Raw genomic sequence first — 104,264 nt, forward strand, 5'->3', positions numbered from 1 at the left:
TTTATTAATATATTTTTTTCCACTTTCACTGATGTCGATTTTTTAACTAGCATCTGTTCTATCCATATATACCAAACATTCATTAATTTTCTGAATTGTAACCCTTTAAATGCTGGTTTGTTTACATAACGCCAGGTGTTTTTTTTTTTTTTTTTGAAAAAAAATGAAAAATAGTAATTAAATTCCATATGCTAAATGCTAAGCTGAATTTTTTCTTTGCTTATTAGATTCTTGGGTGTGTCAGTGAACAACAACATTAATTTTAAGGGAATTAATATTTGTTATGTAGTGTTAGATTTTTTTTTTTTTTTGAAAAAAAAAATGGCACAATCTAGTAAAAAAAAGGTAAAAAATTTTAATTTGAAGCCTTGCCGATAGAATGAATGCCTACCAAATATTGCATCATTTTATAGTCAAATGGCCTTGGGTTAAAAAAAAATGCAGTTTTAATGGGTTTCAATGTGGACATTTTTGTCCTTACGGTCCTAAGTGTGAGTATTTTTTGTACGGAGGGTAAAATAGATTTTTTGAAGAAAATGAGGGTGAAATATTAAAATTTCAATAAAAATAAACACATGAGCCCAAATTTATGCAGTTGGCATTAACACTGGCACACGTATAACAAAAAACAAAACTGAAATGGACAAAAATGTCCATAAGGTCGCACAAGGGTTAAGGCTTTGCAGAGATACAGCCTCAGATGCAGTTTGGCATGATTCCAGCAAATTCCGTGATGCGTTAAATGTTAACCATTTCGTATATCAACACAGCATCCATAACGTTTTATCAGCATGGTCTGAAGATGATCTGGCCCAAATTTGGTGAAAATTTGACCAACAGTCTAGAAGGAGTTGGCAAAAAGTTTTCAACATGAATCGAAATGGCGGACAGGAAGTTTGGCTGACTATGACAAAATTGGTATTTATGTTCTCGGCATGACCCAAGGAATATAGGAATATGTGCCGAAATTGTGCAGGTAGCCTCAGATCATGGTTTTTATAACAAACACCAAGTTTGGTCTCAATATGCCATTATTCGAGAATGGTTTGAATAATCAACTTGAAATCCATAACTTCTTGCCAGCATAATCTAAATCTGAGCCAATTTTGGTGATAATCAGACAAACCTTCTAGGATGAGTTTGACTTTTTTAAATTTGAATTCAATTTCCTTCTAGATCTTAAGGTTCAAAATTTATTAGTATAAACATGAGTGAAACTTTGGACAAGTGGTGGCACTAGAGACTTTAAGTTAGACACTTCAAACTTGGTTAATGTTGAGACTGTCCTTTATCTCTGTGCCAAATTACACAACTTTAAAGAGTGGAAGAAACAGAAGAAATGAAGGAAGAAGAAGAATAAAAATGCCAGTGAATACAATAGGTGCCTTAGCACCTTTTGTGCTTGGCCCCTGATAAATCGACATATTAGAATGGTTTCTGAATCATGTGACACTAAAACCTGGAGTAATGGCTGATGAAAATTCAGCTTTGCGTCACAGGAATAAATTAAATTTTTTAAAGTATATTAAAATAGAAACCATTATTTTATAGTGTAATAACGTTTTGCAATATTACAGTTTTCCTATGTATTTTTGATCATACAAATGCAGCCTTGATGAGCATAAGAGACTTCTTTTAAAGAAGTCTTACTGGTCCCAAACTTTTGAACGGCAGTGTATAAAAAATATTCAATATTATATTAATAATATTAATAACAATGATAATAATATCATTAATATTGTAGCATTTTATTAAACATAATCACTTTTAATATACATATAATCAATCAGTATAGTCTCAAAACACAAAAGTTGTAACTAAGTAAATAAGTTGTGTCTGGGTCAACAGTGAGGTTATAGAAAGTTTGTTCCGCATCTGTGTTTTGGAAAATAAAGGCATTATGAGCTATATTACATGGTCTTTTAACAGACAGCTACCTGTCATCATCTACTCAACAGTCATTATTTCATTTGTTGCATTCAAATAGGTGTGTTGACTAATATGAAAGACAGCGTGTGACAACAGTAACAACACAAGCATTTACTGTATAGAGCAGATGCTGGAAGGTGTTCAGTCTTCTCTAAAGACTGAAGAAAATCTTCATGATTTGAAAAGTAAAAGCAACAAGCAAACCGATGTTTTTCATTATTTATTTGATCATTATCAAAATCTGTGAGTACCTTACATACTGCAATACATTGTGTGTCAATAAAAATATATTATCTTTTTTGCATTATTTCGATAACTGTGTGATAAGGATTCAACAATCTGTACAACAAAATGCAGTCAGCTACTTCAGTTCCCAGATAGGCTAATTAAAAACAGAAGACAAAGTGAGTTAATAATGGAATTCAGTGAATGCCGGTGTTGTGCCCATTTTCGACCCCTGCCAAATTATTACCCCCTCTCGTTGAAATCGCTACCTGATTGCCTAATCCTAACCCCGCCCCTAATCTTAACCCCTCCCCCACACCTAACCCTAAACCTACCAATACTAGGGGTAGGGGGTAGTAATCTGGCGGGGGGTCAGAATTCGGCACAACACCGGCATCTTCCGCAACTATTTTTATAGCCAACATAAAGCATCAGTGAAAAGTCCACCAGCTCGTGTCCTGAAATCTCTGCGTATGTTCTTTGACATAATAAACACAAGCTGATTTCATTTTAAAGTGAACCCCGGTTATAACGTAAATGAAGTCTAAAACATGTAGTGAAAACCCATGAAAGATATATGGGGGGTGCCATTATTTCAAATGGCAGCACTCCTTGAGCTACTGGCTACCCGTTGCTATTTTTACCTCAACACAATTTGGTAAATAAAATGCTGATACAAAGACCACATTGTGTGGCTTTTGGTTGTAATTTTCAGTCGAAGGGAAGGGAAGTGATGTAAGTCTTCACTGCTATTTAAAGTGATAAGAAGAGGAGAAAGGAATGGGAAGTGGATGTATAAAACATTCTAAAGACTCAAGTCTTTGTTTTCTCCACTTTAGCCCTGGTGCCTTTAAGTCTTTTAGCAGACCACAGCTACTGAAAGAGTTCACAAACGGCAGAGACAAGAAACGGCCGGATGTAAACATGCGACGCTTGTCATGATGCTGCAGCCACTGAAGGAGTTTCTCAGCACGGATTTCACTCGATATCCAAAAGCGTTTAGACTCCTTGTGGGGAAACTTCGATGCTACACCGTTTGGTTTAAGCCTATGCTTATATCCATCACCACCTGGACGCTTTTTCAGAAGCTGTGGTCATCCTATTTTATTTTTCTGAGATGTGTTGTGGTAAAAATAGCAACAGCATCTGAATAGCATTTCACATTATCAAAATAATAGCGACCAACATAGACCAAAATATGTATAAAACCAAGATTTTTCAAAAATAATGTAAATCTTTCATGGGTTTTCTACCACATATTTCAGTATTCAGACATCATTTATGTTATATTAAGCCATATAAGTCTTAATTTCAGAGTTCACTTTAAGGCGTCAATTTCAACCTGGACAATCATTTATGATTAAGTTTATGATTAATATGTGGTGTTTTGTGTTTTTAGTTCTTGCTGTAAGCATAAATCTTAATATATAAGCTTAAAACAAGGAAAACATTACATATGTAAAACATATATAAACTTACAGATATATTCTTTGAAATTTTACCTTTTACAATTTGGAATGAATATACACGAAAATCATGATGTTCTTCTGATCCTGATCCTGAAGACTGATCCTGCATTAATTAACATTTTCAGTTGAATATGGTTTTGGATGTGGATTTAAATCATTTATATCGAGTCAAAAACCATGCTTAATCTTGTCTGGCTGGAACCCACCACAAAATATCAAACCCTAATTGATTTTTCACTGAGCAGGAGACTTTTACAAATACAAAAGTAACACTTTCCCTGTCCTAATGCTGAAGATATGTTGCATCCTGGGTTTGTTACACACTAAACCTGAACCTATTACAGACTTTAATAATTGGAAACAATTGCATTAAGCGCTTAAAGACACTTGATAATGATTGCAAAGACTGCAGTTGTGTTTATAATACGATGTGGCGATCAGCTAAGCCAGCGCGACAAGTAAATGACATCTGTGATGAGTGTTTGAAAAAAAAAAAAAAGACATTTTAACCAAGTCTTACATCCAGATCCTCAGGGTTTGTAGTGTTCAAGGGCAATGTTGCTACAAATCTGAAACCAAAGTGGATGTTAAAATTGAATGAGTCATCTTAGATCATTGTGGGAAAACTATAAATAAATGTAAGAATCTTCAAAGCATAATGCAGTGCGGCTTCATCACACGTGAGTGGTCAAACCCAACCGTGTCCAACATCAAGGTGAGGAGTGCACATGCTTGGTGGAGGATGTGAAGGAGTTTTTACAGTTTTATATTTGTGTGTGAGGAGGGCAGTGGTTTTGTATATAGTGTACAGTGGCAGTACAGACAGACTGTATTTTAAATTAGTGGTTGAGCCTGTAGTGTCAGTGAACAAGAACTGGTGGAAGCTCTCAAACTGGTGCCACATAGTTGCCAGGGAATGTTCCAAAAGCTTGGGTCCTTTCAGACGTACCTGACAGGAAGCGAAGAATACAATGTTGTTTAAGCAAGAAAACTTGACACACCACTTTGCTAGCACTATGGTAAATGACAGTACTGTGTTGTGAGAAATGGCCAATAGAGGGCAGCACAGGTAAGGTCTTTGCACTGGGAGCATTTTTAAAATCTTGAAAAAATACATCTTTCAGTTTTGAAAGATAAATATCTTTCACCTGTGCTTTTGTTATTAAAATGACCCTGTTCAAAAGTTTACATACACTCAATTCTTAATACTGTGTTGTTGCCTGAATGATCCACAGCTGGGGTTTTTTGTTTGTTTTTTTTAGTTTTGTGATAGTTGTTCATGAGTCCCTTGTTTGTCCTGAACAGTTAAAACTGCCCGCTGTCCTTCAGGTCCCACAAATTATTTGGTTTTAGCATTTTTGTGTATTTGAACCCTTTCAAAAAATGACTGTATGATTTTCAGATCCATATTTTCACACTGAGGACAACTGAGGGACTCATATGCAACTATTACAGAAGGTTCAAACACTCACTGATGCTCCAGAAGGAAACACAGTGCATTAAGAGCCAGGGGGTGAACATTTCTGAACAGAATGAAGATGTGTAGATCTTTCTCATTTTGCCTAAATATCCTATATTTTCATTTAGTACAAAATAAGTTAAATTTACCCTGATCTTTAAATTCAAAAAGTTTTCACCCCCTGGCTCCTTCTGAAGCATCAGATTCTTCAAGGTGTACGTAAACTTTACTTCAACTGTAGTACAAATAGCCTATATCATGCATCCCTGTGGTTAATCTCTTGACCTGTCTTTAAAACAGACCTATCCTGTTTAAGTTGGCATTTCTGGGTCAGAAAAAGCTGTAAAGTGAAGCAAACTTAAAGGGCCATTACCTACAAACCAGCCGTCATCACACTTCTCTATGACCTGAACGATGTCTCCCTCTCTCAACTCCAGCTCGTCTCTGTTCTGGGGTTTATAGTTGTAAACCGCTTTATACCTGAGTGCAAAGAGGGAAAAAAAATGAATGAAAAAGAATAACAAATGGTAAAGGGTGAAGCTGGATTAACTCTGGATATGTATTTTCTACATTCTTAAAGGGACAGTTCACATTTAAAAATCATATTTACTCTCCTACATGTTACATGTTAAACCTCATGATTTTCTTTCAGAACATGATAGAAAGTAAATGAAGAGATTTGTTTTTCCTTTTTTCTATAATTAATTAATTGTAAAACAAATAAATGTAAATGATATTTCTATGTTTGCTTGAATTAAGTCAATAGTAATGAACAATGTACTGTATAAATACTCACGGCTTTCGTGAAAAACCCATGTTCACAGGAGACGTGGATGTGGAAGGAATTTTAACATCTGCATTGAGCTGTGGAGATTGTGTTCTGGTCCGATTCTAAACATGATTGTGAAAGATGTATTTAGTTATTTTTCATCCACAAAAAATAATGCAACATGTCTTAAGCATTCACACTCATTCATAGCCACATTCATAGCCACATTATGTTGTCACTTGTGATCAGCTGATATTGATTTTTTACTTTTGATCCTCACTGTGTGTTTAATATACTGTAATTAAATGAAAATGCAGGAAATATACAAATAAAATAGCTTAAAATAATAATTATTATATAATTAATAACAATTTAAAATAACAGTTTTTCACATAATTTATTCTGGTGATTGAAGCTGAATTTTCAGCATCATTACTCCAGTCTTCAGTGTCACATGATCCTTCAGAAATCATTCTAATATGATGATTTGATGCAGAATTTATTATCATTACCATTCCTGAAAACAGTTTTGCCGCTTAATATTATATACCCTTTTTCAAGATTCACTTTTTATCAATTTAATGCATACAAAAACATTTCACCATTCAAAAGTTTTGGAGTCAGATAAATGTGTTAATACATTTGAAAGACTGCATTTATTTGATCAAAAATACAAGAAAACTGTAAAAGTAATATTTTGTAATATTTTATTATTACAGTTTAAAATAACTGTAATCAGCAAAAGCTGATTTGCTGCTCCAGAGACATTTATTATTATCAATGTTGACAATGTTTGATCACTTTAACGCATACTTGCTAAATAAAAATATGAATGTCTTTCAAACCAAATAAATAAATAAAAATCGTACTAACCCCAAACTTTTGATCTGTAGTGTACAAATAAAAATACTCAAATTTAATCAAATTCCCTAAAACTTAATCTGATTAATAGGCCTCACATAAATGTGACCCTGGACCACAAAAGTCATAAGGGGTTAATCTGAAAGCTGAAAAAATAAGCTTTCCGTTGATGTATTGTTTGTTAGGACAGAATATTTGGCTGAGATACAACTATTTGAAAATCTGGAATCTGAGGGTGCAAATAATCTAAATATTGAGAAAATCACCTTTAAAGTTGTCCAAATGAAGTTCTTAGCAAAACATATTACTAATCAAAATAATGTTTTCATATATGTGACCCTGGACCACAAAACCAGTCTTAAGTCGCTGGGGTATATTTGTAGCAATAGCCAAAAATACATTGTATGGGTCAAAATTATTGATTTTTCTTTTATGTCAAAAATCATTAGGAAATTAAGTAAAGATCATGTTCCATGAAGATTTTTTGTAAAATTCCTACTGTAAATCTATCCAAATGTAATTTTTGATTAGTAATATGCATTGTTAAGAACTTAATTTGGACAACTTTAAAGGTGATTTCTCTCAGTATTTTGATTTTTTTGCACCCTTAGATTTCAGATTTTCAAATACATGTATCTCTGCCAAATATTGTCCTATCCCAACAAACCATACATCAATAGAAAGCTTATTTATTGAGCTTTCATATGATGTATATATCTCAGTTTTGTAAAATTTAACCTTATGACTGGTTTTGTGGTCCAGGGTCACATATAAGAAAATTTACAAAATATCTTAATGGAACATGATCTTTACTTAATATCCTAATGATTTTGGGCATAAAAGAAAAATGTATGTATTTTCGGCTATTTGCTACAAATATACCAAATGCTACTTGTGGTCCAGGGTCACAAATATGTAGTGTTGTTTGTCTACACAAACCTGTATGATATACGGAGGGTGCGGACTGTTGTTTGCTGGCAGTCCCGGGCCCTGTGAAGATTTCAGCACATGATTGGAGGGTGACACGGGTGATCTGGTGTCCCTTTCCAGTGGGCTGTGAGGGTGCAGCGATCCGGTCCTTGTGGATGAAGTGGGGCCAGGCGAGAACAGGAAGTGGTTTGAAGGCTGTTTTGGTGAGTTGGGCCGTGCATGTGACAGAGGGGAGCGTGATGGGCTGGAGTGCTTGTAAGGTGAAAGCTGGGGTTCAGGGGAGCGTGACAAGGGAGACAGAGGGGAGTGCTGTGGTCGACCAGGGCTGAGGGGCTCTGGAGAAAGAGTGGGAGAAGATGGAAAGTCATCGCTGCTTTTAGTGCGGGGCATTTTGTTGACCTGGACGTAGTTGACGGGGAAGATTCCACTGCGGTTGGTTCCGGCGATACGACCCTCCAGCCATTGATCATCAACACGTCTGGTGATAGAGATCACCTCGCCCTGAGACAGAGACAAGAGACAAGAGAGAGAAAAGAGCTACTAAAGCTGCCTGGTATCAGATATCACAGTTCTCTGGAATTCTTGATTCTGATTGGTCAGTCGCAACATTCCATGGTCGAATATTTGTGTATAATGATTTTAAACTGTATAATTTACAGTAATTGTCTATAATTGTTCCAGACAACCATTATCCTACATATCTGTGCTAGTTTTAGAGTTGATTTACATGTCTGAGCATGAAATGATTAAAATTCATTAACCTAATTACCAAACTCAAGCCTTAAAGCAGCGGTTCTGAACTTTTTAGTCTCTAAAGCTCCCTACTGTCTACAATGATATTCAAAGGCCTCATGACTTTTTACATTGTAATTCACTGCAAAAGAATTCAGTGTAAGGATTTACAAATTATTTTATACACCACCAGTCAAAAGTTGTTAAACAGTAAGATTTTTAATGTTTTTAAAAGACGTATCTTCTGCTCACCAAGCCTGCATTTATTTGATCCAAAGTACAGCAAAAATAGTACATATTTGAATTATTTTTACTATTTATTTTTACTATTTTCTATCTGAATACATATTAAAATGTAATTTATTCCTGTGATTTCAAAGCTGAATTTTTAGCATCATTACTCCAGTCACACGATCCTTCAGAAATCACAGTAATATTCTGGTTTTCTTCTCAGCTGAGTAGAATTTTTTCAGGTTTCTTTGATGAATAGAAAGTTCCAAAGAAAAGCATTTATCTGAAATAGAAATCTTTTGATCAATTTAAAGCATCCTTGCTAAATAAAAGCATTAATTTCTATAATTTCTGTACCAAAATAACAAATAAATTAATTATACTGACTCCAAGCTTTTGAATGGTATAGCGTATAATGTTACAAAAGCTTTTTATTTTAGACAAATTTTGATCTTTATATCTTTCAATTCATCAAATAATCCTGAAGAAAATGTATTCAAGTGTTGACATTGATAATAATAATAATAACAATAATAAAAGGTTTCTTGAGCATCAAATCAGCATATCAGAATGATTTCTGAAGGATCATGTGACACTGAAGACTGGAGTAATGATGCTGAAAATTTAGCTTTGATCACAGGAATAAATTACATTTTAAAATATTTTCAAATGGAAAACATTTATTTAAATAGTGAAAATATTTTACATTTTTACTGTTTTTGCTGTACTTTTGATAAAATAAATGCAGGCAAGAGACTTCTTCAGAAAAACATCTTTAAAAAAAATTTAAATCTTATATTATCCAGATTTTATTAGATTTACTTTTTTAGGTTTAGAATTCACATTCTTTCCAAAAAAAAAAAAAACTCTGTTGTTGATCTGTTGTTTTTTCTTAGTTTAATTTAATTTTGGCTCCCTGGTTGAGAACCACTGCCTTAAAGGGTTACTTCACCTACAAATGAAAATGGTGTCATAATTTACTCACTCTGATTTACAGATTCATTCACTGCTTAATTAATTTAGTGACGCTTTCGGAAGGTTACACCATAACACAATTATCATTAAAGGGATTGTTCACCCAAAAATGAAAATTACAACATGATTTACTCACCCTTAAGTCATCCTAGGTTTATATGACTTTCTTCTTCCTGACGAATACAATTATATATATAAAAAAACCTGGCTTTTCCAGGCTTTATCATGGCAGTAAATGGGTGTTGAGATTTTGAAGACCAATAAAGTGAATCCATCCATCGTAAAAAGTACTCCGAAATATCCATATTTAATATCCGGTGAGAATAGTCGTGATGCTAGAAGTTTTGTTTACAGGAGTAATGGATGCAAAGATGCAACACTAGTCTCCTTTTGGCTTATACTGAAATCCCCCAACATTTTTCTTTACAAATCATCATTTTGCACTTCTAATTCATGACCAGTGTTTTGTTTTGCTCTTTCCTCTGTGCATGCACGTTTGTCACTTCTCACCAGAGGGGAAACTAGAGATTACGGTTTATAAAGTTTTAGATAAGGAATAATTTTTCTTACACAAACACATCGATTTGCCTCAAAAGGCATTTATTAACCCCTCAGAGCCATATGGAGCACTTTTATGATGGATGGATGCACTTTATTAGACTTCCAAATCTCAACACCCATTCACTGATATTATAAAGCTTGGAAGAGCTGAGACATTTTTCAATATAACTCTGTTTTTATTCGCGAAAGAAGAAAGTCATATACACCTAGGAAGGCTTGAGGGTTAGTAAATCATGGGGTAATTTTCATTTTTGGGTGAACTATCCCTTTAAGGCCACGATATGCAAGCAAAATCATAGAACGAACAGGTGTGACGTAATTTCGAACAGTGTTAATTTTTTCACTGACGAGATGATATTAAGGAGACGATAACGAAACGAAAACTCGTTTTGAATGACGACAACTATGACGAAAATCTATTGACATTTTCGTCAACGAAAAAAATGAGATGAAAAAGGACGAAAGGGACAATTTGGGAAAAGATTCATTCAGAACCAATCTGCTGCATAGTTAGGAGGTTAGATGCGTAGATTTGAACTGAGAAGAGCAGATATATAGATAAATTTGATGACGCAAAAGATAACTCAATTCAGTCCAGTTTACGAGCTCACACATCGAAGGAGCGTCTCTCACACAGCACACGAGTACTCTTACGCGTCTCATGAACAGAGAAATACACACAAAATGATGTCGAATTGTCCATTTTGATGAGTATTCAAACTCGGTTACATCTTACGTGAACGTAAACAGTAGAGAGAATTTTGGACGCGTATCAGTACATTGCATCTGTGCGTTCGGTTTTAAAGGGACAGCAGCCTAATTTAATTGTTTTTGTCTGTGGAATTCATCAAACAACAAAACAAAGACACAAAATCACTCAATGCTCTTGACTGAATCGCTTTAGTAGCCCTAATACAGATTAATTTAAATTTATTTATATAAATATATATAAATATGTCTGTATAAAAGAATGAAGAATGCGGTAAACAAGTTCTTATAAAGAATGCGTAATTAGCCTATTTCCATTGGTATTTCATCGAAAACAGTGCTGTTTTTGACAACCATCTTAGATTTAGTCTTAGTCTCTTGGACTAAAATGCTTATTAGTTTTAGTCAAATTTTAGTCACTTCTATATGTGATAGTTTTAGTCCAATTTTAGGCGACGAAAAGTCATAAAGGTTTTAGTCTAGTTTTAGTCAAAAAAAGAGGGAAAAGTAGTCTTTTAACAAATTAATGTAGGTCAGTAAGTATTTTGCTGTTGGGTAGTGTCACTTATAAGTTGTGAAAATAGCAGATCTATAGTTCAACACAATGTGAGCTTCCGGATCGACTATTTTCACCAATAATTACAATAATGAAGGAATGGTTTTAGACATAAAAGACATATATTTGAAATAATGTGCAAACTGCCGCCATCATGGTTAATCGTCTGTCTGTGTGAGTGACAACAATGTGACATGTTGAGCACGTTGTGCGCTGCACGCCAGGTGGTGGGCGTAACCAAACAAGGATAGAATGCTAAAATGGCTTGCCATAGCCTACTAGTATGGCAAAGAGTATTTAATGCTAAAACGGCTTGCCATAGCGGCAGATACTTTTTTCGGTTTTAATTGGCATGCACAATAAGCAGAAATGTCGTGCATTTTAAACGTCTGACGGACCACCCACTAACATTTTCGTCTATTCTCGTCTCGTCAACGAAAACTCACACACGTCTCGTCATGTTTTAGTCATCAACGAGCCATTTTTATCTCGTCATCGTCTCGTTATCGTCATGAAAAAAAGTTGCGTCAACGAAATGATTTCGTCATCGTCATCGTTGACGAAAACAACACTGATTGAAAAGACCATTTTCTTGTTTGTTTTTTTACAAGAAGTTGTTTCATTTCATTTTAATATAAATTCATGTTGCGTGTCACAGCAGTTAAATCTGTGTCTATAATGATAAAGTCTTGATATGAAATCTATACAATAAGTTTGGTCATTTTAGAGAAATGCTTAATAAACGCATTACACTGCATAAACCCATTCGATTTTATGATATTTGGTTGACTAAAACTAGACTAAAACCAAAAAAACTATTTAGATGACTAAAATATGATTAAAACTAAATTACATTTTAGTCAGAAGACTATGACTAAGACTAAATCAAAATTTGCTCAATTTTTCGAACAAAATCAGGCCAAGATGATGTTTGTTGGTAGGGATGCACCGATCCGTATCGGCCGATCATGCTTGCGCGTTTTGTCAGTAAAGCCGGTTCTGTAATCAGCGGTAAATGCCATCAGGTGCGTGATTTCACGTTGAGCCGTATATACTACACAATGAACATTGATTTGCGCAGCTCGTCGGTAAACAACGGCTGTGTGTAGTATATACGGCTCAATGTGAAATCACGCACCTGATGGCATTTACCGCTGATAACAGAACCGGCTTTACTGACAAAACGCGCAAGTGATCGGCCGATTCGTATCGGTGCATCCCTATTTGTTGGAGTTCATTTTGGCAGCTTGTCAAAGTAACCTTTCTGGAAAAGTTTCATCTAGTCAACATCTTCAATCTACTAGTAGTACATGTGACCCCGGATCACAAAACCAGTCATAAGGGTAAAAAAAAAGCAAAAATCTGTAATCTGAGGGTGCAAAAAATCAAAACATTGAGAAAATTGCCTAAAGTTGTCCAAATAAAGTTCTTAGCAATGCATATTACTAATCAAAAAATAAGTTTTGATATATCTACGGTAGAACATTTACAAAATATCTTTATGGAACATTTTTAAATCTTTGCTTAATATCCTAATGATTTTTGGCATAAAAGAAAATTCAATGTATTTTTAGCTATTGGTATATATACCCATGCTACTTAAGACTGGTTTTGTGTTTCAGAGTCACATACTGTATGCTGGAGTGTTTCTGGCACCTTTCTAAAGGACAGCTCCACAGGCAGGTCGGCATTGAAGTTGAACAGGGCTACAGCCTCTCCGTACTCCAGCACCTGGATGGTGGGTGACTTTATTGGTGTGGGCTTCTCCGTTGGAGGAATAATCTGCAGAGAAAACATAGGAACGTGAATAAATGATAATGATAAAGAAGATGATGTGAAGTGTCTTATTTGCATGCATATATATGGACAAACCTCCACATAGCTGGTGGGAAAGATTCCCACTCTCCCATGATGCTCTCCTTCATACCAGTTGGCGTCCACCTGCCGGTGTATGTACACTACATCACCTTTCTGTATGGTCAGCTCCCTAAGGATGAGAGGTTTAAGAATAAAAATAATGACTGTGCGTGATTATAAATATGTTAAAGTATTATTAAATAAACAATACTAAATTTAAACAAATTTTGTTTTATTAAAATGGCATTTCCCAAATCCTTCATTTACTCATCGCAATTCTGCAAATAATTATATATAATGAAATGTGTGCTGTGTCTTTTGTTTCGACTTACTTTGGTGACTGTGCTTGGAAATTATATTTGGCTCGGGCTGCTTTCATCTGTGTAGACAAACATGCTTTTTTTCTCAAAGTCTGTGTCAAACATGTACTTTCCATTCGAACACTTGTGAGAAAAATGATCAAATTCTGTACCTTTCTCTCTTCTTTCTTGGGTGGAAAATCCATGTCTGATGTTATGTGATCTGTGGAGGAAAGAGAAGCCCAGTTATGAGATCTTAGCCTGTAATGTGCCATATAATATACAACACCAGGATGTGGTGATCATGCGAAGGATGTCTGGTTTTCTTGTCTGCTCCAAAAGACCAGATTAAACTAGGGTTTCTGTGCAAAGCTCTGTTAAAGCTCTTTTTGTAGATGGATACCTTACTGTCTTATGTTGTTGCGTAATCCACATATTTGAGGAGATTTAATGAGGGGTTTCACAGAGGGGTTTTACAGACTGTCTTTGATCAGATAATGTTATTTGTCAGTTGATGTAATTTATAATATAAAGATCTGAAATTGCTATTTCTGGTCATTTGTTATTTGCTATTTTAGGCAATTCTTTTCATGAATATTTCAAAACATGTTAAGTCACAGCAGATCAAATAACTGAGGTAAGTTTTTTTTAAATAAATTAATATTTTTATTCAGCAAGGATGCATTTAATTGATCGAAAGTGACAGTGAATACATTCATAATGTTACAAAATATTTAGTACTAAAAAAATGCCTTACAAATATATTCATGTATAAAATATTAGCAAATCAGCATATTAAAATGATTTTTGAAGGGTCATGTGAGGATGAAGACTGGAGTAATGACGCTGAAAATTCAGCTTTGCATCACAGAAATAAATTATGTTTTAAAATATATTAACATACTTACTTGAAACTTAATATTATACTATTTTTACTATATTTTGATCAAATAAATGCAGCCTTTTTGAAAGAAAATCCTACCAAGCACAAACGTTTGAACGATGGTGTGTATTAGTGAGGAAAAGTGAAGATTTAATCAAATTAACTTGTGTCAAATCATTAAAAACTTTTTTTTTCTCTTAAGAAGGTTCACTGGGCCTCCAGCTCTGCACACATTACTGTGTTTACAATGGCAGAGCCTTTCTCAATTAATCTCCAGGAAAAACAACTGGATGAAAATAATCTGCAATCAAGACCTCCATCCTGCTGCTTGTTACACACTTCCTGTTCTGCCGAACAGTGATAGACTTCATTTGTTTTTCTCATTTCACAGAAATGAGAGGAGAGGAGAAGAGTGGCAAAAAGTACAAGGAAATAGGAAACATGGGAGAGGAGGGGATAGGAAGATGACTTTATCTTACCATCAGCATGCATAAGGCTTGCTGTTGTGCCCTGCTTCACAGCAGAGCAGGCGATTACAGGATAGCTGGAAAAGAAAAACAAAATTATCATGTGACTAACTATCATGTGACTCTAGCCAAAATAATGTAGATGCAAAACACTAAAGTAAAAAACAGCAAGATATTTTTACACAGAGAAGTTTTTTCGTTTGCATTTTAAAGGTGACATATCACGAAAATCTGATTTTTTAATATGTTCTAGTGCTATAATTAGGTTTCCGGTGCATCTACCAACTCAGAAAACGTGAAAAAGGACAATCCAGTAACTCTGCCAACGTGAAAAACAAGCCATTCAGATTTTGCTCCCCCCGTGATCTTATTATAATATTACCGCCCCTTAATCTGCATGTTTCCACTTTTTTGCGATTTCTTTCCCAGTTGTTGACCTTCCCAGACATAATCCACTGTTTTTGTAACTTTTGTGTGTTTTTAACATAAACTTGTGTGTATTTGACAGTTTAGGCACAATAAGACCTGAAAGAGACTTATTAGTACTTTCATCGCGTGCATCGGATGTGTGCACTTAGAAAACCGTATATCAGAAGTTTAAACTAATATGGTTTAAAACACATGATTTCAATGCGATAGACAAAATATTTAAAACCAAACAGATCTTTTTTGGCAGGATATATGAGGTACAAGCTGTAAAGGCACAGCTCTATCCGGGAAAAGGGAGTGGGGAGCAGCAACTCATTCACATTTAAAGAAACATGCGCAAAACAGCATGTTTCTGCTTCCACTCAAAATAGCCATTTTCGAAATGACATAAATGAGGGGGGGTTTTGAGCTGAAACTTCACTTCAGTATCATTCCAAAAACGTGCTCTTTAAAAAACCTGTTTTCAGGCCCTCAAAATACTGTTGTCATGCAAATGAACAGCCAAAAAACATGAAACATTTCCCGGTTTTGGTTGAAAGTGGTGTCGTGTAAACATCCCCCTACATACAGTTGAGGTCAAAAGTTTACATGCATCTTGCAGAATCAGCAAAAATTTAATTATTTTACCAAAATAAGAGGAATCATACAAAATGCATGTTATTATTTAGTACTGACCTGAATAAGATATTTCACATAAAAATATGTTTACATATAGTCCACAAGAGTACACTTGGCTCTTAATACTGTGTTGTTACCTGATGATCCACAGCTGTGTTTTTTTGTTTAGTGGTAGTTGTTCATGAGTCCCTTGTTTGTCCTGAACAGTTAAACTTCCTGCTGTTTTTCAGAAAAATCTATTAGGTCCCACAAATTCTTTGGTTTTTCAGCATTTTTGTGTATTTGAACTCATTCCAACAACTGTATGATTTTGAGAGGACACTGAGGACAACTGAGGGACTCATATGCAACTATTACAGAAGGTTCAAACGCTCACTGATGCTTCAGAAGGAAACATTAAGGGGGTGAAAACTTTTTGAATTTGAAAATCAGGGTAAATGCAACTTATTTTGTCTTCTGAGAAACAGTATCTTCTGTAGCTTTTGAAGGGCAGTACTAAATGAAAAAAAAAGTTTACACCCCCTGGCTCTTAATGCATCGTTTTTCCTTCTGGAGCATCAGTGAGCGTTTAAACCTTCTGTAATAGTTGCATATGAGTCCCTCAGTTGTCCTCAGTGTGAAAAGATGGATCTCAAAATCGTACAGGCATAATTGGAAAGCGTTCAAAAACACAAAAAATGTTGAAAAAACACAGAATTTATGGGACCTGAAGGATTTTTCTGAAAAACAGCAGGCAGTTTAACTGTTTAGGACAAACAAGGGACTCATGAACAACTATCACAAAACAAAAACAAAAAAACAGCTGTGGATCATTCAGGTGGAAACAGTATTAAGAATTGTATGTAAACTTTTGAACATGGTTATTTTTATCAATTCTATTATTATTTTCTCTTGTGGACTATATGTAAACATCTTTAATATGAAATATCTTGTATGATCCATCTTATTTTGGTAAAATAATTAACATTTTGCAGATTCTGCAAAGTGTATGTAAACTTTTGACCTTAACTGTTTACAGACATAATTCCTCAAAATGACCGTTATCAGTTTCCAATAAGGAAGAAGAATGAACAACCGAGAGTCTCCTAAGCTTTGAAAAAAATAACAGACTCAAGGAAGACAGGAAGAGTTCCATAAAACTCAACAGATGGTCTGTCTCAGCCATGAGGATCCAGCTTGAAATACAGGAATATTTATGAATATGTGACAAACCTAAGAGATTTAATTAATAGTGGAGGATTCTGTTGCTCTAAACATAAATACTGTATAAATAAAAATATTCTTTTCCATGTTTTAAGCACAAACATCATCATTTTGCTCAAGTGCTTTATTTTAACAATTGTTATACAAATTATTGGCAAACTGCAATCAAATATCACATTGATACAATGCCAGCATACCAATTCCTGAACGCAACAACCAGTTACTGTGTTTTCAGGTTTTCAGCCTTAGGGTTATTAATCGTTCCAGAAAGAGGGAAGCTATAAAACTGTCCTCACTCTGTATCCTTTTTGTAGCAGCAGGGGCATTTATGGCATTTCGAGGGTGGGGAGGTAGTCAGCAGGGGGCTGAAGGGGGCAGAAAGCATCAACACGCAACAAAAAAACAGAGCGGGAACTCAAGAATGTGTCAGATCCAGTGAGATACGGGGCCCTGGCGAGTAAATACTAAAGCTGAAGGTGTCAGAATGGGCCTGAACATCTGAAGCAAAGGCCTGGAAGGACCAAACTTTGCCTTTTATAGCTCTGCCGTGTCAAAAGACATAAAGAGAGGGATAACTGCTTGAGGAGCAGCGATGCAGAGTGAACAACTGCAGACACACACACACACTCATCTAAACAGTGTCTAGTGAGAACTGAACCAATACTGTACCTCTTTATTAACAAATTGAACAAGGTCAAGCATGTGAGTAATAACCGAGACATCCTCAATTTGACCACACACTTAGACATAAACACACACACACACACAAACACATGTACAAGCACACAAAGAGCTCAGCATGGGGTCGGGTATGTGGGCCGCCGGCCAAAGAGTCAACAATTAACCAATCAGACGAGGAGACAAGCCGGGTACAGTATGTCATATGACCTTAATAAGACAGTGAAAACAACAAAGAATCTACTACGTGTGTCACACTTCATCATCATTACTGACTCATTATCAGATATTATTTCTGCAAAACACTCCAAAGAAACTATTTCACCCCTGCTTCATATAGAGGAACTTAATATTGTAATATATAAACTGAGAACAGAAGACAGAGATAATTATATTATACTATAACATTAAATTCTATCCAAATGATATAAAAGCCATATATAACTACTTAATTGCAGTGTTTTAGACTAAGACTGGCCTTTGTAGTGAATTTTTAGTAAAAACTATATATTTTTTTAAATGTATAAGGTTTTTTCATATTCTGTCTAACTTCTAGGAACCAATTTGTTCTCTAAGTATAATATGTAAACTCAAAAGCTTACCTGTTTTCTTGTCTGTTGTCTTCTGTTCTTGTGGTTCCTGTGTTGGTTTTAGCTCCCTGTAAGTACAAATCCCAATTTCATTCACCTCTTACACACATGAACTCTCTCAAAGACAGTTAGGCAGGAGCATTTGGGAGCAGCTCGAAGGCAATCTCAAGAGGCGGTGACCATTCCTGTGCTGAGAGCTGCCTGGCTCCCCTGGGTCCTACACTCACTCCATTCATTCCCCTCGCATTGTAAATGTGAATCAGATGGAACTGGTGATGTAATCAGCTAAGATTTCCACAGTTTGTAATTCACAAGCATGGGGTAAGTCATAAAGCCTTAAACAATTAAAGGTGCGGCTTTCATTGAGTCAAAAAGCTAATTTTAGATTACATGAATAGTCAGATTTTAGGTGAATAGCAAAACAGTCTGCTTTTCTGTTTGTTTTTTCCCCAAGAAAACAAAAATAATTTTTTTACATTTTTTATTTTTAAAAATGATATCTAGTTTTTAATGTACATATATATATATATATATATATATATATATATATATATATATATATATATATATACACATTAAAGCGATTAAAGCTGACTTAAAACTGTGCATGTATTTATTATTTATTATTTATGAGTCACATTTAAAGCAGTGTCAGATCCAGAATTTAGTGTTTGATAACTTTATCAAATTATATTTTCTTGCTGAAGAACACAGGTAGCTAAATGACATTTATGATCATTAGTTTATGTTGAAGATTGTTTTAAGTTTACTTCAATTATAAGTTACTTTTAAGTCTAATAAATGTTAAATTGATAGCTCTCAATTACACTGTAATGTTAAATGCTATAGTCAAACAAATTCATAAAGAAAAAGCATAACAAAAGCATATTAAAAGTCATAAAAAAGCATTAAACAAATATTAAAAATATACTTTCTTTATGTTGTTTGTACATTCATTTGAAGATTTAATGTGAAATTATTGCAATTATTGCAAAAAACTTGTTATATGGGATTATTTGTGATTTTTTTAATCAATTGACAGCACTAATATATATATACGGTCATGTGAAAAGGTTAGGACACCCTATTGAATTTAATGTTTTTTTTTGTATCAGGACATAATAAAAAATTATTTGGTCCTTTGCAGGTCTTAAAATTTGGAAAATAAATCCTCAGATAAACATCATCACATGACATATCTCACAGTATCATTATTTATGAAAAATACAGCCAGGAGGGAAAGGCCATGTGCGACAAAGTTAGGACACCCTATGAGTCAATTGCCTGTAGATCACGGTTTTTTTTTTTTTTTTTCTGTGACTTTATCAGTCTCTCACATTGTTCTGGAGAAATTTTGGACCACTCTTCATTTCAACATTGCTCCAGTTTATTAAGGTTAGTGGGTATTTGCTTGTGCACAGATCTCACCACAGCATTTGGAGTTTGACTGGGCTATTGCAACATCTTGATTCTTTTCTTTTCAGACGTTCTGTTGTAGATTTGCTGGTGGGATTAAGACCATTGTCCTGTTCCATGACCCAATTTAGGCCCAACTTTAGCTGTCAGACAGATGCCCTCACATTTGACTCGAGAATTCTTTGATATACAGTACAGAGGAGTACATGGCCGACTCAATGACATTATTCTAGAAGACTTATGTTTTGTTCAGATGCAACTTTACAGACCTAAACTGTGCTGCCAACTTTTTTTTTTTTAGATAGAAGATGCTTTCTTTTGCCAAGCCTTTTGAAACATGCCATTTTTGTCCCATATTTTTCTAATGGTATTGTCATTAACTTCATTATTTAACATGTTAACTGAGGCCTGTAGAGTCTGAGGTGTAGTTCTTGGGTTGTCTGACATTTCTCTGAGACAGTCTGATCTTGGGGTGAATTTTCTGGGACGTCCACTCCTGGAAGGAGAGGTGTCTGTTTTAAATGTCTTCCACTTGTGAATAAACTTCAAATTGTTTGGAAATAGCCATATTACTCTTCTCAGACTGATGGCAGCAACAAATGCTTCTCTGAGATGATAGCAGATGTCTTACCTCCTTGGCATTGTATTAACACACACCTGAAGTCTCCAGACTTCTCTTTTATAGAGGTGCCCAGACTTGCTGATGATCAGTTAATCAAAGGTATTTGATTAGCAGTGCTTGACTGTTATTTACCCTTTTAATTCCAATGTTAACAGTAAGGGTGTCCTAACTTTTCCATTTTGGCTTTATTTTTGTTCAATAAATAATGACACCTGCCAAGGACCAGATATTTTTTGTTATGTCCTGATACAGAAAACCATGAAATTCAATAAGGTGTCCTAACTTTTTCACATGACTGTATATATAATAAACGCTGGCGGTCAAAAATGTGGGATCAGTACAATTTTTAAATGTTCACCAAGTCTGCATTTACTTGATCAAAACTAGAGTAAAACAGTAATATTGTGAAATAATATTAAAATTTAAAATAACTGTTTTCTATTTAAATATATTTTAAAATGTAATATATTCCTGTAATGCAAATCTGAATTTTCAGCATCATTACTCCAGTCTTCAGTCCCACATGATTCTTCAGAAATCATTCTAATATGCTGAATTGCTGCTAATTATTTGCTTAATTGTTTATTCATTTATTCATTCATTCATTTATTTTTAAAAGAAAGCAATACATTTTATTTAGAAAGCATTAAATTGTTCAAAAGTGACAGTAAGATATAGTGTTACTTCTAATATACAAAAAATATATATTTATTTATTTAGCAGAAAATCAGCATATTAGAATTGTGAACTGTCGCTTTAAGAACCAAAGAGAGACATGGCAAGAAAAGGATCAAATAAACAAAGCTGGGATATAAAGAGCAGACATTGTGCAGGTTAGCGTGACTCAACCGAAAGATCAGCGGTGGGCGGCTGCAGACTTTGGCTGTTCGGCATGACAGGAAGTGACAGAGAGGATCAGCATGCACAGCTGTCAGATCAGAGCCAACATCCAGCAACCTGAAGCACGCTGAACAGGAAGAACACAGCGGTGGCCAGAAACGCAGAAAAACTGTCTTTTTTTGGAACTTTTTCTGGCACTACAAGTAGGAGCTTAAGAGTAATACCATGTCTGAAGGGTGTGGGAAGTTTAAAGAAATCAGTGAGGTCATAATAGATGACTGAAGTCTAGTTAGTAGTCCAAAAGATTTAAAAGCCATTTAGAGGGACTGATACCGCATGCCAAACACAACTTCACAAATTTTCTCCCTGTCTTATCTAACTGCCATGTCTCTGTTTTTCTTTGACCCTCACTCTCTAAAACTTTGAAGAAGGAATTTGTTTTGTATTTGCTAGGCAAAATTCAGAATTGAAGGCCAAAAATCACAATAAGCTAAACTGGAATTCAAATCGGAATGACAGGAAGACTTGCGTAACAGTTTGGCGAAATACAAAACTGTAAGTGTGAAGTGTAGATGGGAGGGTCAGTACCTCACCCCTGCCTCGCCGCTGCTGTTTCTGTGACAGTTTCCTCTCCAGACCACGAATGTCTGAGTCCAGCTCTGCCTCAAAACGGTTCAACTCTGACACCAGTGTCGCCTGAACAACAGCATGACAGCTAGGTGACACACTCGAAAACACAGCACAATAAATAATGATAAAGAGAGAATCTGCCTTCATTTATTGAGATTAAGCTGATTACATAGATATATTACAACAGCAGACTGAAGGCTTAACCAGAACATAGACTTTTAATCAGACAATGATGTGAGTGTACACTGTAACACAGAATAAAGTGTTACAGAATAACATTCTGAATAAAGAATCATACAGATACAGTCAGAAAGTGAGACAGAGGGAGGTCAGACACTCACCTCTATGGATGGAGATTGGGACTGAGGTTTCACTGGGGTGTAATATGAAGCCAGCTGTGACTCAGACCTCAGAGGCTGAAAAACAACAATAGTACAATATCATTAGGCCACAATCAAAACCATATTGTATTTGAGCTTGTTGCCAAAGGAATCGTTCTCTTTTTCATTTAGTTTAACTTAAAGAACTAAAATAACAAAGTGAAACTACCATGACTACCATGCAATAACCTGGCAATGCATGTAAACTGCATTTACAATACTGTATTAAAACCAGCCTATTTCCTATTGGTAATGTGACAATGTAAGCATCCGTGTATTCTCCTTAGAGAATTACATTTGTTATGAGAGTTGTGATGTTAAAGGCAAAAATGAAAATCTGTCATTAATTACTCAGCCACATGTTGTTCCAAACAAACAAGCTTTCTGACCCTCCATAGACAGCAAGGGTCCTACCACAGTCAAGGACCAGAAATACAAAAAGTATTCTCATAGCTTCGTAAAATTACGGTTGAACCACTGATGTCACATGTTCTTGGTACCTTTCTGGATCAGTGCCTTGCTGGCTATGGAGGGTCAGAGAGCTCTCGGATTTCATCAAAAATATCTTCATTTGTGTTCCAAAGATGAACAAAGGTCTTACGGGTTTGGAAATACATACTTAATACTATATTGCCAAAAGTATTGGGACACCCCCTTCTAATGAACAGGTTTGACTACTTTAGTAATTTCCGAGTACAAATCTTAATGTTTAAGCATGTAATGATATTCAAGGGAATTGTGTGCTTCTAATTTTATAGCAACAGTTTGGACGGGACCCTTTCAAACATGACAATGCCTCTGTGTGTAAGACAAGGTTCAAAAAGAAATGACTGATTCAGTCAGCGTGAAAGAACTTGACTGTTCTGCAGAACGCCAAGTCCTATTCCCAGCTGAACACCTCTGGTGTGACTTTAAATGCAGACCTTGAGCCAAAAACTCCTCACCAAACACCAATGACTTGTACATACACTATATGGACAAAACTATTGGGACACTCCCTTCTTTAGAACAGAAAAAGGCACTTCCAAAACTGTGGCAACAACGATGAAAGCATAATTCACATATTTAAAAATTGTATTTCCATCTCTGTTGCACCAGATTCGGAAGTGCCTAAAATTACTGTACCCTTATGTACAAGTCATTGGTGTTTGGCGATGAGTTTTTGGCTCAAGGTCTGCATTTAAAGTCACACTAGAGGTGTTCAGCTGGGAGTGCGACTTGCATTTATGTTTGTATTGAATCGATCATTTCTATTTGAACATTGCTTTATACACAGAGGCATTGTCTGTTGTTTTCATTGAATAGAAAAGGGTTGTTTCCAAACTGTTGCTATAAAATGAGAAGCACAAAGTTCCCTAGAATATCATTATATGCTTAAACATTAAGATTTGTACTCATGGAAATTACTAAAGTAGCCAAACCTGTTCATTACAAGGTGGTGTCCCAATGCTTTTGGCAATTTCATGTAAGGGTGAGTAATTAATGACAGAATTTTCATTTTGGGGTGAACCCTTTAAATAAAGCATTTAATAGCCTAGAGTATTTCAAAATGTCTCGAACCAACTCATTATCCTCTCATATTTTAAGTTTTTACTACTGTACCACTTAAAGGGATAGTTCACCCAAAAATGAAAATTACACCATGATTTACTCACCCTCAAGCCATGCTTTGTGACAACAAAGTTTTGTTTAAAGCAAAGGAAAAGCAGTCTCCTCTTGACTTGTATCAAACCCCCCCAACATTTTTCTTTACAAATCCTCGTTTTGTACTTCTAATTCATGACCGGTGTTTTGTTTTGCTCTCTCCACTGCACTTCCACGTTTATCACTTCCAACTGGAGCATACGACATTTAGTGGAAGCTAGAGATTACAGTTTATAAAGTTTTAATATGGATATTTTTCTTACACAAACATATCGATTCACTTCAGAAGGCCTTTATTAACCCCTGTAGCTGTGTTGGATGGATGCACTTTATTGGAAATTCAAAATTTCAACAGCCATTCACTGCCATTATAAAGCTTGGAAGAGCCAGGACATTTTTCTTTATATCTCTGATTGTATTAGTCTGAAAGAAGAAAATCATATACACCCAGGATGGCTTGAGGGTGAGTAAATCATGGGGTAACTGTCTTTTCTGGGTCAACTATCCCTTTAAGCTGCATGAGATGAGGACACATTTTTATCTTTTCTTAGGTCAAGAAAGTCACAGTTTGCTATTATTTCTTCTGGATGCACTTAAAGCTTTCCTTACATCTTACACATGTGCACTTCAATGAGCTGACATATTGCAGATTAAGGAGTTCACACACCAGGAGAAATTAGGATAATAGGCAAACATCTACCTGTGCCGATTAGTATGCATAAGCAATTTATGACTTTCGCTAATAAAGTAAAACGGTTTACCGTGTTTACATGACCAAACTCATTGTCAGCTTATTAAGCATAATCAGTTTATGAATGTGCATGTAAACTCACTCAGTGATATTAAAATAACACTTTATTTTTAGGACCTACAAGTAGAAGATACAAGTATAAACAGGTTTGAATTTAGGTGCCTATTTAACTATAAACCTGATGTGTTTCGCCTCATTTAATTGTTATGCAAAGAGCAGACTTCAACAATTTGCTATTTTACAAGCGCTCCAGACAGGTAGGATCATGTGAAAAACTCCTCACTCTCACATATCTTGGCAGATAACAACTCTATTGAATTCAAGTCAGACATCCAGAACAGTTAACTAACTAAAACAAGTTAGTCATCTTTCAAATATGTTAGCAAAATAAGGCTGTCTTTAGTGAATGAGATGGAGATGACAGCTGTCACATTAACAGAAATGAAGGAAAACAGAATGAAAGTAGAAACCGTGATTAACAGTACAAACTATGGTGTTGTAAAATCACACAAGCGGTTAACAGGTTTAATACGTATCACAAGACAGCCCTCCTTCGCACAGCTTTACAACTGGAGATGAAACAATAGTTTCTTTTCTTCTCGTATTCACACTGGGCAAGACATAAAGTCAGTCTTAAACAATCACGGGTCCTGACCAACATCTTAATCTGAGAGTTTTCTGGGAATTTATGTTAAAGCTAATAATTCAGATTCTCTCATGTCTCCCGAATAACACCATATTATAGGTTTCTGTGATGTCAAAACCAAGTCAAAATTGACTGATAAATGTACTTACTGATGGTATACAGTAGGTGTTTAAAATAATAATTCACCTTTGCAGAAAACATGAGCATGCAGTACAACTATAGGAGATTTTACAACAGATTTCCCTTACTATCACTATCACTATGTCTCTGTTTCTGTCTCACATTAATATAGGGAACTATTTGAACATTTCTAATTAAACGGAACACCTTCTCAGCAGAATCTGTTATTACAGTTATTACACAACTTCCAGATGGTCATGTCCAAACTAAAGTGTACAAGTATAAACCAAACCAGCAGGCAAAGCGTTCACTCCTCCTCATAAGTCAAATGCACTGAGGTGTGAGATCTCATATAAATATGATAGCTATGAGGTCTTGCAACAAGCGATTTGGATTTTAGGAATAAAGTTTTCTGAGAAACAAGCCCATAAAACTGAGATTTAAAATTTCCAAGTAATGGCTTTTGGTTTGTTTCTCACACAAAGTTATGGCTTAAGTCATATGGAGTTTATTTTATTTTAAAGGCACTGGTGGGGTCTGTGTATTATATGTGACTCTGGACCACAAAACTAGTCATAAGTTGCACAGGTTGTAGCAACAGCCAAAAAATACATTGTATGGGTCAAAATGACAATGGGTCATGTATGCCAAAAATCATTAGGACATTAAGTAAATTTCCAACTGTAAATATATCAACACTTATTTTTTGATTAGTAATATGCATTGCTAAGAACTTCATTTGGATAACTTTAAAGGTGATTTCCTCAGTATTTAGATTTTTTTTGCACCCTCAGATTTTCAAATAGTTGTATCTTGGCCAAATATATTCCAACCCTAACAAAACATAAGTCAATGGAAAGCTTATTTATCCTATTTCAAAAACCCTTATGACTGGTTTTGTGGTCCAGGGTCACATAAGGTATGTAGAAAAAAAGTTGCAGAAAAGCATTAAGATGGCATGTTTTTAAAGTTCTAGTTCTAGTTTTCAGCATTATTGTGCCTGTTGAAATCTTTTTTGTTGCTGTCTGTTGGCATTCCACCAGACCGCTATCCCTTTAAAGCTTAAGGGACTAAATCACCTTGTTCTTAAAAGGAAACCTGATCTTAATCGGCTGTAGATCACACCTAACCACCTACACAGCATCATTATACAAGAACACACTGAAAAACTCCCACACCTTTTCATGGCCAGATATTCAGTGAAATCTGAATATTCATTTATTTTAAATGCATATGCATTTTTAAATGTCTTGAAGTTTTAAAGTTTTGATTTTCAGTAAGACGGATGGAAAAACATTTCAGAATTTGAGAAAAGTGTGAAGTCAAAGAAAGTCACAGAAGCTCGACAATATCAAAATAATGACTCTAATTGCTACAAGCTTTTCTCAGTAAATTTCTCATTAATTATCATACAGAAAATAACATTAGATAAAACGGCATTAGAATATGTCATTTGTACCTTTAAGGTGTTACTATGACCCTTTTAGGGGTAAATAAGGTACATAGATATCCCTTTAAAGGGATAGTTCACCCAAAAATTCTATCATTATTTACTCACCCTCATGTCGTTCCAAACCTTTGTTCATCTTCTGAACACAAATTAAGATATTTTTGATGAAATCTGAGAGGTTTCTACCTCTAACTACCAGGACAACTACCACATTCAAGGCCCAAAAAGGTAGTAAGCACATCGTTAAAATAGTCCATTTAAAATAGCAAATGTGCAAAGAAAACAAAACTAACAACTTTATTCAACAATTTCTTGTCTTCTGTGTCAGTCTTCGACGTGCATTCACAAGAGCGGTGCTGCTGACACAGGAGCCGGCGTTTAGTTAATTAATATACTAAATAATATTTAATATAATTTACTCAATATATTTAACACATGTTAGTTAATATTTACTTAATAATTAATGACAGAATTTTCATTTTTGGGTGAACTATCCCTTTAAGGGTACTGCTCCAAGTTGTACCCCAGAAATTACAACTTCTGCACATTTATTCTGAGTGAAGTAATATAATTGTGACTGGATTCCAAATATATTTAAAATGTACTGTACGTTTGTATTTTTACTTAGTCACAATTATGATATATTATCCTATATCCTATATACAGTACAGTGTGATATATTTGTCATGATCTGGGCTGTGGGGCTTCCCTCAGCCACTTGGGGTCGCTGTTTTCCCTTCCCTACACTGCACTTCCTGATTGCATTCACCTGTCTTTGTCATTAGCACTGATTCACTCACAGCTGTTCACTATTATCTGGTCTTTAAAAACTCTCACCTTTCACTCCTGCTTCATGGCTGCATTGTCTTCTGTCTCGTGTGTTCTGTGTTCCTGTTTTCCTGGCCTTGGTTTTGTTTATCTAGTATTTGAGTTTATGTTATGTTCTGCCGTATTGGCTTTTTGTTTGTTTGTTTATTGTTTTATTAATTAAAAATACTTACCTGCTTTTGGACCCAGATCTCCTCCTTCTCATTCGTGACAGAATGCAGCCATGAAGCATGAGTGAAAGGTGAGAGTTTTTAAAGACCAGATAATAGTGAACAGCTTTGAGTGAATCAGTGCTAATGACAAAAACAGGTGAATGCAATCAGGAAGTGCAGTGTAGGGAAGGGAAAACAGCGACCCCAAGTGGCTGAGGGAAGCCCCACAGCCCAGATCATGACAATATTATCCTCACAAAAAAGTGTTATATGTTGCACATTTGAATTGGATTTAATGTTCGCATGAATAAAATATGAGTATATATCAAGAGGTCACAATAACACTGTTATAGAACTGTATGTGTTTTACACAGTACAGGTGAATAGAGTAAAAAATTAACTAATATTTATCGCATTACTTATCCAGTTGATTGATTACATTGATAATTGCAAACAGTTTTTGTATTACAAGTTTTCTAAAATGTTAGGTTTAAATATGCAAATAAGGCATTATTTAATGAAATATGTGCTAATCTGCATACATTTCTAGTACAAAAATCTAAACTGGATGAAGTCAGTTTCAAAATTCTTGTTTTTATTTTTATTTTTATTTATTTTTTGACAATCAAAAGTTAAAACTGTAAAAACTTTGAGTCAAAAGTTTTTACAGATTTTTGTCACTCCATAATTCAGAAAATACTTAGAACAGCCAGAAAACAATATTTTTTTAAGGGGAATAAAATGTATATAATCAAGCAAATTATATATAAACAAACCCTCTTTAAAAACCTTTAAGATATAGACAAGAATAAAAATGTAAAGTTTGGTGTGTGTAAGTGCTACTTAAGTGGAGATTTGTGACTCAGTGTAGGAGAAAAAACTCAATTTCAGAAAACAGCCTTTACAAATATGTATTGTAATTGAAATCTATTGACACAAATAGATACAGTGCTATAAAAGAAACATAGTGTCATTTGGATATTGTCCTTCCGCTAGTCTGAAAAAACACTTTATGAAAAACCAAAAATCCCAAAATTTCAAACTTGACAGGTGCATGAAAAAACAGTGTTTTTGTCTGCAGTGTCTCCTCTTAAAGGGTTACTCCACCTCAAAATAAAAATGTTGTCATTAATTACTTACCCCCATGTCGTTCTAAACCCGTAAAAGCTTTGTTCGTCTTCGAAAAACAATTTAAGATATTTTGGATGAAAACCGGGAGGTTGTAACTGCCCCATTGACTGCCAGGTAAATAGTCAAAATAGTCCATCTGTCATCAGTGGTTCAACCATGATATTACGAAGCTGCGAGAATATTTTTGTACGGAAAGAAAACAAAAATAAAGACTTTATTCAACTATTCATCTCCTCTGCATTTTCTATGTTTATTTCCGCTTTGGATCGAACTAAAACAGCGTATCCGTGTGACACAGCTGACAGAGAACAGCGTACTATTTTGACGACATCTTTCATACTTCTCTGAGCCTTGACAGTGGTATTTACCTGGGAGTCAATGGGACAGCCACAAAGCTCAAGGTTTTCATCCAAAATATCATAATTGTGTTCCGAAGACGAACGAAGCTTTTACGAGTTTGGAACAACACGGGATAAGTGATTAATGACAAAATTTTCATTTTAGAGTGGAGTAACCCTTTAAAGCATTCTAATTTGATGTATTTAGATAAAGACATTATTATTTCATTGAATAAAAGTATGAAACATCTATAAGCTGCTTTAATGCAACTACTTTTCCCAGCACTTTCTTAACCACTTAATCTTTTGTGGCCTAAGTATGAGCATTAGTAAAACCCATGGTTGCTTTAACTCAGTCTAACCCACTTACAAAATGCCAAAAGACAACAAAAAGGCTTTCAACAGGCACAATAATGCTTTAGACAACTGTAACAACATGCCATCCGGATGCCTTTTAGCTCAAACTTTATATTACAGCACACAAACCACACCAGTCTTTTTGCATATTTAAATGAGAATATTTCTAGGTAAACTGCATGGATAGGTAGGTTGTCAGAGGCTCAGATGATGTTAATGACAGCTGTCTCTTACCTGACCGCGATCCTCTACCACTGCTCCCTTTCCAGGCTCAAAGTCAAAAATACTCTTGGGTTCTGGGTGCTTCCCTATGTTGCCCAGATCAGCCCTGTAACACACACACACAGAGGACACTTTACTACGCAATCATTGTTGATTCTTGCAGAAACATATCCTAACCTGCCCAATGTCTGTGTAACTCTCTCTCTCTCTCTCTCACCAGTCGGGCAGGGCTCCATGCGAGGTAAGGGTGAAGGGGTCTGAGCGCCCGTCCTGCTGGCCAGAATCTGGAGGAGGAGATGAGGATAGTTTCTCTGTTGTTATTGAAAAAAGGCATAATAATGAGAGCTTATAGATGTTTCACACTGTTATTTAAAATGAGAATATATATGTCTTTCTCTAAATACATCAAAAAAGCTTTAACAATTTCATCAGGCACAAATAACTGTAAAAAATATACAATAACTGTAGCACAATTCAGGTTTCTGTTCGGCTGAGTAGTTACAGAAGACAAAACCAATAAAATAAGGATAATATTTTCAAATAAAATGCAACTATTTAGCTACTTACTTTCTCTCCAATCAAGCTCAGGCTCTGCAGGAGTAAAACATACAAAATTAAATTAGAAGAAATGACATTAAATTGCTATATTAGAATTGGAAAATGATATCAGAATATTTAAATATTATACATTTAATTAATCTTTAAAAACATTAATCATTTCATAAAAACCTTTTATTTTTAATTTATTTAGACAAAGTTGTGTAGAACTGTATATACTACTGTTAAAAATGTTGCTGTCAATGAGAGTTTACAGTTACACTTATTTTTAAGGTGTCCTTGTTACAGCATAATTATACAATTAAATACTGAAGAATATTAATTAACATTTACACCATACAGTTAGAGTTGGGTTTGTTAGCTGCTTGCAATTATGCATCATTTACTGTTATTATGATAAGTACATGCACTGAATAACAAGGAAACTATAAAATGCTACAAATTACTTTGATTTTAAATAATTTCAGTTTTTTTAGCTCTTTGTTCATTAAAGAATACTGAATAAAAAATGTATCACAATTTCCACAAACATATTTAACCACACTTATTAAGCAGCTGTTTTCAACATTGATAATAATAAGAAATGTTTCTGAAGGATCATGTGACATTGAAGACTGGAGTAATTATGCTGGAAATTCAGCTTTGCATCACAGGAATAAATTACATTTTAAACTATATTAAAATAAAAGTGCTTTTTTTGTTTAGTGATAGTTGTCCATGAGTCCCTTATTTGTCCTGAACAGTTTAACTGCCCGCTTTTCTTCAGAAAAATCTTTTAGGTCCCACAAATTCTTTGGTTTTTCGGCAGTTTTGTGTATTTGAACCCTTTCCAGCGATGACTGTATGATTTTGAGATCCATCTTTTCACATTGAAGACAACTCATATACAACTATTACAGAAGGTTCAAACACTCACTGATGCTCCAGATTGCATTAAGAACCGGGGGTGAAAACTTTTTGAATTTGAAGATCAGGGTAAATTTAACTTATTTTGTCTTCTGGGAAACATGTAAGTATCTTGTGTAGCTTCTAAAGGGCAGTACTAAATGAAAAAATATGATATTTAAGCAATATAAAGAAAATGTACACATCTTCCTTCTCTGTTCAAAAGTTTTCACCCCCAGCTCTTAATGCATCATTTTTTACTTTTGAAGCATCAGTGAGCGTTTGAACCTTCTGTAATAGTTGTATATGAGTCCCTCAGATGTCCTCAGTGTGAAAAGATGGATCTCAAAATTATACAGTCATTGCTGGAAAGGATTCAAATACACAAAAATTTGTGTATATGTAAACATCTTTTATGTGCAATATCATATTCAGGTCAGTACTAAATAAAAAATAACATGCATTTTGTATGATCCCCCTTATTTTGGTAAAATAATTAATATTTTGCAGATTCTGCAAGGTGTATGTAAACTTTTGACTTCAACTGTATAAGCTTTAAGTAATGTATCGCTGAGCAATCCATGAACTATATCACCATTATACTCTTAACAAATCACAGGTTGCTCATGGGAGAATGACTATGTCATAATTGTACTGTAAGTCTCTTTGGATAAAAGTGTAATTTAAACGAACCACTTACCGCACTATTTAAAGACCACATACCATGTAAGATTATTACATGACAGCCAGCTATTAACTTCTTTCTTTCTATAAGCTCAGTAAGTCTGAGTCAAACAAGGTGTCTATGGAAACACATTGAGCAAGTCATGTAACACTGCATTATGTTCTTCATAATTACTCAACTACATCAGCTGCCGTTCCAGTCATTAAACTGCAAACTTCTGTACATTAATCAAGCGCAGGACTCTGGCTAAAGGGCTTTTGTGAAGTTTTGTAACAGTAATTAGCGGTAAAGCACTGTGTACATTTCAGCAGGGGTTTGGTGTTATAGCAAACCTTCACAATTTTGCTTTGCTGTTGTTTTAAAACTTGTTCCATTGTTGTTTACAATAATAGTTTATGCTCTCATTTTTATGAGTTTGAAATTTCTGTCTTCTAAGGTTCAGAGAGAAAGGAAAGGCACAGTGTGTTATCCCAAATCCCATCATGCTCAGCAAAGCCTATCTGGTTCCACTTTCAAAGGGTCAATTGTGCACTTTCTCATTGAGCTTCACATGTGCTGAAAGGTTAAACAATGTTCAAGAAATGAGGTCTAAAATTTCTAAGCCCGGGTTTGTCTTTATTCTTTCTAGATCGGCGCAGAATGTGACAGACAATAATGGAGAGGAATTTCCTCATTGTTTCAGAGAGAGAGATAGGAGGAGAGCACATACCCTCTGGTTTCTTGTGGATTTGTCTAAACATGCTCCTATACCAGTCCTTGGGCTTGTTTACGCTCTGGAGAAAGGGTTGGGAAAGAGAAAAAATGTATTGTTCAAAATAAAAACAAAACATGGTGGCATAAACTGTGTACAACATGTTTGAAAGTTTTAAAAATCAAACATTGTCAATGCTACTCAAGCAAAGATATTAAAATCTAGTGGGACATGAAAAAGTTTAACGCTGAGTTGAAATGAACTGAACACATAAATTAAATTGTATATACATTACAGAAAGTATTAGTATTTAGTATGTTTCCTATTGTTTACATTTTTTATTATTACTTTTAATTATTTATATTTTAATTATTATTTACAATGACATTTAGCAGAATAATATATATATATATATATATATATATATATATATATATATATATATATATATAATTTTGTTTATGATTAAATAATTTGCATGCTGTATATATATATAAAAGAGCAAAGGGTAAAGGGTAAAATATGCACAAAATATTACTGTCCGTCTTCAAAAAATATATCTTGATTTTTTTTGGGACGTATTATTAAATCTTGAACATATCTTGAAGTTTTTCTGACCTCATTAGCAAACACTTTTTCTTGTTTTAAGCAAAAATACAATTTTGTGAGATATATTTTAAAAAAACTAGACAAACAATTTGTTAATGGGGTAAGAAAAATAAACTTAATACAAGAGATGTTAATATCTACATATTAAATATTAATAATTCTTAATTAATTAATTCTTAATATTTTTAACAATATTTTAAGAAATTCTGTTTTATTTTTATATAAGTATTATATTTTATATCGGTTTTATTTTCCGCTATTTAAGTTTCATTTCCAGTAATTTTGTTGTTTTTCTCATTTTTTTAAAATATGCTTATGTGCTATGTAGTATTTTTTATGTTTTCAGATAGTAATTATTATTTCATTTAATGTTTATTTAATTTCAAGTAATGAAAACAGTTTATACAGTTTAGGTTCTGATAAAAGCACACTTTGTATTTATGACTAATTTATGGATAACAGAAACAATAGCCATGGATTTTACTGTAATATCCAACTGACTAAAGATATGACACATGAATGCATTGTGGGACTGCAGTGGCTCAGTGAGACTCACAGATCGGGATGCGATCGGCATTCCTGTCTCATCTACAGGACCTATTCCAGAAAACTTGATTAAGCGCTCCTCTCGAGTGCCAGACGTCCTGGGCAATGTGGCAGAACCTCCAGTCCGTATCCCACCATTGGATAATCCAACTGAAAGGCAGAGAGATGACAATTTAACACATATGAAATCACATGAAATACAGTGTATTTTCATTCTGATTTAAAGTATCAAAACCTACACTTTATATATACTTAAATATACTATATCACCACAAACAAGATACAAGATAAGATACTGTTAAAATAAAAAAAAAATCAGATTTTGCTGCAGAGAACAAAACTGTATAAAAACAATTCAACAAAGGCATCAGTAAACTATTGAAGAAAGTGTATTAATACACATTTGAGTAATTCTGAGAGCGTAAGATGATGAATAATAAAAAAAAAAAATCAAATTGGCTCTAAATGTTCATGTTCAACACCCTCAAAGGTTTTGTGGTACAAAACATTTTAAACTAAGGAATAATGCTGCCAGCCTTGTCTCTAGGAACTTTTAATGTCTTGGAAATCTTCATGTACACTGTAAACAAAATCTGTAGAAATTACAGTATTACTGGCAGCTGGTTGCCAGTAAATTACTGTAGATTTAAATTTATGCTATTTACTGGCAACAGTTTGTTCAAAGTTAATTGAACATTAAACATTAACAAGTCTTTATCTTTACAGAATAAAACTAAAATAACAGCCTCATGCAAAGCATTCTGGGAACCAAAATCTGAAGGAAAAAAACAGAAAAAGGTTGATGAAGGTTTCTGGTTCCCAGAATGCTTTGCAGTAGGTTGTTATTTTATAGTTTTATTCTGTAAAGACAAAGACTTGTTAATGTTTAATGTTCATTTAACTTTGAACAACCTGTTGCCAGTAAATAACATAAATTAAAAATCTACAGTAAGTTACTGGCAACCAGCTGCAGAACTACAGCAATTTTTATACAGTGTAGCCTTAGACCTCCTAATATAATAAAACTATTTCTTCTCTATAGTTTCGGTGAGAGCTCTGTTGACTTTGCCATATTTGCTACTCAACTTCAGCACATGCATGGGCTAAATGTATGTCTGTGTAACAGCTCAAGCTACTTCTGTTTTTTAAATAGAGTTTCTAAAGGCTTAATTATTATATAGGACAATTTTGTTTCATACTATAAAAAAGTGACTTAAAAACAGCAATGATGAATTGGAGTTGAATAATTATGACAAAGCTGTTATCAAAAAATCCCAAAACTCAAAAACATTACATTATATATTCACATTATCACTTTGTATATGCCAGTAAACTGTTGTAGATGCAATTTTTAAAAGATCCTGGATCTTCAGAAATCCTGGTCTCCATAGATCTCCAGTCTCTGGAGGGTTCAATAATTTTGAGTGCAACTGTGCTTCTGTGTTTTGATATGCACTGATTTTCTGATGTCATGTAGATGATTTACCATTTGTCTGATTCGGCCCATAGTAGGATCCAAAACTTTGTGTTGGGAATCCACCTCCATTGACCTCTGTGACCTGATGGAAACAGAGATACAGCATATGACAACCACATTTGTTGAAACAGTATTGTAAAGACAATACAGGTACATTAGATGATTTATCAGTAATAAAACACACTTAAGTTGCACTTAAACACATCCAATGTCATTGTATTACACACAAAACATCAAAACAAGTGCAAAACAACTGCTTGTGCTGTCTTGTGATATATATATATATATATATATATATATTTTTTTTTTATCTAATACAAACACATTTAATGTATCCCACTACTTTGGGGACACTATATAATAAATAATTAAAATATGTATTACAGGATTACAACATCAAACCCTTAAGAGGCCTTTTTTAAGTTACTACCACAAGGGGGCAGAACAACATAAGTTATGCACTTGCACATATTCAGTCCAAGTGTGTACAATGTCAAAGCAGTGTTATTTAAGTATTATTTATATACTATTGTAGTATTTATTATATTTATTATATTATATTATATTAATAAATATATTATATTATATTTATTATATATTTGCACATTGTCTGTCTTGTATACTTGTATATTGTTCTTTTTATAATATGTATCGTCTTGTCACTGTCATTCTGTAGCACTGTGGAGCTCTGTCACAAAAACAAATTCCTAGTATGTGCAAACATACCTGGCAATAAAGCTCATTCTGATTCTGATTCTGATTTATTATTTTGAATTAGTTTTTAGCTGAATGCTTTGTTTTCATTTTCATATGTTTATATTTTTAGCTTTTCATATTTTCAGTTTTAGAAACTGTTATGTGCTTTTGTCATTTAAAAAGAAATATTTTAAACATTAGTAAAAATTATTTTATTGTAGTTTTATTCAATTTAACACTTCAAATTATTTCAGTATATATTTTAAATATATTTTATGTTTAAGTTTTTTTTCTCTAATATTTTTTTATTTTATTTTTTATAATAAGCTTTATTTCAAGTAATGAGAACAATTTTAAGTATTAGTTTTAACAGTTTATTTTTTTAAATAACACCCTCAATGCTACTCAAGTGAAGCTATTAAGTTAGTAACAAAATGTGAAAAAGTTTACTGTTGGTTTGAATTGAACTGAATAGATTTAAAATGAAAATTTTACATTTGTTTAAGAAAGTTTTATCATTTGGTATGTCCCAAATGTTTAATGATTAATACATTTTATTATTATTTTAATCATTTATATTTTAATTATTACTTAACATAAAATTTAGCAACCTAGAAATCTGCAAAATATTAAAATATTTCGGTAACACTTTACAATAAGGTTCATTAGTTAACAATAGTTAACTATATTAGGTAACATGAACTAAGAATCAATCATATCTAAAAATTCTTAAATCAAGAAGGATTTTCTAGACAAGTAAAAATGTTCTTGTTTTCAGAAAAAAAAACGTTATGAATTTGTTTTAAATTGAATAATTTTAGTTAACTGTCATATATTTATATTTTTAGCTTTTCATATTTTAAGTTTTAGCAACTGTTATGTGCTTTTGTCATTTTAAAAATATTTAAAAAATTTGTACAAATTATTTTTATTTCATTTTATTTTTATACACACTGCAAAAAACGTTTTTTCACTTAGATTTTTGTCTTGTTTCCAGCCAAAATATCTACAAATTCTTAAATCAAGAAGGATTTTTCTAGACAAGTAAAAATTATTTTCTTGTTTTCAGAAAAAAACATTATGAATTTGTTTTAAATTGAATAATTTTAGTTAATTTTCATATATTTATATTTTTAGCTTTTCATATTTTAAGTTTTAGCAACTGTTGTGTGCTTTTGTCAAGTAAAAATTATTTTCTTGTTTTCAGAAAAAACAAGTCAAAATTAAGCGTGTTTTTGCTTGAAACAAGCTAAATAATGTGCCAATGGAGTAAGAAAAAAAATCTTGTTTTCTGTTTAAAATAAGATTTTTTTTTGCTTACCCCATTGGCAGATTATTGAAAATAATTTTTACTCGTCTAGAAAATCCTTCTTGATTTAAGAATTTTTAGATATTTTGCATCTAAATTTTTTAAAGTGCATTAACTAATGTAACCTTACTGTAAGTGTTACCAATATTTCTTAAACAGTCTCTCAGTTTATTTCCAGGTTTAAATTAGATTTTGAATCAATTTTCAATATAGTTTTAGTTCTTTGGACCCTAGTGCATTCGAATAATAAAGTTCTCAACACATGTGGAATAACGTCTGCGGCAGTAATATGTTACAGTTGTGCTCTTGCCTTGTACTGTGAAGGTGCAAGGGCTGAACTGTTGTGGAACGGACTTAAGGGAGGCGTAGGAAGTCCAGGGGAGATTACGACTACTTCCTGGGTCATATCCGGAGACATGAAGTGCTGTCTTGATCCGGGAAGAGCCTCGTCCGAGAAAACGATCCGCGAGCCATTGAGATGGTCATGCACCTCCACTCTTCTCTGCGAGAAAAACAGATTTTATGTCACTATCTAGAATCAGTTTCCATCCAAATATTTTCCACACTGCTTTATCTTCTGCAGCATCACTGGGCTGGAATTTATCCCAGTGTTTTGGGTCACAGTTGGGGGACACCCTGAACAGATGACCAGTCCATCACGACTCACACACACATTCTCACCTACTGTATGGGCAATTTATAGGGTCCAATTCACCTATACTGCATGTCTTCAGATTATGGAGGAAATGGAAGCATGTAGAGAAAATCAGGATATGTCAGGATTCGAAACAGACCTTCTTGCTGTGAGGCAACAGTGCTACTCACTGAGTTTAATCACAGTCTCTATGAAAGTAAAATATGCATAAGACATTCAGTCTTGTTGTCAAGAACAGGAAGTGAAGATTTAGTTAGTTAGTTAGCCCCAGTTGTTTTATACTGTAATTACACCACTGTCTGGGCAATAGGTTTATTCCTCTATTGACCTCCCTCGTGAAGTGTGTTTAATTGTACTGAATGTGTGCTTATAGTGTACTTATAGTGTTTTTTTTAAGTGTATTTGCAGATAAAATAATACTAAGGAAATAAAATTACATATAAGGATATTTAAGTCCTAAGTCGAAAAATCACTCTAAAGTTCAACTAATTGCATGTATATAGTGCAATCATTTAATTGTAAATAATGCACTTAAGTGTCAGAAAATAGTATGCTTATTTTTTCTAAATAATAAAAGCGTAACTTTTTTTCACAAGAGTAGTGATGCACTAAAACTAATCCAACAGAATCCAACAATATTTGGCCAAAACAGCAATAAATAAATAAATAGATAAAAATGATAATAACATAATAAAAAATAAATAAATAAATAAATAATAATAGTGAAAGGCTGCTTTTGTCATTTTAATTTATTCTAAATAAATAAATGTAACTATTTTTTAAATATATTTCAGTTCTATTCACAATAGTATATTAGTAGTGGTATAAGTACATATTGGTATTTATTTAGTAGTTCAACTTATTTTATTTATACTCATGTTGCCAAAACAACATTTCTATTTTCATTTAAGTTAACATTTTTAATCTAATATTTATATTTTATTTTATTTCAGCTCTATTTTGAATTAAAAAATAAATTAATTAATAAGCAAAATGCTGCTTTTGTCATTTTATTTATTATAAATAAATTAAATAGCTAAATAAATTTAACTAAATTAAGTTTTTCAGTTCTATTTACAGCATAATAGTAGTGGCATTAGTACATATTTATATTAATTTAGTACTTCAGCTTATTGTTTTATACTTATGTTGCCAAAGCAACATTTCTGTTTTCATTTAAGTTAAAATGTTTCATTTCATATTTATATTTTATTTTATTAAAATAAAATAAATTAATCCAGTGTAGTGAAAGGATGCTTTTGTCATTTTTATTTATTATGAATAAATATATTTAACTAAAATGTATTTATATATTTTTTTTCAGTTTAATTAACAATAGTACATTAGTAGTGGTATTAGCATATATTTATATTAATTTAGTACTTCAACTTATTTTATTTATACTTTTATATATTATATTTATACAATTTAATTTAATACAATTAATCTAATATTTATATTTTATTTAAATTTTTATTCTAATTCAGCTTTATTCCAATAATTAAAAAAAAACACGTTTTAGTTTTTTTTTTTTTTTTTTTTTACAGTTTTTTGTCAGCAGTGTGGGCACACTTCACAGTAAACCAAACTTAAGCTAAAATAGCAATATGTAAATTTAGTGATGACATGAAAACACAGCTTGGATAACTTTATTATGACTGGTTTAATTTATCACCTGAGAACACCCCAAACAGAATAAGAGTTCAGCTACCCAATTAACCAAATCTAACTTCTAGAGTTTGATTTTGATTTCAGTTTTTGGCTAAATGAAAACTTTAATTTTGCTCTTGTTAAAAAATTACCTTACTATTGATAAACATTTAAAAGTATTATTATATTACATTTTATATTTTTGCCAGTGACTGTTTTTGGAAGGGTTTTTGGAAGCAACTTCAGCAATGATAAATCTCCTTTCCTGTCAGCTCAATTTGCAAGTATCAAAACAAACTGTCAATCCTCGTCCAATTTTACATTGAAGATGTTCCACCTTCTTACACAAAAAGACTCTTTGGGGCTTAGTTTGAGGGGCCACAAGAGAAAAAACTACTACCTAGAAGAAACTCACTAAGGTGTGATTCTCGGCCAACAGGTTCACGAAGAGTTCACTAGAACCAGTCATGGATAACAGGTTAAGTTAACACTACTTGGTAAGTTTTGCATTGCAAAACATCTTCCTGACCTCCTTTCCTCTTCCTCTTGACTCGAACCCCACCATCCCTCACTTTCTGCTCCCTCTGTGACCTGAATAATGCTCCCTCTCTCCATGCGAACTCTAGGGGTCATGGGAAGATCCCTGTGTTCTCACAGATGGTGAAACTGTATCTTGTTAAATCATGGAGATGCCTTTGTGAGCTAGGGGACCAGGGACTAGGGCTTTTTCATGGAAATCCAAGTCTAGTCCATAAATAGCTCTCTCTTTCTCCCCTCCTGTCATTGTGTAAAGGGGCTGTTTGTAACGTTTCTTTCTTTCTGTGGTTCCAGGGCGGCTTTCGAGGTGATGCTGAACGGCCCAAGCGCTGCCAAGGATCATAAGTAAGTGCAAGTGCGAAGTTCCTCACAATAACATGAGTTTAGCGGTTTGAGAAATGCAGAGAGCAAGCTTTGAACTTCAACAGATGCTTTGAAAGTTTGTCTTACCTGAGACTGCATGTCATCTGCAGGGAGGGATGCTGGTCAGTAATCACTTAGATCTCAGACTCACTGCCTGAAAGAAACAGCATTAAAAATAATGTTATTTCTTGATGCAGAATTCAGGCAGATATTTTAAATGTAAAACATTTAAAGCTAAAGGATTTTTAATAGTTACTTTGTTTCTATTTCATTTAAATCAGTAACTGAGAACAGTATGTAATTGCTGATTGCTAATGCATGAAGGAATAATCAATTCCAAGCCCATTTTCTGCAACCTGTTTTGGTGCATGTCTCTTTAAATGATAATGAGCGACTGCTTACTCCGCCCCTCACTTCCATTTTTTTGTGTATTCGGTGGTGCGTTACCATCAAAAACAAAACTAATCCACTGCATTCTCAGTGTCTCTGATGTCGGGAGAAAATGAAGACTAGTATGTTTACTTTTACATCCAAATACAAAACACCTGCATTGCTTACAAGACATTGTTGTCGCTACAGCTGCTCGAATGCTGAGAAAATGGCGAACAGCGTACAAATAAGCTAACACGGGACAGTCCGTCAGCGGTCGTGGACGTCATACTGCTCAGAAAATCAAAATGGCTTGATAATTGAGACTGTTTAGGTTTTTGGGGAATTAAAAAAAAAAAGGAATGGATTTTTTTATTATTGTATGGTGGTTGTGTCCACACACTGCTAAGACACATTTATTTGCAAACACCATGTTAGAGTGAATTTTGCATCCGATGTCCCCTTTAAGAAGGACTATTTTGGCACCCAATTTATTTTTTACATTCATTTCTACTTTTTGTCCTGAGAAAGATATGCATTTTGTAAATAGGTGATTGCTAATTGTGATTATTATTTTATTAAGATAATTTCGTTGATCATAAAATAATAACGAATTGTTCTCCATTTTTCCAACCTGATCTCATGACGAAAAACTTTCCTGTGGGAACGTTTTCGCTAGACAAAATATGAACTGCCATGTACATTTCGTGACATATTCAATGTGAAATGTCCACTAAAAGGCGCTAAAAGAGGTTTTGTTTTTTTTCCCCGAACAGACAACAGTAGTCACAGTAGTTCGGACTTGAAATGTCTGTTGAGCAGTGATGGGAATAACACCATTATAAATAAACAGCGTTACTAATGGCATTACTTTTTTCAGTAATGTGTAATCAAACAAATTACTGTTTCGCCTGTTAAAACGCCATTACTGACAATAAAATGCAGCGTTACTATAATTTTCGCATTGTGTTCTTCTTCTGAGGTAAATTCTGGCTTATTCTTCACAGCGCTTCTTTTTTCCAGAAATGAAAAGCAGCCAAGATGAACTTGATGAATGTTCACATTTCTTAACGGAGGTGATGTGGGCATTTATCTACAAGTCCATGCGTCTCACATGGATGTTTAAAATGTAAAAAGCGAAGCAGCTCATGGGCGTGATTACATTAGAGTTTAGTTTAGACAGGAATAACTGGAGCTTGCGTTGGTATCATACGGATTACTTTATCAGAGAAAATTTGTTCTCTGACATTTAAAAGTAGACATTTCAAGTGTTCTATTCATATATGTCTATACTCATGTCTGTGAGGCACATAGTAACGGATATTCAGGCTGTTTTATTTACACGTCTGTGAAGAGAAGTGACGGAGTATGAGATGGCAAAGAGTGCACCCTGTTTATTTTATTTATTTTACAAAAGCACATTGTTTTCTTGTTATTATGACTATACACAAATAAAAGCAGACCCGCTGCAGTTTCAAAATTATAGATTATTTTTAGTTCTTTTCGTGGTCATCAAGAAAAAATTAGGCCACACTGTGTGCAAACAGTGTTGCCGTGGGATGTTTTTCATGTCCGCGGGTCATAGCGAATCCAATAATGTGATATTTAGCCCCTGGAAGGTGTCACTAGCTGCATTTCCATTACAGATTTGCGCAAAACTTCGGCGCTATCTTATAAATGTCGATTAAAAAGTATTGCGAAAGGACGGTGTTTCTGTTTAATTGATGTTATGCGACTGAAACTTAATTTTTTCCTCTCACGATAAGTCATGGCAACGTATTTTTGTGGGATTTTGGCTATATTTAATCGAATGTGACCTGTAAATGCGAAAAAAAGTTTCCATTGCTGTTTTGCAAATATTCCTTTTTCGAATTGCCTGAAAGACCACCTCATGTAAGCGGTAAAAACATTTTTGCGATACATGGGAGTTTTTGCGCAATCGACGCATTTCTATTAGGTGTATTTTCAATTCGCAAATTCAATTTGTGCAATTTAAAGGGTAATGGAAACGCAGCTACTAGCTGCGTTGCCATGACTTATCGAAAGAGGAAAAAATTACGTTTCAGTCCTATAACATCGGTTAATGGAAACGCTGTCATTTTGCAATACTTTTTAATCAACATTTATAAAATAGCGCCAAAGTTTTTGGCGCAAATCTGTAATGGAAACGCAGCTTCTCAAATTGGCCCACAGCAGCATTAAAATAGTATAGATTAATGTACAATGTTTTATTCATTTGCCATATTTAATATTGGGGGCATCCAAGTTATTTGACATACTCAAACATTTAAAAAAGAAAAAGTAACACAGTTACTTTCCTTGGTATTTAGTTGCTTTTATAATGATGTAACTCGGTTAATAACTCAGTTACTATTTGTGAGAAGTAAATAGTTGTAACAGCCGGTGCTGGATTGACGAGGCGAAAGTCAAAGTCAAATAACGAATACTTTTAATCTTGATTTCCAAGGAAGAGACAGGGGATTTCCACACACACTGAACACATTTGACATCAAAAATAACATCCAGGAACATTAAGGAGCATTGACATTAAATGACCGACCAAGGACTGAACTCAAAGACTGACTTATAAAGCAAACTAATCAAGACACACAGGTGAAAACGATAATCACTTAACAAGGGCTAAACCAAATCATACAAACTGACAGGGGGAGACAGAGGGAGAAACCAAATTTCAACAGTGCAAACATAAGGCAAAAGACTGGAAACATAAGGAGACATGTGACAATAGTAACTATCATTACCTTTTTTTTTAAACGTGCCCAACACTGCAGTTGAGTGGCGCTATAACTCTAATGCTCCGTGACGTTTTAAAATAACGTAGCATCTGCACTACACCTAAACCTACCTGATAGTTTGAACAAAAGCAAATATGGCGTTAAAAAAAACGCAATCGCAAGCATGTTATTTTAGCTTGTTTATCCATCTCTCATCTTTCAACTCTTTCATCGTGAGTCATGTTTTTTCACAGGATTTGTACCCAAGGATTTCGCATCCTAAGTCCATTTCTGTCCTGGCTGAGCTACCGAGCAAGCTTGTTATGTCCAGAAAGTGAAACATATTGAGTTGTAACCATAACTGTGTAAAGTGCTTTCTGTTTTACCACCTCTATTGTTGCAGTGACATATACTTATTGGTACGTATTTTGCATCTTGCGAAAAAGTTCCCACAGGTTTTCGTCATGAGATCAGGTAGCCAATTTTGCTTGTCTGTTCTTATCTCAGTGGTGTTAGACTTCATATTGACACCTGCTGGTGTGAATGTATTACTAACTGCTGCTTATTCTCACAAAAAACAGTTTATAGTTTGTGTTGTTCCTTTTCTCTTACTGTCTTTCTACACATGGATAATATGAACATTCCCGGATTCAGTCCCTACAATTCTTTGCATGTTTTCTCTCATTGTCTTAGACAGAAGGATTTTGTGGTATGGTCACAGTGGCTGTTGTGTATTCCCACTTAACGTGCTCAACGTACCATCATTTAACCTCTGTCTGTGGTGTGAGCATGCTTCAACAAATTTTAGTGTTTTGTTTGTTTGTTTGGTCATTAGTAAATGTGCAAACCTAAAAATAAGACATTGCAATATGGACATTCCTGCTCTATTGCCATGGCATTGAATAACTAAAAAATGACTACTGGTCAAACTTTCCAACAAGTCATCACCGTGTATGTAAACGCCACAACAGATGAGCAATCAGACCAATCTGGTATACTGTAAACAACTTCACAAATACCTGAAGCAAAAACTGTTTAAGTAAGAAAAAACTGATTGAAACATAAGAACATTTTTCTACTGCTCTACAAAAGAAATGGTTTGAAAGCTACAAAAGCTCGGTCATCATGGCAACCGGTGAGCTTTCCAACATGAAATGTTTCATATGACTTTAGCTTTCCATTTGACATCAGTGTTTCCCGCTCTGAGCGCTCCTGGAGATGTGTTTTCCATGCAAGATGATTAACTATAAACTGGAGACCATAATGATTGCCGTCAGTTTCCTGAATGCTGTATCCACTGCCATGAGCACTGGGCTGTTCACACAGGGAATTATATGTTGGGTTATTCTCTTCTCTCATTCTCTTGGCCCAGATGACTCACCAGTCTTGAATGAGCTCTATTACATAACTGAAAACAACAATTGAGCGTGTGTATGTATGTGTGCTTCACAATGACCTCTCAGTATGTGAGGGTCCTACAGTGGGGGTCTGTTTATTTGCATGAACGGTGCTGCTTGTTAACATATATGGATTTGTACTGTATCAATTAATGAGGGTGAACTCTGGAACAGAAGTGAAATATGACTAAACATTAAAGGAATAGTTTACTGAAAAATTAAATTTTTGTCATTTATTTACCCATGTCTTTTCAAACCCACAAACCCACTAAATGAACATGGTGATTGAAAAAATATGGGATTGGAGAAAAAATGACATTGCACTGCTTTTGCATTTGTTTGCAAAATTTTTGTGTTCCTCCAAGAAACTTTGTGTTTGCTCACAAAAATTTTTGTGCTCCCACAAAAATCTTGCACTGACGTGCAGTTTGCATTTTCTTGCAAAATTATTGCTTTCCGCAATGAAAGAAATTTGCAAGTGAACACCGATTTCTGGGAGAATGTAAAAGTTTGGTAAGAGAATGCAAAGATATTGCAACACTCCAGTCTCATATTTTTTCCAACACTATCAAAGGGAAAAAACGATATTTTTGAGAGTTTTGCAATTGAAGGCAAAGTTTCTAAGGAAACACATATGTTTTCCAAGTGAACAGAAAATCTCATGGGGAAACAAACATTTTTACAGCAAAGTTTTCAGGAGAACACAAAAGTTTTGAAAGTGAATTCAAAGTTTTATGGGGGAACAAAAGTTTTGAAAGTCAAAGTTTTTTGGGAAACACAAAATTTGAATGCAAACGCAAAGTTTCTGAGTGGACCATAAAAGTTTTGTGAGCAAATACAAAGTTTCTTTTTGGAACACAAAAGTTTTGCAAACAAACACAAAAAAAAAACTTCTTGTTGGAAAACAAAAGTTTTGCAAGCGAACGCAAAGTTTCTTACCCTAAAGTTTTTCAAACAAACACAAAATTTCTTGGGGGAACATGAAAGTTTTGCAAGCTAATGCATAGTTTCTTAAGAGAAAGCAGTAGTTTTGAAAGCAAACACAAAATTTCTTCGAGGGACGTAAAAGTTTTGCAAGCAAACTAAATGTCTTTGGGAGAATGCAAAAGTTTTGAAAGCAAACAAAGTTTTTCAAGAGAAAATGCAAAAGTTTTGCAAGTGAACACAATTTCTTGGGGAATGCAAAAGTTTTGAAAGCAAACAACGTTTCACAGGGGAATGTGAAAGATTTGCAAGTGAACAATTTTTTGGGGGAACGCACAAGTTTTGGAAGAGAACAAAATTTCTTGGGGAAATGCAAAAGTTTTGAAAGCAAATGCAAAGTTTCTAGGGGAATGCAAACATTTTAACGATAACACAAATTTTCTCTGAGAAATGCTAACGTTTTGAAATGCAAAGGTTTTGAACACAAAATTTCTTGTTGGAGCACAAAATGTTTACAAGCGAACAAAATTTCTTAAAGGAATGCAAAAGTTTTACTAGGGTTGGGCATTATCTATACCAAATTGGCATTGGACGATGTCTACAGTGAAACATCGCAATGGACAATGACATCACGGGGGAGGGGAGTTCTAATAAAACTTTAATGTTTCAGATCATCAAACAAATTTAAATATTAATCAAAGATAACACGAGTAAATACAACATGCAGTTTTTGAATGACGATTTTTATTATGAAGGGAAAACAAAATCCAAACCCACATGGCCCTGTGTGAAAAACTGTTTGCCTCCTAAACTTAATAACTGGTTGGGCCACCCTTAGCAGCAACAACTGCAATCAAGCGTTTGCAATAACTTGCAATGAGTCTGTTACAGCACTGTGCAGGAATTTTGGCCCACTCATCTTGGCAGAATTGTTGTAATTCAGCCACAGTGGAGGGTTTTCGAGCATGAACCGCCTTTTTAAGGTCATGCCACAGCATCTCAATAGGATTCAGGTCAGGACTTTGACTAGGCCACTCCAAAGTCTTCATTTTATTTTTCTTCAGCCATTCAGAGGTGGATTTGCTGATGTGTTTTGGAATCATTGTCCTGCTGCAGAACCCAAGTTCGCTTCAGCTTGAGGTCACGAACAGATGGCCGAACATTGTCCTTCAGGATTTTTTGGTAGACAGCAGAATTCATGGTTCCATTTATCACAGCAAGTCTTCCAGATCCAGAAGCAGCAAAACCACCACCATATTTTCCTTTTGGTATGTTGTTCTTTTTCTGAAATGCTGTGTTACTTTTACGCCAGATGTAAGGGGACACACACCTTCCAAAAAGTTCAACTTTTGTCAGTCCACAGAGTATTTTCCCAGAAGTTTTGGGGACCATCAAGATGTGTTCTGGCAAAACTGAGATGAGCCTTTATGTTCTTTTTGCTCAGCAGCGGTTTTCATCTTGGAACTCTGGCATGCAAGACATTTTCACCCAGTCTCTTTCTTATGGTGGAGTCATGAACACTGTAACTGAGACAAGAGAGGTCTGCAGTTCTTTAGATGTTGTTGTGGGGTCTTTTGTGACCTCTTGGATGAGTCGTCACTGCGCTCTTGGGGTAATTTTGCTCGGCTGGCCACTCCTTGGAAGGTTCACCACTCTTCCATGTTTTCGCCATTTGTAGATAATGACTCTCCCTGTGGTTCACTGGAGTCCCAAAGCTTTAGAAATGGCTTTATAACCTTTTGCATGTGTTATCTTTGAATAATATTTAAATTTGTTTGATGATCTGAAATATTAAAGTGTTATAAACATGCCAAAAAAATTAAAAAAAATCATTAAGGGGGCCAACACTTTTTCACACCACTGTATACAATTTCACTTACATAAACAGAATAAGGAGAGATGACTGAGGACAATGGTTTGCATATCCTGAGCACCACTGACAAGCATCTGATCTTTTAACGTGTGGTAAGTACTGCCAACTCTAGAATACGCAGACCACGTGAGATCGCAAATCTCGAAAGTGAATATTAAAAGTGATCATGCATTTAAAAGCGATTTCAATGCCCCGCATATTAATAGCGGCTCCCTGTTGCCCGCAATTTATATACAGTATAATTACCCAATGATATAACTGCAAGAGAACGTATTGAAAAATACATTTTCCTGCCACCTTATATTTATTCCCTTTAGGGGGTCCATAGAACACGTCTTCTTTCCGAACACAGTATTGGGATATATGGCATTGTCTATCGGCCCAACCCTAAGTTTTACAAGCGAATGCAAAAGCATTGCAAGACAATTCCTTCCAAGTCACGCGTTTTCCATCATCAGGTCCCTTTAGGGGGATCCATACAAACCATATTTTCAGTAAAAAATTGTGTCTGTTCTTAGAAAAATCTAAGTCTTCAGAAGACATAGAATATAGTGCATGAGTCAAAGGAATTATTTTCCTAAAGCTTGTCCTTTTTTTTGTTATTGGGGTTTGGTTGAATCCATCCATCCATTCACTTTAACTGTTATGAAATAACTGCCAGGACATTCTTCTAAACAACTTCTTTTGTGTTACACAGTAAAAGTAGAGTGGGTTTGGCATGTGAGGGTGTGCATATAAAAACATTACAAAACCATTTTGAAATCCACATAAGCTAGCAAAAAAACTAAATATTTTCCATGGCAAACCCCACATACCCTGTCCGTTTCCCTTTTAGGACGTTATGTGACACACGCAAGGATCACAGCTGTATTTGACATGTCATGAAGTTACAAACAAATCATTCATGTTCATTCTCTTCAACAGTCAATTTAATTCAGTTCATAAAAGAGTAAAGTTTTCAGTTCTTTGAATCAAACACTAAAGCTATTCATTCATACATTTTACAATGAAGAAAAGGACGCCCAACCTTCCGCCTGTTTTTGCATGTATAAATATGAAAAGCTTTTGTTGCAGACTGCCATGCTTTGTAAAGTCATGAGGAAATAAAAGAAAGAGCCCTAATACTCAATAGCCAGTTCAAAATTGTACAATTGAGAGTGAAGGAGTGTTGATTTATCATACTGTCTGTCTCCACATGTATGGAGGAAACAAAGAGAGCTGTGTGTGAGGGTGTGTGTGTAATTATACATCTGTATTAACCTGTCAGTGGACTATATCCTGCGCCACTCAAAACTAGGGATGGGTCACGGTGGGCATTAGTGAGTTTGACTAGTTGACTACTTTCTTTTTTTTTTCAGACACTCTAAAACTATTTACGTATATACACTACCATTCAAAAGATTGGAGTATAATTTTATTTATTTATCTATTTTTTGGGATAAAAATGATAGAAATTAATACTTTTATTTAGCAAGGATGTTTTAAATTGATCAAAAGTGATGATAAAGACATTTATAATGTTTCAGAACATTTCTATTTCAGATAAATGCTGTTCTTCTGAACTTTCTATTCATCAAAGACACCTGAAAAAAATTCTATTCAGCTGTTTTCAGCATAACAATAAATAATAAATGTTTTTGAGCAGCAAATCAGAATATCTGAATGATTTCCGAAGGATCATGTGACTGGAGTAATGATTCTAAATATTCAACTTTGAAATCATAGAATTAAATTCGATTTTAAAATATATTCCAATAGGAAGCAGTTGTTTTAAATAGTAAAAACACTAATTTTTTTTACTGTTTTTGCTGTAGTGTGGATCAAATAAATGCAGGCTTGGTGAGCAGAGGAGACTTCTTTATAAAACATTAAAAATCATACTGTTCAAAAACTTTTGACTGCTAGTGTAAATAATTACATTTATAAATAAACAAACTAACCCAGACTTTTGAAAGCCAGTGTATATTGAATCATTTTAAGACTATAGGGGCTCTCCTACATGGAAAGTTTTCACGGGTTAAGAAACACCGGTCTAGTTGTTTTTCAAGCAACAATGTGTATAATGTAAGTGCCGATTAGGAGAACAAAAAACTATTTTAATCATACAGGGCTTCATAAATACTAATTAATTCACTAGTTGTGCACAGCAATTCTCTAAACAAAACAGTTCATGCCTTGATGTGTGAGTAAAAAGATTGTAAACTGGACAGCACTGCTGTTGGCTGCTTAGACCATTATTACCTAAATGAGCACTCTGTGTGTGTGAGAGAGAGAGAGAGCACAGCACCCAACAACATTCTCTCAGGAATTGGGAGAGGACTCCTAAAACACAACCTAATACGGTCACGTCTCCCTCAAACATCCTTTGGTGAAATATGCTCAGATTCCTCTTCAGAACACATTGAGCATTACTGCTGTTTGTTTAGTGCGCTCCAAGCGATTTTTGCGGATTACAAAATTCAAACAAGCATCTGCAATGCATAAATGTTGCATTCTTCCAACAGAAGGCTAGCAGACTTGATTTGTCCATTGTTTTCATCTGGGACATACAGTACTGTGCATTAGAGACTAGTTTATAGCTACTAAATCTCAGTCTTCAATGTCACATGATTCTTCAGAAATCAGTCTAATATGCTGATTTGCTGCTCAAGAAACACATTCTGAAATGTATTTGCATGGAAAGCCAGTATGAGCTGATAAAGAAGGAGGCACTGGGATGATGTGGACGAGTGGGATGAGGAATGTCCCTGCAGAGGACTTAAACTTGGCAATGACATCTGACACGCTTCCCACAGCTCTGAGGTCACTGGCACAAGACGGGACGGCTGGCCTGTCCTGCAATATCTGAGAATGTCTTTGCGCCATGCGGTTGTCACCTGCAGAGTTTTACTAGGGGATGATCTAAACAAAGTTTTAGCATTCAGAGTCTAAAAAAACCTTTATCGATTTAAGATAAAAGAGCCATAATCATCCACTTAGTCCGGATAAGACTATCATATCGTAGTACACAGTAAAGTGGATCTGTCACGTATTGGTCGTCTTGTCATCATTAACTCTTGCACTACACATCATGGACTTCATTCCCCACAAGCCACTGCACTAATCACTGCATTCACCTGCTCCTTGTTTCTCACTGCACTGATTACCGCTCACAGCTGCACCTCATCACACTGACTGCTTTTAAGCTTCTCACACACACAGCCACCTTGCAAGTCTTATTGTTCCTAATGGTCGTAATTCTGAGCGTTTCTTCCCGTGTTTGTTTTCCCGTGTGTTTGATTCCTGGACTCCTTCCCGTGTTTGATTCTCGCTGCCAGCCCCGACCTTTCTGCCTGTTTTTTGACGACGATTTCTGCCTGCCCCTTTGTGTTTGTTTGTTTTGTGTCATCTAATAAATGCTGCGAATGGATCCGCACGTCTCAGTCTGACCTTCCTTGTTACAGGATCCTAGCACCACATTAACACCATAACATTCCTGATTTCCAGGAAAACTATACATCAGCCAATCAGAGTTGAGCTTCTGTTTTTAGAAAGCTTGTGCTGTCCAATACTCATTGAACAGTCTGTAAATGCGTATTTAAAGGCATAGTTCACCTAAAAATGAAAATTCTGTTATGGTTTACTCACCCTCAAGTCGTTCCAAACTTGTATGGATTTCTTTGTTTTGTGGAACACAAAAGCTGATGACTTTTTTTGTCCACCAACTGAATTGAAAGTCATTGGGGATTCAGTTATGTTTTGGACCCCATTGACTTTCATTGTGCAAACAAAAATAGCTGAAACATTCTTCAAAATATCTTCTTTTGTGTTCTGCATAAGAAAGAAGAGATTCGGAACAACATGAGGTAGGCTGCGAATGCATATATGTGACCCTGGACATCAAAACCAGTCATAAGGGTCAATTTGAAGATCTGGAATCTGAATAAAGCTTTCCATTGATGTATGGTTTGTTAGGATAGGATAATATTTGGCCGAGATACAACTATTTGAAAATCTGTAATCTGAGGGTGCAAAAAAATCTAAATATTGAGAAAATTGTTTTTAAAGTTGTCCAAATGAAGTTCTTAGCAATGCATATTACTAATCAAAAATTAAGTTTTGATATATTTACGGTATGAAATGGACATAATACTTTTTATGGAACATGATCTTTACTTAATATCCTAATAGTTTTTGGCATAAAAGAAAATATGAAAAATTTGACCCATACAATGCATTGTTAGCTATTGCTACAAATATAGCCATGCTACGTATGATGGTTTGTGGTTGATTATGATGGTTTTGTGGTCCTGGGTCACATATGTTGACCAAAGCTTTGCTCTCAGGTTAAACTTTGGCCTGCTTCGTGGGAAAAGTGTAACCTAAAATGTCAAAACATTGTTACTCTGCTCTTAATTTAGTTCTTATCTGCTTTTCATCTTGTTTTATAAGAACAGGCATGCAGGAAATCTGTAAGACGTAAATGAAAAATCATTAACATTTAATCAGTGTTCTGCTTTTTATGAGCTTAGAGTTCCGGCACCAACATTATTAAGCATTACGGCCTTTAGCTCCATGCAGCGAACATGCATACCATCTGTGAGGAGTAACCGGCTTGATTAGGACACAAACTCATCTTAATGAATGTCTGGTAGACTGCAGGGGTCAGTAAGTTAATTACTTCAGTCAAATCACTTGCACGTGTTGATGTTATATCAGGTTGCAGTGATGCTCTATGCAGGCTTGATTTGCTTTAGTCTAGTTGTTTTTAATAAAACTCCATTGTATAATTGCATTCAAATTGGGTTCATCAATAACAGGGTCTATGTGAACCCACAGCATACAATAGCCCTAAATTACAATGTCATATTGATCAATCTACACTGTGTAATACTAACAAACAACAAATTTGGGTTCATATTGATCCATGACAAACTCTGACACAAAACTATCCAATCACATCCTATTCCACATTTGTTACCTTAAAGGAGAAGTTCACTTCCAGAATGAAACTTTCCTGCTAATTTATTCACCCACATGTCAACCAAGTGGTTCATTTCTTTCTTTATTCAGTCAAAAATAAATTAGGCTTCTGAGGAAAACATTCCAGGATTTTTCTCCATATAGTGGACTTCAATGGTGGCCAATGGGTTGAAGGTCTAAACTGCAGTTTCAAAGGGCTCTACACGATCCCAGCCGAGGAATAAGGGTCTTACCCAGTGAAATGATCAGCCATTTTCTAAAAAAGAAATACAAATATATTGGGTAATCATGTTGGAAAGGTCATCGGTTAGTTCTTTATCTGTGTTTTAGGTTAATAAAGGTAGGCTACAGGGCAATAAACTCTTATTAAACATCTTATTTTTTTCCTAATTTAATATGTTTTTTTAGAAAATGAGCGATCGTTTTGCTAGATAAGACATTTATTCCTCAGCTGGGATCGTGCAGAGCTCTTTGAAGCTGTACTGAACTGCAATTCGGACTTTTAACCAGTTGATCCCTATTGAAGTCGACTATATGGAAAAAAATCCTGGAATGTTTTCCTCAAAAACCTTACCTTTTTTTCCACTGAAGAAATAAAGACATGAACATCTTGGATGACATGGGGGTGAGAAAATGATCAGGAAATGTAAGTGAACTTCTCATTTAAAGAGTTATTTCTACCCATAAAATGTAGTTTTGTTGGGATAAATTAACGCATTTAGGTTGGTTTAGCCATATTAATATTTGTTAACATTTTTATTTTTTCCAGTGCACACTCCCAAGGACATCATCGCTGAAATATTTTCTGTGTCACGTCCACTGATCCATCCATCCGCCTTTAGGTGGTTTTATTTTAGAGATAACAATTTAACAACCACAATCACAGTATTACGTCTTTCTTTTATGGCCTTTCTTTTATAATCTTTTTAAATAGCATTGAAAACTATCCACATGCTCAAACTCTGTAGGAATCCAAGACTTTTATTAAAGTGACATCATGTTTTCCACAGGAAACTTTATAGGGATAGTTCACACAGAAAACGAAAGTTATGTCATCATTCAATCACCCACATGCCGTTCCAAACCATATGATTTTCTTTCTTCTGTGAAACACAAAAAGTGACTTTTTGATGAATCCTGGTCACTTTTTTCAATATAATAAAAGTGAATGTGAACAGGGCCGTCAAGCTCCAAAATGGTAAAAAATCTATAAAAGTAGTTGATATGGCTTTTGCACTATATATAAGGTTTACTGATGGAATGCTCTTTGATCTTTGAAAGTTAAGAATTCTGATGGCAAGATTAGTTATAATGACCACGTTTATGATGCTTTTGGGTTGTTTTGGAAACTTAAATACTTTAGTCTCCATTAATTGTTACTCAGCGACAGAAATAAACGAGAGGCAAAAAACTGAACAAAAAACACCCCATAAATCAAAGACAAAGGGGCAAAAAATGCCCCTGCACAATTAAACAATGTACTACGGCTGTCACGATTAAAATGAAATGTGAAAATGAATGAAAAGTGTCAATTCGTGAAATTGCATTTCCTGTTTTGTGCAGCGTTGAGTCTTACAACCAATCAAACGCATTTCTGTTGAATTTAGGAATGCACTGGCCAACCAGAGGTGATTAGATTAGCCATCACTGACAATGCGCCAATCGGAAAAACCATTAAGCTGTTTCTGAGTGTGCACACCAGCAAATCATAAACAACACAGTGCATACATAATGTACATACATAAGATTAATTTCGTAGCTTCCATAATTATAACGTGAGTTTCTGCATAACTTGTGGTAGACTTGGCTAACATCATGGACCGACATGTTTGTCTATGAAGCCAGAATCACAATATCATCTGTGTAATCATAATAATATTATTATCATAATATTGCAGCCCTATAAGCTCCAGTTTTTTTTATACAATCTATTGTTATTGACAACAGTTTAAATATTGATTAAAGTAATTGGGTAAATTTAAGTATTTGACTTTGACATTGACATATGGTTTTTAGAATATTAAGGTGATCATAAAAATGTAGAAATGCCCCTGGAAATCTATTCTAGAGGGCAAATATTGCCCCTTTGTGGAAAAGTTAATTTCTGACCCTGCTGTAACTGCATGCTGAAGTACATTTCCCTTTTATGTTTCACAGAAAAACCAATACACTGTAGGTTTGGAACAACATGAGAATGAGTAAATGATGACATCTCTGCTTGAACTAATTCCTTCAGGGCAACATCACCAATTACATAGTCTGAGTCTCTGTAATAAATGATTGACTTGTGGAACATTAGTGATGAGATCCACCCATCCACTCAGCAGATCCAGTGACTTCAGGCGGGAAGGAGTGCACTACAATTCAAACAAATTGAACTGCTCTTACATAATACTGAGTCACATGTTTTATGCCGGGTATGATAAGTTTTTATAGATGCTCTTTGGTCACAAGTTGGCAAGTTTTAACTCTAAGTGTTTAAACACCCCAATTTATCTGTTATAAAGACATTATGAGATTTTGATGAGTGTGAACTGGATATACTGTAGAAGACACATTATTCCTCAAAGATAATGACTGCCAGCGCAAGGGTGCTCGTGACAGCTGTAAAGTGAGTTTGTATTAGCATGACAGCTTTGAAGTGACAGCTTGTTTTAGCACACATATGAACACGTACACATGATTGCATTTGATAAGATAAAGACAATCGCTAATTTGTTTATAGTGACCAAGGCCTGCATGCTTAAAGCTACTTGTTTCAGAACCAGAGAATACGTCAATGATTTTAACTGTAGTGTGTTATTTGATATGATGAGTTTATTAACATGCTATTTGAAAATTATAAATGTGACCCTGGTCCATAAAACTAGTCATAGGTAGCATGGGTATATTTGTAGCAATAGCCAACAATACATTGTATGGGTAAAAATGATCGATTTTTCTTTTATGCCAAAAATCATTAGGATATTAAGTAAAGATGATGTTCTATAAAGATATTTTGTAAATTTCATACCATAAATATATAAAAACTTAATTTTTGATTAGTATTATGCATTTCTAAGAACAACTTTAAAGGCGATTTTCTCAATATTTAAATTTTTTTGCACCCTCTGATTCCAGATTTTCAAATAGCTTCAAATAGCCAAATATTGTCCTATCCTATCAAACCATATACATCAATGGAAAGCTTATTTATTCTCAATTTTTTTTTTTAATGACCCTTTGGACTGGTTTTGTGGTTCAGGGTCACAAATGAACAAGCACTAAAGTAAACATTACATATAGTTTGCACTATAAGTATATTCTTTTTTAAATACATGAAAATTCTAATTTTTTACTGGGAAAATACTGCTGAAAATGATTTTTTTTTTTTTTTTGCATTGAAGCATGCTGAACATGCAAGCTGTTTGGCATTATTATCAGTGAAGGAGTGGAATGATTCATTTGTCATGTTGACAGCAGATGGATCATGACATCATTGTCCAAAGATCAAAGGTCAAAAGAGGCACAGGTCAGTTTGAGGCTAAACGATTCTGCTTTTCAGGTTGAGTTTAACTACGCACAGAGCTTTTATCAATGGCCACAACAGCTATGCCAAAGATAGAACTGTATACTGACAAGATTTCATTGTTCCTGTGTCAAAATCCAGAGACAAACACTTGTTAAATTTGGCCATTTGACCTTTATAACAATAGCAAACTCATTTTTTGTTGTGAGAAAACCCTTCAGTGAATCAAATGACGTACCAATGCACACTAAAAATGCTTAAACATAGATTTAATTTATGAATTAACTGTTGTGACTATAAGATTCCTGAAATCATATTCTCTCTTTGGTCATATTTTCACCTCAAAACTCAAAAGTGTTGGTGACTATAGCCAAACATTGTCCATTCTTTTTTGTTCTAATGGGAAAGACACCAAAGTGAATATACAGACATTTATAACTACTTTGGAGTCTTTAAAAGTGTCTGTTCAATCATTAACAGACTCGCTGAATAACCGTGAGTCATTAAAACCATGTGTAGACCTTTGCTAAAAACTGTCTCAGACTAAGGACATTTTTGACCATATTGGTGATTCTCAAGTGTCCAATGAGAGCGCATACACACTGTTCCCCAGTGAGTGATCAAATGAACTCTATCCTGCATTTCCATTCATTTTCACAAAGGCATTTGGAAAATGTCTTGAGAGTGGGCTGGTTTGTTTATTGCTCTGGAGCGGAGCAGTTGACCATTCCATCATGTAGTTTATATAAATATATCAGCAGATACACTATATGGTATACTTTTAAGACGAGTAATTAACAGTGCCTCTATATTCAGGGTATGTTTACACTAGATTCACATCTGTTATATAATTAGTATTTTGTCCACATATTCAGTGGCCCCAAAAACTAGGACACTTAAGACTAACTTAAACATCTATCAAACACCAGTACAGAAGGTTAAAAAATCATTTGCAGATGATATTTTGTTTGGAATTTTATATGCAATTACAGTTTTTTACAGACGCTAGGACACATTTCTCAATACCTAGGTCACTTTTGCAAAACTCTTCTCACAATTCTCCTAACCGACTTTCAGCTTGGCAAAGCAGTTCATTTCACATTCAAAATTCACTACAACTACTAAAACACTTTATTCAGGTCTCAAATAAACTCATTCTTCCAGAACACCAGCAAAGGTTGACAGCCGACAAACACACTTTGTCACCCACAAAACAATGAGCTAAAAAACACTAACAACATGTAGCATTACACAGTGTTTTCTTGTGTAAAACAAGGACACATCTCTGTTTATAATGGCAATATATATTGTTTATAACTGCAATATATGTTACTGGAATGAATCAGACATGATGCAGAATTCATCAATATTTTATGTTGTTTATTTATTTTTATTTTTTTGCACAGTAATTCCAAAATACACACCATCCACTGATACAGATACAATAGTAATGCTAATCTACTAGCATTTTTAGATTTGAAATATGTTTCAATAAAATATTGCTGTTGAATTTTGCTGTCTTATTCAGTTTTGCATTATGTTATTGTTTCGAACATAAGTTTAACAGTTTTGAAAACAGTATGTAAGCACGTGCAAAATGTCCCGTACGTACAAAGATTTTTGGCAGTTGTTGTGTCTGAGTGAGAAAAGAATTCAAGAAATTTGAGAGATGTAGTCATTGAATGCATTTTGTGCCAAAACAATGATAATTGATCCTCAGTTTAGCCCACATAGACTTCTGTTGTGCTCACTGTGTGAAGAGTTTTGCAAAAGTGACCTAAGTATTGAGAAATGTGTCCTAGCGTCTGTAAAAAACTGTAAATAAAATGCATACACTTTAGTAGTTTTGGTGACTAATTGAACAATGTATTTCATTGAATTACATATGAATTATGTATTTCATACTATGTCATGAATGCAAATTGGAATATTGTGTATTGATGAGAAGTCCTCTCCATTGTCTGATAACATCTGAATGAGTCACAATCTTTTGCCACTTTGTTTATCAAATGAAGGTGAACGGCTATGAGAGCTTTTCTTTCTGTGTGCTGTTAAAACATACAGATGTTATGTGCGTGCGTGTGTGTGTGTGTGTGTGTGTGTGTGTGTGTGTACCTGATATTCATCACGTTATGGGGACCAAATGTCCCCAGAAGGATAGGAATACCAGTAGATTTTGACCTTGTGGGGACATTTCTTAGGTCCCCATGAGGAAACAGGCTTATAAATCATGCACAATGAGTTTTTTTGATGAAGTAAAAGTGTGCACAATCTCCTGTGAGGGCTAGGTTTAGGTGTAGGGTAGGTGTAGGGCCATAGAAAGTATGGTTTGTACAGTATAAAAACCATTACGCCAATGGAATGTCCCCATAAAACATGTAAACCCAACTGTGTGTGTGTGTGTGTGTGTGTGTGTGTGTGTTTAAGAGATAAAAGCGAGCAGATAGACAAAGCATAGTATGAGGTAAGATTGAGCCAAAAGATTTGACATCATGTCGAGATCATATCACTTACTCGAGGGCCACACTGTATGGATTTTACAGTCCTTTTTTCCATTTTTTGCTTGTCTGACTGGGCGATATGATCCCAGTGAGATCTTGGGTAAAAACAATGGCACGCTGTGTGACATCAACCACCATTTAGGTCAAAGCGTACACATCCCAGCCAAAACTTTGTTCCCAATTGTCTAATTTTTCTAACCATGCATACTCTGAACACTCAGCTCGCAAGTATGCCTTGAGCTTTTTTTTGCACTGATTAGTTTGTCTACAAGGGGCAACACTGGCCCAGCTTCTTGTTTTACACTCCAAAAAGAAACAGATGAGACAGAACAACAGCAACCTACTGAGGTTCTGTGCGAAATATATTTGAAAAATAATGATTGTTTTCAAATAGGTTTTACTGAACATTCCCTCCTTCTGCCATTGGTTGAACAAACATGTTGCCCCATCCATAATGCATCCCATTGGTCGAACTGTTGCTATGCCAGGCTGGTTGGATGCTCAAACAAACAACAATGTTTAGATGACACAAACACGTACAAACAAACACTCTCTGCTGAGAAAACCCACATATGGAGGACAAACACCTGGACATCAAACACTGAGGCAATATTGTGAGAAAGATTTCATAAGTTACACTTTTCAGGGGAATTATGCAACAAATAGTGTTCTTATTGTTGTCACTGGTTAAATAAAAGAAAGTATTTTAAAATGAAAAACTACTGAACAAAGCAAACGCAATAAGTCCTTCAAAATCCCCTACATTGACCAATTGTCTTCACATATGCTATCAAATTAAAAGTATAGTTTGAAAGGCTAAACATTCATGTACGCATCTTCTGGCATTAACGTCTTTATGCTTTAGAAATACAGACAGAAAATTATGAAGACAAATAATTACATCACAGAAGTGTCATTTCTATGTGAAACTTAGGCCCCGTTTACACTGTCAGTTAAATGCGACCCAATTCCGATTTTTTGCTCATATGTGACACAGATCGGATCTGTTCTATGACAGTGTAAACAGGTAAAAAACGCATGCATTCGGATATTTCGAGATCGGTTTCAGGCCTCATTCATATGTGGAAATAAATCGGATCTAAATCAGATATGTGCCAATGCGACTGTAATGTAAACAGGCAGATCGGATCTTCTGAGGCATTGCGTTCTGTGCGTCATTAAAATTGCTACAATTTGGTCATTCTCCGTGGTTTTGACGTCTTATGTTACCCTTGCTGGCAAAATGAGTGTAAAAACACACAGGATATTTTTAGGTACAGGCAAAATCGTGAAAAAGTGAAAAATGTCGGTTGAGGTTTTTACAAAAATGAGTTTAATAAGCCCCCGTCTAGCGATCCCAAATGCTCCAAATAGTGATTAAATATTTAAAAGTTTCTTTGTTTGTACAATTACTCAGAGGATTACCTTTTCTCTGCTCGCTTCTCGCGCTGACTGTCATCCAAAGTGTGCGCATAACGCGCTTCTGACGGCGCGCAAACCCAATAAATACACATAATACACAGAATTACATTCCATTATTCATGCAAACATAATCTGTTTCTTAAGTGAACGCTTTGGGGAACTGTTTGGGAAAAACATATGTGTAACATGTAACATTATGTGTAACATTATACTCAGTTGTGCAGTGGTGCCTGTAGAAGTGGGTATGCCCCCATTTAAAAGTTTACATGGGTTCACTGGTTTAAGAAAATTCGCTTCTTTTTATTTGTAAGGTATTGTTTTCGTTATTATGATGGGGTGTGGGAGACGGAGCGGGCGCATGCGCATCAAGCGCAATCATCAAATATATTTCAAAGCAAGCCAGCGCCACGGTCCTGACTGCATCATCACTGTTTTTATTGTATGTTTTTAGCGAATATTTACATGTATTCACATATGACCGGATCTGGTGGACTGTCATGATTTTGGCTAATGCAGGACATGATGCGCATCAGAGAGGATTTAGGTGGGTATACGCAAAGCCCCTCCACTATACACCAGATTCGTGCATTACAGTATATCTGTACAGTAGTCGGTCTCATTAATGTTAATCTAACCATAAAAGAAAAGAGAGAATCGTACGCTGCACTTCTTTAAACTGCTTTTGCAATTTATTTCTAATAAACACATGAGTATTTGTTTTTCGCACATGAATGCTTTTGTAAAATGATAAAGGTAATGCTTTCTTACTTTCTTTCTAGGCTATTTGTTATACTGTTTTTGTATCTGTTCTCATTTAAAATAGCAAATATAAAATAAAAAATAGCTGTATTGTGAGTATTAATATAGTAATTATTAATAGGAAAAGAGCTGGAGGAAAACTTTAATCTTTCTCATAATCAACTTTGCTGACTCTATCGACTTCAAACGGGTGTAGCGTAGTCCAACAAATCACGCATCATATTTTTAAAAATGTGTTAATTATGACTCGTTTGATCAGCACTGATCACGTATTATTCTCAGGAGGAGTGAAGGAGGTAAACGTTAACAATGCATGCGCGATGTTTAAGATGGTATGGCAAGTGTAAACGCATGAATCGGATATAGGTCACAACTGAAAGAACGTGTAAACGGACAGCCCAAAAAATCGGACATTGGCATCAAATCAGAATTGGGGATCAAGACCTGCAGTGTAAACGGGGCCTTAATTACAAAAATAATGATTCTTTTCAAACAGGTTTCCTGAACACTCCCCCCATCTGCTATTGGTTGAACAAGCAGGTAGCTCCACCCCAAACTCACTCCATTGGTCGAGCTGTTGCTAGGCTGGTTGGATGCTCAAACAAACAATGTTTAGATGACACAGAAATGTCCAAACAAACAGTCTCTGCTGAAACAAACTGAGACAACCCAAGCCACAGATGGAGGATGAACACCTGGACGTCATCTCTCCTGGACATCAAACTCTAAGACGATATTATAAGAAATATAGTTCTTATAGTTTTCTCTGCATGTTATAAGACAATAATTTTTTTTAAATAACACAAACTACATTCAGCTGTACATATTTGCTGGCATCTGCATTAAAACTGAAGCAGGACCTATACATCGGGCTTTAAAAACAGAGACAAAATTACATAGACAAATAATCAAAAGTGGAGACGACTCGATTCTGTGTAAAACATAGTTTTAAAAATTGATTGTTGTCAATCAGGTTTCCTAAACACTCTCCCCTTCTGCCATTGGTTGAAAAAGAAGTAGCCCCACCCCCAAACTCACTCCATTGGTCGAGCTGTTGCTGTGCAAAGCTGGTTGGAAGCTCAACCAAACAGCAATGTTTAGATGACGCAGTAATGTCCAAAACATACAGTCCCTGCTGAAACAAACTGAGACAACCCACACCACAGATGGAGGAAAACACCTGGACATCAAACGCTGAGGCGATATTGTGAGAAAAATTTCATAGTTACTCTATTCAGGGGAATTATCCATGTTAGTAGAATAAAAGAAGGTATTTTAAAATTAAAAATAACAAAAGCTACAGAACAAAGCAAACATCCAATAAGTCCTTCAAAATCCCTTACATCGACCAAATCTGTTCAAATACGCTTTAAAATTAAAGGTATAGTTTGAAAGACTATGCATTCAGCTGTACACATTTGCTGGCGTTTACGTCAAACTGAAATAGGACCTCAGGGTTTTTTTGCAATGCTTTGAAAATACAGAAAAGTCCAAACAAACATTTTCTCGAAAAACAAACTGAAACAGCCCAAGCCACAGATGGAGGACAAACACCTGGACATCAAACGCTGAGCCGATATTGTGGGAAAGATTGCATGAGTTACACTTTTCAGGGGAATTATCCAACAAATTGAGTTTTTATAGTTATCTCTGTATGTTACAGTGGAATAAAAGAAAGTATTTTAAAGATAATAATAATAAAAGCTACAAAACAACACAAACATCAAATAAATCCTTCAAAATTAAGAGAAAAAACTATTGAAACTATTACAAAAATAATGATTGTTTTCGAGCATGTTTTCTGAACTCTCCCCCATCTGCTATTGGTTGAACACACAAGTAGCTCCGCCCCCAAACTCACTCCATTGGTCGAGCTGTTGCTGTGCGAGGCAGGTCAGATGCTCAAACAAACACCAATGTTTAGAAAATACAGATATGTGACCCTGGACCACAAAACCAGTCATAAAGTTAAATTTTACAAAACTGAGATGTATACATCATATGAAAGCTCAATAAATAAGCTTTCTATTGATATATGGTTTGCTAGGTTATGACAATATTTGGCCGAGATACAACTATTTGAAAATCTGGAATCTGAGGGTGCAAAAAATCTAAATACTGAGAAAATCACCTTTAAAGTTGTCCAAATTAGGTTCTTAACTATGCATATTACTAATCAAAAATTACATTTTGATATATTTACAGTAGGAATTTTGCAAAAAAATCTTCATGGAACATGATCTTTACTTAATTTCCTAATCAAAATCAATCATTTTGACCCATACAATGTATTTTTGGCTATTGCTACAAATATACCCCAGCGACTTAAGACTGGTTTTGTGGTCCAGGGTCACATATGTCCAAACAAACAGTCTCTGCTGAAACAAACTAAGACAACCCACGCCACAGATGGAGGAAAACACCTGGACATCAAAGGCGTTACCCATTTCAAGGGAATCATCTGACTAAAGGCACACTTATAGTTGTCTCTGCATGTACGTAATAGTGTAATAAGAGAAAGTGTTTTAAATTAAAAAACAACAAAAACAGCAGAACAAAGCAAAGTCCATTAAGTCCTTCAAAATCCATCTCATCTGTTTCACTGCTTGCTTCTCTCATCTCTCTCTTTCACAGGTCTGTTGCACTCGACCTTTTGATAAATGTGAGCGGATGCCATACAAGGCTCTGCCGTGCGTCTGTTTACAATCTCCCGTTATTACATGATACACACATTAATCAGCAGCAGGTCCATCTGATCACCATGTATGGTCGTCCATCGCTCGACACAGCAGGAGATGAATCCCACAAACAATTTGATAGCCATGAGCCAAAATGGACTCCTCTACACAGACCATCCAAAATCAACAACATTATACAAAGTGTGGAGGCCACGAAACACCTGTGTGAACCTGTTGAAGACGATTTCAATCAGCAAGACGTCTCGGTATAAAGACAATTACCTTTTTTGTACCCTTATGTATATGTACTGTAGATCAGAGCCTGGGAAATGCCCCATACCATGAGGGCCCCCATAATATGTCATGCTTATGTAATGGTCCTAAAGCACTCGTCCACACACTCACGCACACACGTAGCATGTGAGAATATTCTCAGAGAGATCAGTGTGTGCTGCTGAGGGCTTTCTGATGGACCTGACAGGAGAGCCTTTGGTCTGTCACACACTGACTCACCCCATGCTTTTGTCACTGGAACACACACTATTGGAGCTGACACTGAAGTCCGCTCTCATTTGCCTTACAACGGTGGAAAACACCCAGACAGACATGTAGAAATGCAGGTCATAGTCAATGAGATTAAGCTGTCAGTCATTGACTAGAGGAGCACTCTGGGAAAAGCCAAACCTCTAACCCTAACTATAGCATAAACTATAGTCCTATAATGACAACTCTCTGTGGTAATGGATATGACAATGTTAATGCAAAGCAAGTACAGGTACTCGCTACTGCCAATATATACTCCAATAAGCTGCTGTGAGTATTTAAGACATGCTGCTACTGCACAAGTATATAATAACCCGTAGCAAATCTATACAGGTGGAGCTGGAGAGGTGGAGGGTTTCAAAGGAACTCTGAAAGCGCACTGTGAAATGCTCTAGTGAATGCTAACCAACCATTTAAATGCACCATGAACCAATCAGCTTGTGCCAAGTAATTTAACGATGTGAATATCATCAGTTTGCATTAAAGGATTAGTTCACTTCCAGAATAAAAAATTCCTGATAATTTAGTCACCCCATGTCATCCAGGATGTTCACGTGTTTCTTTCATCAGTTGAAAAGAAATTAAAGTTTTCGAGGAAATCCTTGGAGGATTTTTCTCCATATAGTGGACTTCAGTGGGAATCAACGATTTGAAGGTCTAAATTGCAGTTTTAATGCAGCTTCAAAGGGCTCTACATGATCTCAGCCGAGTGATCACCAAGTGAAACGATAAGCCATTTTCTAAAAAAATAAAACCGTATATACTTTTAAACATAAATGCTCTGCGATGCGCATCTTTACGCACTGCATAATCACGTTGGAAGTAATGCACGGTTAGTTCTTCGTCTGGGTATTTCGGTTAAAAAAAGGTAGGGTAGGGCGAAAAACTCCATCTAATTTTCTCCTCCAACTTTAACATTGTCTAGCATCGTTGTTTACTTTTTTTGTAAAGAGCGTTTGACTGTCTTTGCAGGTTTGCTTTGTAAACACTGGGTTGGTACTTCCGCTTACGCCATGTGTGCATGATCACGTAATGCGTGAGGTCGAGCTAGTGCAACATGAGCATTTGAGGTTAAAAAGTATATAAATGACAGCCGGGATCGTGTAGAGCCCTTTAAAGCTGCACTGAAACTGCAATTTGAACCTTCAACCTGTTGGTTCCCATTGAAGTCCACTATATGGAGAAAAATCCTGGAATGTTTTCCTCAAAAACCTTAATTTATTTTTGACTGAAGAAAGTAAAACATGAACATCTTGGATGGCATGGGGGTGAGTAAATTATCAGGAAATATTTATATTGGAAGTGAACTAATCCTTCAACAACCCATCATCCTGCACTATGTAGAGTTTCATGACAGAACTTGGCATGAATATGCGAGCAGTCTGACCTCTTACCATTTCATACATATTTCAGTTTTAATATTAGCTTGATATCTTGATATCATATCCTATTGCATATATCTAAGGGATACAAAGAATACTGGCACCACAATATCTCAGTTATGTGCGATTTTTTAAATTAATCGATATTGGCTGATATTGGATATTTAATTGTTCATGTTAATTTCTTATTTTTACTGTAAGATTACCTTTGACATCACCTAATGCTCACTTAAATTTGCAATTTAACAAAAGTAGACAAACCTTTTGTTCCATATTGTTAAGTGTAGCAGATAATCAGAAAATACAAAAAATGTAGGGCGTGGATTCTATGCGTCGGATGCTGATTAAATGGAGATATGAATGCAGTCAATTGTAAGAAAAAGTGTGGTTTATTCTGACTAAATGAATAAAGAAGAAAAGTCTGTGGTTACACCAGAAGATCCAGTTATGACATTCTGATTTAAAATTAAAAATCTAAACATGCAAGGATGAATCTTTCACAATATGATGTATTTAGAAAATACAGAATTTCCATTTCATGCCACTTTAAGTTTAATTTTTAAAACACTAATAATTTAAAACCACTGTTAAATGTAATTGTCAGCATATCTAAGAATGACAATCCAGATTTAATAATTATAAGAATGTAATGTCTAAATTTAGTTTATTTATTACTTTATTTTTCAGTAATTAAATGATTTCTTATGCTCATCAAGGCTGCATTTATTTGAAAAAAGAAAAAAGTAATATTGTGAAATATTATTACGATGTAAAATAACATTTTTCTATTTTAATGTACATTAAAATCTAATTTATTCCTGTGATCAAAGCTGATTTTCAGCATCATTACTCGTCTTCAGTGTCACATGCTCCTTCAGAAATAATTCTAATATGCTGATTTATTATCAATGTTGGAAACATTTGTATTGCTTAATATTTTTTTTGCACCTGTGATACTTTTTGCCAGGATTCTTTGATTAATGAAAAAGTTCAAAAGAACAGCATTTATTCAAAACAGAAATCTTTTCTAACAATATACACTACCACTCAAAAGTTTGGGGTCAGTAAATTATAAATGAAGGAAATTAATAATTTTATTAAGCAAGGATGTGATAAATTGATAAAAAGCGATAGCAAAGACTTATATTGTTAGAAAATATTTATTTTTTGAATAATTGCTGTTGTTTTAAACATTTTAATTCATCAAAGAATCCTAAAAATATCACAGATTCCAAAAAAATATATATATTAAGCAGCACAACTGTTTCCAACATTGATAATAAATCAACATATTAGTATGATTTCTGAAGGATCATATGACACTGAAGACTGGAGTAATGATGCTGAAAATTCAGCTTTGCATCACAGAAATAAATTCTATTTTAAAGTATATTAAAATAGAAAGCATTTTTTTATATTGTAATAACATTTCACAATATTACTGTTTTTTTGTAGTTTTGATCATATAAATGCAGCCATGATGAGCACAAGAGACTTCTTTAAAGTCTAACTGATCCAAAACTTTTGAATAGCGGTGTATATTACATAACCCCTTTTTTTTATATTACAACGCCCCTTTTAGCAATTTCTTATTGATGCATCCTTATCCACCATCACTTAAAAAAACGCCTCAAAAATGAATAATGACTTCTTTAAATCATAATTTTAATTGCATGAAACACTTTTTTTTAATTTTGTACATCTAAAAAGTACAATTAAACCATAAATCATGATTCATATTTAAAATATTTGTTTTTGTCCTGTGGATCTTAAATCATAAAGTAACACCCTCTGTACAGAACAAAATGAATTTGAGGTCAGACTATAAAAATCAAATATCAAACAAATCACACCACTCTTAAACAAGAAAACAACTGCTGTCTCAATGAAATCCAGCCACTCAAAACCAAATTAAACATGCATAGAGATATGAAAGCAGAACAGCACTCCAGACTTTGGCTTTTCTGCAGCATTTATGCTCTTTCCCTCTGCTTTGAAAACTTCCCAAATCCTAGCAAAGACCCTTAATCCTTCAAAGAGACTTAAGAATCAACTTCAGACGTAAAGTGGACTACCGCTTTAGCACAACCCTGCCAAACAGAATAACTGGATGAATAAATGAGTCACTTTACGTGATCATTTGACTGTTTTACAGTCTTACAGCAGGCTGTCAGATGGAAGAGAAATGAACTCACCGGTTCGTGTGGGTGTGTAAGTGTGTGACAGCGCAGCCACGCACAGATTTCCCAGGACGGCACACACAATTCCCAAAGTGCTGCTTGGTCTGCTTTGTGTAAAATAACCTTTCAGGTCCAACCTGCTCTTTATGTACTTTTCTTCTCTTTCCCTCTGTCTGCTTTCAGTCAGTTCTTTCTCTCTCTCACTGGTTTATGCTCCCGTCTGCTTCACCTCTGTTAAGTCCGTCTCACATACTGACACACACATGCACTCTCACTCACTTACTCTCTCTCTCTCTCTCCTCTGCTCCACCACTACAGGACTTCCTGGTTGACAAGGGTTGCTATGGTGACGTACAGACTGTGTGCAGAGGCCCGGCTCACTTTTGGCTGCCTTCACTAAAGAGCGTTTGAATAGGCAGTCAGCCTTTTGTGGCCATAAGGTGATATTTCACAGCACGGGGTTAAAGACTGGCGAATTCAAAGACTAAACCACATCCACCTCTTGACGTTCCTCCTCTCATTTCAGTCTGTCCTCCCTGCACTCCCGCCCCGCTGTTTTTTGACGAGCCACTGCTTATGCGTGTCTGGCCATACATGGCCAACTACAGGAGGACAGCAGTGACTCAGTGAAAACATGACTTTAGACTTGAGAAATTCTTTAAAAACAGATCATTGACAAATAAACTGAGGAAGGCAGAGGACTTGGATTGAGAAACATGGCCTATTCTGAGATCTGTCAAGAAAGTGTAAGATTTAGAGCAGGGGTTTCAAACTACTGGCCCTTGAGATTTCACAAAGTCCTTAAAGTGTTTATTCTTAAAGGGACAGAACACTCAAACATTAAAATTCTGACATCATTTACTATTTCAAATCACCTATGTTCCAAACCCAAACTTTCTTTCTACTATGGACAGGTGAATTTTGAAGACTGCTTAGTCACTCTTTTCCATAGGCTAAGTAAAAAATAAATAAATAATACAAAAATCACCATAAAGCTTTGATTTTGTGATTTATTTGTTTATTTTATATAATATACACCACTGTTCAAAAGTTTGGAATCTGTAAGATTTTTATGTTTTTGAAAGAAGTCACTAAGATTCTCACCAAGGCTGCATTTATTTGCTAAAACATACAGTAAAAACAGTAATGTTGTGAGGTGATATTACAATTTAACTGTTTTCTATTTGAATATTAAAATGTAATTTACTCCTGTGATCAAAGCTGAATTTTCAGCATCATTACTCAGTCTTTAGTGTCACATGATCCTTTAGAAATCATTCTAATATAATGATTCCCTGATGTTTTTTTCAGGATTCTTTAGTGAATAGACAGTTTTAAGAATCTATCTAATTCTATTTGAAATAGAAATATTTTGTAACAATGTAAAATATTTATTGTAATTTTTAAAAACAATTCAATAAAATAATTATTAAAAATAAAATAATTAATTATTTAATAACAATATTATTAATGATTCAAAATACAATTATTAAAAATGCATTTTATTTAATATAATGATTACATATTACACTACCAGTTAAAAGTTTTTGAACAGTATGTTTTTTAATGTTTTTTAAAGAAGCTTCTTCTGCTCACCAAGCCTGTATTTATTTGATCCAACGTATAGCAATAACAGTATATTTAAAATAATTTCAAATAACAGTTTTCTATTTGAATACATTTTTAAATGTAATTTATGCCTGTGATTTCAAAGCTGAATTTTTAGCATCATTACTCGTCACATAATCCTTCAGGAATCATTCTAATATTCTGATTTGCTGCTCAAAAAACATTTATTATTATTATTATTATTATGTTGAAAACAGCTGAGTAGAATTTTTTCAGGTTTCTTTGATAAATAGAAAATTTAGAAGAACAGCGTTTATCGGAAATAGAAATCTTTTGTAACATTATAAATGTCTTTATCATCATAATTAATTTAAAGCATCCTTGCTAAATAAAAAAAATATACTAAATTATAATAATTATTATTAAATTATACTGACTACTGCTTTTGAATGTTACAGTGTATAATGTTTCAAAAGCTTTTTATTTCAGATAAATGCTGATCTTTGGATCTTTCTATTCATCAAAGAATCCTGAAAAAAATGTACTCAACAGTTTTAAATATTGATAATAATAATAATAATAATAATAATAATAATAATAATAATAATAATAATAAATGCTTCTTGAACAGCAATCCAGCATATTAGAATGATTTCTGAAGGATCACGTGACACAGAAGGCTGGTGTAATGATGCTCAAAATATAGCTTTAATCAAAGGAACAAATTATTATTATTAAATTATATTCAAATAGAAAGCAGCTATTTTAAATAGCAAAAATATTTCAAAGCTGAACTGCTTTTTCTGTATTTTGGATCAAATAAATGCAGGCTTGGTGAGCAGAGGAGACTTCTTTAAAAAACATTAAAAATCTTTTGACTGGTTGTGTATATATGAATATACTTTGTGAAAAAGTTAAACTACTTGACTATATACAACATTCTGGAATATAAAAAGCAATAAAATAGCAATAAAATCATTAAAAAGATATAAAATCATGTTGTTGACCATGACCAAAATTTTACAGCTATCAACCTTATTGATTTATAATTGCCGACTTAGATGTTACGTCCTGTGTTTTCTCAGGAACTGTGCTAAAGGATACTAACGCTGATTATGGATTATCACTGTACAGTACAAAGTACTGATGATCTGATTTAAAAGACTTGAGATTTGCAAGCCAGAATCTGGGATGATCAACCAGACAATAAAACTATTTGGCATTAATTTTGAGCTGACATTGATACAGATGATTTATGAATCCATTTTGTCGCAGTTAATGAGTATCAGGATTATAGATTTTTTTCTATTTGTGATGCTGGACCACAAAACCAGACCAAAATCTTTTTTTTTTAAACTGAGATTTATACATCATCTGAAAGCTGAATAAATAAGCTTTCCATTGATGGATGATGTTTTGTTAGGACAGGACAAGATAGGATAGGCCGAGATACAACTATTTGAAAATCTGGAATCTGAGGGTGCACAAAAATGCTGAGAAAATCACCTTTAAAGTTGTCCAAATTAAGTTCTTAGCAATGCATATTACTAATCAAAATTCATTTTTTAAATATATATATGGTGGGAAATTTACAAAATATCTTCATAGAACATGATCTTTACTTAATATCCTAATGATTTTGGGCATAAAATCGATAATTTAATGTAGTTTTGGCTATTGCCACATACATCCCCATGCTACTTAAGACTTTTTGTGGTCCAGGGTCACATTTATTTTTATATTTTAATCATATTTAGAAACGTATCCATTCATAACTAGTTAATGCTTTGATCTATAGTCATAATAGAGCTATTTGAAGTTTCCAGAGCACAATAATGATTATTTTTCAATCCACCATTGTGTGGTTCGAACCTACATCCAGATCTTTAACCACCAGGACATACCGCCACCATAAAAGCAACAAAATACTAATAAAACTTTATTGGGTACAACTGTCCTCAGTGCGTATTAATTTTAAAGAGTGAATTCTGATTACCTGAACTCTTTTATGCATGTGTGCTGTTTTCCAGAAGTGTCTATTTTCCACTGGATCTTGGGGAGCCAGTTTCGTTCTTAATAATTCAGTGGTTTGGCTCAGTAGGGCAAACCAGTCTTAAACGGTATAGTCTTACAGTGTGTGTGTGTGTGTGTACAATGAGGCACTTTTGCCAAACACCAACCAGACTATTGCAAAATAGAGGAGGAGAGAAAAAAGCACATTCACAACTGACAGTTTAAACAGCAGAAAGCATGAGGTGAGCCCAGACGAGCAGAACGCAGAGGTCTTGCGCTGCTATGAAAATGAAGTGTGTGAGACTGAGAAAAGAGAAATAAATCATGGAGAGTGAGTGATGAACTAGGAGAGCAGGCATGTACGCCTCTGTTATTAATGGAACGGTCTCCCGCAGTGAGCAGATATTTGTGTCTGCCAGTATGATGATTAGTGGACTGAAAGAAATCTCATCAAACATTATGCCATTCTCTTTATTATTTCTGTCTTTCATTTTTTATTCTGTTAGGATAAAATTCAGTTCTGTTTCTAAAGATACAGATAAACCAAATATAGAGTGAGAAAGTGCATAAAATGTACAGGTTTCCCGTCTTTGCTGCAGGAGGGTTGCCAGTTTTTGATATTTAACACATCTTTGTGAAAAACTTCCATAGTCGCTCACACATTCAAATGTATTAAAGGAGTAGTTCACTTTCAGAACAAAAATATACAGATAATGCATTCACCCCCTTCGTCATCCAAAATGTCCATGTCTTTCTTTCTTCGGTCATAAGGAAATTATGTTTTTTGAGGAAAACATTTCAGGATTTCTCTCCATATAATGGACTTCTATGGTGCCCCCGAGTTTGAACTTCCAAAATGCAGCTTCAAATGGCTCTAAACCATCACAGCCGAGGAAAGAAGGGTCTTATCTAGAAAAACGATCAGTTATTTACAATTTTTTTTACAGTTTATATACTTTTTAACCTCAAATGCTTGTCTTGTCTAGCTTTGTGTGTACTTAAAAAGTATATAAATTGTAAATGTTTTTAGTTATAACCAATCGTTTCGCTAGATAAGACCCTTCTTCCTCGGCTGGGATCGTTTAGAGTCATTTGAAGCTGCATTTAAACTGCATTTTGGAAGTTCAAACTCGGGCGCACCATAGAAGTCCATTATATGGAGAGAAATCCTGAAATGTTTTCCTCAAAAAACAATTTCTTTATGACTGAAGAAAGAAAGACATGAACATCTTGGATGACGAAGGGGGTGAATGCATTATCTGTATATTTTTGTTCTGAAAGTGAACTACTCCTTTAAATAAAATTTAAATGTGCGTTACAATAAAGGTCATGCCTTAGTACATCAATAATGATTATATGAATGGCTTAGTAATGTTAAATAATATACACTGCCATTTGAATTAATGCAGTTCATCACAGTTTCCACAAGAATATAGACCAATTATAGGTTTGTAAACACTTTAATCGTAATTGTAATTGTAAACACAGGGATGCGTGTGCATCATGGTTGCAGAAAACCCGGTAGAGACAGCCTTTAACCCCTTAAGCTCTGCAGCATATTTTGGATTTTTTTCAGAGTTAGGCACACCAAAATTTAAGAGAGCGCCCTAACCACATACTTTGGAATAAATTGATAAAAATGGTCTCATTTGACAGGAAACTTTCTGAATTTTAAAACATGAGTAAATTTTTGCATATTTTGTATTGTATATGTTTGTAATATTGTCATAAACACAGTCAAAAAGTCAGATTTTTATATATATTTTTTATTATTTTTTTTATGTATATATCTGTAAATTAGGAAAAGTTTGGTCTATGTTCCTGCAAGAGGTTTCATTTTATTCCACTAGGTGGCAGTAAACACGGGAAAAAAGAATTTTGTTGATAACATCTTCCAAGCAAAAGTTATTTAGCTTTGACTGAAATGAGGCATTGGAGTCTCCTTTAATTCTCTTTTTTTTTTTTCTGAATGCAGTAGACACACCTGAACTTAAAAGAGCGCCCTAACCACATACTTTGGAATAAATTGATAAAAATGGTCTCATTTGACAGGAAATATTCAGTGTTTTAAAACATGGGTAAAATATTGCATATTTTGGATTTCATATTTTTACAATATTGTCATAAACACAAAGAAAAAGTAAGAAAAATTATTATTGTTTTAATTTAGTTGTTATTTAGAAGTCTGTAAATAAGGACCAGTTAGGTCTATGTTCCTTTAGGAGGATTCTTTTGATTCCTCTAGGTGGCAGTAAACACAGGAAAAAAGAATTTTGTTGATAACATCTTCCAAGCAAAAGTTATTTAGCTTTGACTGAAAGGAGGCATAGGAATCTCCAATTGTGCTTTTACATTATTCATTTTTGATTTCTGAAAGCAGTAGACACACCAAAGGGCGCCCTACCCATATACTTCGGAATAAACTGACAGAAATGGTCTCATTTTAAAGAAAACAACCTAAGCTAAAAGCTGATATAGGATTTTAGGCTAGTATGTGAACACAGATGTAGTTATCAGTGCAGAAATATGATGCAAAAGTTTGCTTGTTCACAGGAGTCATTTCAGTTTTTGTGTTTCTTTTGAAATTATTCTTCGATATTTTACTGTAATGTGAAAAATCTGTGAAGTGAAGCACATATTTATATTCCTGAGAGTAAGAGCTTTCATTTGATATATGACTTGTCTATTTTTAGTGAGTTTGTGTGCCATAAATATGAAACATCATTATTTGTCTGATTTTCTCGAGGGGGGGGGGAGGTTGCGCAATAACGAATTTAGACTGTATTTTTTTTTTTTATGTAAAATTAATGCAAATATCATGGGATTCGCAAGAAAGCAGAGGTTCTAAGCTTTCAAAAAATACCATATATGTCTAGTTTTGTGCTTCACAGTTCATAGATTTTAAAAAAATTATAAGATGACCCCCCCCCGTGGACCCGTCGGTGGGTCCAAGGGAGTGGCCAGAGCTGAAGAGATTTTAGTTGATATTTAGAAGTCTGTAATTTAGGACCTGTTTGGTCTATTTCCCAGCAGAAAGTTTCTTTTGATTCCACAAGGTGGCAGGAAACACGAGAAAAAAGAATTTTGTTGATAACATCTTCCAAGCAAAAGTTATTTAGCTTTGACTGAAAGGAGGCATAAGAATCTCCGATTGTGCTTTTGCATTAGTAATTTTTTTTCAATTTCTGAAAGCAGTAGACACACCAAAGGGCGCCCTACCCATATACTTCGGAATAAACTGACAGAAATGGTCTCATTTTGAAGAAAACAACCTAAGCTAAAAGTTGATATAGGATTTTAGGCTAGTATGTGAGCACAGATGTAGTTATTAGTGCAGAAATATGATGCAAAAGTTTGCTTGTTCACAGGAGTCATTTCAGTTTTCGTGATTCTTTTGAAATTATTCTTCGATATTTTACTGTAATGTGAAAAATCTGTGAAGTGAAGCACATATTTATATTCCTGAGAGTAAGAGCTTTCATTTGATATATGACTTGTCTATTTTTAGTGAGTTTGTGTGCCATAAATATGAAACATCATTATTTGTCTGATTTTCTCGAGGGGGGGGGGAGGTTGCGCAATAACAAATTTAGACTGTATTTTTTTTTTTTATGTAAAATTAATGCAAATATCATTGGATTCGCAAGAAAGCAGAGGTTCTAAGCTTTCAAAAAATACCATATATGTCTAGTTTTGTGCTTAACAATTAATAGATTTTTTTAAAATAATACAATGACCCCCCTGCGGACCCACCGGTGGGTCCTAGGGCGTGGCCAGAGCTTAAGGGGTTAAGGATTGAGAATTACATGGATACGGTACAAAATAGTTAGATTTAAAAAAGATTATATTGATTAGATGTCATTTTTAAAATGTTCTATGCTAATTTCAAGAGATTGTCACCCAACGAAATTGATGTTAGACAGTGGGATACACTCTAAAAAATAAAAGTGCTTCACATTGTCATAGAAGAACCTTTTTTATTTAATTGGTTCCATATAAAACCTTTAATATTTGAAGAACCTTTCTGTTTCACAAAAGGTTCTTTGTGGCGCAAGATTAAAAAAAGGTAACAAATATAGACGGTTCTTTAAAGAACCTTTGACTGAATGGTTCTTTGTGGAACCAAAAATGGTTCTTCTATGACATCGCTGTGAAGAACCTTTTAAAGCACCTTTATTTTAAAAGTGTAGTCTTACAGATCCGAAACAGGGCGAAGCCTATTTGGTGGCAGAAAACTCACTATTTTTGTGTTAAATCAACTCATAATGTCCGAATTAGGAGATATAAACTTGCATTTGCGAGAAAGTCTGAATTGTGAGATCAAATAAATAAATGTTATGTAAAAATGTTAATAGCAATAGGTTTAAATAATATTTTATGCTATAACTGAAGGGCTAATACAATACGACCTATTGTTTAAATCAAATTTTTGATTTAAAAGTATTCATAGCAGTTTTCATCCATACACTCAAAAAAATGGTTTTGTGCCATTGTTGGTTTTATTTAAATATTTTATTTTAAAACAACATATATATATTTTGTTGTCCGCCAAAACACTATTGCATTGTGCTTAAATAACTTAAGCTGTTTAATTATCCACTTTACTTAATTATGAATTGTTAAAGTAACGCAAAGGGTTTAATTTCACCATTCAAAAACGGGATGTGACAATTTCTAAAGTATTTGATGAAGACACGTCGTCATGATTGATCATTATTACAGACACCTGATGTTAATAAGCAGAATCACCAAAAGAGGGAAAAAAAATTTAAGCAACCATTATAGTGGTCAATGTTTGCATTAGTTGGGCTCTTGACCCTTAAATCTTCAATGTTAGATTTTGTTTGGCTGCTTTTACTGAGTTATAACAGCTAGACAAGCCAAGAACAAAAGTCATCAAGTAGCATTGACTGTACTTAAAATAGCTATCATCATATAGTGACTTAAGTACTTGACTTAGGTTTTCCTTACAGAGTTCAAGAGAACTGTGAACAAAAGATCTGTCAGTTTTGGCTTTATGAGACAGATGAAGAAAAAAAAAAAAAGCTTTTTTGCTTTTAGACACACAGACATGAAGAATCAGTGTGAGAATCACAACAACGGTGACCACCAAAAAACCAAGTTGTAGCCAATCAGAACTCATCCATGACTCCCATCATGCATTGCGACATGAATAAATTATGAGCTCTTTGGCCTATTTTTTAGTAAACCAAAACAAGCTGACTAAACTTAATGGTTTTAAGTTAAAGGACATTGATTACATTGATTTGGTTGGACATTACTATTTCACATTGATTTTCCTAATTCAATTGTGTTGTCTTAACAGAATAATTTTGAAAAGATTGAAAAAAATCCTTATATGTTAATAATAAACAATTTGGTTGTTTGGAACCACTGTCCATAATTGAATTGAGTTAGTTTAAAGAATCATTTTTTTGAGTGTATATCAGAATGGTTTCTGAAGCATCATGTGACACTGAAGAATGGAGTAAGAATGCTGAAAATTAATAAATTACATTTTAAAATATATTCAGATAAAAAAAAAAGTTATTTTATTGCATTTCTGAGAAACTACATGGGGTTCTTGGTCTAAAAAAGGTTGTAACCCTTTAAATCCATCACTTTAATGAAAACACAGTCTGAAATAGCTATGATTTGTCAAAGTAATTATGCAGCAAATTACTGGGTAAACATGTTGCTCCACTCCTTACAAAATGTAACCAGCAGCTCAAGGGATACTATGAATGACAGCTAACCACTGCTGAATAACAGTATGACTGGCATGACTCAGTGTTGCGTAAGAGGAAACTAGGTTCACCACAATGGTAAATATTTACTCTTGACAAGACCCAGACCATACTGCAATATATCTAATATATAACACTCAATAAATTTGATTTTATAGGGATGCAGAGTTTGTAACCTTAATGTAACCCGAATGTTCTGGAACACAGACGAGCTACTGTGAATAAAAAAAAATGTAAAAGATACAAAACACAAGAGCAAGAACTTTAGCCTGTAACATCTATTTGAGCAGATCTGTCCAGTAAAATGATGCTTATCAATGAAACAACAACAGTGCATGCATCCGATTCTAGTAACCCCTTCATTTCTATGTGGAAAACAATGAGAAATATCAAAAATGTTGCCTGACATTACATGTAACACAATTTTGCTTCTGTGACCAAAGATCAAATCCCAGCTCTCCTGCTTTCCAGTCCCATTACTGCCTAGGCATGGGATGATAACCGGTTTCAAGGTTTACCGCGGTTTAAAAAAATTCAGTTTCAAAACCGCAAACAAAAAAAGTTATACCGTTCCTACGATATGTGCATTTTCTGTGTCGTCAGAGTGAAAGCGCAGGACTCGCTACTAGGTTGTGTGTGTGCCCTGCAGAGAAAACAATGCAGCCTTCCCCCACCTGTTAGTGCTGCAGGCGTGTGTCTGTGATTGTGCACGTGCTCCGCAGTCAGTGAGACTCAGCAGTGATATAAGCTCAGGATGACCAAAGGAGGTGAACCCCCACAACACAGAGTGGGGAATAGCAGACTATATGTACTAACGTTACGTTTCTGTGATTGAACTTAAGTACAACAATTAAAGGAACCGTATGTAAGAAATTTATGTCAGTTAATCATAAAATGGCCCTGACATGTCACTAGACATTAAGAAATCATGTTCATTTCAAATACTTATATCACTGACAACAGTGGTCCGGCCAGGATATTGTCATTTAAAAGTGAGAGTTGCAGCCCTCAACTGATGTTATTGTTGTCGTTTTGTGTTTTGGTCTGAGGCTCCACCCTCCAGCTATCTACCAATCAGTGTTGGGGAGGTTACTTTGTAAATGTAATAGATTACAGATTACAAATTACTCTATTTAAAATGTAATAAGTAGTGTACCTTTTCAATTACTTTAGAAAAGTAAAGTAACTTATTACTTCTGATTACTTTTTGATTACTTTTAAGTTTCTAATGGATATTTTCAACTAATTCATTTTCAAGCATTTATACCAAGCAGGTGTGACCTTACAGTAGTTTACTGTTAGAATTTCAAAATCTTTCATCACTTGAATTAAGATTATATTAATTTAATTTTAAAGTACAGCCATCACAAAACCAGACCTTATAACAAAAAAATTGTTTACTGTTGTTACAAAATCAAAATTGTGCATAGCTATGACAGGACACACTGGCATGTAACAATGCCTTGAAAAACTTAAATCTTAAAAAAGATTTCTTTAAATACCTAAATTGTCTTTTTAAAATAATAGATAATTATTTTTAGTTATATTTAAGAGAAAACACAATTCTAGATTATAATAATGTAGTAATTTTCTTCTTACTGATATAATAAAAAAATAGTAAAAATCTGCATACTATTTTTTTTTTTACCACTATGTGTGAAGGGAAATCATTATACCATACAGGGCTAATAATTATTTCTCACTAACAGAAGAAAGAATAGATTCTAGAATAGATACTGCCAAATCCAAACAGACTCCATCATTGTAGCTGTGTCATAAAATCCATGGTATTGTTTATTTTATTTTTTTTATTATTGTTTTAAATAAAGTTACATTTCATCTAAAACACTGCTTAGATTCAGTGACCAACTGGGGTGCTTCACTAGATGATAGCTCGATTTTGCAAGACAAAATGGGACAAACTAATTGAGAGATTTGTCCACTAGGTGGCAGGTTAGGTCAACATCGATCATTATAGAGAAAAGTTTCAAGCCCTTGAGAAAAATAGATCTATATTATTCGAAAATAAACTAAACTGCAGCGGATTTTCATCCTTCAAATCATTAGTCACGTTTCAGATGAAAATCACGCAGTAGTGTAAACACTGATTTTACAAATGACACTCAAAATTAAAATGGGTTAATGTGATAAAATCGCAAGTTAGATCTGTCATTACCAACCTTATTCAAGGAGAAAAAATGCGAGTGTGTCTGGTAAAGGCAGCTAGCAGGCTAGCTAATTTGTTATGAATGTTTTTAATATTGATCTCGAATACACAAAGGGGACGATGAACGCGCTGACAAAGAGGATTAACCTAATTGGCAGACGTGGTGCACCGCAAATTCAAACCAATCAAAAGCATCAGAATAGCACCGCTTTAATAAATGGCCTTAGCAGAAGCCATCGTGCATATCAAAAACAGGCAAAGCAACAGATTAATATTATTCAACATATCCCAGATTTTTAAAGAAATTTTTTAGATGTAACCCCATTTGTAATCTTTAACATTTTCATAAGTAACTGTAATTTAATTACACATTTTTCTAAGTAACTGTAACGAATTACTGTTACATTTATTTTGTAATTAAATTACGTAACGCCGTTACATGTAACTAGTTACTCCCCAACACTGCTACCAATCACGAAGTCAGTAGAGTTTTGTGATCTGGGTTGCCAGCTCTGTTACGGCTGCGTTACAGCTGCAGCTATACGAACGTGTCGGATAAAACATGTATAAAGTTACGAAACCCAAAAGACCTCGTTATGAATCAGAAATACGTCGTGACAAAGTCCGAAATAAAACAAGGATTGGTATAGGAGATGCCTTTGAAAGATGGAGACGGCTGAAAACGGAAAAGAATTTGAAGATAGACGCCAACGTTGCTAATTTTCTCCTGGACAGGTAAGATTCATCTATGTTTGGCTAACTTTGTTTCCGTACACAGTGGATTTTTTGCGGTCGGCCGTGCTAATTGCGTTCATAAAAAGCTTTATATCGCACCACTAGCAGGGTATGAAAACAATCTATGTTCCGACTGAAATGTGGTATTACAGTACATCTTTGCGAAATATTTGGCTAATCGCCATCTGTAAATTTTTGCGATACATAATTACTTCGCAAAACATCTCTTGTGAAGCATAAACATAATTAATAGAAGAAAAACAAATTACTGTGTAGGACTCGTCACTTGCCATTGGAAGCTCCTTGTAGCAGCCTACTCCTGCAGTTTAGCTGGCAACCTCGAGTCAGGGGGAGGGGGAGGGGCTACACGTTCTACAGTATTTTGAAAGTGATTGCAGTACCAGTTTTGGCCACAATCCTACATACGGTTCCTTTAAGTTAAAGTGAAATCACGTATTTGCTTTTAAAGGGATAGTTCACCCAAAAATGAAAATTTGATGTTTATCTGCTTACCCCCAATGCATCCAAGATGTAGGTGACTTTGTTTCCTCAGAAAAACACAAACGAAGATTTTTAATGAAAACCGATGCAGTCTGCCAGCCTTATCATGGATGTGGATGGGCACCAAACCTTTAAAAGTAAACAAAAACATGCACAGACAAATCCAAATTACACCCTGCGGCTCGTGACGATACATTGATGTCTTAAGACACGAAACGATTATTTTTTGCGAGAAACTGAACAGTATTTATATCATTTTTTACCTTTGATACACAGACACGTCCATCTGTCATGAGCACGAGTTTGGCATCAGTCACGTTACATGTACATGCGCTCTGGCGTAGAATACGCAAACGCCGTAAGGGGAAATCAGTGAAAAGTCCCGGATGAGTTTGCGCAAGCAAACGTAATCTTTTAGCTTTAAATCGGTTTAAACAATCAGGATACGCGCAAGTAATTACCATTTTGAATAGCCGCTATACCCACAATCTCTGTGCACTGTGTAAACAATGAGTGTTGTATACATGCGTCAGATCGCTTCCGGTGTTTGCGTATACTACGCTAGAGCGCGTGCACATGTGACGTGACTGATGCCAAACTCGTGCTCATGACAGATGGACGTGGCTGTGTATCAAAGGTAAAAAATGATATAAATACTGTTCAGTTTCTCACAAAAAACGATCGTTTCTTGTCTTAAGACATCAATGTATCGTCACGAGCCGCAGGGTGTAATTTGGATTTGTCTGTGCATGTTTTTGTTTACTTTTAAAGGTTTGGTGCCCATCCACATCCATGATAAGGCTGGCAGACTGCACCGGTTTTCATTAAAAATCTTCGTTTGTGTTTTTCTGAGGAAACAAAGTCACCTACATCTTGGATGCCCTGTGTCACAGTTCTGTCAGTTCATGTCTGTTCTATTGGTTTCTCCCATTGTCTCCCCCTGTCATTTTGTCATCTTTTGGTTTAGCCCTTCGTCAGTGTGATTCCCTGCACCTGTCCTTGTATGATTAGTCACCCTTTATAAGTTTGTCTTTCAGTTCAGTTGATGTCGGTCTTTATTTGATGTTACTGTTTCATGTGTGTGGATTATCCTGCCTGTTCCTGTCTGTTCCTTGAAGAAGATATTAAATATAGTGTTAATTGTTGATCTCGACTTCGTCTCGTTCATCCAGCACGTCTATACCGTAACAGAAAGACCGACCAATACAGTTTACCCGGCACGTTTTCCCTGCGTTTATTTTTTCAGTTTTTTACTCAGTGTTTGTTTTTTCTGTTATTATGGACCCTACTGTTCTCCTGATCCTCCTGAGGCAGGGGGAACGCTCTCTTGAGGACCACACACGTGAGTTTCTCTTCCTGGCTAACCAATCACACTTCCCGGATAGCAGCCTATGCATCCACTACCGCTTAGGACTGAATTCCACCACCAAGGCGCTGCTATCCGGGGAGGGTCCTCAAGAGAGCCTGCCGGATTTCATCGAGTGGGTGCTGGCGTCCTGCCGATCATCCTGGACTGTTGACATCGTCAAGGAGGACGTCAGCCCCACTCCAGACCCAGAACCCAGCCAACCATCACCCCGACAAGCGGAGTTGCAGCCCGAGCCCACCGACGATAAAGAGCCAGAGCCGAGAGCGACAGAGCCAGAGCTGGACCCATCGGACCAGGTGCGAGAGCCGACTGCAACATCCGTGACGGTGGAGTATGACGTGGAGCTAGAGAGGGCTACAGAGAGCCCTGCCCACTGCACCACCGCTGAGGGTGAGCTTGGATCTATTTCTGGGGATCTAATAGACTTCTTCTCGGATCTTGCCCAAGATAACTCTGGTAACTTAATTGACTTTGATATGGAAATATCCGTCTGTCCTGTCTGCCCGGAATTCCCACCCACCCACCCTCTGTCATCTGATGCCATGTTTGTCTGGCCGCCGCTGTCCCCTGACAGCCCCTCAGCTCACCCTCAGCCCACCACCTGTGCAGTGGGCTCGCCGCGGGACTGCCAGCTTCCATCGGCGTCTCGGCTGGAGGATCCCTCAGCTCCGCCTCCAGCCTCCGAGTCCTGGACTCCGCCTCGGCCCTTCGACCCCGCGGTTCCACCACGGCTCTCGACGCCCTCCTCTACACCGTCACCCGTCGATCCACCAGCTCCACCGGGCTCCATCGTCTTTTCGGCTCCGCCCTGGTCAGTCGTCACCCCATCGTCACCTCAGGACTCTGCTCCTCCGGCTGTGCCTCGTCGCGCCGTCCCACCGGCTCCTTGGGACTCCTCCTTCCTGCGGGCACAGCCTCCATCCTCTGTCGCTCCGGCTCCGCCGCGGATCTCCGGGACTCCGCCTCCGCCTCGGGCGCCAGAGCCTGTTCCACCTTGGCCCTCCGGATCCTCGGCGTCACCCCGGATCATCGGCTCTCCGTCTTCGCCTCGGGCTCCTTCTCCATCTGCTCCGCCTCTGTCGGTCGGCCCCATGGAGTCGGCACGCCTTCGTCCACCATGGTTCCTCCCTCCGTCGGCTCCACAGTGGGCCGTCATCATGGCTGGGGTCTGGGTCTGTTCCTCCTGCCTTACGCCCCACCCATGTCCTCCCTGGCTCCTCCCTCCGTCGTCGCCCCTCTGGACTGTACTGTCTGTCACCTGGACTTTTGTTTTGGTCCCCCTCCTGGGGTGGCGTCCTCCGCCGAAGCCGCCATGGACATTTTCCTTTTTTTTCGCCCCTCTTTTCTGTTTTGTTTTTCTTTTTCTACGGCGCGAGGACGCGCCTATTCGGAGGGGGGCGTAATGTCACAGTTCTGTCAGTTCATGTCTGTTCTATTGGTTTCTCCCATTGTCTCCCCCTGTCATTTTGTCATCTTTTGGTTTAGCCCTTCGTCAGTGTGATTCCCTGCACCTGTCCTTGTATGATTAGTCACCCTTTATAAGTTTGTCTTTCAGTTCAGTTGATGTCGGTCTTTATTTGATGTTACTGTTTCATGTGTGTGGATTATCCTGCCTGTTCCTGTCTGTTCCTTGAAGAAGATATTAAATATAGTGTTAATTGTTGATCTCGACTTCGTCTCGTTCATCCAGCACGTCTATACCGTAACACCCTGAGGGTAAGCAGATAAACATCAAATTTTCATTTTTGGGTGAACTATCCCTTTAAGCCTTCTGTCACGTTAAAGGTGCCGTGTGTAGGTTTTGCGGCATCTAGCGGCGAGATTGTGAATTGCAACAGTCCACCTCTCACCCCTCCCTTTACCGAACTACGGAAGCCTATACAGGATTAAAATCTCACCTTTTTGACAGCAACGAATAGTGAGATTTCTTGTAAAATGTAATTTAAGGAATTTTATTTACTTAATCATTCAACAAAACTATGTTATTGTGAATATTACTGTTACTTGTTCATCATTGTGTCAGTGTTTTTTTTTTTTCCCAAGCTGATAATTCTAAGTTAATAAAGACATAATGGTTCATTAAGGTCTTTATGCACCCCTGAAAACATAGTTATTGCCCCTCTGTCTAGAGATCATCTTAAATATTACACAGTGCACCTTTAACATCTTTTCAAATTCACGGCATTAAAAAAAAAAAAAAAACTTGCTGGCTCTCACGTGTCTTTGAGTATTTGTTTATATTTGGAGCTGTCACTAATGATCATATTTTTGCTCTGATCAGTGATTGCATTTTTTCCATTTAGAAGGATTTGTTCTTGAACATTTTATTTTGTTGATTATTGTTGAGCTGCAGGCTTAGGCTCACACAAGAGACTGAAATTTAATTAAATTAAGAAGATATAATTATTTATTTTAATTATTTTGCCTGATGTTCCATGTTACAAAATGTTCTAAATGTTTCCTAAAATAAAATATAGTGTGTTCAGTAAAAAAAAAAAAAAAAAAAAAAAAAACTTCTTTACCCAGACATTTAAATATAACATTGTAGAGCAGTAATTACAATACCGTGATACCGTGAAACCGTGATATTTTTATCCAAGGTTATCATACCGTCAGAATCTTATACCGGCCCATGCCTATTACTGCCTCTATTACTTTTTTTTTTTTTACCGTTTCCTGTCCGATCTGTCTTCCCAGTGAAAAAGTAATAGATTTAAAATGCATTTATTTTAAGTATAGTTCAAGTCTATTGACTATTTTTGACTATTCGTTGAGTAAATTACTGACATATCACCAAACAAAACAAAAGAATGCTGGAGGATTTCGATATAAGCCACGAGGAGACTGGTTTTCCTTTGCTAAAGTAAGGAAACTTTGCTTCCTTTGCTCCTGTAAACAAACGTTGGTTTTTATGAGACTCACAGGTGCATGCGCAAAACCCGCGTCACACGTCATCTGCCTGGAACAACTTTCGTGTACAACAGTTTGTGCAAGCTAGATTAAAGTGATTATTACTTCATAAATATGGATATTTTTTTACAAAAATGTATCGATTCACTACAGGAGACTAGGGCTGTGCAATACACTGAGCCGTAGATCACTGAAAAGCTACGCAATATCGCGTTCAAAATCGCGGATGAATCGCTTTTGAATGCGATATTGCGTAGCTTTTCAGTGATCTACGGCTCAGTGTTTTAAATACAGCGCCATCTGAACGCACGTGATGGAGATTTACTATTAATCACAGAACCGGCTTTACTGATGAGATACGCATGACAATCGCATGCGATTTATTGCACAGCCCTACAGGAGACTTTTATTCACCCCCTGGAGCCTTGTGAGGCAGTTTTTATTATGGATGCACTTTATTGGACTTGTTTTGGACGGATGAAGAGAAACACCCACCCATTGCGATGATAAAGCTTGGGAGAGCCAAGACAGTCATATACACCTAGGATTCCTGGAGGGTGAGTAAATAATGGGCTAATTTTCATTTTTGGGTGAGCTAACACTTTAAGTACATAATGTGTAAATATATTTGTAGTATACTTTGCATGAAATAAATGTATTTTAAATAAATTTTAGTACATTTATTTTTCACTAGGGTTCTATCCTACCTAAATAAAGGCAAAATCTAAAAAAAAAAAAGAGAAAAAGGTAAAATATTTGGTTTAAAAAATCTTTGCACTTCCAAAAAAAAAAAAAACGTAATTTTATCATGAATTCTGTTTATAAATTAAAGTGCAACCTTCTGTTCATTATTTATGTACTATTATAGTATTAATTAATATTCATTTTACTATTATAGTATTAATTAATTTTCATTGTAATTTTGTGAATCAATCTATTTATTTATTTGTTTGGATGTAACTAATGTTATTATTATATTATTAATTTTAGTAACCTTTAACATTTAAGTGTGTGTGTGTGTCTAAATATATATATATACATACATATATATATATATATATACACACATATATATACACACACATATATACACACACAAACACACACACACACACACACACACACACACACACACACACACACACACATATATATATATATATATATATATATATACACACATACATACACATACACAACCCCAATTCCAGAAAAGTTTCCAAATTAAACTGTTTTGAAACAGTTCACAATAAGCAGGTGAAATGGAAATAGGTGAGGATATCATGTTTGGGTATAAAAAGAGCATTTCAGACTTTGCAAGCCAAGTTGGATCACGTCTCAACACTTTGTGCCAAATTTCATAACAAAAGTGTCAAACAAATCAAAAATCACATTTCTTAATAGAAAATCACAAAGAATTTAAGTATTTTACCAACTACCACACATATTGTGGAAAGATTCAGGGAATCTGGAGAATTTTCGGTCTATGTAGGACAAAGCAAGACACCTCAGGTGAATGTGCATGACCTTTGATTAAATATAGCCACATGGGCTCAGGTATACTTGGGAAAACTGCTGTCACATTCTGCAGCTGCCTCAACAAATGCAACTTGAATTTCTGTTACTCTATCAGAAAGCTATACATCAATGTAGTGATGCCATGGGGTTTTCTGGGCCAGACCTCATCTCAGATAGTCAAAAAAACGATGGAAATGTGTGCTGTGGTCAGACAAGTCCATGTTTCAACTTGTTTCTGGGAAAAATGGACATTGAGTTCTCAGTACCAAAGACCAAAGAGAAGTCCATGGTTATTGGATCAAGACAATGCCAGATCTCATTCTGCATGTGACACAATCTGAATGTGCCAGACTGGCCTTACTGCAGTCCAGATCTGTCTCCGATTTAAAATGTATGACCAGTCATAAAAAGGAGAGTTTATAAAGTATTTTATAAAGCCAGATTGGACAACAATTTTGCTTGCAAAACTTGAAGTATTAGTATCCTCAATTCCCAAACAATTAAACAGCCATGTGTGTTGCAGCCATGAAAATCAAAATTTGGTTATATTTACAAAAAATAAAAGTTGGCCACTGAAAACATTGGAATTTTTCTCTTTGTACTTAAGTCAGTTAAATAAAGGTTAAAGACAATGAACAGATAACATATTCTTGATTTTATGGCATTTCACAAAACATCCCAACTTTTCTTATCAATTTACGAATATGATTTTTATTTTTATGGTTCTGCTGCAAATTAGTTTTCTGTTTCGCCTGCATCTCTTATCATTCTGCCATTGACTTTCATAAATTGTAAAAAAAAAAAAAAAAAATGTCCCTACAATTTAGTGGCAAAAAAAAATAGTTCTGAAAAATGGAATACAATAAAAATAAAAAAAATCTCACACAAACAATAAAATTTAAACAGAAAAAAAAGAAAGAAAATAAAATAAATATTGAACATTTCTTGTAATTTCTCTCTAAAAAAACTGGTAGATTTGTTTTCCCTGGCTGACTGTATCTGTTGAGAACCTGCTACATGGGAAACACTGTTTGACAGGAATCTAGCAGATCAGGCTCAACAGCAACTATTGGTGCAACGTTTCAGACCACAACATACCTTTGACAGCTAATGATAAGTTAACATTACAACTGTAAGAGCACTGCATGTTCTCTTTAGGTACTCTGAATGAAAAAGGTGAGCAATTTATTTTGCTTATCAGACACAGCAGCTCGTTAATGTCAGATTTTGTATCAAATAACATTATTGTTTTTATTTTTCAATTTCAAATAGCTAAATATGTATTACCTGGACGAACATGCAAAGTCGAAAACAGAACGAGAGCCCTATAGGAAACATAAATAAACCCCAGTTCTCTTTGCATTCACACTGTCACTGATTGTGAAAGTGGACTTAGATCAGTTTTTGGCCCACTTCAGCATCAATCAGATGTCTTCTGACGAAAAAAATCGGACAAAAAAAGTGAAAATACCAGCTAAAGCACACAAAGTACCTGCCTTTTCTATTTCACACCCTAAAAGTAAACAAGCAAATCCTCACAGTCTGAGCCCCAGCATGCATCTCCACAAATGTTACAACAAAAGTGATGTTTCATGTTCAAAATCACCTTCAAAAACCAAGTGTCCAGCAGTGGAAAAACAGAAGCATACAGTTGAGTAAAAGACAGTCATGAAGTTTGAATAGAACTGAAAGAAAGGGTATTTACCGTGAGGAGACGTTTCCCTGGAATGAGCAGCACAGAATGAAGCAAAGAGAGGGAAAAGGATTACAGCCAGTTCTGTTTTTGCTGGGAGGGCGTTTGCAATTTACTGTGATTCTGTGACTCAGCCTTTGTGCGTATGTGTGTGTGTGTGTGTTACTCTGAATGTGTGTAATACGCCATTCTGGGCAAGCCAGGATCATACATGTACTCTCTGTGCCTAACGAGTCCAAAGCTCTGTAATAGTTTCCATCCCATACTCACACACACACATGCACAGCTGGAAATAATAGACAGTCCCATGCAGGCTGAGGAGAAACACCCACTTGTGTGTTATAATCAAAAGAACAAATGAGTGCATTTCCCTTCCCACACACACAGACGGCCTGTTTGATCTGCAAATACATCAGTTCATTGTTCGTTGGAGGATAGATGCTCTCTTTAAGTCCCTCTGACAAACTATCATCTCATTTCTTCATGTCTGCTTTGCATGGCCTATACAACCAAACAGGACTTGCAACCAGAGCTTCCTCCAGTCTACTCATGCTGTCACAAGCTGAATTGGAGATGTGCCCTCTGCTGGAGCATGAGATGTCAATCAAATAACATCACTATGTCCTTCTAGTTTAGCCACACAGCACATATTCTGACTATTTCCACAGGCAATGAGGTTTAGAGGGCACTTATGTCCTTTAAATTAGAGGATACTCAAACTACTGGGCTGAGCGTCTAAGATAAGGCACTCAACAATGAACATCAACCTAAAAAACACACTTCAAATTACCGTCTAAGGTTGCAAAAAAGAAAACATCCTGATTTGTGCCTGTTTGCCTGTGGTAATGTTTGATTCAAAAATGAGTCAGACGGTTTTTTTAAAGAATTGTTTAAAATAGCCCACAAAACCAGTCTGAACAATTTGTTTGTGAATCAAACTGACATGATTGTCAATATCAACTCATTCAACGATTTGTTAACAATGGTTAAAAGTGGAAGATTAGAAACTTCTATGTCAGTACTTATTTTTGCTACTAGCAATAGATCTTAGCTCCAGTAGAAGTAAAAAGATTTATCTTAACTCTCATGGAAACTACCACGTATAAACTATTAAACAATTAATTAAAGTAAATGTACCCTAAAGCTGCATGATATAATGCTGTATTTACATCGGACTTGCGGTTTAGAAAACGAATGGTTGGATGATTCAGCTGCAGGCGCCATCTTGAGGCATGACCCAGGAATTCATATACTGTATTCTCGAGTCTAGCCTTTGAATTGGTTACGTCTTAAAAATGTGTCTTTTTTCACAAATTATGTACGTATGCACACATATAAAAACTAAATGTTATGGAATAACTCCCAAGAGTGTGTTTATTATTTTAAAAAATGGTGTTGTAGTGACATTCTTTCAAGTTACACACAGATTTTTCATACCTTTGAACACATTTACCTCAAAATGATGGGGCCTTTCTACTAACCATGTAGCTATGAGAGAGACTGACACAATAAAAACAACGATGGAATAAAATGCAAACATTATTACATTTTCATAAGTTGAAATTTAGGGGTTAGGGTTCTGGAACAGTCATCTCCCAATTGAAAGTACCCACTAAATGATGATTTTATATATACATATATATTAAGCTTACTGATATTTACATTTTATTGTGGGTTTCAATAGATAACAAAAGGATTTTAGTACACATCTAAGACTTGAATAATGAAATGCTTTTTAAATGTGTTTTTTTGGTTGTGGGACAGCAGTTTGCATCAATTTTGTAGATTGGCCCATATAGGTTTTACACTCGTTATTGCGGTGCATTGTGGGATCGAGCGCACTTGATAACGTCAGCTATAGTTTCGGACACCACTACAAATGGCTGTTCCCTCAAATAGTGGCCTATTTAAAGCTAAAGGGGGCGATTTCGGACACATGAAAAGGCCTCCAGTCAAGTGTTTTTGAGCTGATTGGAGCTGGACACTGGAGAATAAATAACAGATCACAGAAATAAATTACATTTTAAAATATTTTTAAATAGAAAACAGTTATTTTAAATAGTAAAAATATTTAGAAATATTACTGTTTTTCCTGTACTCTGGATCAAATAAATGCAGGCTTGGTGAGCAGAAGAGTCTTCTTTAAAAACATTTAAAATCTTACTGTCCAAATACTTTTAAGTGGAAAAAAGGATCCTTTATCACTGTTTTATTCCAGGTAAAGGTGGTTTGACATGGATAAGACTATTCATCCATATTTATCTACATCACCTTCCTTTCCTTATAACTCCAACGATATGTAAAGACTTACAAAAAGACTGTCATTCAAACAAATGAAGAGCTATTTAAGATAGGGAATTATTTTTATAGCCTCTAAGTATTGTGACTACATTACCATTCAAAAGTTTGGAAATGGCAAAGTAAATGTTTGTTTTTACCTGTGATGGCAAAGCAGCTATGACTCAGGTCAACTAGGAAAACCTCTTACATGGTCCTTAAAAAAAGTGCTGATTTGGTACTCAGAAACAACAACAAAAAAACATTTCTTATCATTATCACACAAAACGGATTGTGCTGCTCAATACAATGTTTTTTCAGGTGGTTAAGTTCTGATTACACTTGCATTTCTTAAAGGTCACTGTATGCTTTCTAGTCAGTTTTTTTAATGACTATTCAAAACATTTTTTTTCTGGTGCTCAGCTGGACACTACATTAAACATTACAAACACCAGCTTCATTTGCAAAACTCAAGAGAAGACTCTGAGTCAGATGCCACTGGACTTTGCTCAATTTTCTAACTAACATTTTCTATCAAAGAAACAAGCATGGCATTATGATTCCAAACTTTTAAATGGTACATTATATAAACTACTGTAAAACATACAGGCCATTCAGAAGAAGTGACTAAGGACACTTACAGTGCTGCACGTTTGCTGTTGAAGAGGATGTTTGATTTCTTCATCAAACTGAGCAGCAATCTTCAGCTCACTATGTGTGTTATTCCTTATCCCTCTCCCTTTACTGAGGCGCTCTGCTTTGACTCTGTATATGGCTTGGTAAACCCTCCCTCACTTTTTTTCGCCTTCCTCGAGCTCTGTTCTGCCATCCAAAATAAATATTTAACAGTCAGACAACGTGATCAACAACCAAAGGTCACGCCCCACTCACTCCGCCCCTCTCCTCCCTCTATTTTTATGATTTTCCCACCCTTACAACTTAGTTTCTGGGGTTTAACTGCTACTCTGATTTAATGCTGATGACCAAATAACTGGACTTGTTGCCCACTGCAGCTACAAGAAAGTACAACACCAAAGATGTGCATTAAGTTTGAATAAGTGAGCGTTTCACATCATTTAATCACAGCACTGACGCCCTTTGTGCATTTAATATTTAATAGTTTAACCTGTTCCAACATGAACAACAAAATGAATCAGAGTTTATTATTAAACATTTGCATCAACTTGATTTTATAGAAATGATCATATTTTCAAAATGTATTTATTTGAATATTTTAGAATCAGGAAAAATCGGTTAAATGTGTACAAATGAATTGGTTACAAAGTAGGAACATAGTTTACATAAGAAAATTCAATTAGTTAAATGCTTGGTTTAACAAATAGATTGCAATAAATATATATTCAACGCATTCAGTAAATATGTGGTACATAAATCAGCTGTGTAATGCAAATTATTTTTGCAAATAAAATACACATTTTTTCAGATAAACATACTTTTATAATGTGGTTAACTGTTGTCTGAAGGTCAATGTAGTTTTATTAAAGGGACAGTTCCCCTAAAAATGAAAATTCTGTTATTATTACTCACCCTGATGTTGTTGCAAACCTGTAGGACCTGTATTTATCTTCGGAACACAAATTAAGGCATTTCTGATGAAATCCGAGAGCTTTCTGACCCTGCATAGACAGCAATGCAACTGACACATTCAAGGCCTAGAAAGGTAGTAAGGACACTGTTAAAATAGTCCATGTGACATCAGTGGTTCAACCGGAATGTTATGAAGCTACTAAAATGCTTTTTGTGTGCAAAACAAAAAAAATAAAAAATAAAAAAAAATAAAAACGACTTTGTTCAATAGAGTGTTTTTACAACACGTCATCAATCGACCATATTGGCGGTAGGCTACTGAGCGTAAAACAATGCCACTGAAGTGAACGAAACTTGCATATGATTATTGCTGCTGAAATTGATCAATTATTATCATGTTTTGGGCTGTACTAATCGGTCGGACCGGGAAAAACATTTTGGAGTACTATGGACTGACAAAATTTATAACAAATCAAGGAGAAGAGTGCAAAAAACTGTCTGAGGACAAAAAGCATTTGTGGTTGGCCAAAACTGAACCAGCCAGGACGACATTTGCGTTCGTTTTTATCATTTCTGGTCAGGTCGTTGAAATATTAGACCAATATCGTAATTAATACTGCTCATACTTATCTGTACCACCTATTAACTTTGGTTTGTCCAAATATTGCCACCTTTCCTGCTTATTAAGTACTTCTCAATACGATTTAGCAGCTTCCACACGATTTTTCTATCGTTTAGACATAACAAATTAGCATTACAACGTATTCAGTAGTAGCCTACATTAACCGCGCAATTCATGCTGTTGCGTATCTGGGTAACTGACCTCTGTAATTTTAGTTTAGAGGACATAATTAACAAATAGTATACTGATTAACGAGGATTTTCAACTAGATGTTTAAAATATATTTACAAAATCACTGTTCCAGAAACATACATTTGTTAAATCATGTCTTTTACCTCAAAAACCCTGTGTGACAACTAGCCCCGGTGCTATTTTGACTAGTTTAAATATCATGTATTACCTTTACGTGTTTTTGTCTGTAAATCTCTAACTTCCCTGAAATCATCAGTAAACTGTTGTATTACCATCAAGACTCTAATATAAAAAAAGCCAAACAAAACTAAACCAAATATAGCACTTTCACTTATTAGTACAAACTGCATTTCTCACGCCCAAATCCGTGATTCCTCTTCTCCACCCTTCCTGCATATTTTCACTTACTATTTTAACTAAAAAATAGCTCACTCACTTTTAATTTGAGACTTTCTCTGCAGCACTGCAGCAATACTCATAGTGATGAACACTTAACAGGGACCCAAAACTATTTGGGTTGGAATAAATATCGATTACGTCTAATCAAACAAACGTTCCTAAACATTTCTTCTGTTGTGGGAGTTTATTTTCCTAAACAATACTGACACCTGGCGGAAATGTGTGAGAACAGTAGTGCAAGATCTTACACTTTGTGAGGCTACAAGTAAAAAAAAGCATAAAAACCAGTCAAACAAACTGTTTACATAAAATGTATTTAATACAAAATGTAAAAAAAATAGTTATATACATATTTACATTACATATATATTAAAAACTTTTACATTACAGATTTAGAACCTTTCATCATATAAATATATACATATAAAAATATATAATCAATACTGAAAATAGAAATACATCATAAGACTGTAAGAAATACAAAATCTGCACACTGCAGCGATAGAGTTGTATTTTACAGCAGCACTTATAAAATTAAAATACATTCAATATCAAGGATGTAGAATGTAGTAGGGATGCTTGGGACATCCCTATCAATATCCAGCAACTACTAAATTGTCCCTAGCAATAATTTTGTTCAAAAATTTAACATATATACATATATGTTGTTGCAATTTCTGACACATCTGAAATAGGTCATATGGTACCACTGATATTACCTGAGAAGCTGAAGTAAACCCTGCGTTTTATGTCTGAATGTCTGAATCAAACCTACGCCTCTGTTCAATATCCATTCAACAAACAGTGTGGACACTACTTGAAATGGGATGGAAACTAGCAGTCATATGGATGGAAGGAACCCAAGGGCTGTCGACACAGAGGGCAGGTCCCAAACTTCATGTGAACCCTCATGGCGCACGGAGTACACAAACATTTATGACCACAGCTCAGACGACTGTTTGCCGCATTACTGTAACACACCACACACTCCTCACAGTCTTGTGCTTTGTGATCTAGCAGAAGAAAAGGGAAGAGATTAGGTGGTGAGATTATGTATTAGACCTTACAATAGCTGCTTTGCACTTGTCTGATTGAGGCTTACCTGTGTTGTCAAGGTGATGGTTTCTCAGGTTTCTCTGTTCCAGTGTGCTCATTTGTTGCTGTATTTTCTGCGTTTCTTTATTTTCAGTGTGTTTGATGTGTTTGAGAGCAGGACACGAACGACTGGTGAAGATCCAACGCTTCATTTTGGAACCTATGACACAAATACACAGACCACAGAGACTGTTAGTTAAAGACAACAACAACAAAAATGACCAAGTTTATGTTTATGATGCTTGTTTGTATCTTAGGTCAGGGGTTTTCAAGTTATATATATATATAACTATTCTATTTTTTTATTTGGCACTTTCCAATGTTTTGGCCATTTGTCTGAATTTTTTTTTTTACTAATTTAAAACACAATAAAATTTGATATGCTCTATTCGTTTATATATTCTAATATGTACAAGTCAGAATAAGCATGTTGCTTGAATTTTTGCATAAATATTGTGTTACACTGAATGACACTGTAGCATTATTCCAACCAAATTTGAACATTTTAATATCCAAAAACTTTACTTACATTTAATGTGCTTTCTGTGGACTTTTGAACATTTCTTTTAACGTGGTATATTTTTACGATTTATTTATTTATTTTAGAATCACATTTACAAGATTTGATATAATTTCTAATATTATATCTTTATATGATTAATATGCATTATTAATATTATGGAATGAAAAAAAGATAATTTATTATTTTATAAAAAAAATCACAAGATTTGATATTATTATTTATAATCTTAATATTAACTCAATGATTATTATTACTGATTCTTATATATAATGTTTTTTACATGATTTATTTATTATTATTTTAGAATCACATTCACAAGAATTAATATAATTTTTTTATAATATTATATCTTAATATTAACTATATATATATATATATATATATATATATATATATATGATTTATTTATTACTTTAGAATCACATTCACAAGATTTGATATTATTATTATTATTAATCAATACTATATCTTCATATAAACTGTTAATATCAATATTATTGACACTTTTATCTTACATTTTTACTGCTTTATAAAGACTGGTCAGAAATGATGACATTAAATTTGATCATTTTATTCTACTCTATGTTCATCTTAATTACGATGACAATTAAATAAAAAGTGCACTTTTCTAGACAATGTTTTAACCATTTTTACAATGACAATATAAAAAACTCATTTTCACTTGGCAAACATCATTAATTATTTGAATTAATCCTAAATAAATTTGCTGTCTTTATAATGTTGCATTAATATTTTAGAACACTGCATGGGTTTTCATGAATATTATGCATCTACATTTTAGGAAAGAATTTGAAAGCCGCCATCATGCTTAAAAATAAAACAAAAAAAATATAAAGAAAGAAAAGTAATGAAGAAAGAAAATTATGTCATTTAATCAAGAGTTTCTTTCTTCTGCTTTTTTCTGTCAAAGGCAATGGCAACAGTCAACTGTTTGGTTAATAGCATTTTTCAGAGTATCTTCTTTTACGTTCAACCGAAGAAAGAAACTCATACAGATTTGGAACAGCTTGATGGTAAGTAAATAATGACAGAATTTGTATCTTTAATCCTCTCAATACACAATATGACCAGAAGCCTCACCAAGCATCGTGACTGCCGTGGTCTGTCCATAGACGTCAATCATCGCCCAGACGGGCCACTTGGGGTTCAGAGTGGTCGGTTGCGTGTGTGTTCTTCCTTCAGAACTTCGTATCCTCAGACTGCCATTCCTCTGCAACCAGAACTCAATCTCTGTGCCAGGGCGACATATGTGTTCTGGAACTATTTCAGCCGCGTACAGCGGAGAGTTGGTCAAATCTGGGATGGCCACAGGGGATAAAGTCGTGTGCTCGGGTGAAACATGAGCAAACCCGAGTCGCAGTGCTCCGTGCCAAACTCCATCCCAGCGCTCGACCCGCAGGCGCACCTTCTCCTCTGTCTTCACCGGGCGTCCGCTAAAGGTCAGTCCGTGGCAGAATGACGACTCGTCCCTGCTCACCCGACGACCACCGTCACTCAGCGTTATCAGACGACCCTTCACGTCTGAGTGGAAGGAAATCGCTTTCAGGCTCCACGGTGTGTGACACACGCATTTCACATTATCTGAAGGGGAAATAAACACAAGTCTGGCATTAGAGATTCATCTAAGCGACGTGGCTCTCTCCGTTTTCATTTTTCATTCATATGTCTCTTTTGCAACTTTCGTTTACATGGGACTTTCCATTGCGTCTTCTTTTGAGCAGTTCAAAAGAGTCAAGAATCGAACTAAATGATTCTGAGCGACTCGAGTCAATCCGTAATGAACTGAGAACAAATATAGTCTACGACGTGAACATTTTATCAACACACATAGGAAAGCAATAGTTCAATACATGCTAAAATAGAACCACTTCAAGTACGTTTAACGTCGTTTACGTTTAATTTCAAATACACTTTTTCTACGACGTGAACATTTTATTAACACATAGGAAAGCAGGTTTTAATCTCAGACAAACGCTAAAAAAGACGTTTAGTAGCCCAGTGTTTGTCTAATGTAAATGCAAATTACATTTAGGTTCTGACAGGAATATGTCAAAATTCTGTCATGTGATAAATCATTGATAACAACCTGAACTTGGACGCATGAAATGACAATAACCTTATTAATAAAAATGAAAACCTAATTCTATGAACTGAACCGATTCTTTGAAACGGACTGTTCGAACGAACCGATTCGTTGAGCTTAGCCATTCCTGCTGTCCAACTCACTAGATTTATAGTCACAAGAGGACGCTGCACACTGTCAAAATCACTGTTTCTTAAAGTTTGCGTGTGCATCACATAATCACATAGTCTAATCGATCTAGAACTCTCCGAGGGTTGCATGGTAAATAATAATAACATATGATTAACACAATATAAAATTTAATCCAACTATTCACTGAGGATTAAATGGTATGCATAACTGTAAATGCATTGGTTCGTTAACGTTCGTAATTTAATTTACAACTTATTTAAAATGTTTAAATACCAACATAATTCTCTTTAAACTTAGTCTGACATTTACTTTTTCATTAAGAGATATTGTTCAAAAGTTATCGTTTGCATATTTCATCTTCTTACCTTTCTTTTTGTCTGTCATCTTGCTTCCTTAGCCAGCTCTTGGTATCTTCTTCTACTTTAGTACTTGTGTTTCTGTATCTAAGTGGATGGGGAATCTGTTGCTTTTTAAATGCACGTGTTCTGGTTTATAGCTAAACATTTCTCCTCATAGGATGAGGATAGAGGAGGGCACTGTTGGGGGCGGAGCCTGGAAAGTTACCTTGTGGATGACTCCATTTCCTTGGCAGTGAAACACTGAAAAGCTGGGGAGTTTTTACGTATTTAATCATGCATTATCGCTAACCTAGTTTTTTTTTTTTTTCGTATTTTTTACTAAAACAGCTTGGTAGGAAATGTGGATACAGTAAAGTGATATTTACAACTTACATTTAATAATCACTTTTTGTAATGACAGCATGAACTGTTCTGTACACTCTTAATTATTTAGTCAAAAAGTATATAAAAATGTACGATGGATCAAAGAGATTGATACATGAAAAGCACGTAGAGTGCTTCACATTTAGCATTTGCTACCAAATTTCACTTTGTCAGTTTGTTGCTGACTAATGTTGTGCACCATGTGTACTTTCACTTTTCATTTTGTTTTTGTTTGACCCTTGTCCTACATTTTTGCCATTAAAGTAGCTGTTCTTGACTGTCATTGCAAAATGCTGTAATTCACAGACATTTAGGAAAACTCAGTAAACATTGAGCAGCAATGTGTACAACTCTGTAAATTTTGAGTTTTGCCATGCAGGCATTTCAATGAGGAATCAAGCAGTTTTCTAAAAGTAGGCATTGCTGAATCAAGGGTACTTTGGTTTGTGTTTTGCTGTTTGTTGTGTTTAAAGCTCTCCATTGTTTGGCTAAACAGTCAGCATATGTGTATTCACAAAACTCAGTATCTTTTACTTTCAGTTTGAGTGTTTGTGTCAAGGTTACTATAAAAATTATATAATAGGCTTATTCAGTCAGTCATTCACTTGTCTTATAACTTACAACCACTTGTTATGGAACTATTTATAAAAGAGTAAATCTGGAAGCGGATTAAACGCATAAATATACAGTTGAGGTCAAAAGTTTACATACACTTTACAGAATCTGCAAAAAAATAAATAAATAAAAAGAGAGAGAGATCATACAAAATGCATGTTAGTTTTTATGTAGTACTGACCTGAATAAGATTTTTCACATAAAAGACGTTTTGATAGTCCACAAGAGAAAATAATAGTTAAATTTACAAACGCTGTTTTGTTTTGCTGCTGTTCTTCAGAAAAAATTCTTCAGGTCCCACAAATTCTTTGGTTTTTCAGCATTTTTGTGTATTTGAGCCCTTTCCAACAATGACTTGATGATTTTGAGATCCATCTTTTCACACTGAGGACAACTGAGGGACTCAATTCAAGAAGGTTCAGACACTCACTGATGCTCCAGAAGGAAAGAGCCGGGGGGTGAAAACTTTTGAACAGAATGATGATGTTTTCATTATTTCGCCTAAATATCATTTAAATTAAATTTCATTTAGTACTGCCCTTCAGAAGCTACAGAAGATAGGTATATGTTTCCCAGAAGACAAAATAAGTTAAATTTACCCTGATCTTCAAATTCAAAAAGTTTTAACCCCCCAGCTCTTAATGTGTTGTGTTTCCATCTGAAGCATCAGAGTGTTTGAACCTTCTGTAATAGTTGCAATAGAGTAATAGTTGTAAGAGTCCCTCAGTTGTCCTCAGTTTGAAAAGATGGATCTCAAAATCATACAGTCAATGTTGAAAAGGGTTCAAATACACAAAAATGCTGAAAAACCAAAGAATTTGTGGGACCTGAAGGATTTTCAGGGCTGTTTTGAACGTGCTCAATACAGTTGAATGTTGTGGATCAGAGGTAAATAATGGTATAAATACTGTTCAGTTTCTTAACTGTAAATAAACTTTACCAGAAATCATAAGGAGTGAATTTCCTCAGGCAGGTGCTTTTAAACCCTGCACGTTAATTAAATACTCAAAGAATGTAGACATACAGTCCTAATGAACATTCCAGCTACACCCTTTTTTAACAGGTGCACAAAACCAAGTGTACATTCATGAACAATGAACATACACAGACACCTAAGGTGGAGTACATCAAAGTCAGTAGAAAAGAGCTTGACTGCACAAACCCAAAAGTGAACCCCTTTTCGACACATTTGGGATGCCAAGCACAAACCACCTGTCTAATAACATGTAGATCCCCCTCGTGTTGCCAGAACAGCTCTGATATGTCGAGGCATGGACTCCTCAAGACCTCTGAACTTAGTATCTTGCACCAAACATTAGCAGCAGATCCTGCCACTTGCGAGGTGGGACCTCCATGGACTGGATTTTTTTGTCCAGTTTATGTCATAGATGCTTAATCAGACTGAGATCTGAGGAAGTTGGACACCTTGAACTCTTTAGGCATTCTCATATCTTTATAACATTATGGTTGAACCACTAATGTTACATGGACTATTTTAATAATGTCCTTGTTACCTTTCTTGGCATTAAGTTGCTGTCTATGCAGGGTCAAAAAGCTGTCGGATTTCATCAAAAATATCTTAATATGTGTTCTGAAGATGAACAAATGTCTTATAGGTTTTAAACGACATGAGGGTAAGTAATTAATGACAGAATTGTCCTTTCTGGGTGAGCTATCTCTCCTTCCTAGCACCAAGAGTAGATACTAACCATTACAAATTATAAACACCCCACAAGACTTGGCTTTTTTTGGGATGCTCTGACCCAATCATCTAGCCATCACTTTTTGGCCCTTGTCAAAGTCACTCAAATCTTTTAGCTTGCCCAATTTTCCAACTTCCAACACATGACATTCAAGAACTGACTGTAATGTGTATTTTCCCTCATTAAAAAAAAAAAAAAAAAAAAAAAAACATTTATATATCTGATTTAGCTCATTGTGAACTGAACTGACTTACAGCTTCCTAATCAAATCAAGTGCACAGTTACTGTCAAGGACACGTACATCAATAAAACTATTATGAAGGCATGAGTCAGTAGAATAGATACCTTCTAATTGTTATTATAATGCAACAATGTTTTCTTTTTCACTTCATAGAAGTGAATGACGTTGGGAAAAGCAGCTATTAAAATTTATTGATGTTGCTCATAAAGGATACTTAAAGGAACTGTATGTAAGAAATTTATTTCAGTTAATCATAAAATGGCCCTGACATGTCACTAGACATTAAGAAATCATGTTCATTTCAAATACTTATATCACTGACAACAGTGGTCCGGCCAGGATATTGTCATTTAAAAGTGAGAGTTGCAGCCCATGACTGATGTTATTGTTGTCATTTTGTGTTTTGGTCTGAGGCTCCACCCTCCAGCTATCGACTAATCACGAAGTCAGTAGAGTTTCGTCCTCCGGGTTGCCAGCTCTGCTCTAGTTACAGCTGCAGCTATACGAACGTGTCGGATAAAACAAGTATAACGTTACGAAACCTAAAAGACCTCATTATGAATCCGAAATACGTCGTGACAAAGTCCGAAATAACACAAGGATTTGTATAGGAGATGCCTTTGAAAGATGCAGACGGCTGAAAACTGAGAAGAATTTGAAGACAGACGCCATTGTTGCTGATTTTCTCCTGGACAGGTAAGATTCATCAATGTTTGGCTAACTTTGCTTCCATACACAGTGGATTTTCCACGGTCGCCCGTGCTAAATGCAAGTTGTGTATCTTGTATTAGAGCAGATAAAATTAGGTGCTTTAGCTACAATTCTCTCATACTGACCACTGGATGTTCAACATGGCATCTCATGGCAAAGAACTCTGAGGATTTGAGAATTAGAATTGTTGCTCTCCACAAAGATGGCCAAGGCTATTAGAGGTTCGGTAACACACTTAAGCCGAGTTACACTACAGTGGTCAGGGTTTTACAGAGGTTTCCCAAGATGGTTTCCATTCGGAACAGGCCTTGCAAGGGTCGATCAGCGAAGTTGAGCACTCGTTCTGTGCGTCAGGTGCAGAACCTGGCTTCAAAAAACAGATGCATGAGTGCTGCCAGCATTGCTTTAAAGGTTTCAGAAGTAGAAGGTCAGCTTGTCAGTGCTCAGACCATATGCTGCACACTGCAACAAGTCGGTTTGCATAGGCGTCGTCCCAGAAGGAAGCCTCTTCTGAAGCTGGCTCACAAGAAAACCCGCAAACAGTTCGCTGAAGACAACCTGTCCAAGAGCATGAATTACTGGAACCATGTCCTGTGATCTGATGATACTGTAAGATCTTGTTTGTCTTGCCTACAGTCAAGCATGGTGGTGGTAGCATCATGGTCTGGGGCTGCATGAGTGCTGCTGGTACTGGGGAGCTGCAGTTCATTGAGGGAAACATGGATTCCATTATGTACTGTACATTCTGAACCAGAACATGATGCCTTCCCTCAGAAACTAGGCGGAACGGCAGTTTTCCAACACGATAACGATCCCAAACACACCACCAAGATGAGAACTGCCTTGCTGAAGCTGAAGGTGAAGGCAATGGGGTGGCCAAGTATGTCTCCAGACCTAGATTTCACCTGGGTGAAATAGATTTAAAATAACCCATTAAAATTATTATTAAATAAATAACCCAGCATTTTAAAGTGGAGAAAATTTACCCAGCACTTGGGTAAAAGAATACTAAGAATAATCCAATAAAATGACCCAACAAGCTGAACCCAGCATTTGGGTGAAAAAAACAAAAATTAATAAAAAAACAACCCAGCATTTTTAAAGTGGAGAAAAACTACCCAGCACCTGGGTAAAATAGATTTAAAACAACCCAATAAAATTACCCAACAAGCTAAACCCAGCATTTGAGTGCAAAATATAAAAATAAAAATAACCCAGCATTTTTTAAAGCGTAGAAAAACTACCCAGCACCTGGGTAAAAAAAAAAATATAAAAAATTACCCAATAAAATGACCAAACAAGCTGAACCCAGCATTTGGGTGAAAAAAAACAGCAATTTCTAAAAGGCAGAAAAACTATCCAGCACCTTGGTAAAAAAAATATATATATATAAAAAATTACCCAATAAAATGACCAAACATGCTGAACCCAGCATTTGGGTAAAAAATAGTAATAACCCAGCATTTTTAAAGTGGAGGAAAAACTACCCAGCACCTGGGTAGAAAATACTAAAAATAACCCAATAAAATGACCCAACAAGCTGAACCCAGCATTTGGGTGAAAAAAACAGCAATTTCTAAAAGGCAGAAAAACTATCCAGCACCTTGGTAAAAAAAAAATATAAAAAATTACCCAATAAAATGACCAAACATGCTGAACCCAGCATTTGGGTAAAAAAATAGTAATTTTTAAAGTGGAGGAAAAACTACCCAGCACCTGGGTAGAAAATACTAAAAATAACCCAATAAAATGACCCAACAAGCTGAACCCAGCATTTGGGTTAAAAAAAACACCCCAGCAATTTTTAAAGTACAGAAAAACTACCCAGCACCTTGGTAAAAAATACTAAAAACATCCCAATAAAATGACCAAACATGCTGAATCCAGCATTTGGGATAAAAAAAAATTTAACCCAGCAATTTCTAGAGTGTACATCCCCAAATATTCTGAATTCTGAATTGGATTTTGCAAAAAAGGAAATGTAAGTCTCTTTCAAATTGTGGTGTTTAGTATGGTACATGTATTTGTGAACTAATGTTTACCTATTTTTTTTTTGTTTGTTTGTTTTTTTGTTAATCCTATACACTCAAAAAAAAAAAACAACAAACAACAAATAACAACCGAGCACTGGGTCAAATATGGACAAACCCAGTGGTTAGGTTAAAAAAATTTATCTATCCTTCTGGGTAGTTTTATTTAACTCAACTATTGCTTTAAAATTACAATATTTTGTGCTTAAAATGAACCCAAAATAGGTGGGAAATGCACATCTATTAATATGTTAAATAATGAATAATTAAATAATATTTTTTTACACTGCTTATTAAATATTAATATAAAAAAAATTAATCTTTTGATTATAGCTGATGCCTGTTGTAATTATGTGTCTCAGATTTTGGGTTCATTTTAAACCAGCCATATAGTAATTTCTAAACGAGTTGAGTTAAATAAAACCACCCAGAAAGTTGGGTTATATATTTAACCAAAACTCTGGGTCAAAATATGGAATATGAACAAACCCAGCATTTTTTAGAGTGTATATTTATATATTATATGTGACCCTGGACCACAAAACCAGTCATAACAAGTAGCACTGGTATATTTGTAGCATGTATTTTCATGCCAAAAATAATGAGGATATTAAGTAAAGATCATGTTCCATGAAGATATTTTGTACATTTCCTACCACAAATATATCAAAACTTAATTTTTGATTAGTAATATGCATTGCTGAGAATTTCATTTGGACAACTTTTCAGTTGTATCTTAGCCAAATATTGTCCTATCCTAACAAACCATACATCAATGGTCAACTTTCAGATGATGAATAAATCACAATTTCAAAAAAATTAACCTTTATGACTGGTTTTGAGGTCCAGGGTCAAATTTCATGACAGAAACGAGGTAACCAGCTTTTTTCTATTACCATGGAGTTATGGAAGTTTACAACGAGATGTCCTCACTCTTTAGACATTTCAAAGAAATCATGTGAGAGTTTATCTAATTTATTAGTTTACCTTATCACGTGAACCGCTTGAAAGAGCGGAAAAGGCCTTCAGTGAGTCATTGGTTTGCAATCCAGTAATTTTCCTATGGAATGAGATACAGTGGTAGGGCTGGCATTACTGAGCTGGTTTTGGATGGCCTTGAATACGAGAAACCTTCGCAGCTCTACCATTGGAGAACACATAACGGTCAACTTGGATCACGTGTGCCACGTAAACCAATCACATTACAGCCTTGACAGTCAATCGCGGTTTGCGGCGCATACCAAAGTGAGTAGTGCTGTAATTATATCCACCTCAAAG

At 35.1% G+C, this 104,264-nt stretch overlaps 2 protein-coding genes across 7 annotated transcripts; both read right to left on the bottom strand.

Moving 5' to 3' along the window:
* Window positions 1-2,136: 2,136 nt before the first annotated feature.
* Window positions 2,137-91,104, bottom strand: sorbs3 (sorbin and SH3 domain containing 3). Of its 6 annotated transcripts, XM_073819289.1 has the most exons (22): window positions 67,866-68,127; window positions 40,705-40,771; window positions 37,723-37,914; window positions 35,417-35,489; window positions 33,941-34,080; window positions 32,794-32,857; window positions 30,524-30,547; window positions 30,174-30,267; window positions 29,969-30,062; window positions 22,279-22,353; window positions 21,896-22,003; window positions 18,442-18,497; window positions 14,924-14,988; window positions 13,735-13,784; window positions 13,595-13,641; window positions 13,278-13,392; window positions 13,062-13,187; window positions 8,042-8,143; window positions 7,652-7,702; window positions 5,879-5,973; window positions 5,456-5,562; window positions 2,137-4,572 (listed from the first exon to the last, which is right to left on the bottom strand). In XM_073819289.1, the coding sequence occupies exons 2-22, from the start codon at window positions 40,714-40,716 to the stop codon at window positions 4,511-4,513; spliced, it is 1,752 nt and encodes a 583-aa protein (XP_073675390.1). In that variant the 5' UTR covers window positions 40,717-40,771; window positions 67,866-68,127; the 3' UTR covers window positions 2,137-4,510. The 6 variants fall into 6 exon arrangements, with proteins under 6 accessions (XP_073675390.1, XP_073675387.1, XP_073675386.1 ...); XM_073819286.1 differs by lacking the exon at window positions 67,866-68,127 and adding an exon at window positions 90,991-91,104 and having other exon boundaries at window positions 7,652-8,143; XM_073819285.1 differs by lacking the exon at window positions 67,866-68,127 and adding an exon at window positions 88,085-88,160 and having other exon boundaries at window positions 7,652-8,143.
* A 2,480-nt stretch (window positions 91,105-93,584) lies between these two features.
* LOC141287807 (E3 ubiquitin-protein ligase NEURL3-like) lies at window positions 93,585-97,399 on the bottom strand. The gene is made up of 4 exons (XM_073819930.1): window positions 97,330-97,399; window positions 95,830-96,330; window positions 94,213-94,365; window positions 93,585-94,123 (listed from the first exon to the last, which is right to left on the bottom strand). The coding sequence occupies exons 1-4, from the start codon at window positions 97,346-97,348 to the stop codon at window positions 93,945-93,947; spliced, it is 852 nt and encodes a 283-aa protein (XP_073676031.1). The 5' UTR covers window positions 97,349-97,399; the 3' UTR covers window positions 93,585-93,944.
* Window positions 97,400-104,264: the final 6,865 nt, after the last annotated feature.

The sequence above is a fragment of the Garra rufa genome, chromosome 15 (assembly GCF_049309525.1).
Source record: "Garra rufa chromosome 15, GarRuf1.0, whole genome shotgun sequence".
In the NCBI taxonomy this organism is placed as follows: Eukaryota; Metazoa; Chordata; class Actinopteri; order Cypriniformes; family Cyprinidae; genus Garra; species Garra rufa.

Bases quoted from the DNA above. Each gene is read 5' to 3' on its own strand.
- sorbs3 (XM_073819286.1), bottom strand. The intron at 35,490-37,722 runs GCAAGAGCACAA...TGTTTCCATCAG, and splicing joins TTGCACCTTCACAGTACAAG to GTCACAGAGGTCAATGGAGG. The intron at 13,393-13,594 runs GTAAGTCGAAAC...TCTCATCCTTAG, and splicing joins TTCCAAGCACAGTCACCAAA to GGAGCTGACCATACAGAAAG.
- LOC141287807 (XM_073819930.1), bottom strand. The intron at 94,366-95,829 runs GTGAGGCTTCTG...TTTGTGTCATAG, and splicing joins CACGGCAGTCACGATGCTTG to GTTCCAAAATGAAGCGTTGG. The intron at 94,124-94,212 runs GTAAGCCTCAAT...TTCTTCTGCTAG, and splicing joins CCATCACCTTGACAACACAG to ATCACAAAGCACAAGACTGT.